We start from the raw sequence: 144,179 nt of genomic DNA on the forward strand, positions 1-144,179 counted from the left end.
AGAAAGGGTGGGTCAAGTTTCAAAGTGAATGGACCAATGATGTCTGGGAAATGGGAAGTGGCTTCAAGTATTTGGAAACTAGAAGTATTTCCCGAACTTTACTTTATCTTATCATCATCTGAGGAGCTTTCAAAGATCTGAGCGCCCATGTCACACCCCATATCAATTATATCAGACTATCTTGGAGTAGGAATCAGACATCAGGCTTTTTAAAAGACCCTGTGTGATGCCTATATGATTCCTATGTGCAGCCAGGTTTGGGAACCACTGAAGTAGTCTGTGTGTAAGGAAGCTAAGAGGGGGAGAGTAGGGCAAAATTGTGAAGAGTCTCAAATGCCCAGTTCCCCAGCCTGATCCGTAGTAGGCAATGGGGGTGCCACTGAAGGATTTTGAGCTGGAAATGATGCAATATGACATTTGGGGACGATTAATGGACAAAAGAAATGGGAAAAACTGAGACTCTAGAAGCAGAAAGACCACTAGCTAGACTGACAGGCTAGTTTTTGACTCAGGGTAAGCAGCGCAGAGAAGGACATGGGTTGTAGGCATTCTGTGTGTCCATGTGTCGCCAATTCCTCCCTGCCTCATCGGAAGCTGTACTGTCCCTCTCGGAAAGCTCTGTGGTGTTCTCCTCCCCAGCACGGAACTGCCCCATGTGGTGGCTCTCAATGGGTGAGAGAGTTGCCAGGCGGCAGTTTAGGCCAAAGCCTTGTCCCATGAGAGGACCTGTGGGCTTTGCTCTCCAATTGGGTCAAATCCCCAGTGTATGGGAAAGTGATCCTGGTACCAGACAAGCTGGGGGCCAAACCCAAGTGGTAGATGAGAGGATGCACAGCCTGCAGAGGTGAAATGGCAGCCTGAGGTCCTCCTAACCGTTCCCAACTTTTTCAGTCATCACTGCCCTTCCAGGAGCTACCCTGGAATTCCACCCGTGGGGAGAGGCTCACTCCTCTGCGAGCACCTTGAACGCAACTGTGAGTGTCAAGACGTCGGGGCCTCGCTGGCCTCTTCCACCTGAATGCCCAGTGTCCCCAGAACGGAGGCCGGAGCACACAGTAAGTGCTAGACAGCCAGGAAGTGACAGCCCGAGGAGACCACGGAGTGGGGCACAGTACTGGTTGACCACCGCAGGTGATCTAGTTTCTTTGTTGGAGGGACAGGAGGGAAGAGAAGAGGTGAGCCCGGGGCCCTCAGCTGACCTCAGTTCTCCCCACCATCGCGGTGGGCCCAGCCTATGAAATCTCAGGGACCCAAAAGTGTCGCAGGGTCGTGTGTGTGCCCTCGGTCCGTCGTGACAGTCGGCTCGACGAAGCACTCGTTTTTCAAAGGCGGCCGGAGCCACCCCATTGGAGCACTCTCACGCATGATGGGAGACATCGAAACGCCTCTTTTGAACACGGTGACAAACACACCCTCCCACCCAGCGGCGACGTGCACGTGACAGTTTTCGGGCTCTCGCAACTACGTGGAAACTTGGAATAGGGCTGCGGCTGCACACAGCCGGGGCTCCGGGGTCCCCGCGCCCCCGCCCGCTCGGCACTGCCGGGGAGCCGCACCACCGCCAGCAGGGGCCCCGCTCGGCCGCATCTCCCGCCTCCAGCGCCCAGGGCCGCAGCTTTCGGGCTTCCGCGCCTCCCGCCGCGCCCTGCCCGGGGGAAGCAGCCCCTGAGGCGGCGGCGGCGGCCTCGGCCATGTGGGACCCGCGGGCAGCTAGGTGCGTAGCGGCGCGGGAAACGCGGGGGGCGCCTCCGGCCTGCCGGGCCCCGCGCCTCTTCCCGGCGGGAAGAGGCGGCGCGAGGGGGCTGACGACCCCCGAGGCGGAGGCCAAGCGATCGTCCCCGTGGGCCTCGTGGGCCCCGCGGTCATCCAAGGTCCGATCTGGGCCTGTAGCGCGGGGGCGCGCGCGGGGGGCGGCTTCCTGGCCCCGGGGGACGAGGGCACGCGCTGCGACAGGACTGCGGCGGCGCGCGGCCTGCCCGGTCCCCACCCCTGCACCGAAGCTGCGGCTCCCGGGCCCACCTCCCACCTCCCGCGCGGGACCCCAGGGCCGCTAGCAGGTGGCGATGAGCGGGCCAGAGGACGCGCCCCCGGGGCACGCACTCGGGCTGACAGGTCCGGGCTCGGGGCGGGATTTGCGGGAACTTGGACAGCGCTGGCCGCTGCCGGGCAGGAGGAGGTTCGCGATTTCAGCCCTGGGCAGGCCTCGTCCCCAGCCCGCGTGGCCGCGAGCTGGGCTTGCCAGAAAGGGGCTGTCCAGTCCTCGACACTCTGCTAAAGGAGTGTAGGGGCGGGGTAGCAACGGGGCCCCGCAGCAGAGAAGTGGAGGGTTCTGCTTGCAAGCGTTTGCAGTCGTGGCCTCCGAGCGAGTAGGCATGCGGCGCACTCCGCCCACCTCTCCGCGCGCCCCCTGGGAGTCCCCAGCCCGGCTGAACAGCGCGGGCCAGCTCCGCTCCCAGCTGGGGGCGTTTCTGGGAGCCTGCGAGCTTTCGTGCTTCCCAGGAACAATTTCTAGGGAGATATGCAGTGTGAAAAATAAAGAGAAAAATTTTGATAAGATGGGAGAGAAGGGGGCTCCAGAGGTCTCCAGTCCTCGGCCCAGTTGCTGTTGGCTTACGCAGTCCTTAGGCGGGGAGAAAGAGCTGGGAACGAAGGATTCCCAGTGACCAGGTTTCTCCCCTCCTCCTCCCTCCGCCCCCCTCCCCCCTTCCGCTGCCTGGTGCTGAGCCTCCCCCGTGCCAAGCACCTTTATGAGGCAAAGCTTTTCCCGGGATGGCTTGGTCTTTGGTTGAGCATCCTGTTTTGTGCCGTAATGAAAGTCCTACCTTGTAGGAGAGTCAGAAGTTTGTTTTAACTGTTTTCCACGCTGGTCTGTTTTGTAGACTTATAGGATTGGCTTTTGAGTTCTAAGTAACCTTTGCTGTTCTTGGTCCTCGGCAAGGGCTGGAGGTAGGATAGGGGTGTGTGGTATTCACCCCCAGAATAGAATTCCACTGCCTCAGGATGTGGGTTTCCTTGATTTATATTTTCTTTCTTCTTCTTCTTCTTTTTCTTCTTCTTCTTCTTCTTTTTTAAACCAGACCCACAAGAGAGACCCAAACCTACTCTCATAAGTATACAATTGCAACAAGGGCTTTACAGTATTTATTCTCTCTACAGAATGAAGCACAATGATATTTTCTATTCTACTCTATTTTCTGTTGTTTAAAAAAAGTAGTCATAATCCATAAACTGGATGTTGTGATCGACTAATCAGTTTTAGGTGGCAACTGCAAGCTTTCTTTGGGACACCCCAAGAGAAGCTGAGGAAAGCATCAGCATTTCACTGAGGATGCAACTTTGGAAGGGGGGAGTTGGTGTAAAAGAGATGAAGGAGGCTGAGATTCCTACCAGGTAAAGGAAATTCATGGTTGGGTAATGAGAGTACCATGGAAACGACTGTGTGATTCCCCACAGTAGCATCTACAAAGGCAGACCAAGGGATGCTTCTAGTTAATCTAGGTCCATCTGTCTGTCCACACAGAGCTGGCCACCTGGTATGGATGCCAATGGGGCCTTGTAGAAGTTTTGGAGTGATAGGGACATAATGGCTCCTTGGCCTTAGGCCTTTTTTAGGGTGCTGGAGGAAAAAGGAAGGAGAGCAATGCCAGCTGCCACAAACTCTGGATTCATGAATTCAAAAGAGGTTTCTTACAGTCTCTGCTCAGAGTTCCACAACCACAGTGTTAGGAGCAGGGCCGTGAACATAATTATAGATGGAGAAACTGAAGCCCATCACCCATAAGTAATTACAGCTAAATAAGGTAGCTCTGGGATTAGACACCCGCTGTCTTGCTTTCCCAGCCCATGGCTCTCAGGGACCAAACAAAGACTTTGCCTTTGCTAAATTCTCAAACTTCTTTTTGCTGATGAGTTCTGTTTTCCTGGGTTGCTGCCAAAGACCCATTTCTTTTTCTTCTCTTTCTTTCTTTCTTTCTTTCTTTTTTTTTTTTTTAAAGATTTTATTTATTTATTTGTCAGAAAGAGAGACACAGAGAGAGAGAGAGCACAAGCAGGGGCAGAGCCAGGCAGAGGGAGAAAAAGGCTCCTTGCTGAGCAAAGAGCCCTATGTGGGACTTGATCCCAGACCCTGAGATCATGACCTGAGCCCAAGGCAGAACGCTTAACTGACTGAGCCACCTAGGCATCCCCAAAGACCCATTTCTATGACACATACTGCCTTATTATTTTAGTTTTGTTTCTTGGAATGATGGCCCCCCACTTCTTTTTGCTTAGATTCCCCCTGCATATGTTAGGCTCAAGAAATGATTTACTGGCAGTAAATTGTGACAATTATAAGGTTCCCCCCTCATTTATTTTTTTACTTATTTGTAAAAGATTTGTTTATTTATTTGGGAGAGAGAGCACAGTGGGAAGGGGCCAAGGGAGAGAGAATCTCAAGTTGATTCCCTGCCAAGTTTGAGCCTATCACAGGGCTCGATCTCACGACTCTGAGGTCAAGAGTCTGAAGCTTAACTGACTGAGCCACCCAGGGGCCCCAAGTTTCCCCCTCCTTTATTTCCCATTTCTTGGGATCACTGCCCCTCCCCCTCTCTTCAGGTCTATAGCTGCTGACTTTATTTATTTATTTATTTTTAAACTTTAGGTTCACTTAAGGTATGGCCCCATCTTTCATCTCATAGACTTAGCTGTCACTAGGAAAATGTCACAGAGGAGTTTTCTGGACTATAGTACCACCTTCCTTTTATCCTCTCTAGCTACCAAAGACAAATGCTCTAAAAATCATTTTACACATATACTTTTTTTGTCAAAACATTTGGTGAACATCTGCCATATCCTAGTCACTATTTTAAGGGCTTTCCTTATATTTTGGCATTTATCATATGCTACCTGTATAGCCTCATGAATTGCCAAATAAGATTTAAAATTGTATTGAAGGTGGAGACCATGTCTTAGACACCTGTGAATCCTTTTCTGTTCATAGAATGGGTAACAGCATTTTGTACATATGCATGTTAAGAGTTAATTGGATGATGGAAAACAAAAATAAATGAAAGTCTTTTCTCCAGAGTGATGTATGCAAAGTCAGATCAGTTATGTTCTTTTTTGAATTTTCTATTTGATAAATAGAAACCATTTCTTCCATCTCCTTATCCACCTCTGGCAATCACGGATCTATCTCTGTATCTGTGAGGTTTTTTTTTTTTTTTTTTAAGATTCCACATATAAGAGAGATCATACAGTACTGCAGATTTTTTTAGTAGCTAAAGTGGAGCCTGAAAGCCCTGTTTTTGAGGAAGGTAAAGTGACCCTCTGGATGTTTTTAAGAACTGGAGTGGAGGTTGGGGTGTGGGCCTCCGGCCATTGTCGAGAGTATGGCATTGTTTCATTTGACCTTGAGGACTAAGCTCTCATTTGCCTTTCCAGTTGGAGAAGTGGAGCTGACACTGGCTTGCCTCTGGTTTTCCAGTCAGTGACAGCTGGGCTGATGGCTTTGGTAACACATTTCCTTGGGGGGCAGCCTTAAGTTTTTATGGCCATCAAATCCTTGTTATAACAAATCTTTACAAGAAAGAGGAAATTGGGGAAACGGACAGTTTCCTTAGCCAAGATGACACTTCAAGTTAAAGCAGAGATTGATGATGGGGACAGTGGCAGTGGTGGGGGGAACGTTCAGGTTTAAACTTAAAAGGATTGAACCAAGTAAACAGACATCTTGGGACCCCAAAATGTCACAGGTGCCCAAACCAAGAGCAGTGTTCTTTTGGTCAGTGTGGTTGTCCATTCTGCCTGACCAGAGATTTTTCTTGGTCTCAACATTCATATGTAAGCAGTGCCTTGTTTCCTTGTTCTTGTTGAATATCTGGAAAGCTGAATGAGCCTTACCTGTGGTACCTTGGACCCAGTTTATCTGAACTTACTCCATCTTTTGTCTGGTCACTATTAGTGCCTACCTTCACCCACCATGACGTGTTTACCTGAGCTTTTGTGAGCCTGGCAAGCTGATGGGACTCTCTGTCTTTCAGAAGCAGGCCACGTCTAAATTTGGCTTTGTCTGTGTTAAAGTTCTAACACCACTTAGACTGAGATGTGAGATGTTTTTATTTTGAAGCACTCTGTCCTCTTATCAATGGATAGCATTCAGAAAAGGAACAAGATTGCTAACCCTGGAAAATGCCGATGATATTTTGGGGGAAGCCAGGCCAGCATGAACACAGAAAATACAGAGAATTAGTGTCATACTGGGCAGTTTCACTCCCTGTGACAGGAACACTTGGCTCACAGCCTTGAACGGGAATGAGCTTTATATTAAGCTGTGGCCTCCAGGGCTCCTCACCTTTGGGCCAGCTCATCCTCTGTCCTTTGGGGTCCACTCTCCCTGGAGGCTCAAAAATTGGTAATTTTGAGGGCTCACTCAAGTCTAAACTTATTGGCCAGGGACCAAGAGTCCTTATAGTCTGGCCCTCAGACTTTCTCTCTGATAGGCCCTTTCTTCTCCCCTCAGGGTCTTACCTATTCTCTCCTCTTTTTGCTCTTCACTGTCCAAGTCAGTTCTCCTCATAGAACGAGGGCCCTCCCTTGGCCTCTGGAGGATGTAAAGATATAAGCTGGAGGTGCTTTTTGTGACACTAGAACAGAGTTCATGCCAGGCAGACCCATGAGGAGGCATCCGTAGAGATGTAGACAGACACTCTATGACAGTTGCCAGCTCCTGAATCCTTCCCAGGAGGAAATAGGGCAGGTTAGTGTTGAACCATGTCTGGGCAGACGAAGAGAACTTCCAATGGGCAGACCGAGGGGTGCCAGGAGGGAGAGAGAGACAGTCCAGGTAAAAGAAACAGCTTCTTATCATGAAGAACAGTAAGCAAAAGGGCTTAGACTCTAAAGATTGATATAATAATAGTAATAATAATAATAAATAATAATAACAATTGAATTGGAACCAGGATTTACATAGGGTATGTTTTAGATATTCTCTTTGGTGATTGTTGTGGAAGGACTATGAGCAATCCCCATTTTACAGACATCTCTGCACTGGAATGTAAGCTTCTGGGCAGCCGTGTTTTTTTTTTTTTTTTTTTTAAAGCTTTTTTTTTTAAATTTATTTATTCATGAGAGAATGAGTGAGAGAGAGCATGAGAGAGGAGAAGGTCAGAGGGGGAAGCAGACTCCCCAAAGAGCCGGGAGCCCGATGCGGGACTCGATCCTGGAAGTCCGGGATCATGACCTGAGCCAAAGGCAGTCGCTCAACCAACTGAGCCACCCAGGCGCCTCTGGGCAGCCGTGTTTTGGTCCGTTGCACTCATCCATGCATCCCAGGCATTCTGCGGCGTTACAGCATGCATTAGGCAGCTCATGAGTGTTGACCAATGGAGGAAACAGAGAGTCCAGTCATAGAGGTGGTGCTGTCCCTGTTTTCCTACGCTTATGTGGTACTGGGCCTCAAATAGGTAAAGTTTGACTCGATCTCACATTTTTGGCATTTCTCATACGAGGAGGACACACTCATATCTTTATATTCTCTTTCTGGCATTAGCTTCAGCACTGCAGATGCATATGAGAGGGAGGGAGCCAGAAGAATTTAGGGTTATGTGGGTACAACATGGTAGGCATATTGGGTTGGAGAATACTGGAAAGCTAAGATGAAGTGTGTGTGTGTGTGTGTGTGTGTGTGTGTGTGTGTGTGTATAACTCTGTTTTATTTAGAAGGCTGAGACTGTGGATGAATAATTGTTCAAGTTGGCCAAAGTTCATACTTTTTTCAAGGCCAAGTTCAAGTTCCCCGTGTTTTAGGAATCTGTCAAAGGGTGTTAGAGGTGAGACTAGAACTCAGGTCCTCCTAGCACTGCTAAGGGACCTCCCTTCACCAGGTGTGCCTTTCAGGGTCCCTGCCTAGGGGAGACTGTTTTGTTTATGGGGAGCTCCCGGGCACCTCTGGGCCCTTCCCCAGGCTGCAGTGGATGGTGTTCTAATGTCTGCTGGCTTTGTCTTGTCTTCCAGACTGAGGGGGAAGCAGACAACTGTGGTTTTGAGGGTGGGAGGTAGAATGGGGGCCATAAACTAGTATTTAAATGATTAAAGAGAGGCTTGGGGGTGGATCTGAAGGAGAAGATGACAGGGCTTCTTGTAACCAAACTCCAAGTTCTCCTTTGAATGAGAAAGCACCATTTTCCAAGGGCTGTCATAGGAGGGCCCTGTGTCCTCATTGGGGGCTGCCCTTGACTTCACAACCATCTCTAGCTCCCAGGGGCTCGAAGAGAGAGTGAGAAAGCTAACTGAGGGGAAATGTGGCAGTTGTTGGGGAGCCTGGATTTAGGACCCTGAGTCAGGATTTATGAGTGACCTGTGCTGGCTGATGCTTACCTTCCTCACCTGTCTTGAGGCAGAATGTGGAATGCTCACTTTTCAGTTTCCTTCAGATTTGCTTTTGTAGAGACTTTATCTATTTATTTTTTTAGATTTTATTTTTAAGTAATCTGTATACACAATGTGGGGCTTGAACTTGCAACTGAGATCAGGAGTCACCTGCTGTACTGACTGAGCCAGCCAGGTGTCCCTGGACTTGATTTTAATTTTGAAGGCCATCCTTTCTGTTTTCCTTTCCTCCAATCACTCTCACCCTTTCTACATCCATCTTCTCTGAAGAGTTGTGAACACAGATTTTGGTATCAGACTTGTATTTGTACCTTGCTTGGAGAAGTCCCTTCTCCTTGATGAAAGCGGTTTCCTGACCTATACTATTGGGGTAAAAATCATACCTCCCTCACTAGCATTGTTAGGGATGTCCCATGAGAAAATGCCCAAGAAGGGCTTAGCACAGGGCCTAGCACATCATAAGTTCTCAGTAAGTTTCAGCTGTTATTACACGGTTGCCTCAGATTACTCTCATGCAAATAGCAAAATGGAAGGGTGCTAGTCTGTGCACACACTGAGGAGAAGTCATGTCCATCACGGGCCCATCACGGGCTCCCAGCTGGGAGGGAGGTCAAGTGATTGGGACCCCACTTCAGAACTAGGAGTTGTAATTGATCCATCTTTGCCCTTAGCAATATTTCTTGAGTACCTTCTAGGAACCTGACGTGATTTTAGGAATTTGGAATGTCTGCTCTCCAAGCTCATTCTATCTGCACACCATCCAAAGCTACAATGTACTGGAAGGCTCTTGGCTCATCCTTTTGCAAGAATGGCATTCTTTAGTTTGAGTTTACATTCTTTCTCCTTTTTTGGGGGGGGCAATTAAAAAATCCCTTCTTTTGTGAAATTATGGGGGCAGTAGATGGTAAACCTTTTAAAAGTTTTTTTAAATTGGGGCACCTGGGTGGCTCAGGTAGTTGGGCATCAGCCTTTGGCTCAGGTCATGATCGCCAGGTCCTGATCTCCAGGTCCTGGGATCTGGCCCCATGTCAGGCTCCCAGCTCAGCGGGAAGTCTGCTTCTTCCTCTCCCTCTGCCTCTTCTCCTGCTTGTGCTCTCTCTGTCTCGGCCTCTGTATTTCTCTCAAATGAATAAATAACAAAAATTTTAAGAAAATTTAAAATAAACTCTGCCCAATCTGGGACTTGAAATCATGACTCTGAGATCAAGAGTCACATGCTCTAGTGACTGAGCCGGCCAGGAGTCTCTTGATGGTACGCTTAAAAAAAAAATGTTCTTGCGGTCCCTGGGTGGCTCAGTTGTTAAGCTTCTGCCTTGGGCTCAAGTTCTGATCCCAGGGTCCTGGGATGGAGTCCCACATAGGGCTCCCTTCTGTTCAGCAGGAAGCTGCTTCTCCCTCTCCCACTCCCCTGGCTTGTGTTCTCTCTCTTGCAAGCAATGTTTTTATTTGGTAAAATAAAGAGTTGGCAAGTCTATTTAAGTTCTCTTCACTTTCCTTCTCTCTCTCTTTCTTTCTTTCTTTTTTTTTTTTTTTATATATATATATATAGAGAGAGAGATTGTGTGTATGTGTGAGCTGGGAGAAAGGGCAGAGGAAAAGAGAGATTGAATCTCAAACTGAGCACAGAGCCTGGTGCTGGTCCCTATCTCGGGACCCCAAGATCATGACCTGAGCCAAAATCAAGAGTTGGAGACTTAACTGACTGAGCCACCCAGGCCCCTTGGTACCCTTCAGTTTCTTTTCTGTGTGCATAAATGTTTTGTTTGTCAGTGTAAAAGCCTAGGAGCCACCAATCTATAGGATTTCTTTGCTTTCAGTATTTCTGAATTTCCAGGAATATAATTTCACATGGGAATATACGACCCTGTGTTTTGTCTGTTGAATTTGCAGCAGATGCTTATAAATTTGTTTTCCCCAAGAAGCCAACAACTTTGCAGATTTTGGTTGGACTTATCTGGTTGTCTCTTGTTTGTCCTTTAGGTGGTTGGCTTTTTATTTAATGTGTGTCCTTCTCCAAGGGAACAGCTGACATTCTTGGCTTTCTAGGAAATGGTCAGAAATCTGAAACCAGGAGTGAAATTGTCTAGTTCAAATTAAACTCCAGAACCTTTCTTCCTTTCCCATTCCTCCAGCTTAATCTGATGAGTAAAGAAACACCCAGAAAGTCATTTATTCATTTAACAATGTTGAGCCCTTGATTGCAGGCATAATAAGACTCGGTAAGACTTAGTTTCTGCCTGAAGAGTCTGGTCTGCAGGGGAAAGCAGAAAAACCTAGCACTGGGTGTGAAGCATAAAGGCTGTGTGGGAGATGTATGTCGAGAGCAGTAGATCATAACTCACAGTGTTAAACCGTATAAAAGCTGCACACAGGGTCTGAAACCTTTGGGAACTTTCATGGGAAAGATGCCCGAGAGGAGGTGGGATGGGAGTTCCTGGATGGATTTGGGGGAGTTCCAGTGCTGGTGAGGAGGCTGAACTGGAGCTGGGGGAGGCTGGGGGAAGATCACAAGGTGAACACTGTAGTAACCCAGACCAATGGGGAAGCTGTCTCTAGAGGGTGTGTGCAAATCAGACTTGGAGACGGCTGTTCTGTTGCCTGGGTGCTTCTTAGGGATGATGAAGCTGAAGGAGAGGTGGGGACCAGTTGCCTGGTCTTCAGCCTGTTGTTTCCTAGTTACTGCACTTCCGGGGTTTTTGTTTGGATGGACAAGTTGATTTTTGGCCCAGATCTTCGGTGTGCAACTGGGAATGGCACATAGGATTCATTTAGGGCATGGATGTGAGCCACCTAGAGTGAATGCTGGGGGGAGGATTCTGAGGACTTGTCAGGCCCTGCAGGAAGGAATACTCTGAGTGGAGATGTCTGGGGTGGGGTGGGCACAGGACACCCCTGATATAGACCTTTGTCTAATGTGAACCTGCAGAGAAGGATGAAATGGGCAAGCCACTCTCATTTCCTCCTTTCCAGTGATGCAAATAAAAACTCAAATTGTTTAGGTAAAAGGAGGAAAGTTCTAGAAGGTTGCTGATGTCTTTAGTAACTAGGGAAGGGATAGAGAAGTAGCTGGGCCTCAGAGGCAGGGGAATGTGGAGGGAGTCCCTCTTCTGCTCTCTCTGGGTATAGGTATTATATGCTCTCAGTCCAGAGTGGCTTCTTCTGAGGGTGGGGGGTAAGGCTGTACCCCTCTGGAGCCTCTCACGTGAGCTGCCACTACCAGAGGAGGCTCTTCCCAAAGTTCTGAATCAAAAATCCCAGGGAAGTATTCGGTCAGGAAACTCTGGCCCGCAGGTGTGGCACAGAGAGCATGTGGGGGGGCCCTGGGGCCTACCTCTGTGCACCTCACACCTCCCCTCAGGCCTCTGTGGAGAGCTGAGCAGCCGTCCCAGAGCGTGCTCACCCTGATGACTGCCCTGCTGATAAGGGTTTATGAGGGCCTGTAAGCAGGAGGCGGGCCCTCCTTTTCAAAGGAACCATCACAGTAGGGGAAGCTTGGGGTTATTTTCAGATGCTACAGTGCTGACCCTTTCCCACTTCTCATCCAAGGAAGGCCTGGAAGCTCAGATTTTCTCAGCTGTAGCGGTTTAACTGACTGTTAATTTCAGGGAACCCCTGTCAAAACAGGCCAATACTAGGCCTGTGTTTTTTACCAAATATTTTCTCTTTGCTGGGTAAACAAAGCAAAGGTTCTGTAAATGTTGCAGGGATTACACTCAAATAACCTACAGAGGTCAACACGGCCAGTACCATTAACCAGAACCTTTGCAGACCAGGGGCAAGACCTGGCTTTTGGTTTCTGCTTTCCTGCCCATGAACAGTGCTGTGGACTGTGGGGCCAAGGTGGAGGCTGGGAAGTCAGCTTGGGTTTCAGCTCTGGTGCTCACTACAGTGGGACCGTGGTCAGGCCCCTGAACCTTTGAGCCTTGGCTTCCTTGCTCCAGAAATTTTAGTTCTTAACAAAGTGAGGTCTTTCTGATAATAAAGGCCTCAATTTATTAAGTCCTTTCTATGCATATGGTTCCCTGAGCATATTCAGAGAGGTGTCACCTTCATTTCCTAGGGCTACAAGAACAAATGACCACATCCTGGGTGACTTACCTCAACAGAAGTTCATTCTGTCATTGTTGGGGAATGTTCTCCCCATTCCCAGACCTGCTCCCCAGAGATCACCGCTCACGTTTGCTTCTTAAGGCCTTCCAGAAATGCTTTCAGTAGGTCAAGAGTGTACACAAATACACACACTCCCACACTCCCACACCCACCCACCCACACACATACACACCCTTTAAGCTCCCCAAGTACCTCTACAAATTGGTCTCCAGGTTGCTTTATCCACATTTGTTGCACATCTTGACATGGCTTCCTCTTACTTGGATCAGCTTCATGGTTTTAACAACTGTATAGTGGTCTGCAGTCAGCCATACCTTTCTTTGTATAAAGGTCTCCACTTATCAGACTTTTGGATCTGTATCTCAGTTCTGCTTTCACAAAGGAAAAGGCAGTTAATATCCTCAGGTACGTGAAAGAAACATGTTTGTAGAATACACACCCATTTAGCTAACTAGCTAGTGGGGAAGTATGTGCATTTTTTCCCCTAGACAGACGACCCCACTTTACCTGGCCATCGGCTCTATGTGTGACTCTCTGCCCATCTTCTCACTGACTCAGGGTGTTTTGGGGGCTTTTTGATGTACAAGAGCTTTTAATTTGTTTTTAAAGATTTTATTTATTTATTTGATAGACAGAGATCACAAGTAGGCAGAGAAGCACAGAGAGAGAGAGAGAGAGAGAGAGGGAAACAGGCTCCCTGCGGAGCAGAGAGCCGGATGCGGGGCTCGATTCTAGGATCTTGGGATCATGACCTGAGCAGAAAGCAGAGGCTTTAACCCCCTGAGCCACCCAGCCTGAGAGCTTTTAATTTTTAATGAATTCTTGTCTATGGTTTCTGCTTTTGCTATCATTAGAATGGCCTTCTTGAGTGTGAAGAGTACATACAGTGTTTTTCATTGCATTAAAACTTTTTTTAATTTATCGAATTCAAGAATCCAAAAATATAAAAGGTTTCCATGGAAAGGAGAGAGTAGGTCTCCCTACTCAGCCCTCTGCCCCATCCCCCAATAAAGATAAATAATTTTTTTTCTGGTGGATCCTTCCAGAACTTTTTTTCCTTCTGGAACTTCTTTATGCATATGTAGGAAAATGCGAATATAAATTCTTATTCAACTCTTCCCTCTATTTTTTTAAACTTGTACAAAAGGTAAGGTGATATACATGCTATTCTGCATTTGTTTTTGTTTTTTTTTCAAATATATTTTGGAGATTATCCCAGATCAGTACGTAGAAAGTATCTTCATTCTTTGTTCTTTTTTTTTTTCTTTCTCACTTTTGTAAGACTTTGTTGTGGGGGCTATGTACAATTTATGAAACCAATCTCCTGCTAATGGGCATTAATGTTGGTCCTAGTTTTTATAATTACAATTTGGCAAGTGAATAATCTTGTACATTTTCCATTTCTGATGTGTGCAATCTGTCTGTAAGATTGGTTTCCAGAAATGGAATTGCTGGGTCAGAGGCTGTATGTATGTGTCACTTGGTTCAGTATTCTCAAATTTCCTCCTAGAGCTGTTGCAGATGATCTAAAATTTGTACCTACATTTTCTCTCACTGCCTTTATGGTTTCCTTCTCTCAATGTTTTTTTTAAAAAGTGAGATATTTGCAAGTAATGAAAGGCACCGATTTTAAGTGTACTGTTCAGTGAGCTTTAATACAGAACATTCTCATTCTCCCCAAAAGTGCAATCATTCCCCTTTCCAGTCAATAGCCTTTCCTCCCTAGGCAACCACTGTTCTGCTTTCTGAGATTTGCCAGTTCTAGAACTTCATCCAAGCGGAACCACACAGTAGACATTCTTTGGAGTCTGGCTCCTTTTGCTCATCATACTATTTTTAAGGTTCTGTATGTTGCTGTGCCATTTATTACACAATCTGTATTGGTTTTCTGTTGCTGCCATAACAAATGACCACAGTCTTAGTGGCCACATAAATGAATTGGGTCACAGTTGGGAGGTCAGAAGTCTGGATTAACTGGCAAGTTCCACAAGGCTGAAGTCAAGGTGTTGGCCGGCCGGGCTCTTACTGGGTGGATGTACGAAGACATGCCTTCTAGGCTCATTCACCTTGCTGGCAGCACCCGGCTCCTTGCAGCAGTAGCGTTGAGGGCCCTGGGCCCTCATTGACTGTCACCCAGGGGCGCCTCTCAGGTTCCAGGTCCACCTGCCTTCCTCTTGAAATTGCCTCCTCTCCATCGTCAAGGCAGTTAGTGATGAGTCTGGAGGTTCTCGAGTTTCACATTTTCTGCTGCGTCTCTCTTGCCTTCTTCCAGCATCTTCTTGACTCCAGCCAGAGAAGGTTGTCTGCTTTTCAGTGTTCATATGATCAGGCTGTGTTCTCCCAGGGAATCCAGAATGATATCCTTATCCAAAGGCCCGTAATCTTAATTACATCTACAGAGCCACTTTTGCGTTCACAGGTTCTGGGCTTTGGGGCACAGACATTTTTGCGAGGGGTGTGTATGTTTCCTGTTTGGCCTACCACATTCCAGATATACAGCCCGTTGTACCAAACCAATTCATTCTTTTCCTATCCATTAAAAAGTCATCTTTATCACACGTGGAATTCTTTCATAGTATATATTTATTTCTGGGTATTCTGTTTTGTTCCGCTGGGCTTCCTGCTCTCACATTAGTACCATCCTTTAAAAATTAGTAAGTTTTATAAAAACATTTTATTTATTTAAAAAAATTATTTATTTATTAAAGGGAGCGAAAGAGCACAAACAGGGGGAGTGGCAGAAGGAGATGGAGAAGCAGTCTCTCCACTGAGCAGGGAACCTGACTCGAGGCTCGATCCCAGGACTCTGGGATTCTAACTGGAGCTGAAGCAGACGCTTAACCGACTGAGCCACTCAGATGTCCTAATAAAAACATTTTAAAGTGGTAGAGAAAATTTTCTCTAGGTACTTCTTTTTTTCCCCCTACAGAATATATTTCTACGTGATACAACCCTGATTGTCACAGATGACCCATCTTTAAGCTTTTGTGCATTTCCCCAAGTTGTGTGCTTCATAGAGCAGGTACCATCTGATTCGGTGTCCTCGGAATGGCTCTCCTCAGGGGCTAAACTGTGTGTGTGTAGAAGATAATTCAACATTACATGTATTTATGTTTGAAACTGGAGCTTCTATTTCTGTAATGCAAGGTCAGGTTTGACTAAAACTTTGGTGTTGATGTTCCCAGTGATTTCCTCCCGTGGAGTGTGTCTGCCTCCTGACTGTGTCTTACAGTGGCCCGTTTCTCTCCATCTTGCCTGCAGCCAGCATAAGGCAGTTTTTATTAATCCCCCGCTCACAACCCTCTACCTCTATACTGTGCAGCATGGCAGCCATGGGTCACCTGTGGCTGTATTCATTAAAGTTGGTGAAAATTAAATAAACAATTCAGTTCTTCAGTTGGACCAGCCACATTTCAAAGGTGTAATAGCCGCATGTGGCTAATGGCTACTGTATTGGATAGTACAGAGAAGAAGATTCCCATCATCATAGAAAGTTGTAATGGACAGTGCCGCTTTCTCAGTTGCATTTAAGATGAATTCTAGAGCCCTCGGATGGCCTTCATGGTCCCAGGTTGTCCATCTCTTGGCAGCCATTGCCGCCTCCCGAGCCTTACTTCTGTCCCCTACCCCGTGGCACTTCTTGAACTGTGAAGCTCAGGGACTTTGCATATACCGTTCCCCTTGCCCTACTCTTCACCATGCCAACTACTCATTTTTTGGATCCTGGCTTAAATGTCACTTTCAAGAGAGACCTGTTTGCCCCCATGTTCTAAAGTTATATGCTCCTTTTATGTGCTTTCTTATACCCTCTACTTTTTCTGCTCCAGAGGAAAATTCCATCAGCTATAATATTTGTGCTATTTATTTAATGTCCATCTCCCTCACAGACAATACACTTCTTGAGGGTGGGATAGTGGTGGTCCTTTCACCATTAAACCCCCGATGCCCAGGACAGTGCCTAGCACGGGGTAAATTCTCTGTCACTATTAAAGTTGGAGTATTTTGAAAGTTCTAGATCCTCTTGAGAGGCAGAAATATGTTGGGTGAGTAAGTGAAAATTTCATCAAAAGGGGCATAGATTTAAAAGCAATCACGAGACCCTACATATTAGGAAGATAGTTACTTATGGTGTTTAGTTTTTTTGTTGCGAATATGGCTTTTAGGATATAAATTTTACAAGGGCAGTTTGGAGCTGGACTAGTCAACTGGTTTTCAAATCACCATCTTGACTTTGGTGTACATGTAGTTGGGGGTAAATGAGGCTATAAATTGAGGTGGAATAATTAAAGTTGGTGGATTAAGGGGACTGGCTAGTTTGGGACAACCCAGGGTTTATGGCAGGTCACTGAGCTGGGCTTTGGTGGGTTAGGGCAGGCTGGTGAGACAGCTGAGATTGGGGGAGGGGAGACAACACAATGGTCTGATCTTTCTTGTTCTATTTAAAACACCCAGGTAGGAAAAGCTTGGGCCCAACACTTCATACTTTTCCACAGGTCTTTTGAAAAAATGTGAGTTTCTTAAGAAAACCTCTGAGCGTCTAACACGTTTATACCTATTCCCTCAGGAAAAAAGAAAGAAAGGGAAAGAAAACAATTTGGAGTCCCCAGAATGAGTTCTGACTTTGGATTTCTCCTTCCTTTTCTTTTCTCTTCTCTTCTTTTCTTTTTTCTTTAAGTAGGCTCTCAGCTCAGCACAGAACCTGACATGGGGCTTGAACTCACAACCCTGAGATCAAGACCTGAGCTGAAACCAAGAGTCAGGTGCTTAATTGAGCCACCAGGTGCCTCCTGACTTTGGATTTTTATCCCATACTATCTGTGGCTGCCTTCTCCCCTGTGGGGAGTAAGAAGGAGTCAGTTCTCAGAACTGTTCTCCCTGGTCTCAGTTTGGAACTATCTCTATCCTCAGGATTCCGGAGTTCATCTTAGATCATTGACAGCTTTTGGGGTCTTTTGAAAGGATTTTAATAAAAAAGGAGAAAAAAACCCTCAAAACAAGGAAAGTGAATTTTCTATGAAGATTTCGAGTACCACTCAGATCATGTATGAAGGTGAAGCCACCCTTGTCCATTTTAGTGGCCTCAACCCCATCCCTGTTTGCAGGTTTCGCTCTTTTCCTGTAAGTCGGTTACAGAATTTCATGTGTTTATACACAAGCAATAAAAACTACAACAATCTGAAACTGAACAATCTGAGTCTGCTCAGTTTGTGTCTCTTGTTTCGAAATCTAATGAGTACATTTGTGTTTTTCTTGTTTCTGACTTCCTTGGGCATGAGGCCTCCCCCCAACAAGACCCTGAATTCTGATAGGGACACAGCAAAAGTGACTGAAAGCCAGCAATACAGTTGTGAAACCATGTCTACTCTTAGTTTTCATACCGCCAACAAAACTGGAAGTGAGTGCTGGGTACCAGCCAAATCATCACGTGCCTTGGGGACTGACTGGGTGCTGACCTGTGAGCCTCTGTCTTGGCCTTTCAGAGTATAGTTTGTTTGTTTGTTTTTTTAAAAGATTTTATTTATTTGACAGAGAATGCTAGAGAGGCAACACAAGCAGGGGGAATTGGGAGAGGGAGAAGCAGGCTTCCCACTGAGCAGGGAGCCAGAGAGCCAAATACGGGGCTCCATCCCAGGACCCTGGGATCATGACCTGAGCCGAAGGCAGAGGCATAACAGAGGGAGCCACCCAAGTGCTCCCAGGGTATAGTTTAAAGTCACACCACCTGGGTTTGAATTTTAGCTCCACTGCCTTCTAGGTTACTGGGGACAATCATGACTACTTCATGGGCTTTCTTGTAAGGATAGAGTGGGATGATTGACATAAAGTGCATAGTAGGCGCTCAGTACCTATTGGCTGTCAAGCACATTGTCATTACCACTTGTATTCAACAATTTCATCTTATAAATAGACGGACCAGTTATTAAAGAAAGAAAAGTTTCGACAACTGAGTCCTCTGTGTTCTAAGGAAGAGATGTAAAGCATTCTTCCCTATAATGAGAATGTGACTGCCAATAATTCCTATTAAGAAACAAAAAGCCTTCTGGGTGGTTGGCAATCCCCCTATTTCCTGTGACGTGATTTTACCAAGAAAAAGCAGAAACAAGTGAAGGAATGCCTTTGATGTCTGCTCACCTAACATTAAGAACTCACTCTTGGTGTCTAGAGGAGTATGAAAAAGCCCCAAATTCTGACTTGGATAGTTTTTATTGTATTTGTAAATACAGTAGAAATGTTTTGGGTTTGAGTTCTTCAATTAAGCCCTTAAAGAGTTCTTCATTTGAGTTCTTCAACTGAGATCTTCAATTAAGCCCTCACTTTAATAACATTTATGTTCTGATTATTAATGTTGTCCATTGTCGAGCAGCTGAAAATTCAGAAAAGCATAAGAAAGAAAATTAAAAACCTGCCTAATCCCAATGGTGTGGCTGTTAGTTAACATTTTGGCATATTTTCAATATATTATATGTGTTTAAAATTCAATTTGGGGGGGTGCTTGGGTGGTTCAGTTGGTTAAGTGTCTGCCTTTGGCTCAGGTCATGATCTGGGGGTCCTGGGATCAAGCCCTGCATCGGGCTCCCTGCTCAGTGCGGAATCTGCTTTTCCTTCTCCCTCTGCCCCTGCTAGGGCTCTCTCTCTCTCACGCTCTCTCAACTAAATAAATAAAATCCTTAAAAAATTTCAATTTGGGATTATACACCTAATTATGTACTTTTCATTTACTAACTTAGACAATCATTAAATATTCTTTTACAACATGATTTTTGAAATAGCTCTGTGGTGTTCTACCATATGGCTGTTCTATAACTGATTCAAATCCATTATGAGTTATAGGATATTTAGGGTTATTTCCACTTTTTCACTGTGGCAAACATCCAGGAGTCTAAGTCTATCCACAATGTGGTATATTTCCCCTGTAAGCAGCATATAACAGACCCCCAAATTAGGGGTCGTTTTTGGAAGTATTTTCCAGTGATATGTTGCTGTTGTAATTCTTCATTTCTTTGCTCACTAGCGAGGCAGACCCTGCTTATCCACTCTCCACATACTTAGAAATTACTTGTATTTCTGTGTGGATTTTGTGTTTAGGGCCTTACACATTTAGGACAAATTCAGCCTTTTCTTGCAGTGGAAAGGTATTTCTAAAAGAGGCATATTGGGGTGTTAGGCTGCTTCAGATGGTAGAGTATGCGAATCTTGACCTTGGGCTCATGAGTTTCAGCTCTACCTTGAGCATAGAGCTTACATCATAAAAAAATTAAAAGAGGCATATTATTATTATTATTATTATTTTAATATTTTATTTGTTTATTTGACAGAGAGCTAGAGAGAGAGCACAAGTAAGCAGAGCGGAAGGGAGAGGGGGAGAGAGGGAGAGAGAGAGAAGCAGGCTCTCCGCTGAGCAGGGAGCCCAATGTGGGGCTCGATTCCAGGACCCTGGAATCATGACCCGAGCCGAATGCAGCCGCTTAACCAACTGAGCCACCCGGGCGCCCCGAGGCATATTATTTTTTTAAAAGATTTTATTTATAAATTTATTTGAGAGAGAGAGGGAGGGAAAGAGTAAGAGAGCACAAGAAGGGGGAGTGGAAGAGGGAGAGGGAGAAGCAGGCTCCCCGCTGAGCAGGGAGCCCCAAAGAGGCATACTAATCTTTGTTAGTTCTTACTGGTGATTTCTTTTTCCTAGTTGTTTGGTCATGGCCAGTGTAAAAAACTGGACAGACAGCTGACAACACTCAGAAGAGAAACATATTTTTAACTCTTGAACACTTAGTCATCTTGTGTAAATTTGAGTCATGCAATTGAGAGATTATTTAATGGCAGGTATAGGTGGAATTTTGTACTCTGACTTGTTTAGGAACCATGAGCCTCATTCAGATTCAGTTCTGGCTGAGGGATGCAATGCCGTTCCAAAACCCCATCCTTGATAAGCTCGTACGGGTTTAAAATAGGCCACCTCTTACATCAGGTTGGATCTGCTTTCCCTGTCCCAAAACCCCTCACCGAGATTTAAAGTGATAAAAATAAAAAGAGTCATTACCTAAAGTCAATAATACCCTCCCTATAGATTGTTTGATCCCTCACTCTCAGGTATATGGCCTATGCAAATCCCTGAATTGTCCTCATTCATATTTCAGACTCCCCTTCCCCACTGCCTACCCTGGGAGGAAGAGATCCCAACGGGCATCTCTTCTGAGTCCCAGATTTTCTCTGCTTGGCGCTGCTTCTCAAGGCTTCCCTAGATACCCTCCTTTCTACTACCTTTGTCCAGCAAACACTCCTGGGCTCCAGGGGCAGGTAGGGCCCTGGGCACTTGTCTCCAACTCCCCAGGCCATCCCAGAGAGAATCAGGAACAGGCAACCTTCTGGGTCCTGCCTTCACATCTGTTACCGCCACAAATTTTTTTTTAAAAGATTTTATTTATTTATTTATTTATTTGACACAGAGAGAAATCACAAGTAGCAGAAGTAGGCAGAGAGGCAGGCAGATAGAGAGGGAGAAGCAGGCTCCCTGCTGAGCAGAGAGCCTGATGTGGGGCTTGATCCCAGGACCATGGACCTGAGCCAATGGCAGAGGCTTAATCCACTGAGCCACCCAGGCCCCCCTGTTACGCCACAAATATTTAAATGCCTGTTATATGCTAGTCTGTGGGGCTACAGAAAGAGTAAGACAAAAAGTCATGACCTGCAAGAAGCAATCTGAGGGACAAATACTCTGAGGCTTATTTTATAGTGTTTTAGGAAGGAAGAACAGGAGAGACAGCGATTGTGTCCTAGCCTTGTGTCCTAGCCCCTCGTATATGGAGGTCTTTAGAACTGTCCTTCCCCTCTCTTTCCCCCTTCCCAAGAGAATGGAAGGACCACCCACTAAGTTATGGTACTGGTGGGTGATGTGGTGCAGGTGTCACTTGGACGTGAGGTCAGAACCGGGGAATGCCATTAGCAGATAGATGCTTGGGCAGAGTGACTGACCCTCCGCGAGCCTCAGTTTCCTCATCTGAACCACGGGGACGAAGTCTCCTCCTGGCTGTATGGGTAAATGAGAAAGGAGCAATAGTGCCCGCTTGGGGGATAGCTGCCACTTCTGGGGAGCACGCTGCTGGCCAGGCGTGACTTGTCTGGTGCTTGGCAGCCTCCTCTCCCCCAGGGCCTGGCTGATCATTAACACAGAGTCCACAGGACGGCTCTGGCCGCTGCCTCCCAGGTCAGAAAAGAACTGAGGAAGAAATGGTCTCATCAGAAGCCCTGTCTAGTCCCCTGGTGGTGAGGGGCGTTGTCAGGATGTGCTCCCGGCAGGTGGGTGGGGCCAGAGCACAAGGACGGCCTCTGCCGACTCAGAGCAATGCAGATGTGAAGGGAGACGGCCCCACCGGGCCAGGCAACGCGCCTTACCTCCGTCTCCTCGCAGGATGGACCCCACAACTTACGCCCAGTTGCTGAAAGAGTCTGGCAACCAGGTCCTGAAGAACGGGAACTTCTCCCTGGCCATCAGAAAGTACGATGAAGCCATCCAGATCCTCCTACAGTTATACCAGTGGGGGTAAGTGCTGCGATTCACCCCCACCTTTGGTTCTGGGTTTTGTTTGTGTTTTTTCAGTAAATGGAAACTCCCTCCGTCACTTAGGTTTTCTTCCCGTTTCTTATCACACCGCCTAGTTTCTGTTTTCTTCTCCCCCCTCCCCCCTCCCACTTCCTATGTATCTGCTCCGTACTGGGAGCTCAGAAACTGCACGGAGAATACTAAGTAATGGGGAAATAGAAAGTGAAACACAGGGGGCAGTTGCACAACTTCGCCTTTTGTCTGGTGATGGGAATCAGCGTTCCTGGGATGATTCAAGGTCCCAACCTCCCCTTCTGTCATTTATTTTGTTTTCCTGGTTCTCTGCCCCCCACCCCCCTTGCATACCTCCAGGGAGCTCAGGCTCATCTCTTCCCCTGCCCTTCAGCTTCAAGTCGACCTGTACCCAAACATTTTAGTACCATGACATGCTTAACAATTATGAAGGACCCCTAAGAACTTTTATTTATGTAAGCTGAAGCTATCCGTGTAGCCTGGATTTGAACTTAAAACTGAGATAAGTTTAAAATATTTATTCAATCACCTACTTAAAATTTCAGTAAGAAACTCATTTGATGTCAAACTCAGTCACGTATTTTGATGAAAAATAAGTAGATTTTCCAAAACCAGAAGCTTCGTGAGAAGAGTGGCGCATTTTTCCTTTTTGCTGAACTCTTTCTCAATAGAAGACATCTGACGTCTCCTATCTGCTTCACGTTCAGTTCTTTGGGTTATCACACATGGTGTAGCCCCTGGAAGATTCCTGGAATACATGTGAGAGAATGTGTGAAAAAGGCACATAATGTCCTTGTTCATTGTTACCACTGTACCCAATTACTACAATGTAGTGGCTTAACATAGTATGTATCTATTATCTTACAGTTTTGGAGGTTGAAAATCTGAAATGAGTCTCGCAAAGCTGAAAGTGAGGTGTTGGCGGGGCTTGTCTTGTGCAGAGGAAAATCCATGTCCTTGCCTCTTTCTGCTTTGGTGGCTGTCCGTACGCCTTGGCTTGTGGCACCTTCCTTCATGTTCAAAGTGCATCCTTCCAGTGGGCTTTTGTGTTGTATCATGGTCGTCTGTTCTGTATCATGTCTCCCCCTGTCTCGCTCCTACAGGGACCCTTGTGATTGAATCCTAACCCAGGATAGTCCCCCCCAAGATCTAGAAATTGATCACATCTGCAAAGGGTTTTTGTTTTTGTTTTTGCCAATAAAAGATAATAATATTTAGGAACCATGATTCAGCCTGTACTATGGTGAAAGTCTTTGTTTGACCCTGTGGACCACCTGAAATGGTCTTAGGAAACCCCAGAGGTTCCCACACCATGCTTTGGGAACAGCTGCAATAGAGGTTGTCATTTGTGGGGGGGCATGCAGCCTGAACTTGTGCTAGGAAATGCCACTGAATGAAATCATGGAATCACTCCTTCTACTTCTTACCTTCTATCACCTTGATGTCTACACTCTAGCTGATGTGAGTTGAGTGTCATTGGTTTGGGCCTGTAATTCTGCCTCTCCTGGCTCAGATCAGAACTGTGTCAAGGCTGGGCCTAGAGTGCAAGGCATCTGACTTTCTTTCTTTCTTTCTTTCTTTTTTTTTTTTTTAAGAATTTATTTATTTGAGAGAGTGAGCAAAAGAGCACAAGTGGGGAGGGGTGGAGGGAGAAACAGATTCCTGTCTGAGCAGAGAACCCCACATGGGGCTCGATTCTGGGACCCCAGGATCATGACCTGAGCCAAAGGCAGATGCTTAACCGATTGAGCCACCCAGGCGCCAATAGCATCTGCCTTTCTTAAAGAGGATATGCTGCGCAGTGGTTATGGCTGGGACTGACCCCACACTGTGGGGCCACTAATGGGACTTCTGTCTGGACCCTTGTATATTGTCTTTCATGACCTTCCTGACACAGCTGCTGTCTGCCTTTCTGCACCTGACAGATGACATAGGGATTTAGGTGCAAGTGCTCTCAGGAGGAGGGGACTGAGGGAAGCAGGATGGTGCAGGGGAAGGCTCCAGGTAGGGATGGTGTGTCACCTGGGGGCAGCTTCAGCCTGATGCCCTGCAGCATTCTGGAGCATGAACTGTGCTAAACAGCTGGTCCCACTTTGGGGGCAAGGGAGCTGACCTTTTGATTCTCATGTAAGTCCGCCATCTGTTGTAGGCTCTCTGGCCCTTAGGAGTTGTCCTAAGGAGTGGAGTTGTATTAGTCATCTTAGGCTGCCATAACAAAATGCCATTGACTGGGCAGAGTCAACAACAGGAAGTTATTTCTTGAAGTTCTGGAGGCTGGTAAGTCTGAAATCAAGATGCTGGCCAATTGAGTGTCTGGTGAGAGCTCTCTACCTGGCTTGCAGATGGCTACCTTCTCACTGTGTCCTCACAGGGTGGAGAGAGAGAGAGAGAAAAAGAGGGAGAGAGGAGGTTCTCTGGGGTCTCTTCATATAAGGGACTAATATTATTACAAGGGCCCCTCTTCATGACCTCAGCTAAACCTAATTACCTCCCCAAAGGCCCCATTTCTAAATACCATCACACTGGCGGGCAGGGATTCAACATATGGATGGAGGGGCACAATTGAGTCCACAGCAGGGGCATAACTTCCTGGGGAGAGGGCAGCTCCCATTAAGCTGAGGGCAAATCTGGAGAACAGGGCACTGGGAGTCCCTAGTGGCAGACGGTGCTCACTGCAGCTGGGGACAGCAGTCCGGGCCTCAGGGTCTCTGGGCTGGACACCTGCAGGGATAGTTTCCTTGCCAGTCACCCCTGGCTGCCCCACTGCTCCTTTTTGTGTTTATGGGCCCTCGTTCCTTCACCTAGAGGGAAAGATGGCTATTGACAGAAGCGGAAAATGCAAAACACTGAAGATGAGGCAGTGGTAGAGCTGATTTTTAGTTTGCTTTTTATTTATGCTTATCCGCATCACCTAACTTTTCTGTAGTGATTTGTAGTGCTTTTGCAATTAAAATAGTCAATAAAAAAGAAGTATAAGCCTAGTTTTTTTTTTTTCCACATACGTGGCTTGAATTCAGTGACACTTGGGCTTTAACACAGCATGGTACACTTTGCATTTGTCTTCACATTTTGATGTGGTTTGGCACCAACGTGATCATATTATGCCTAGACCCAGGCAAGAGGGACCTGCCATGACATGCTTTAGAGGGCTTTCCTGTGGATCCCCTCCATCTGCGCCCACCACCCAGGCAGGAGTCTGTGGGACCACAGGCTTTACCCACCCAGAGTCTTTTCCTCCCCTTTGGTCCACTCCATGTGTACCAGGACCCTGGAGTTCCTGCCCATGGACTCTACTCCCAGGGTCTTCACAGACCTCCTACCCGCAGCCCATTCTTCTGAGGGCTGACCCAAGTTCAGGGGTGCAGACACGATTTGGAATCATGCTTCCTGTGGCACGGGATGAATGCTGAGGTAGAAGGAGTGGGCAGGGGTGCCAAGTTCAGGGGTGCAGACATGACTTGGAATCATGCCTCCTGTGGCACGGGATGAATGCTGAGGTAGAAGGAATGGGCAGGGGTCCTGGCTCACTCTGCCCTGACACACTTCCTACAGTTCTAAATTTGAACCAGTTATTGTAGAGTAGGAAGATAAAACATATTTTATGGAACACTTTGGGAACTTGGTTTATGACCTTCAAATACTTGGGCTAGCCCCATCCGATAGGACCTTCCCTGATGATGAAGATGTTCTGTAATATAGAATGTGACTATCAAGTACTTGGAATGTGGCTAATACAACTAAAGGACTGAATTCTAAATTTCATTTAAATTAAATTAAATTAAATTAAACATGAATAGCTTCACATGGTCAGTGGCTACCATATTGGACAGTTCAGATTAGCCCCAGGGTGTAAGATCCCCTTTTGCACTCTGGCCCTTCACTACAATGGTGATCATCCTGCACCTGTCATGGTAGGTCCATGCAGAACGGTGCAGTCACATGTTCTGAAAGGCCTTTCCCGTGAGAAGCTCTGCATCCATCCAGCGTGGACATGCATGTGGAGGAGCTCACCCCACACTGCCCCAGTCAATGTCCGGACTCTGCTGAGGCTCTGTGGGAACTCCCATCCTCTCCATTCTTACGATGGTCCCTATTTTCACGGTATCTTCACCAAAGCACTCTCTAAAACAATGAAAAAAATCTGTGGAGATCAGGCAGAGGTAGAACCGAGGTGCTGAGAGAACCTTTGTCCTGAAAAGGAGCAGAGCATGTGGGAGGGAGGAAGGATAGACTTACACTTTGCAAGTGCCCTGGGATTTCGAGGGGGTTGGGGGAGCAGGCATAATAAGTGCAAATTGGGACATTAACTGGTGATGGTGGCAGCCAGGCCCAGCATTGTGGCCTTCAAGGGTGATTTTCTGTCTTTGCGGAAAGGTAGCTTTACTGACCACTGGTCTGTTCTTTCTGACAGGGTTCCCCCCAGGGAGCTGGCTGTGCTGCTTTGCAACAAATCCAATGCATTTTATAGCCTTGGGAAATGGAATGAGGCCTTTGTGGCAGCCAAGGAATGTCTCCAGTGGGATCCAACCTACGTGAAGGTATGGTGACAGCTAGGAGCCCTGCCTATCTTCCTCTCACCCATCTTCTCTCCTCCCTTCTTTTTCAAATGTGAACGTGAGGGGCACCTGGGTGGCTCTGTTGTTAAGTGTCTGCCTTTGGCTCAGGTTCTGGTCCCAAAGTCCTCGGATGGAGCCCTGCGTCAGGGTCCCTGCTCAGCAGGAAGCCTGCTTCTCCCTTTCCCACCCCTCCTGCCTGTGTTCCCTCTCTTGCTGTGTCTCTGTCAAACAAATAAAAAAGATCTTTAAAAAACAATAAAATAATAAAATGGAAACGTGAGAAGAGCTTTGCATTCAACTCTTTGCACTGTAGACAGATGCCCATAGGGCATGGGAAGCCCATCTGGAGAAGACTAGCAATGCTGGTGGCCACGTGTGGAAATGCCCTTGTCAAGGGAGCTTGTGGTGTTCTGATGTAGTTACATCATGGCTGGGAGGCTGAAGTGGTCTTCGATGTTTGCAAGTTTCGCTTTAGCAATGCTTTGTTGCTGGGGGGACACAGCTTTCTGGATTCTTCAGGAAGAACTTCTTACGTGGAAATCAGTCCCGTTGGAGGGACCTAGGAGGTTTGGCAGGAATGCTGTCCCTGCCCACTCTGCAAGGCACTTCCACGTTCTTCGCACCTCGAGGCAAACAAAAGGACAGGATGACACCATCATAGTTCTTGAGTAACTCACTTTCCAGTTGGGGAGAGGACGGAAAGCAGAATTAGAGACCATAAAAGAGTTGTCATTCAGAAGCTGCTGGAGGCCCATACAACTAAATATCACATTAGTGATACAGACCATTTATAGTGAGGCCCCAAGGTGGGAAGAGCACAGCCCTTTCTCCCTAGCGCTCTGCTGGGGACTGGTTTCTGCAGCTGGGAGGAGCTCCTTTTCCCTCTTTAAGGCTTCCTTTTCCCAACTGTTGAGGGAGATGCTACCTGAATCCTAGAGTTGCTTCAAGGATTAGGAGACCTTGGTTCAAGTTGTTGGCACTCGGTAAATAGGAGTTTGCATTATTTTCTCAGGGGTCTGCATTTTGTGTGTGGTTGCTAGAAGCAGAACAGTGGGAAGTGGTGAGGGGCTTTGACCTACAGATTCTGGATTCTACATCCTCTAGGGAGGGATTTGTCTATTTTACCTTAAGTGTCTTCTATTGGAGAGTGGATACTTTAGGAATTATTGAGTAACTTTGAAAATGGGAAAGCATTCCTGAGGAAATCTCCCCAGAGGCGTTTTAGGATTTTCCCTATCCCCCAACTGGTTGGGGAGAAGATTTGGGGCATGGGCACATACCCTCAAGCGGTGGACAGACTTCCTTGAGGGGCCAGACCTGCAGCAGTCCCCAGCAGCACAGTGACCAGGACACCCCCCCCATTCTTACTCCTGGGTGTCTCCTTCTTTTCCCATTCTTTCCTGCCTCCTGTCTTCCCCAAGATGTCCTCTGTAGGGGAGGAAGAGTGCTTTCTGTCTATCTTCTTTTGGTTCGGTGGCTGGGACCCTGCAAATATGACTGACAAAAGAAAAATTAACAAGAGAAAAACATAAAAATTTTATTTCCTGTTAATTTTTACATGACACAGGGGTCTTAGAAAGACCCCAAAAGAAGCAGGTAGGCCTGAGAGCTTATATGCATTTAAAAAAAAGATTTTATTTATTTATTTTAGGGGTAAAGAGAGACAGAGAGGGATGGGGGGAGGGGAGGAGCAGAGAGAGAGGGACAAGCAGACTTGGCACTGACCGCGGAGCCCTACTAGAGGCTCGATCCCATGACCCTGAGTTAATGAGCTGAGCCGAAATCAAGAGTCGGGGCTTAAAACTGACAGAGCTGTGCTCTTAGAGCTCTTTTACTAAAGAGAAAAAAAAATTGTGGAGTTGGGTCGGACAAAGGAAAGGGGCTTAGACTTCTGGGGCTGTGGACTGTGGGAACACAATACATGGGAGAACCTGATGGGAGGGAGATCAGGGCTATTTTAGCAGCACTTAGCTGTGCTGGTCCCTCTCAGTGCCAATTTCCATCTTCTTCATAGCCATAAAAATTCCCTGGGAGAGGGGATTTATGGCAATCCTTGTTTCTCAGACCTTCCGCTTTTAGTCAGATAAGGGAAGCTCCAGGAAGGCTTCTTTCTACATCTGTTGAATCTCAAATGCCCTGGGCTCAAGATAACCCTTATGCCGAAGGGTCATATTTTGGGATGGCATATTCTGATCCCCTTCATCCCCCCACCAAAATAAAAGATGAAAGAAACTTAAATCTGAGGAGGGAAAGGAAGTGGGGAATTCTGTATCCAGCTTACCAGTTGGGGGAAAAAAGCCCCACCTACTCCCACCTCTTTTCTCTGGTTGTTATCTTAAGTATTAGACTTTCAAATGAAGGCGAAAGCAAATCGATAAATAATCAGAGATTTGGTGTCACGTGAGGTTTTTAAGTGTTTGCTTTTTTTTTATGAAGCCGGTTGGTGAACACCTTTCATTATCTTAGAATTGGTCTTGGTAGGTCCTGGTGTGGATTCCTTTAGAGAATCTAAGAGGGGAAAGGCAGTATCACTTTGTTCCTACTCGAGGTACTCAGTTGTATGAGGCAAAACTAAACCATTTTCCTGTTACTCATTGTAATTTTCCTCTCCAGAAAGAAAAAAATGTTTGCCTTTGGTGTGTACATTGCCTACAATGTGGAGCTCAACACATCTCAATGCTTGTCATTAGCATTTTCCTTGTTCCCCGCCCCCCCCCCCCCCCCCCCCCGCCCCTGGCTACATACCCAGTGGAAATTGTGTTTACTTTGATTGAAAGGAGCAGGGAACAACTTCTGTGTTTACATGACCATCTCATTTCTTTTCTGGAACACTGTCATCATAGGATTTTTTTCATTCTCTTCTTGCCCGGGCTGCGATTTGAGGCATGAATAAATAAGCCACACATGTAATTGGAACCAGGCCTGCTTCCTTCGCTCCGTGTCATGTATTCAATGCTGTATAAGTCATGGATTTGAAAGTCATTATTTTCTCGGCGGTTAAAAAATGACAGGAAAAATGTGGCACGCAACAGAAGGTGGGAATGCTGTGTCTAGTGCTTGTTAGAAATCTGTGTTTACATAGAAGTGAAACCTCTACAGTTCATTTCCCCAGGTCATCAGTCTTGCCTTTCCGTTTAGCAGCTGGTTGGAAGAGATGGGCAAGTTATGATTTTACTTTTCTTCTGTCCCAGGGATACTACCGAGCTGGTTACGCCTTGCTGCGTCTGCTCCAGCCTTACGAAGCAGCTCGCATGTTTTTCGAGGGTCTGCGACTTCTGCAAGGCGCTCCGGACCAGATTCAGGTCGCTGACTTCCTTGTCGGAGTCTTCACCACCATGGGCAGTAAGTCGGAACTGGGGGGAGACTTTGTTCTTTCTTTCCTTTTTTTTTTTTTTTTTAAAGTCTTTGTTATTTTATTCCAATGGTTCCTGGGGAGATCATTCTAGGGTGTTTCTTTGTAGCTGATTTATGTCATTTGAATGGAACTGATTTTCACATTAGAAAGCATTTTGGAAGCTTTGGTGGCTCATGTCCTTGTAAAAGCAATAAAATCCTTTTGCAGAAACCACTTAAAGCGCTGCTGCTCAGACCTCAGTTTTCCATATTGCTACTTACAGATCTTTCCCTCTCTACGCTACTGATTTCATGTGATTTGTGCTCTTTTCTGTGACATTTGCATGTGTTTCTCCAATACACCAAGAAATATTCCTCTTCGCTATAAAAATACTGTGGAAGAGCTGATGGAGTTATTTTCAGGAATTCTCTGCCTTTAGTGCTGCGGTTCTTGGTCACAACGCTTGGAAGAATGAAGAGGGAGAGTGGTGGGCAGCAGAGCAGAGTTCACTGAGCGATTGTACAAAGCTCCTTGGGGGGAGGGGCCCGATGGGTTGCCTCTGGAGTTTCTAAGTTTAGGAGTTTTTATGAGCTCTTTTTTTTTTTTCCCCACAAAAAGATAGTCCCACAAATCTTAAACAATCAGAGTGTGCTGAGTTGTGCCAATCAGGACTTTGGTCATGTATCTACCTATTAAGTTAATATCAAGCACAGATGGTCATTTTTTTTGCTGACATCTAGGGGCTTACGTTTTAACTGCTCCTTACCCATGATAGTGACAAGTGCATTGCGCATAATTGTCTTCTTTTAGAACGTTTTGCAGAAGTCATTTCTGCAAAGGCTGCAAAGCAGAATGTCACTGTGTCCTGTCTAAGCTGCCGAACAGGATGTCAGTGCTGTCCTGACTTCGTGTTGTCTTGTTAGGGACGCTGGCCTGGAATACCTCACTGTCCAACCAACTGCTAACAGAGGGTCCTGTGGAAGTGGATGTGGTGCTCAGGGTCTCACCTGCCATGCTCACGGCCATGGAGGACCTGGGCACTCAGTGTAGGAGAGCTGCATGGGGGCCTTTCACGCTGCTGCCTTGAGTTATTACTCTAATGACCTGGTGGGTGAGCTGGCTTTGTCAGCGGGTTGGGTTAGGCAAAAACAGAAAACCATAGAACACCGTGTAATATACTCCTTGCCAGTGACAAAGGAGCTCTCTCCTGCTTATCTTTCATGGTCTAAAGTCCTGCCAATATAGGCCATTGTTTTCAAATATGGTGTTCGATTGTGTTTAAAATTGTACCAATGCCCACTGAGTGACAAAATCAATTGTCACACATGTCCCGATTCTAGAGATGTTAGAATGTGAAAAACAGCACATGTTAGAATTGTGGGAAAAATGGCCTCGGCTTTCAGAGGTGGGGAAATTGATTCAGCTGTTACAGATTCAACTGTTCCCACTGTGATTGTGGGAAAGCAGCTATTGTGGTCTGTGGCCAGCATTCTACAAATTTGGGCAAATTTGGGAGATGGGGTGGGGAGCGGTGAGAGCCATATCAGGCAGGCAGTGGGAAGGGGTTAGAGGGGGGCACAGCTGAGTCCCTTGGTCAGAGAAGTAGAAGATCCCCAGACAAATGCTGATGGATCCCAGCTTTCCAGTCAGCCTTTTGCTGGCAGTGACCAAGCCTGCTTCCCTTTCCTCTGAGTGTGATGGATAGGCCTGTTCCCTACCATCCCTCATGTTTTCTCTGCATCTTCGTAAAGTCACTGCTTATTTCTGGGTGACTGCTCCCCTAAGAAATCTGGATAGTTTCCGCTTTGCCGCCATCTTGAGAGGGGGTACTTCATAGGACTTCTAAGGGTAATGCATTCCATACTTTTATACCAAAGTATTACTATTTGGAAAGTAAATGTATGCCCAATTTCTAAAGTTTGAAAAATATATTTATGGAAATTCTGTATCCTTTTGTGCAATATCTATTTATTTTGATATTTACTTATTTTTGATGATGATCCTAGAGGAGGTGCTGTTTTTCTGGCACCTGCCCTTGCTCCTTGGATGATCTCATTCATGAGTTTGAGAGAAGTGGTTTGGGGGATCATGAGATGCAATGGGCCACTAGGTTAGAAGAATGTGTATTGACTAAGAGAGTTGATAGATCTGAGTCCCTGTCTTTTTGTCACTAACTAGCTGCGTGATATGCCATGAAGCCTGACCTTATTTGTCATCATTTCTCATCAGTTGGGTGAAAATAATATTCATCACATCTTTCTTAAAGGACATGAGGTGTTTTATTTTTAAATTTTTTTAACTTCTTTGGAGTTTCTATTTCCTCCTCTACAATCAGAGATCATAGGCCAATGCCTTGTTGGTTGTTTGAGGGATTAAATATTAACATATATCACTGGGCTTGGTAGATGGAAGAGCTAAGTGACTGTTAGTTAGCTCACATCACATCGCCTGACTCTTGGGGCATTGAGTTTATAGATGAACCTAAAGAGATTGCCACTTTGTTCCATTATAGAGGACTTTAACTTTGGAAATGCCTCTCTTTCTGATATTTTTAATTTTCTGTTTGTCTCTCTGTGGTCTTAATTGGAGGACCTTTTCCCAAATGTTCTAGACTCTGCAAGGGTTAAAATTCCTAAACTATGGAATTTTCTTTCAGGTGATCCCATTGTTTTGCAAAGTTTCTTGCCCTGTTTTGATCATATTTTTACTACTGGATTCTCAACACAAGTGTGGCAATCTGTAATAGAAAAGTTGGCAAAGAAAGGATTATGGCATGTAAGTAAAAGAAGAGGGCTCTCTTGTGGGAAAAGTATATTCTTAGTTAAATGGATTCTTTCTGCCTGCATTGGGGAGGGGATTGTAATTTATTATCCATTTATTTTGATGCCAAAATAACTTTTAACTGCACCATTGTTAAAGATGGAAAATCACTGAGGGATATTAATTAGCCAGTTTCTGTTTTTTTTTTTTTTTTAAAAGATTTTATTTATTTATTTGACAGAGAGAAATCACAAGTAGGCAGAGAGGCAGGCAGAGAGAGAGAGAGGAGGAAGCAGGCTCTCTGCTCAGCATGCGGGACTCGATCCCAGGACCCTGAGATCATGACCTGAGCCGAAGGCAGCGGCCTAACCCACTGAGCCACCCAGGCGCCCCTGCATCATCTTTTTATACCGCATTTGCTAGTGTTGGCCCAGAAGACCTGCCTGTGTTGGTCTGAGCACTTCTGTGTGGCTTTTTTTTTTTAATTAAAAAAATTTTTTTTTAAAGATTTTATTTATTTATTTGAGAGAAAGCATGTTCATGCATGAGAGCACGAGAGAGAGAGAGAGAGCGAGCGCGCAGGAGCGTGTCTGAGTAGGGGGTGGGGTGGGGTGGGGGTGAGGAGGAGCAGAAGGAGAGGGAGAAGCAAGCTCCCGGCTGAGCGGAGAGCCCCATGTGGGGTTCAGTCCCAGGACCCTGGGATCATGACCTGAGTCGAAGAGAGGCGCTTAACCGACTGAACCACCCAGGTGCCTTGCTTCTGTGTACCTTTAAGGGACTGCTGCCCACAGATAACAGTGAGGCCACAGGAACCAAACCAGGGCTGGGAATCCAGGGTGTGGAGGAGCAGAGTAGACTGAAAGCCTGGGCTTCAGTATCACACAGATGCCTCCTCAAATCATAATCTTCCACTTTCTATTTTGGACTAATTACTTCCCTTCTGAGCCTCATTTCTTCATCTGTAACTTGCAAGATATAAACTTACTCCCACAGGGTTTTGGTGAGGATGAGAACTAATGGACCAAGAACACCTAATAATAATATTAGCTAATGTTTATCAAGGGCTTACCATGAGCCAGGCACTGAGCTAACAGAGCGTTACAATAGCTGGTGTGTGCTCCATGCCCACTGAATAGTAGTTGTCGTGGTGCTGGGCTCTCAGTGCACATGGAAAGGGCTGGCCAAGCGAGGCAGTTCAGTCAGGAAAGGCCTGCTGCGCTTTCTGAAGCTGGGCAGTCCTGAAAAGTCACCAAAAGCAAGAGCAACCCAAAAGGCCTCTAGAGCCAGACAGGGTAAAGGACTTTAGAATATAGAAGTCTTCAACTTTTAAAAAGCTCATGGATTCCATTGCAAATCTAATGAAATCATGGGGTTCTCTTAGCATGTGCACACAGTTATGGGTAGAGTTTCAGGAGGTTCATGGGAAATCCCCTAAAGTCCAACAATGAGTTCCCTGAAGCTCACTCCTATATTAAAAGGTCTAGAGAAAGCAGGCAGGCAAGGAGAGACCCAAGAATACAGCCCAGTGGCAGGTCCACTTGGCCCAGTATTCCAGCTGTGGGGCCCCGATCATTTTTTTACATACTGGAAATAGAGACATCTTATAACAACAACAACAACAGCAACACAACAACAACAACAAAACAGGTCAGCAATCAGGATTGTCAGAACCTTGAGCATGTAATTTTTTAAAAAACATTTTATTTATTTATTTGACAGAGAGAGAGAGAGAGAGAGAGAGAGGGAACACAAGCAGGGGGAGCGGGAGAGGGAGAAGCAGGCTTTCCGCTGAGCAGGGAGCCTGATGGGGCCCTTGAACCCAAGACCCTGGGATCACGACCCGAGCCGAAGGCAGACTCTTAATGACTGAGGCACCCAGGAGCCCCTAGAGCACGTCCTTTTGATACTGCGGTCTACTCAGGGTGAGCAGTAAAGAGTGATCATCAGGCTGAAAACCTGGAATCCAGATGTGGCCAAAGGCTCAGTTCTTGTAGTCCCACGTCTACTAGCAGGAGCATACATGGCAGAGGCTGAGGTTGAGCCTGGGTCTCCCATTGTGGCCATACCAGAGTCTGGAGCCCTGAGACCTGTTGGCACACCTGGATGATCTCAGTAGGACAGGCTCTCTGTGTGACTTGGAAAAATCACTTAGCCTTTGTGGGAGTCAGTTTCTTCAGTGATGTTAGATAGCATCTGTGGTTTAACAACTGGCTTTCTGAGGGAAAAAAAAAAAAGTTTGTCAATTTCTGTAGTGTCAATACTGACCAATTTTTTTTTTAAAGAATTTATTTATTTATTTGACAGAGAGATCACAATTAGGCAGAGAGGCAGGCAGAGAGAGAGGAAGGGAAGCAGGCCCCCTGCTGAGCAGAGAGCCTGATGCAGGACTCGATCCCAGGACCCCGAGATCATGACCTGAGCCGAAGGCAGTGGCTTAACCCACTGAGCCACCCAGGCACCCTCCATGACCAATTTAAAGTCACTAATAGGGCGCCTGGGTGGCTCTGTGGGTTAAGCCACTGCCTTCGGCCAGGTCATGATCTCAGGGTCCTGGGATCGAGTCCTGCATCGGGCTCTCTGCTCAGCGGGGAGCCTGCTTCCCTCTATCTCTCTCTCTCTGCCTGCCTCTCCATCTGCTTGTGATTTCTCTCTGTCGAATAAATAAATAAAATCTTAAAAAAAAAAGAGTCTATTTAAAAAAAATAATAAAGTCACTAATAGAGCTATAGGTCATAGCATTGGGAATTTTGAATTGCAGTTGGCTCTCATGACCAATGTCTCATGGACATTGGGGAGGGTATGTGCTTTGGTGAGTGCTGATTCACAGACCTGTACCCCTGGGGATAAAAATACATGTTTATAAAAAATAAAAAAATTTATTTATTTATTTTTTTTTTTTTTTTTTTTTTTTAAAGATTTTATTTATTTATTTGACAGAGAGAGATCACAAGTAGGCAGAGAGGCAGGCAGAGAGAGAGGAGGAAGCAGGCTCCCTGCTGAGCAAAGAGCCCGATGCGGGACTCGATCCCAGGACCCTGAGATCATGACCTGAGCCGAAGGCAGCGGCTTAACCCACTGAGCCACCCAGGCGCCCAAAAATAAAAAAATTTAAAAAAGAGTCTAACGGACCCCAAACCCTTGGTGCTTATGAGACACCAAAGTGCTGAAGAATCAGCTGGAATGAGCTACGTGTAAAGGATTGGATTCTTCTGCTTGCTAAGTAAGCTTTAAGAACTTTGCAGGGAGTCATCTTTTTTTTTTTTTTTTTTTTTAAACCCACTGTACTCTGAGCAATGCTGCACAACGTGCCATCCTCAGCAGGCTGTGAGGAAATGTGGAGAGAGCTGAGTTCTCAGTGGGAACAGGGCATTGGCTGGGCAGAGGGACTTCGAGTATAGATCAGGCTATAAAGCTTGGTAGACAGCTTAAAAAGAGAGGTGGGGCTGGAGGGGATTTTGTTTTGTTTTTTTGGATTGTTTATTTTAACCCCAAAGATAACTTCTGCTTTAATAACCTATGTGGAGAACATGATTATTCCAGCTTTTTCTTTTTTCTCCCTTCTCATCAGTCATTCCTACTTTTGTCAGCAAGAAAAGACCGGCTACCAAGAAATATCCAGGTCCCAGAGTTATCACTGAAGAGTCTCTTTGAGGTAAGGTGGCTTCTTAAATTGTACGGCTTCAAGTCCGGCCACCCAGGCTTGTATTTGGGACCTCACCCTGTCTAAGGGGACCTCAGCTGTCTCACCGCAAATTTATTATTTATAATCATCTCAGGCTTGGGTCTCAACAACCCAGGTTTTACTGACCCTGAACTTTATGAATGCAGAAGTTTGACGTCTCGTATTGACAGAGTGACTTCCAGGATTCTTCCTGTGTGTTTTTCTCCTCTAGAAATATGTCTTCATGGGACTTTATGAGAAGATGGAACAGGTGCCCAAGTTAGTACAGTGGCTTATCTGCATTGGTGCAAGTATTGAGACGATAGGACCGTACCCTCTTCATGCCCTCATGAGACTCTGTATCCAAGCAAGTGAGTATTCTCCCAGTAATGCACTGCCCATGCCGCCCTCACAGCCCTGAGCTCCTGTGCTCTGCTGAGCTCATGAGACACCAGAATTCAGCCACCGGAAGGTGGAATAGTCATTTGATTTGAATACGCAAATAGTCTGATTATTCAAATGCATGAAGACAGCAGGGAAACAGCATTATGTTTTTAAAATTTTTATTGTAGTTATGTTAGTCACCATAAAATGCACCATTAGTTTTTGATGCAGTGTTCCAAGATTCATTGTTTATGCACCACACCCAGTGCTCCATACAATCTGTGCCCTCCATAATACCCACCACCAGGCTCACCCATCCCCTTGGCCCCCTCTGCTCTGAAACTCTCAGTTTGTTTCTCAGAGTCCATAGTCTCTAATGGTTCGTCTCCCCCTCCGATTTCCCCCAACTCCCTTCTTCTCTCCATCTCCATTCCTTATACTCCACAAGTAAGTGAAACCGTATGATTATTGACTTTCTCTGGTTGACTTATTTCACTCAGCATAATTTCTTTCAGTCCCATCCATGTTGATACAAAAGTTGGGTATTCATCCTTCCTGATGGAGGCATAAGATTCCATTGTATATATGGACCACATCTTCTTTATCCCTTCATTCGTTGAAGGGTTTATTGCACTATTGGGTATTTACCCCAGAGATACAGATGTGGTGAAAAGAAGGCCATATGTACCCCAATGTTCATAGCATCAATGGCCACAATAACCAAACTGTGGAAAGAGCCAAGATGTCCTTCAACAGCATTGTTTTTATTTTTTCTGGGACCTGGTAAGCTACAGGGCCCAAGTTAAAAGGATTCTGTGTTCCTAGACAGATGCTGGCAGCAGACAAGCCCTGAGACCCAAGCAGGGGACTTGGGACAGGCAGCTTTGGCTGGGAGAGCTCCCTGAGGCTGTGGAGTTTCTTCCTGCTAATGAAGGCACAGGCGCTTGTTCAAGTTCATTTTCTCTCTAACCAGAAGGCTAACTGGCATAGTGCTGGTGCTGGTGCTGGGTGCTGATACCAAGGGAACCCCTGGTTCTTGCCAAGACATACTGCTTGTGGTTCTTCTAAAGGACGCTGATGTTCATAAAATTCTTTTTTCTTTTTTAAAGGTTCACCAACTGGCAATAAGATTTAAATTTTAAAATATTAAAATTTTTTCATTAACACATATGCATGTTAGGTAAAAAAGCTTGTTTTTCTTTTCCAAGCATGTATGGCACAAGTGTTGGACATGTACCCATACTGTTTTAGAGCCAGAAGGGGCCAGGAGAATTTTCTAGACAGTCTTCCTCTTTTTTTTAAAGATTTTATTTATTTATTTGACAGAGAGAGATCACAAGTAGGCAGAGAGGCAGGCAGAGAGAGAAGGGGGAAACAGGCTCCCTGCTGAGCAGACACCCTAATGCAGGGCTCAATCCTGGAACCCTGAGATCATGGCCTGAGTTGAAGGCAGAGGCTTAACCCACTGAGCCACCTAGGCGCCCCTAGACTGTCTTCCTCTTAACCATTGGGCTAATTGCCTTCTCAGTAATGAAGGAGTGAGAGGCGTGGCCAGGGGCTTCAAGCCCTGGGCCGAGGCGTCGCTTTAACCACATTTATCCTGCTGTTATCCATTTCCTACTGGGGAGTCAATAAGACATTTTATTCTCACACAGGGATTGGTGGATCAAAGATTTAAAACTAAAGTCTGATTAAAAGGAATCTGAGCCAATGCTCTCAGTTTTCAAGTAGGAATCACGAACCCAGAGCAGTGTGTCTCTCGTTGTGAAAGTCATGATTCCCTACTGTGTCTGCTCTTTACCTTAGCTCCGGGGGTACAGGCAGCAATCAGTGGGATCAGGTGTTTAACTTTATCCGTGACTTTTTTCTCAGAGGAAAACTCTGACATAGTGACAAATGGCATCCACAGAGTTGGCAGAAGCGTGACGCTTTCCTTGAGCCCAGGACCTACAAGGAAGGAGCCTGGGAAAATAGTTTTTAAATATATGTCCTATCAAGAGTAATGAGCAGGGTAATCTTTTCAGAGATTGACCTGATTCCTGACATGGGTGCCGTTGGTGCCTGGCCTGGAGCCTCTTTACCACCAGTAACCCCTCCCCACCTGCTGCTTCATAGCTACCTCCTTCCCCAGAGCACTGCTTTTTGCTAGTAAGAACCACTTCCTACAGAGGTTCTCCCTCAACCTCACCCCCTTCCCTAGAGGTGTTTGTAGCTCTTGACTGACTACCATGCAGTACAAAAGGCCCTGCCTGGCGGTGGGTCAACACTGTGGGTCATTCATACTCCAGAGCTCCCTGTGGGATCAGGCTGAGGCTGACTCAGCTGAGACCACATCTCTGCTTGCCTCCTTCCTCTGCCCTGTCCTGCTTCCCTTACTGTCTTTTTCCTGAGCTCCCTGTCAACAACTCACATGTACAAGAATACCTGCCTCTGGCTCTGCTCCTAGGGAACCTGACTGAAGTTTATTATTAATAACTTTCTATAACTCATCCTTTTAATTTACAAACTATGCGTCTCCAGAACCTATTTGTGGTGCCAAATGTGTGTGGGATTCCCCGTTTTGTTCCCTCAGGGTACTACACATCAATGTGCTTTACTGATTTTCTGTCTGTAGAAAATAACATCAATCACTGATTTTAATTCCGTGCAGAGGAAAACCATCTTTTCAGGTGGCTAATGGACCACAAGCCTGAGTGGAAAGGCCGCATCAACCAGAAGGACGAGGATGGCTGCACAGTCCTCCACGTCGTCGCCGCAGCCCCCTACCCTGGATACCTCATCAAACGTAAGGAGCAGCCCCAGGCTGGAGGGTGTGCTGTGGGCTGGATGACCTCAGGCATTAGAGAGCCCACGCAATCGAGCACACGTATTACTCATCCATCCTGGGACAGGCTCACGGCTAAACCTTACCTCGAACGAAGCATCACAGGGAGGGCAGGCTGTTTGCAGGAAGGATGGGGGACAAGAGAAGGAAGGATGGCGGGGTTCCACATGCTCTTTCCGCTTCAGTGACTTCCATGGGATTGGATGTCTCAAGGACAGGGGCTTCTGGCTGCACTTGTTCCCTTCCTCATTGTGCAGCTACTAAGTGCTTTAGTTTAGGCCAGATCTGTGCTGGTTACCAGAGAGACACTGAAAATGACCACAGACGGAGATCTGTTTCTTGGCCATGGTAGAATCTAACGCAAGGATTTCATCTTGCGTACTTATCAGGGCCAGGGAGGCCACGAGGACAAGCTGGTTCTTCTGACGCAGACATACCTTGCTAGCCTATGAAACAGGAAGGCTGCGGGTCCTCCCACCCACCGGGCTCTCTGATGCTTCTTGCCTTTCTGGAAACCCGTGGAGATAGCACGTTTTGTTCTATAAAAATGTTAGGGTAGCTGTGGTGATGATGAATGGTAGCGGACTCCCAGCCCCGGGGGAAGGGAGATAAAAAGGAGGGCTGGGGAATTTGGCTCAGTATGGCCACAGCCTCCTGCCCATCATGGGAACTAGGCCTGGCCACCATCTTCTGATGGCAGAAGACGTTGGAAAGATGGATTTTTAAAAAAATAAGACAACTCATGATTATAAAATATCTGCCAAAATTAAACACACTTGTGGACTAGACAGAGCCCAGAGGCGTCTGGTTGGGGACCCCTGGCCTGCTGGTCCTGGGAACTTAGAGTTTTGTGTCCTCAGCATGTCCCAGAGGAGTGCAGTGAGGTGTGTTTCTCTAATGTCATTCCCCACTGGACTGGGTCCCAGAACCCACATTTGGGCGAACAGAGAAAGGGTGAGCTACAGATACTGTTTTGAGCTTTATTGAAATATAATTCATTATATTTCATAATGAGTATAATAAAGAGTGTCTCTCTGCCATATAATTCAACTGTTTAAAGCATCCAATTGGATGTTTTTAGTACATTTGTAGAGTTATGCAACCACAATGAATTTTTAAAACATTTTCATCATCTTCAAAAGAAACCTTGTCTCCACTAGCAGTCACTCCCCATTCCCGCCCCCTGGCCCCCAGCCCCAAGCAACCACTAATCTGTCTTCCGTGTCCATGGACTTGCCTTTTCTGGACATTGCATATAAATGGAATCATACAGTCTTGTGACTAGCTTCTTTCACTGAGCATGCTTTCAAGTTTCAAACTCGTTGTACCGTGTGTCAGTATTTCCTTCCTTATTACTACCAAATAATATCCCAGTGTAGAGATAAACCACATTTGATTTATCCATTCATCAGTGGGTGGACTTGTGTTCAGCTACTAAGAATAACACTGCTGTGAACTTTTGCATATATGAATATATTTTCATTTTTCTCAGGTAGATACTTAGGTATTGCTGGATCTCATGGTAATTTAATATTTAAACTCTTGAGGAACAGCCAGACTGTTTTCCAAAGTGGTTGCACCATTTTATACTCCCACTGGCAAAGCACAAAGTTCTAATTTTCCTAAATCCTTGTCAACACTTGTTACTGTCTGTCTTTCTGATATCCCTTGAATTTTAGTACCCTCTGAGAGACTGTGGTATCCTGGCAAATGTTTGACAACTGGGTCTTCAAAAAGCCCCAAAGTGTGAGGTTTCCCAGTTTCCTTGGTGTAAATACTCCCACCATGGTTGATTTCAAGCTACTAATGTGATGTCATTGAACATGGGGTTGGGACAGGTGCAGTAGCATAGCATTATATTGTATTTTTACCACACAGATCCTTGTTAAAGTAGATGTATAGAAACTTCATCATAGACAATAGCAAAGCATAGTAAAATAATTAAGAAATAATGAGTTTTGTTTTTAACGTGATTTGTTTCTTGTAAGTTTGAGTAAGTTAGTTGTTAATAATGGCAGTGTTTACCAACCATCTTATAACATTTCTGGATGTTTAACAGTTGGTCCTCATCGACTGGTGTGAGCCGGTTCCAGCACACCTCAGTACTAAATGATAGTAGCTATCATTTAGCTATTGATAAAGCTGTCATTGGCCTGGTAATTTATGGTTAAAATCTGTGCCTCCAATCACTGTGCTCTCCTTATACATCCCCAGCCCAAAAATGTCCAAGAAAACAATTTCCAGATAAAACTCTTCAAAGAAACACAATTTCAAGTCTCCTGAAATTCAGGTGGTCTGAGCAGTATTTGTGTATAGTAGATGCATGCAAAGCCTTGGATTCTAAACCTATGCATCAATAACTTGGCAAGCATCCATTTCCTGGGACTTAAACGAGAGCTTTCCAGTACAAGCATCATGAGAGCAACATAGAACATTTAAAATTTTCTGGTAGTCCTATGAAAAAGTAAAGCAAAATAGGTGAAATTAATTTTAGCAGTATATTTTATTTAACCCATCTAGCCCATATATTATCATTGCCCTGTGTAATTAACATAAAAAGTGCAGAGACCTTTTACATTCTGTGTTTTGGTTTTATGCTATGTCTTTGAAATCCAGCATATGTTATACTCTGCTAGCATATCTCCATGTGGACAAGCCACATCTCAAGTGCTCAGTAGCACCTCTGTGCCTCGTGGCTGCCATACTGGACAACACACCTTAATAGTGTTTCTTACAAATGCGGAAACCTTCCCGACTTTCTGAAACATGAGAGCATGAACCTCAGAAGTCAAGAGACAGCCCTTTCTTCGTGCAGGTGTAACATGGGCTGCTCTCCTCCACTCCAGCTGCTGCCAAACGAGCCTTCTTATAGACCCTTATAGGCTGATTCCCCTCCTTTGAATTCCACCTCTCTCACTACCCACGTCCTCTGCTTCTCTTTCATCAGGGAAGCTCACCTTTTTTTTTTTTTTTTTAAATCTTTGATTTGAACTAATTTTAGACATACAGAAAAGATGCAAAAATAGTTCAAAGAGTTTCTGTAAATCCTCACCCAACTCCCCTTAAAAAATCCAGAAATTAACATTGACAAAATGCTACCAACGAACACACAGACATCTTGTGAATTTCGCCCTTGTTTTTACTAATGTTCTTTGTCAGTTAGGAGATCCACACAGCATTTACTTGTCAGAGCTCCCAAGTCTGCTCCAGTCTTTGACACTTCCTCAGTTTTCCATACCTTTGACCCTTTTGAAGAGTATCAGTCAGTTTTTTTGTAGATGGCCCATCAGTTTGAGTTTAAGACACTAAGTTCTTTTCCTCCCCACCCTATTGAATATGATTATTTTGCTCATTTGTAGTACACTCAGGTATATTTTTTTCAGGCTTTGCATTCCATTTTAGAATTCTCCTCACATCCTGTTTGGTTTTGTTTGTGTTTTGGTATGTGAAAGGCACATATGTGAAACATTACTATGGTTCTAGGGTTCTGAACTTTGCAGAAAGATATACTCAGAGAAGTGTCACTTCTTCCTCCTTCTTGACCCCCTGAGTTCCCATTTCCCATTTCCCCCTTTTTTCTGCCCCTTTCTCATTAATCCTCTGTAGGTGATCAGTTTCCTTCTTTCTTTTCTTTTCCTTTTTTTTTTTTTTAAAGATTTTATTTATTTATTTGACAGAGATCACAAGTACGCAGAGAGGCAGGCAGAGAGAGAGGAAGAGAAGCAGGCTCCCTGCTGAGCAGATAGCCCAATGAGGGGCTCAATCCCGGGACCCTGAGATCATGACCTGAGCCGAAGGCAAAGGCTTTAACCCACTGAACCAGCCAGGCGCCCCTTTTCTTTTTTTTTAGGCTTTTCTTCCTGGATTCCTTTTGTAGTAATGAGCAGACACATGTGTGTTTTCTTACACCTCCTTTTTAAGGTGGAGGGTCCCATTCTATAGATTCTGCTTGACACAGAATCTTTTTCATTAACAGTATCCTTTGGAAATTACTCAATATTAGTTCATATGCATGAATATGTAGTTCTGTTAGATGTTGTCAAATCTTCATCCAGAAGGATGGTACCAATTTGTACAACCACCTGTAATATAGAAGAGTGCCTCTTTGCCCACAGTCTCACCAACAGAATTTTGTTATATTTCCAAGTTTCTTCTGGTCTGAGAGATGTGAATTGGTATCTCAAGGTTGTTTTAATTGCATTTCTCTAATTACTTTATGTGTGAGTTTGGCCTTTTAAAAATATATTTGAGAACCATTTTCATATCTATTTTTGCCAAGTTATTTGTTCATGTCTGTTCCTCATTTTTCTATAGAGTTTTTGATCCTTTGTCTTCAATTTTTAAGAATTCTTTGTTCATTAGCTCTTTGTCTGTGGTATAAGTCATGAATCTCTCCCCCACCCCCGTTTATTCACTTGTCTTCTGACGTTGGGTTTTTTTGTCATGCAAATATTTTCTTTTTACGTAGTCAAATTTGTCAATCTATTGATTTATTGCTCCTGTATTTGGAGTCAGAGTTTAAAAAAACCTTCCGAACATCCAAATTAAAGAGTTGTATTTTTTTTTTTTTCTGGTGCCTATATAGGCATTTTCTGTTCTATTCTACTGGCCTCATTGTTTGTATAGGCTTTTTTTTTTTTTTTAAGATTTTATTTATTCATTTGAGAGAGAGGGAGGGAGCATAAGCAGGGAGAGTGGGAGAGAGAGAAGCAGGCTCCCTGCTGCAGGGTTAGATCCAAGGATCCTAGGATCATGACCTGAGCCTAAGGCAGATCCTTAACTGACTGAGCCACTCAGGCGCCCCTTCGTATAAACTTCTTTAAATCACTTTTCAAAAACTAGTTTAAAAATCAGAAATACACTCCACACCAAAATGGCTGAAATTAAAAAAAAAAAAAATGGACAGCAGCAAGTATTGACAAGGATGTGGAAAATTTGGGACCCATTGCTGGTGGGAGTGAAATAATGGTGCATCTGTTTTGGAAAAAAGTCTGGCAGGAATTCAAATAGTTACCATACGATTCAGCAATGTTATTCCTAGGTACCTGCCTCACAGAAATGAAAACATACTCAGTCAAAAACTTGTACACGAGTGCTCATCGCAGTATTACTCATAACAACTAAAACCGTGCAGACAACCCAAATCTCCAGCTGCTGAATGGACAGACAAAACACGGGTCATCCAGATAATACAATATCATTCAGCCATAAAAAAGAACAAAATACTGACACACGCTACAACATGGATGCACCTTGAAGTGTTAGGCTGAGGGAAAGAAACTGGTCACAAAGGTCACATATTGCATGATCTCATTTAGAAAATCAGATCACTGGTTGCCCTGGAGGTGGGGCAGGAGGAAATGTGGAGTGACTGCCAGTGCATATAAGGTTTCTTTAGGGAGTGATAAAATGTTCTGGAATTGGATAGTGGTGATGATTACACAACTTCATAAATATACTGAAACCCACTAAATTGTACACTTTAAAAGAATGGATTTTATGCATTTATGAATTTATTCTACCAAAAAAAGTTTAAAGGCAAAAAAAAAAAAAAAAAAAAGAATTTGAAAGCCATGATCTTAGTAAAAAAAAGAAAGCATTCAAACACTTTAAAAAGATATGTGATAAAAAGTAAATTCTCTTTCACAAAGTCTACCAAGCATTTTTTGGTGAGTCTTGCCAATTTTACTATTCCTCTTTTAAATATGAATGTGCACATACTCTACATTCTATTCAGCAACTTGCTTTTCCCTTGAGTGATAATCTTGGCCATCTTTCCCTAATACTACCTGCATAACTATTTCATTTTTTTAAACAGCTCACAGTATTCTCTGACTTGACTATACTGCACTGATGGATGATTAAATGGTTTCAGTTATTTTGCTACCAAAAACAATGCTCAGAGAATATTTTCCTATATACATCTTTGTGAACTGATGGGAATGTATCTATAGGATTATTTCCTAGTTGAGAGATTGCTTGTTCAAAAAATTACACATTTTATTTGTTTGGATAATCTCATTTTATTTAAAATTTAAACAGATTACATTCACAAAATCACAAATCACAAATTCACACACACAAAAACTATACATTGAGAGTCTCTGTCCTTTAACCTGAGAAACCAATATTACCCGTATCTTATGATCCCCCCCCCCACAAATATTCTATAATGTATAAGTAAAAATTTATGTACAGTTTTAGGATGTTGTTAGCATATCGGGACGTATTTGACTTTTGGAACTATTGTTAACTTGAACCCCATAAAGGTTGCCCCAACAGTGTATGAGATTATCTCCATCTTGAATACTTTTCTGATATATAGAGAGTCAGGAACTCTCCAGATACTTTAATGTGGCCTGAATTCCAAATCCATCATTTAAAATAATTGCAGCATCATAGAGCCTCTGAAATCATCCATTCTGTCGGAGTTTTGGTGGTGGGCGGAGGTTGTTACGATGGTCTTCCTGCTTCCGGATCTGTGTGGTTTGGGAGGCCCGGGGGTTCAGTCTTAGGGAATTACCAGAGCCCAGCAACAAGACCCAAAGCCTAGAAATGATCACTTTCTGTAACCAACGTGAGGCCAGGTCGGTGGTTGCATCTAACTTGGTACAAGCGACAGACACTCAAACTGGTTTAAGCAAGATAGGGCATTTATTGGCTCATGTGACTCAATGGTCCAGAGTTTGCTCCAGGTGCTCTCGTGACGTCTTCAAGAATCTGCCGTCTTCCAGCTCTGCTTTCTTCTGCATTAGGTTCATTCGTAGGCAGGCTCTTTTGCAGTGGAAGCCATCTGATATTAGGTTTATCTTATATGCCTGTTTGTCAGGTCACGGCCAAAGAGAATATCTCTACTCAGTATTTCAGTTAAAGTCCTACGAATGAGTCTCTGTGACTTGATTTTGGTCACATGCCCTCCGTGAACCAATCACTAACGCCAGAAGGATGGAATGATCTAATTGGCTAGATCCTGATCAGATGCTCACCCCTGGATTTGGGGTTGAGGCAGAGCGAGAGAATGGAATGATCTGATTGGTCAGGTTCTGGTCAGATGTTTATTCCTTCCCGCTTCCCCCAAGCTCTGGCTGGGGCAGTGGTGGAGGATGTCATGGTGACTGAATCTGTTTCTGCCCATCAAATCAGGTATGCTGGCAAGTGGGGGAAAGACGCTTTCTTAAAGGAATACTGAGGTGTTGTTATCAGGAAAAGGCATAATGGATGCTAGTAAATTAAAAAAAAAAAGTCTAGTATGTTTTTCAGTGTTGCTTCCTTATCTTCAAGAATTTTGAAAACCTGTCTACCTCTTTACATGTTTTAACACTGACATGTAGAATTTCTTTTTATCTATGAGTCAAAAATATGTAAGAAAAAGTAATTTTCAGAATTGTGTACACAGATATTTTAAAATAAAACTATTATATCCTTTAGTGGAATATAATAGAACATACTACAGCAACTTGATAATCTCTAACGTCTATTTAAAAAACTATGGACGAGCTCTTTAATAGTCAAAAATATAAAATTGTACCTTGCTGTTTTGGGGATCCTATTTCTAGTTTACTTCTCAGAAAGAAGTTTACTCTCATACAGTTTATGCTTGAAAGTCTTATTAGTCATCTAGTAAACTTCTTCTGGAACAGAAGTGTTTGTATAGCTTTAAATAAAAAAAAATTCTGTGATTTAGGACTTTAGGGTTTAAACTTTTCTAGATTTAATTATTACAAAATTATTACTACAGGGGCGCCTGGGTGGCTCAGTGGGTTGAGCCTCTGCCTTCGGCTTGGGTCGTGATCTCAGGGTCCTGGGATCGAGTCCCTCATTGGGCTCTCTGGTCTGCAGGGAGACTGCTTCCTCCTCTCTCTCTCTGCCTGCCTCTCTGCCTACCTGTGATCTCTGTCTGTCAAATAAATAAATAAAATCTTTAAAAAATTATTACTACAGATATCAAAGCAACAGAAATATATTAAAATCTTCTGTAATTAATTATTAAAGATGAAAATAATAATTTTGGAGGGCAGTGAAAGGAGGGTAGATTGTAGTACCTTTTATTTTGTTGTTCTATTTTTTAGAGTTTTATTTATTTTTTTCCAAAGTGGCTGCACCGATTTGCATTCCCACCAACAGTGGAAGAGGGTTCCCCTTTCTCCACATCCTCTCCAACACATGTTGTTTCCTGTCTTGCTAATTTTGGCCATTCTAACCGGTCTAAGGTGGTATCTCAATGTGGTTTTAATTAGAATCTCCCTGATAGCTAGTGATGATGAACATTTTTTCATGTGTCTGATAGCCATTTGTATGTCTTCATTGGAGAAGTGTCTGTTCATGTCTATTTGAGAGAGAGAGAGAGAGAGAGAGAGAGAAGAGCACTAGAGCAAGGGGAGGGGCAGGAGAGGGAGAAGCAGACTCCTTACTGAGCAGGGAGCCTTGATCGCAGGACCCTGAGATCATGACCAGAGCTGGAAATCAAGAGTTGGATGCTTAACTGACAGAGTCACCCAGGTGCCCCTGTAGTGCCTTTTAAAAGGGGCTTGGCACGCCTGGGTGGCTCAGTGGTTAAAGCCTCTGCCTTCTGCTCAGGTAATGATCCCAGGGTCCTGGGATCGAGCCTCACATCGGGTTCTCTGCTCAGCGGGGAGCCTGCCTCCTCCTCCTCTCTCTCTCTCTGCCTGCCTCTTTGCCTACTTGTGATCTTTAAAAAAAAAGGGAGGGGGGCTTGGCAGGCACCTAATTTTCCCTTCAGTGGATACTCTGGAAGTCAGGAATTTCCACCACCTTTTTAGGGCAATACATTAATTATTAATTAGTTCTCTGTGATCCTTAGCAAATCACTATAAAATTAGTGGCTCAAAACCACACCCATTTACCAGGTCACAGTTCTCTAGGTCAGTAGTCTGAAATGATGTGACAGAGTTTTGTGCTCAGTATCTTCTGTGGCTGAAATCAAAGGTCCTGACAGAGGCTATGTTCTCATATGGAGTGGTGGACCTTTTTTCAAGCTCACATGGTCGTGGCAGAATCTCGTTCCTTCCTGTTGTAGGAATGAGGCCCTGGTTTCCTTGCTGGCTGTCAGCGGGAGACTGCTCTCGGCTTCTCCAGGCCACACACATTCCTTGTCATGTGGCTCCCTCTCTCTTCAAAGCCAGCAGGGGAGAATTTCTTAGTCATCAATTCCCTCTCATATTTTAAATCTTTGCCCTCTTCCTGACCTCTAGACCTCTGACCTTTATGGTTCATGTGATAAGGTCAGAGGACTCTCCCTATCCTAAGGTCAACTGCTTAGGGACCTTGATTACATTAGCAAAGTCTCATCACATTAAGATTCATATTTGATTGAGTAACTGGGGAGAAGGTGTGTGTGCACCAGAGGTTGGGAATCTTGGGGATTGCCTTAGAATTCTGCCTGCCTTAGTCAGATACTCTGTGGGTAAAAACTTTGGCTTTCTGATTTTGTTTCATTTTTTTAAAAGGGGAGAAGGGAACTTGTGACTAGGGAGACAGGAAAGGAGAGCATCATGAACAGAATGATACCTGGAGTAGAGATGCCCCGTCTGGGCGGTGGATTTTAGGAAAGCATGGGTAGGAAGTTGGGGATCAGGCATTGATTTGTTGAACTCTCTGTGCCCACATCAATCTTTCTACCCCCAGGAATACACCTGTTCCATTTGAAAGGCTATTGCATCTGTGATCATGGAGGCACCTTGATGCTTGGCAAATAGATCCATCAAAGCAGCAAATGGAGCTGGCAGCCAGAGGGTTGGGCCTGGGAGGGTACAAACAGTGACAACAAAAAGACCCTGATGCGAAAGCAATTGCCACTTTCTTCTCCGAGCCCCAGACAGGCTTTTTTTTTTTTTTTTTTTTCCTTCTGGAAGAATATTCTGTTTCCTCTCTAGGGAATAAAGAAATCTGAAGTCACAGCTTGCTGTTATCCTTACAGCTGTAACTGTTGCCTAGTAACCAGATTCCCCCTCTCCTTGCTTGTTGCCAGGGAGAGGGGAGAAAGGTAGAGAGGAGCGCACTTCTGAACCTCTTCAAAGCTATTGTCCTACCCACTCCACACAGGACTCCTTGCTTCCGGGAGTTGGGTGGGTTGCCTAAAGCCAGCAGTTTAGATTCTACGAGCAGTGGGACACTGATTCCCTTGCCCCAGGCTGCTTGGGCAGGGAACTGGGAGGAAGAGCACTCATGGGGACGTCTCCTTATGGAAGGAACCATGACAGCCCCCTTTTCTCCTTCTGGCCCACTCTAGGACAAACAGAGGATGTGCAGATGCTCTTGCGCTTTGGGGCAGACCCTACCCTGCTGGATAGACAGTCCCGCTCTGCCATGGATGTCCTCAAGAGGAATAAGAACTTCAAGGCCATTGAGAAAATCAACAGTCACTTGGCAAAGCTGACCGCATGTTCTAAGGACCTATCAGGTACAGTTTCTAGTGAAACAACTTTTTTGTGGGGGTGGGTGGTAAAATGGTCCTGTAGCATTAGATACAAATCAGTTTATACTTTCTTAGTCTATGAGGATGGAAGTGAAATCCCCAGTCTTTGGAAAACTTGTTTTCTTTTTTTTTTTTTTTTTGAAATACAAAGAAAACTCTTATTTAGAGAGTGTCTATGACATCCTGATAAATTAGCTAGGTCTGCCTTTGGGCAGTTTCGGTGATTTTTTTTCCATGCATGCACGTGGTTGGTGAAAAAAGGAAAAAAATCATATGGAAGAGGGGCTCAACAAAAATTGAGCTTACTCCTCAAGAAGCAATTACAACCAATAATTTAAAATACATTCATATGTCTGGAATAGATATGGTTTATCAGTTTGGGATGGCATCTATTGACTGGCTGCTGTATAGGGTGAAATGCAACAAGTTCACGCCAGTTGTTGGATTGTGCCCAGTAATGTCATTTGTGTGATTTACATTCTGTTTCTTAGCTCTAAGTTTTCTGGGCCTCATCCATAGATGAATTGTAGAAAGGAAAAACCAGTAAATGGTATTTACGTGGTGGTAGTATGATTATGTAAATGATTATGTAAATTGTGTTCTACAACTGGTAGCATAGCAGAACCCATAGGAAAGAACCAGCAGACGTCCCAATAACTTTGCTATTTCAATGTGATACCATTTAAGCATTCCAGTTTAACGGACCGTGTGTACGCATATATACTGTTTGGACCTTATTTAGATGTTTTATTTAGACTTCAGCCCCAGTGTGTGTGTGTGTGTGTGTGTGTAAATGCTTCCTTTCGTTCTTGCACTCATGTAGGACTGTGCAGCTGGTGTTGTCTGTTCAGACTTCTCTCTTGATCTGTTAGCATACCTACTCAAGAAAGTTTTTACTGGAAGAAGCATGGACTTACGGAGTTTTCAAAGATGTCTTTACATTGTCCTTGAATAGAGGCATTATATTTTTGAATTTAGGCATTGTATTTCACTGATTTTAAATTGCAGTCCCTCCCCATATTTTCACATGTTTAAAACTGGAATGTGTTTCACCATTGGTGATAGGTTACTTTGGTGCAGCTGTTCCTGATGTGTCAGAAAATGCACGGGATCTTAGACTTATGAAATATGCTGTAAAACCTCGTTCCTCACAACCATGAGGGCACTGTGTCTTTGTATTCTAACCTCCATTTGCTACTGGTTAGAAGTCTGATGTCAGTCTCATTTATTTTCCCTTCTAAGGTTTTCTCTGTCCTTCGAGTTTTGCAATGTCCCTGGGAAGTTTCTCGGTGTGGATCCTTACACATTCTTATCGCTTGGCTCTTCTTGGCCCCTCTCAATCTAACTTTCTTAGCTCAGGGAAATTTATCTCCTATCATTTTGTTCTCTTCCGCTGCAAGTGTTAAATGGGTGACCTTCCTGAATTTATAACGTCTCTCTACTTTTCCCTACTGTTTTCTAGGTTCTTTTTCTTTTCAGATCTTTAATTGGTCCACAGCTTTTCCTTTTACAACTCAGCTTGCCCATTGCATTTTTAAATTTGGAAACTCAGTTTTAATTTCTAAGATCTTTTGTTTTCTGATTTTTTTCTTAATCTATGGCAGCTTTTGCTTGTTTTATATTTGCCACCTCTTCTTGAATGACATTTAAGAATATTGAGTATTTCTTTTTTCCTTAAAGAATGTTCTCCTCTCTTCCCTGAATTATTTTTTTCTTTGGGGGTGAGTAGTTTCATCTTCTTGTTTCTCTTTTGTACTATTGCTTTTCTTTAATTATTTTCTGATCTTCGGGTGGTTTATGTGCTTGTATGAAGGACTGGACTGATTAATACTTAATAGACGGTTAGTGTGTTTATTGAAGTTACGTGGATGCATTTCCCCAGAAACACTCCCCTGCCCCTGAAGTGGGTAAATTGGTGGCAAGGTGAAGGCAGCCCATTGGGTGTGTGTGTTGGAATGGGAGGCAGTTGGACAGGTGGGGATCATCGCAGTTGCCATGCTCAGGAAAGTTTTATTATGGGGGAGACGCTGCTTTTTATTTAGCGTCCCTGACCCCCTCATTGCCCCATCTATGTGTTCATTTTCATTTACTTATTTAAAGTATCGTCTGTTGTTTCCATGAGATCACTGAAATGAGGGGAACAAAGTATATTTGTAGAGTCCTCTGTTTTTCATGGATTTTAAAAAAAAAAAAAGCCGTGACATATCATATTTAGTTTTTAAAAGACCGCTGTGTCAAAGGCTTGTGATTTCTTCTGTGAGGTAGTATAATTAATAAATCACTGTGAAATGCTTTCTGAGAGTTTATGCCTGTAATCTCAGCTTCACATTGGGTTCTACTGTTTGAGAAATTGAAACTAACTGAACAGATTTCTCTGCCAGTGAATTTCCAGGTTTTAGTGTAACAACAAAAAAGGACCACTAGTTAATGGTGGGAAATGGCTGACTTGTTTGCAGGTTTTTCTCTTACATTTAATTTTTTTGTTTGCAATTAGTTCTAACCTTAATTCTTAGAATACTATATATGTGTTTTGTGTATGCTGTATCTAATGTTAATAGACTTTAACATAAGTCATGCATTTCTGTTTAGTTTTTAAAGTTTTTCCTTATCTTATTTTTATTTTTTGGGGGGGAGCATAATAGAGTCTTTGGATATCTGCTAATCCTAAAAACAGCTCGGTTTCTGAGACAGGGTCCCACTCTCCTTTCCTCTCTCTCTACCTTCACTAGCTATCTTTGTGGTGAAACCAGAAGAGACTCAGTAGAAAAGTATCTGGTTCCCTTTCTCCTTACTAGAATTCAGTTATGCTCGCTTGGGAAGAAGGCACATTCAGAGGAATGTGCCTCGTTCCAAGCCTGTCTTTTGGCTCACTGGGTAGTTTGTGATGGTAGTGGATGCAGTGAAACCCATAGCCCCTGATACTCATTGGTAAGCTTATTGGAAATTTGATCACTTTAAAGTTTTCTGGACCATCGACCGTGAATTTTTCCTTGCCATGCTAGAAGAATATTGAAAGACTGTAGGGAAACACGGAGTCAAAAAAAGCAAAAGAAACTGACAAAAATTGGACAAGTGGAGGACAACCAGTTATCAGGCAGGGCTAGCGAGTTGGCATCTTCTGGTGCACTTCCAAAGACTCCTATTCATGGAACCCTTGTAGACCTCAGTATTGGAATATGACATCTATGCTTAATATCATGGTTACTTTGTGTATCCATACGGACATAGAGTTGTATATGTACATTTTGTTTCTAAGATTTTTGCCAGTGGTACAAACTTTAAAACGTGAGATGAGCTGGGGAATCTTTGTAAATGAGGACCATGCAATATAATTTTCAGTACTGATGTAAATATTCTATAACTACTCTGTCTCATAGGATAGCCTCTGGTCACCTATTTTTGAGCACTTGAAAAGGGTAGGACTCATGCAACAGAAGAATTGAAATTCTAATTTAATTCATTTTAATTTTACATAATTAAGTTAGTGGCCACTGTAATGGATAGCGTATTTTTTTTTTTTTAAGATTTTTATTTATTTTACAGATAGAGAGAGATCACAGTAGGCAGAGAGGCAGGCAGAGAGAGAGAGAGGAGGAAGCAGGCTCCTCCCTGAGCAGAGAGCCCGATTCGGGGCTTGATCCCACCTGGGATCATGACCTGAGCCGCAGGCAGAGGCTTAACCCACTGAGCCACCCAGGCACCCCGGATAGCGTAGTTTTAGACTTTAGCCCTAGCGTGGTCCCTTTTTCTTTCTTTCTTTCTTTCTTTCTTTCTTTCTTTCTTTCTTTCTTTCTTTCTTTTTTAAAGATTTTATTTATTTGACAGAGAAAGAGACAGCAAGAGAGGGAACACAAGCAGGGGCGGGGGTGGGAGAGGAAGAAGCAGGTTTCCTGCTGAGCAGGGAGCTCGATGGGGGGCTCGATCCCAGGACCCTGGGATCATGACCTGAGCTGAAGGCACACACTTAACTGACTGAGCCACCCAGGAGCCCCTAGCCTGGTCTTTTTAACCAGTGTAGCAATTGAGAAGACAGGCAAAGGGAGGACCAGGAGTCATGGGCATAAAGATAGATCTCCAGTCATAAAAATAAAGATTTTACGAACTTTAATCCCTCCCCATCCTCATGCATTAATGGGCTTGATGGAAGCACACTGTCTTTGGGAAGAGTTACTACTGGGGAGTTGGTACCCTTGTTCCTGACCTGAGTCCACGGACTGAATGATTTTGTTTTTTACATCTGTGGCCCCAGGTAAAGCACCATAAAAATAAGGCTGTTAGCTTTTTGTACCCAGACAAATAGCATTCTAACTTAAAGACTAGGATAAAGGATGCTCTCACCCCTGGCTCATCCTGAGTGTTGCCGTGCAACATTTTGATGATTATGGTGGCGATGACTTTGGAGAAGGTGGCTTTTGCACCGAGGTGAGAAATGAAGGGTCTTGCTGAAGATTTCCACTGTTCTCTAAACCAGAGCTTCCCATTGTTAACAGGAACCGTTTGGGAGCCTGTTAAAATGGAGGTTTTGAGTTAGCAAGTTTAGGGCAAGATCTGAGATTCTGCAGCTCTTGCAGAGTACCTGGGGAAGGCCGAGCCCACTTGAAGGAGCAAGGCTTTACCCCTAAGCAGCCAGGACTATATACAGCAGTCCCCCCTTATCTGCGGGGGATACTTCCAAGCCTCCTTATGGATGTTTGGTACTGCAGATGGTACCAAACCCTGTATGTACTGTTTTTTCTTATGCATACATCCCATAAGGTTTGATTTATAAATTATGCCCAGTGGGAGATTAACAACAGTATAAATAATAGAATAAAATAGAACAAGTATAACAATCTACAGTAATAAAAGTTACATGAATATCATCTCTCGTTCTCAAAACACTTGATTGTACTGTACTCACCCTTCTTGTGATGTTATGGGATGAGAACATGCCTCCCTGATAAGGTGAAATGAGAATGACATAAGATCTGTGATAGAGCATTAGGCTACTACTGACCATTTTTTTTCCCCAAAGATTTATTTATTTATTATTTCAGAGAGCGCATGGGGGGAGGGGTGGAGAGAGAGGGAGAGAGATTCTCAAGCAGATTCTGTGCTGAGTGCAGAGCCCGGTGCAGAGCTTGATCCCCCAACCCTGATATCATGACCTGAGCTGAAATCAAGAGTTGGATGCTTAACCGGCTGAGCCACCGAGGTGTCCCTACTACTGACCTTCTGAGGATTTGTCATAAGGAGGATCATCTGCTTCTGGACTGCAGTTGGGTGGAAAGTGAAAACTCTTAGCTGCTTTTACCTGCTTCTCATGGCCACCACTAGGTGGCAGCATGACCCCCTCTCTGGCTGCTGTTCTCTCTTTTCAGGCTCAAGAACTGGTTTGGAGCCTTCCTTCTCAGGGTTTGTAATCTGTGCTCACTCAGAGTGAGGACCATTCCAGGCCTCTGAGGCCTTGTCTCTCAAGCTCCAGTGGGACCTGGCTGCTTTCTGCTTTGTACTCATGCAGGCACCTCAGACACAGTACTCGGAGGACACTGGAACCTTCTGCTGTGTCGATTTTCCCCACAGAGCCTGGGACTCAGAGGCCCTGATTTGTCATTTTACTGTCCCTCAGCACCAAAACAGTGCCTTGTTTCCAGCAAATACAGGCGTCCAGAATCCACCTAAAGGACACTCATGATACTTTTTCCTTATTATAAAAGCAACGTTTTCTTTTAAAAAAATTACAAAATATAGGAAAGGAATATCATTGTAGAAAATTTGTAAAAGCTTAGTTTTATGTAAAAACAAAAATTTATTGTAATTATACTTTGGCATATTTTATGTAGTCTTTTTTGTCGGTGGTGTTTAGCACTTACATAATCATCTTTTAAAAAGCAATCTGTGATTATAATACATAAGCGACTTTATGTTCTGATGTTCCTTTTATTTATTTATTTATTTGACAGACAGAGAGAGAGAGAGAGAGCGTGCAAGCACAGCAGGGGGAATGGGAGGCAGGGGAGAAGCAGGCCCCTCACTGTGCAAAGAACTCGATGCAGGGCTTGATCCCAGGACCCTGGGATCATGACCTGAGCTGAAGGCAGCCGCCTAACCAACTGAGCCATGCAGGTGCCCCTCTGCATTTTTTTTTTTTTTTTTTGTCTCTTACTAAGTTTATAGGAAACTTAGAAGAAAACCAGACAAACTCAGAGTAATAAATAAGTCGCCCACGTCTACCAAGGGGTACCATCGCCAGCACCTTTCCTTTTATATGTCTTTACATTGTTTTATCACTCTCTGGTTTCTTTCCTGACATGTGGAACTTTCTCTGACCCATTGCTTAACTATTCTGAACCACACAACCATGCGTTTATTATACAACTGCATATAATGATCTGCATTGGTCAGCTTAGTCTGTTTCTGTTCAGTGTCAAGTGACTTATAATTTTCCTAGTTGAAGAATGATGTTCTAGAAAAGATTTTAATGGCATGAGGGTAAGGGACAAGTAACACATGCTAGTGAAGGAAGTTGCTCCTTTTCCAAGGGTCGTATTACTCTGTACTATGAGTTTTCACCATTTCTGTGTGTTCGTAGGTATTTTAGGAAGGAGGTGGGAGGGCCGAGTCAGAGGGCATAGACATTTTCTGGGCTTCTAGCTGAGGTGACGTAGGTCTTCTTTTGCTAAGTGGTTTCCCTTTCTTTTTCTCTGGAGGATGGTGCTCAAGTGGGTCTTGCTTCTCTCTGACACCTCAAGGTCTCTTGAGTAGAGGGCAATGGGCATTTGTCCCTGACGTCAGTGTGTGTGTGTGTGTGTGTGTGTGTCTGGTGTTCTGACTTGAATTGTTGAAAGGTGAGGCAGGTGTGTATGAGAAGGCACACCAGATGATGTTGGAGCTCTGCTTAAATCCCCTAGATCCCTTTCACCATTGTTGTGTGTGCCCAACATGGGGGTGCCTTCACTTTGGGAAGCCAGCACCTAAGGCTTCCTGTCACAGGGAACAGCATATAGGGCTAGTTTTGTTGGGGATCTTCTAAGCTAGAAGCGCCTGAGAACTCACATCCTCCAAGGGTAGGCTGTAGCCAGTGATAGATTGAGGGTTTGAAAGTCCTTGGGTGGGGACAACTGGGAGGGCACTCTCTCCAGAGGTCCCCTGTGGGATCAGGCGAGGCCACCTGGCTTCCTCCCTTCCCCCCCAGTCTGCTTCCTACCTGTCACCTCCTCCGGGAACCACTTCCACACAATCACTGCTGGAAACCCCGATGAAGACAGGATGCTTTTCATTTTTTCCTCATTTTCAAGTAGTCCATCTCTTTTATTTTATTTATTTATCTATTTTTAAATTTTTGCTCCCCTATTGTGCTCAGTAAGATTTTGTTTTGAGCAACAGTGCTTTTTGAGTGCATCACCTGATACCAAAGAAAATATCTGCCCATTTCAACATTCTCTCAGGGTTTTTTTTTTTTTCCTCCTAATCATAACTACTTTCTCAAATTAACTGAACCAAGGGGATACTGTCTTCTTCAGCCAGAGAGGTGGCTCTTTCCTCTTGGGTTTTCCTGCTAGCCCCTGGGACATATAAGTGGCTGACATGTGGTTGGATGTCACTGTGGTGCTAAGCTCTCCTCTTGCTGTCACTTCCTTCAATGCTTCTGTCAGTTATCTATTGCTGTATGACAGACTGCTCCCAAAATTTAGTCACTTTAAACAACAAGCATTTCTTTTGCTCCCTATTTGAAGGCCAGCTATTTAGGCTGGGCTGTTTTCATAGCTTTAACTGAATTCCTCCCAGCGGCTGTGGTCTTGCTGATCTTGGCCACGCTCTTTCACATCTATGCACCCTCAGTTTGGACAAGCAGACCGATTCCTGTTTGTTCTATGCTGTTTCTTGTCCCCCTGAAGTTGAGACTGGACCAGTGCACATGGCATAGGCCAAGGTCTCAAGAGAGTGAGTAGAACTAAGCCAGGCCTCTTGAGGTTCTACCTCAGAACAAGGACAGAAATCTCATGACTCTCTTCTATCCGTCATACCAAGTCTGGAGGCCGGGCCAGGGGGAGGAAGAAAATAGGTCCCACTTCTCGATGGAAGGAGACCCAAAGTCACCAGGCAAAGCAAGGGTATCCACAGAGAGGCTGGAGAACCGAGGTGATTTTTGCAATCTCCCACAGCTGTGGTCTTTGTCTTCAGAAGCATCACCTGCTTGCTTTGCAGGACTGAACAATGGTGACGGACCTGTTAGTGAGACCGACATTTTCCGGAAGGCCTCTGAGCAGCTGGTGAAGTACATGAACTCAGGAAACCGGCTACTGCATAAAAACTTTCTGAAGCAAGAAGTAGTTCAGAGGTTCTTGCGCCTTCTTTCTTCTCTGCAAGGTAACTTTCCTCCCAACATTCAGGTGTGCCGAAGATGATTTATGCCCATTAGAACCCTTTGCTAATATCTTGAAAAAAAACAGTTAATTAAACAAGTAAAAGTGATGAGCTATGTGTAAAACATTCAACAGCACCAAACGTTATTCAGAAGTCTGGATCATCCACCCTGAACGGGAATACCTAAATCCCACTCCTAGTGTCTGTCTCTGTTTTTCTGGTTTTTCACGTATTCTGCTAGAATTACTTTTGCACATACAGTCCTTTTTTAAATACCCTGGATAGTTCTCTCTTCCACAGATCTTGGTTAATGTTGGTATATGAAGTTCTTGTGGAACTGGATGTTAATTATTTTTTCCACTATGGGGAAATGAGGAAAGTTCTGGAAAAGAACTTAAGATGACACATTTTAGATAATACTTAGGGAAAATTCTAGAAACCCTAAGTAGGTGAAATCTGGTAAATTTTGGTATTTTTTTTAAAAGATTTTATTTATTTATTTGTCAGAGAGAGAGAGAGAGAGAGCAAGCGAGCACAGGCAGACAGAATGGCAGGCAGAGGCAGAGAGAGAAGCAGGCTCCCTGCCGAGCAAGGAGCCCGATGTGGGACTCGATCCCAGGATGCTGGGATCATGACCTGAGCTGAAGGCAGCTGCTTAACCAACTGAGCCACCAAGGTGTCCCGGTATTTTGGTATTTTTAAATTGGCCATTAGTATGGGCTGTAATGTACTCACTGGGACCATTCAAAGAGCTGAGATTTCTTGATTTTCCAGAGAGTGCTGGAAGGAGTGGCCAGCAGAACAAAAATGCTCTTCAGGGGATGCAGCAGATCTTAGTGTTTAAGGCTTGGAGTTTTATATTTTTATTTTAATTCTGCCACTTAGCAGATCTGGGACTGTGGGCCAATTATTTAACTTCTTAAGCTTTAGTTCCTTCACTCTTACATTAGATAGGGTACTTATCTGCTGAGATGTTGGGTGTGGAGCACTTAATCCAGGGCCCTTCACACAAAATTGTTTTTCTGGTTTTCACATTAAATATTAAACATCAAAATGAATATTCCTGTTAGAAATCCTAGAACATGGTGGAAAGCAAAAACCAGCAAATGCAAATAAAATTGCTCTTAGGTAGGTTAACTCTTGATTTCTTCCCTTCTCTTCCTTCCCACTTTCTTACTGGTAGGGTTGCCAGACAAATTATAGAATGCTGGTTGCGTTATAACTTCGAATAAACAGTGAATATAGTTTAAGTATGTCCCAAATATTGCATGAGCTATACTAAAATTTTATTTGTTGTTTATGTGAAATTCAAATTTACCTGACATCTATTTTTGGTTGCCAAATCTGGCAATTTACTTACTGAGGACCTCTTTTAGAAGTTTTTCATCTATAGGATATACCAGCATCATGAACTGGTATAACGATGATCCTGTCTGTATACATTAGATATCAGATGGAAAGACTTAGCATATTATTGATATGAACTTAAGAATTAGGATTAGACCATCCTCTCACCACTACCTGATGACTCTCAACTTTTTAATTATTCTATAGTGTCTCCCTGTATTTCAGTGCACACTCTCCATTAGTATTACGCAAAACTAAAGCCAGGTTCTTGTCCTTCTGATCTAAGTAGAATGCTCTAACTCACATATTCTTCCAAGACACAGTCAATTCTGCTCTTTTCCCAGGCCAATCTCTACTCTCCCTAAAGTGTTTCTGACCTTCCCAGAAGGTCACATGGCCAGAGCTTATCTGACATTTACGAGTGGTTGAGTAGCTGTCCAAAGTAATTACTTGGTTGTATTTTCCCCAGAGGTTTAACATACTGACCGACAATTCTTGTTAATTATGCCTAAAGGTGTTGGGTGGTATCTGGGGACAGGAATTATATGAACCTTTTGGGGGGTGTGGTGTATTCTTATTTTTGAAAGAAATTCCTCCTGACCTGGTCTGTGACATTAACCGTGATTGCGCCAACACCTTCATCAAGTTTTTACTGGAGAAACAGAAATGGCCAGAAGTGCTTCTGTTACTGACCCGCAAAGTAAGTGGGGAGCCACCGCTGGGAGACTGCCTCATCAAAGGCTGCAACTTCTCGGACCTTGACCTCTGCACTGTCATCCCCCGCCTCAGCACCTGGGACCCTCGGAGGATGCAGCTCCTGGGCTGCCTCATTGACAGTGGAGGTGAGAATGCAGTGAGACTTGTCCCTTGAGTGCCACTGGTCCTGGGTCTTTCACTAGACTTTGGAGACTGCTTTAAATTCTGGCCCATTGTCTTCTTCCATAGCTTCTCATTTTGCATAGCGACCAGGTTAGTGCCCTGTCAGTGGGTGCTGGCCTTGTAGTTCTGCGTTCTTGGGAACTCTAGTCACCGTTGTTGTCTTTTCTTCTGCCGTGTGTGAGAAACCTCAGGTGTGTGTGGGGGAGTGGCCTTTGGCCCTGGGTGCGGCACACGGGGTCCTTTCCTCCCAACTGCAACTGCCGGCTAGACTTTTCCCTGCACTCATTATGCTTCCCATGTCCCTATTAACTCTCCAGTATTGTCTTCTAATCAGCGGATTAGGATTTCAGCTGCTTCTTTGTAAAGAAACAGCTAAATAATTGGTGGGCGGAAACATTTGCCGCTGAGATCAGCGCAATCACACTTGGCTGGAGGTATGTCTGGAAAGAGCCAGCGCCTTGCCCGATTGGGTACTATTTATTTTTTTAAAAATTTAGTTTATAAAGATTTTATTTACTTGTTTGAGAGAGACAGAGAGAGATCATGAGGGGAGGGAAGGACAGAGGGAGAGGGAGAAGCATACTCCGGTGGGAGAGCCCCATGCGGGACTCCATCCCAGGATCGCAAGATCATGACCTGAGCTGAAGGCAGATGCTTAACCGACTGAGCCACCCAGGTGCCCTGGACTGGGTTTTATTTTATAACTGATTTGGAAACCCCAACTACCTCCTGCCCCCATTTCCCACCCCCCTACTCATGCTGCTACTAGTTGTGTGGTCTCAGGCATCTCCTTGTTTATGAAATGGGAATAACAGTCCGTCTCTCTCAGGGCTGTTTTGAATGTTAAATGAGCTCACGCATGCAGGTTCTTGGAAGAGCACTGTGACTGTGTGGTTTTCTGCTTGCTCGGCTGTTTAAGAGGGAATGTCCTTTCTTGGTCCTTAGCTCTCAAAGGGCCATACAAAGCCTTTGGGTATTGACTGTTCCCACAGGTTCCAAGAGGTAGATGGAATGCCTCCTGTAGTATATTTCTTCAAACCATTCCTCGAGGGAAATGTTACTACCTTTGGCTGGAAACTGTGGCTATCATGGTCTTCCTGTTTTATTGCTGAGTCAGCCGGCACTTAAGAAGTGCCTGCCTACAGTCGGGTGCCAGGGACCAGGGACAGAGTGAATGTGTGGCTGCTGTGCAGGGTGTGTGGATTGCAGGGGTGCAGGTCTGGGAGACTGCAGCATAGAGGGGAGGCATGGACTGAGCTAAAGGGAAGCTGATGTTGGGGGTGGAGAGGTGTCAGGGATGATGCCATTTGAGGGTAGGTGGGCATCCTCAGGAAGAAGCATTTAGAGCAAAGGGTATAGGAAGCCATGTTTATATCCTGATCACCGACTATGTGTCTAGTAGGGTGTTGGCCAGGCACTGGGGTTTCTATTGTTCCCGGGCCCTGTCCCCACTCCCGGGCAGTGCTGAATATGGGACCTGGGGACACAGAGGGGAGCAGGAGAGTGGAGAGGCCCGGCCCATGAACGGGACACCGGAAGCAGTTGGGCTTTCACTCTGAGGGCCCTAGGAAGCCTTCACCTCAGAAGTCGGGTCAGCATCAGCTCTTCTCTCAGAGCACATGGCAGAAGCCATCCTCTCCTCCTCAGGTGAGCCAGGCAATCCGTTGTCACAGGGTACATCCCTCACGGGGTTGTGCCCTTTTCCTCTGTCTTCTCAGCCTTGCCCGAGGGTCTCCACGACAGTCAGGAGAGGCCACTTGTCACGTGTCTGAAACATGAAGACTTCGAGCTGGCGTTTCTTCTCTTGACCAAGGGTGCAGACCCCCGCAGAATCTCCCTCACAGAAGGTGATACTCCTTTGCATGCAGCACTCCACATCTTTTTGGACATTAAAGGTAAGCCTTTATTTTTTAAGCAGTCTGTTCCTTGAAGAGGGAGCTGGATAGTAGAACCAATGCTACGCTTTTTCATCTTTCTTATTGGGAAAACCAACGATCTGAAAAAGGGGTGTTTCTTGGTCAGGCCCACCCATTATCCCCTGGCCTCCAACCAGTAGCTGAGTGAGAAGGAGCAGCCATCACGGTGAATGGTCAGGGTGGGTTGACTGAGGAGGAGTCTTAATTTTCGAAGTTGGCTGTCCCCCAGATGTGGCCACATACCCCTTGGGAGCAAATTGTCCCTGATTTTCAACCACAGGGTTATCGAGTACTTGGGGAGGTGTGGTGTTCTGAGATGCCCCTGGCTGGCATCTCTCCAAACCCAGAGGTCTCTGTTCCCTGGAAGGCATCTCTCCAAACCCAGAGGTCTCTGTTCCCTGGAAAGAGTAGCTTAGGACTCACAGCGTTTTGTTTGTGTCTTCCAGCTGACATCGGTTTTAATTTCCTCAGCCACCTGTTGGATCTCTTCTGGTCCAACCCCACTGAATTTTGCTACCTCAACCCCAACAGCCAGGACAGCAATGGGAACACACTGATGCACATCATCTTCCAGAAGGGCATGCTGAAGCGCATGAAGAAGCTGATAGACCTGCTGGTGAAGTTCGACATCAACTTCAACTTGAAAAACAAAGAAGGCAAAGACGCAAGGCACCGGATCAAGAAGAACGACGCTCTGCTCTTGGCCTGGAACAAAGCTCTGATGGAGAACAAACGGAGGAACCGGCAGGACCCTGCTGCCCACCCAGGGAAGCTCCCAAGGCCCACTGCCCCTGGCCATACGTCTCAGCTCAAGTCACAGGGTTCATCCAAGTCACTGCCGTGCAGCATCCCTGCCAGGGCCCTGCCTGAAGGAGCCATGGTCCCCGACAGCTGGGAGGCTCTCCCAGATGTGCAGGTGATGCGGGAGGAGCCTGAAGCTGTCAGGCCCTGCTCTCTGAGAGACCGCCTGGTACAGGACATCACGGATTTAATTCAGCAGGTTGAATTGGATACATCCCTCCCCGAGGACTGTCCTCAGGACTCTGAGCCTCTTCAGACAGGTGTTGGAACGGAAGTAAAGAAAGATGAGCTCCAGCGAGCCCTGGGGGCTCAAGGCTCTGACTCAAGTGGGAACCAGCACAGTGTCCTTGAGGCAGGGGGGGCACATGCACAGGCAGGCCTCGGGGCCTCACAGCTCGTTTCTGCTGGCCACAGAGGGAGTGAGGGCAGAGATGATCCGGACAGCTGGAACATGCAGGATATCGAGGCCTGCCTCCAGGACTTTGAGAACATGACGTGGGAGATTGAGTGCACCTCAGAAATGCTGAAAAAGCTGTCTAGTAAGGTCATGACAAAGGTCATGAAGAAAAAAATCATCCTAGCTATCCAGCAGCTGGGGAATGGTGAGTGGACACAGGGGCTGCAGAAGCGGCTGAAGCACCTGAAGGGAAGCATCCAGCTCTTTGAGGCCAAGCTGGACAAGGGGGCCCGAATGCTGTGGGAGCTGGCCATTGACTTCTCCCCTCGGTGCAGTGAGAACCCGGAAAAGATCATCGCTGCCGCAGAGCGGAACCTGCACAGCCCGGAGAAGTCGGGTCGGGTCTACACAGAAATTATCCGGATCTGGGACATCGTCTTGGACCACTGCAAGCTGTCGGACTCCATCAGGGCCATCTGTAGTGCCTACAACCGGGGCCTTTCCTGTGTCCTGCGGAAGAAGCTGAAGGGCATCCACCAAGGCCAGCTGTCAGCCAATGTGAAGATCCAAAAGCGCATACCTCGCTTCTACGTGGAGGACACGGAGGCCGAGAAGAACCTGGAGCATGTGAACCCAGAGTATTTCCCTCCGGCCAGCGCCGTGGAGACGGAGTACAACATCATGAAGTTCCACAGCTTTAGTAATAGCATGGCCTCCAACATCCTCAACGACACGACAGCGACGGTGGAGTACCCCTTCAGAGTGGGTGAGCTGGAGTATGCTGTGATCGACCTCAACCCCAGGCCGCTGGAGCCCATCATCCTCATTGGGCGGAGTGGCACTGGGAAGACCACTTGCTGCTTGTACAGGCTGTGGAAGAAATTCCACAGTTACTGGGAGAAGGCCGAGCAGGCAGGAAGCCCGCTGCTGGCCAAGCAGATATGGCTGAAGAGAAGGCTGGAAGTGGAATCCGGAAAGGAAGGTCCCCGTACGGAAGAAGTGGACAAGGAGGAGGAAGTGGAGGAGGAGGAAGAGGAAGGTTCCATGGAAGTGGAAACAGTGGACAGCATAGATGAGGATCAGGATAGTGAAGCCTGTGCAGGGGGACCCAGTGGAGAGCCGGGGGAGCCTGGGCAGGCAGCTGAAGTGTGTGCTGCGGAGCAACCCCACCAGCTGGAGCATTTACATCAGATCTTCGTGACCAAGAACCATGTCCTGTGTCAGGAGGTGCAGAGGAATTTCATCGAGCTTTCCAAGTCTACCAAGGCCACCAGTCATTACAAACCACTGGAACCCAATGTCCACAAGCTTCAGGACTTAAGGGACGAGAACTTTCCTCTCTTTGTCACTTCCAAGCAGCTGCTTCTCCTGCTTGACGCTTCTCTGCCCAAACCATTTTTTCTGAGAAATGAAGATGGCAGCTTGAAAAGAGCCATCGTGGGGTGGTCCACACAGGAAGAGTTGACCATCCCCAACTGGCAGGAAGATGAGGAGGAAACCGAGGCTGACGGGGACAATGGCGAGGAGGATAAAGCTCCAGAAACACGTATGTGTGAGAGTGACCCCCGGGTCTATGTGACATTTGAGGTATTTGCCAATGAAATATGGCCGAAAATGATCAAAGGGAAAACCTCCTACAACCCCGCGCTGATTTGGAAAGAAATAAAATCTTTTCTGAAGGGGTCTTTTGAGGCCCTCAGCTGCCCCCAGGGGTGGCTCACAGAAGAAGCGTATAAGAAATTAGGGAGGAAGCGGTCCCCCAATTTCAAGGAAGACCGGAGCGAGATCTACAGTCTCTTCTGTCTGTACCAGCAGATCAGGTCTCAGAAAGGTTATTTCGATGAAGAAGATGTTCTGTATAACCTGTCCCGGAGGCTTTCGAAGCTCAAGGTGCTCCCGTGGTCCATCCATGAACTCTACGGTGATGAGATTCAGGACTTCACCCAAGCCGAGCTGACACTGCTAATGAAATGTATCAATGACCCCAATGCCATGTTCCTCACGGGAGACACAGCCCAGAGCATCATGAAGGGTGTGGCCTTCCGCTTTAGCGACCTGCGCTCTCTGTTCCACTACGCCAGCCGAAACACTGTGGACAAGCAGTGTGCCGTCCGGAAGCCCAAGAAGATCCACCAGCTGTACCAGAATTACAGGTCCCATTCGGGTATGTTCGGGCTTTGTGCTTCTCTGCAAGAAAGGTGCTTGGGCACCATCTAGCACTTTTTTGTTAGGATTTTGTAGCTGAAGTAAGGAGAGTATCTTGGAGTTTGTGGGAAATGCACCCACGAACAAGAAGTCTTATGGTTTCTGCTGTTCCTCATTCAGAGGTTGATAATTCAAGCTGTGGTTGAGTGGAAATTACATCTTAGAGAGCTTGCCATGACATGAAACCATTACAGGGGAACATTTAAACTGCTTGGGAACTTTTGGTAAAGCACTTTGGAAGCACGGTCTTGTGGCACATAAAGCGACATGTTGATTAGATTAATTCCCAAAGCAGCTTTTCTCCCAAGGAGAAGCCAAAAAAAAGGGCTAGGGCATGGCGGCACATGTGCAGAGGCTTTTAACATGAACCTCAGTTGTGCCCCTTCTCTGTGCCAGGCGTGATGCCAGGCAGCCCATGTAGACCACCCCTACTTCATCTTCACAGTGACCCTGCCAGGTAGGCAGCCTTCCCATTTTACAGAGGACGCCGAGGTATGCAGTGTTTGGAAAACACAACATCCATGCCAGAATTCTTCCTTTAGGTTTATAATGCTCACCCATTCACCTCCTGTGTCCTGTATATGTCCATGAACAATACCGAGTACCATTTTACATGCTTAGAAACTTTATTTAGTGGGATCATGCCAGACATATCTTTCTGCCACTTTGTATTTTTGCTTCATGTTACATGTTGGGAATTCTGCACATTATGATTTGGTACTCGAGACCCTGCATTTCTAACTAGCGTTAGCATTCCATTTTATGGCTGTACCAGTTTGTTATTTTCCAGTAATAAATGGTAGGCTCCTGGCAGTTTTTCACTGTGACATATAATGCTGGAGCGAACCTTCCTGAGCAAATCTCTTTGGATCTATGTTATATCCTCTTATTTTGCTCTTGGGATGGGTGTGAAATGACATCTGGTATAGTTTGAATTTCCATTTTCTTGAGGTGTGGCGTCTTTTCATGTGTTTCTGTATTCCGTGAATCACCTGTTCTCCTTTGCTTACCTTTTTAATGAGTTGTTTTTCTTACTGATTTTTAAAGAATTCCCTATGAATTTTTGCCTTCTAATCCTTTGTTCATTATAAAAATTGCAGGGCTTGTTTTTCTTTGTTACAGTAAAATGGCATATAAATAATGGTGTTCTTTAGTAGGAAGATACTTTAAATTTTAACTTACGAATGTTTACTTTTACGATTTCCTCTGGTGTCTTAAGAAATTTTTCTGATCTAGAGTTATTAAGAAAGTCTCCTTAATAATTTTCTAATGGTTTTCACTTTTGCTTTTTATATATAGGCAGGTATTTAAATTTGGGTAAATTTAAGTAACTAATCTATTTAAAGTGTATGTGTGGTGTGACATTGTCTTTATTGAACTAACCCTTCTCTGATCTAATTTTACTTTTTTCCATATGGAGAATCAGTTGTGCTGATGCCATTCACTGCTTGGTGCATCCTTGGTGCATCCTTGGTGCATCCTTGGTGCATCTGATTTGTAAGGTGGCTTTTCTAACATTATCTTGGACTCTGTTTGTGGGCTTACTTTTTACTTTGATTTGTCTCATTTGTCTCTTCTTGCACTGTTAGCATGATGTCACACTTGCCATAGTTATCAGATTCTCTGACTCTTTGTAATTTTGATTGGAATTTCATTGAATTTATTGCTCTTTGGGAAGAATTCACATCTTCACACCTTTGGGATTTCTGAACCATGACATTAGTGTATTTCCCTATTCAGGTCTTCTTTTAGTTGCTTTCGGTACTATTTTGTAATTTTCCCCAGACATTTTACACAGCTGTTATATTTGTACTGGGGATCTTATACTTTCTGTAACTATCATGGCTGCCCCCCTTTCTTTCTTTCTTTCTTTTTTTTTTTACATTTTTTATCAGTTATTACTGGTATAGAGGAATGCTCTATACCAGTTTTGGGTTTTATATGTTGGGTTTTATATGTTGATCTGGTCAATCTAACAATCATATTGAACATTCTAATTTTTGGGTTATGGCATTTTTCTGCAGATAGGGTCAGTCTTTATCTTCTTTTCTATATTTATCTTTCATTGTTACCTGTTCTATTTAATTTGCCGGGACCTTAAGCACAAGCTTTAACAGGCATCTGTGTGTTATTTTTGCAGTTAATGGGAATATATTTACCATTTCGCCATTTAAGTCTGATGTTTATTGTAGGTTTTTGATAGGTGCTCTTTTTCTAGATACGGCTCAGGTAGGCTTTGGTTTGGTGGAAAGAGAAAACACATGCATATCACCCTCTCCCCACACACATTGTAAAATGAGATTAAAACTCTGATTTGTTTATCTCAGGAGTCAGAAAATGATTAGAAGGCAGGTGGCCCCCCAGAGTGTAGCTGTTTCATACAACTCAGCCCAGCTTTCCAGGTCTCTGGAATTCCTCACCAATGATGCATTTGGAAAAAAAAAAAAAAAATCACAGGATCTTGCTGCATCTGAACAGTTCAACTTGTTGTTCTTCTGTGGTCTTATACATGGGACTTGGATTGTGTATCAAGAGTTGGCACAAAGTAATGATTCTCTTAATAGGAAATAGAGCCCTGGCCCTCGCTCATCTGTTAAGACATTTATTGAGCTCCCCTGCCTGGCACTGTGTGTGGGCCGGGTAACTGAGGCACATAGCTCACTCTTTCTGTCCTCAGGACGTGGCTCCAGTGGCACCCCCTTTTCTGTTGTTGGATCTAGTAGAAGGATTTGGCATGAGGATTGGAATGAGCCCCTCATTCCGACTGACCCCTTGGTTCAGTGCCACTGGTCTGGGGCCAGCGGCCTTTCTGATTGGCAAGAAAGAGCATGGCAGAAATAAGAGATGTTCCTGGGATTTAGGGATTTTTGATGTTTTTGCTAAGTAACCCATTAGGACAATGACTACATAAACCCCATCTTTTAATGGAGGGAAGACTATGCATATATACTTCTGTGTATGGAACCAGAAAAAGCCCAAATCATATGTACTAGATTTTAGAGATTTCTTAAAACACCTAAAGTGTTAATAACAATGTACAAGCTACATGTAAGGCCATTTGTGGCTAACATTTTTTTTTTTCATTTCCTTTTGATCTTTTTTCTTTATATACATTAAATGCATTTATCACACACATGTATTTATTGATTATGTAGTGAATATGTACTATGTTTAGGGAATATTTCCCCTTTTTTCTCTTTTTTAAAAATTAAGATTCACATACATAACAACTACCCGCTTAAAATATGCAGTTTAATGGTTTTAATATGTTCACAAGGCTGTGCAACCGTTACCATTACCCAATTCCAGAATTTTCATCACTCCAAAAAGAAACCCTATACCATTAGCAGTCACTCCTCATTCCTACTCACCCCCTACTTTCTGTCTCTGTGGATGTGCCTATTCTGGACATTTCATGTAATAGGAATCATATAATATGTGGCCTTTTGTGTCTGGCTAAGTGATTAACATAATATTTTTAGGGCTCCTCCACGTTGTAGGAGGCATCAGAGTTTTAATCCTTTTTATGGTGGAACCATCTTTTATTCTTTGGGTAGGCTCATTTAAAAATTATTCATCTAGTTTCTCTGGAAGGGCATTTCTGTGGATTCCCATTCATCACTGTAGGCAATACTTCTGTGCCCTTTTCTGATTTTCCCACTAATGTATACCTCTGGCCTTTGCTAAAAGAGGAGGGAACCTCAGTAGCAGCTGATTTGCTTCAGTTAAGCAATTTCCATTTGTGCTCCCAACTATATACATCTAATAATACTACTACCGGGAAGTAAAATTTCTCCTTATTGTTTGGTTATAGCAGTGGGGACACATAGGCCCATCTTATGGGGTTCTACCAAGAACATGGTGTTCTACCTGCCATCAGGCAAAGGGCACACGGCACAGAGTGAACCATGGAGAGAGACCCAGGATGCTCTGTGCTCAGTTCAACTTCAAATCCTATCACTTGGAGGTTTTTACTAACTTTTTAGATGTTGGAGTGTCTGCTTGTAAAGGTGGGGATTGTCTGATCTATATTGCTGAGCAGTCCTGATGATTAAATGGGATATTTTTATGAAGGTGCTTCTCTCAAGGTGGTAGTGTTCAGTCTGTGTGACTGGCCACGTTACTCAGAGCTTAGATAAGCAACAGGACCCAGGGAGAAAATTCTTCACAAAATCCTTTCTCCAGCTCCACCATTTTTCTTAGGCTAGACCTCTTAGCTGGGTATAAACCCAGTGGGAGGGTGATGGAGGCCTTGCCTTCGGCCCCTGCCTAACATTCAGCACTGCTGTTACCATGGCAATGTCTCTCCGGCTCCAAGCTCCAACGAGAGGATCCTAATAATTTTTGTTTTCTTACCATCTATGCCAGCCCCTTGTATTAGCATTTTAACAGCTCTAATTATTTAAATTATATTTCTGCCTTGATTTTTCTTTATGAAGTAATTTTTTTTTAAAATGAGTGTAGGTCGGGTGCTCGCTTCGGCAGCACATATACTAAAATGAGTGTAGGTCGGGAACGAGATCCAACAAAACCTTAGCAACATATCTCTGCCTTCATGCCCTGTACCAGAGCCAAAGTGATAATCTAATGGGAACTAGAAACTGACTTGCAATTATCCATACTATCAGGACCAATATTGTTTCTCAAGAAAAAAAAAAAAAAGCCCCAATTAAAAAAAAAAACAACCCACAAAAAAAGCACAAAAGCACCCAGAAACCCCCCCCAGCCATGTGGTCATCGTGTTGCTCCATATCTGACGTGTATTTTCTGTTTTATCTCAGGAATCCTCAATCTGGCATCTGGGGTGGTGGATTTACTTCAGTTCTATTTCCCGGAATCTTTTGATCGCCTCCCCAGGGATTCTGGCCTTTTTGATGGTCCCAAACCAACAGTCCTGGAGTCTTGCAGTGTGAGCGACTTGGCAATTTTGCTACGAGGGAACAAAAGGAAAACGCAGCCTATTGAATTCGGAGCCCACCAGGTGAGTTTCTTGGGATTGTGTGTTGTGAAATAAAAGGCAGTTTGTGGTTGACAAAAGGGTTGGGAGGCTGTATTATTCTGCAGTGTAGAGTTCAGTAGGTCCTCTGCCAGAATGGGTAAATTTCAGCTCCAGGTAAAGGAGCAATTTTTAATATTTCAGCTGGTGGACCAAATCCAGGCCAGCCACTTCTTTTTAAAGCTGTTACCTGGGGCCCCTGGGTGGCTCAGTGGGTTAAAGCCTCTGCCTTCGGCTCAGGTCATGATCCCAGCGTCCTGGATCCAGCCCCGTGTAGGACCCTCTGCTTGGCGGGGAGCCTCCCAAGGCTCTCTGCCTACTTGTGATCTCTGTCTGTCAAATAAATAAATAACATCTTAAAAAAAAAAAAAAAAGATGTTACTTGCCTCCCACAGAAGTTGGCTGAGCTTTTCCAGATCCCTTGTTGTAGAACATGATGTTTTCTCTTTCCTACTTTCTTCTTCTTTCTTTCCCCCCAGGTAATCCTTGTAGCTAATGAAATGGCAAAAGAGAAAATTCCAGAAGAGCTGGGGTTAGCCCTTGTGCTAACCGTGTATGAAGCAAAAGGTTTAGAATTTGACGATGTCCTCCTTTACAACTTTTTCACTGACTCTGAGGTATGTTATGCTGAATTCTTTTCCACGCTGTGCATGCATATATGTATGAGCTACACTTCCGCTCTGGGAAGGAGAACGTGGAGCTGAGTAGAAGTGAGTTTGTCACAGGTACCTGTTTCCGTTCTGGAGCATCACCCATTCGGCGGGGGCTTTGTGTGCTTGGATATGGGTTTTGTCAGTGGCGGTGGGTGGTTTCCCAGTGTGTCATGGTGCTGGTTCTCCCGTGCCCTGCCCTGCTCTCTCTTTCTTCTGAATGCCTGGTACCCGAGTGCCAGCTGCCAGTGTTCACTAGCTCTGTTATCCTTGACTCCCAAGGATGCTCCAGTTGGAGTGAGCTCTAAGGAGAGCTTTGCAAATGAAGGCAAGGTTAGCAGTGTCCACCCTATGAGGACAGAACTGGGCAAGTTCAGTTCATAGAAAGAGAAAACTCCGGGAAGACAAATGAGGCTTGGTTCCTGGCCACTGGATCAGGTAATGTGGGGGATGAGGACAGCTGCCCCTCGGGAGCTCCCTTCTGGCATGGCTTCACCACTGCTTGCGGCCCATGCTGACCATGGCAGTGAAAGCATCCCTGGATCGACCCCCAGGACCTCCGTGCCAGCCCACTGCTTTGACATGGCTCCTGAGTCCTTGGGATGGTCTTTCTTCCCGAGCTCAGTAGTTATGGATAGAGTCACCAACTCGAGCCACTGGTTTCTTTTTCACCACTGTCTTTTGGTGGGGGCTCAGGCTGGCTGCTGACTGTGCTGGGGGTTCTCCTCTGGGCACTTAGCTGACTGTGTCCTGGTTCCTGTTGCAGACTTCCCACTGCACATGGTGCATGCTTGAAGGGGCTGTGGTTCATACTTAGGTGAGAAGCACCGTTAGCTTTGACCCCTTAAGACCTGCCCAGAACTGACTATTTTAAATGGAGTCCTGATTTTTTTTTTTTTTTCCTGGTCTTTTAAAAAATAGAATTGCCCTGATGATACCTCTAACTAATATTCCTATGGGTACTTCATGGGTACTTCATGGTTTATAAAGTCCTCTTCCAATGCTTTGTTTCCTTTCATCCTCTACTAACCCTCTGAAGTTGTACGTTTTTCCATTACCCTCATTCTACAGATAAAGCTGAGGGTTATGGAAATTAAGTAATTTGCACATAGTAATAGTGTAGGTGCCAGAGCCTGGAGACCAACTCAGATGCTCTGATTTCTCAGTTTCGCGATCTTCCTTCTGTACTCATTTCCTTTTAAAGCCCCGCATGCAAATTGGCTTCCAGAACCTTCCACGATGAGTATATCATTGCCATACCTTAAGTGCATTCCTTTCCTATTGACTTTGCTAATGAAATCAGATGCACTTTCATTAATCCTGGAACCATTTTTATTCTCTGAGAACTAACTCTTTTTTCTCATAATACATCCATTGGTCATGGTTGGACCGAGGCTGTGCTGAAAGAGGAAGGGGTAAGACTTTGTTGTTCCTGTCCTTTATTAACTGCCAGTTGTATGCTTGTGCCAGTAAGAAGCCCAAGGAACTCTGGACTTACGGATCTGTAACTTGTGGTCAATTCTGTTTGTGAAAGAAAAATCCAGTTATTTGTCTCACCCTGATGATGGAAATAGCAAAGACCCAGATATCTTGACCCTGTGCTCCCAACCAATGGCTCAGTTTGTTGCATAAGCATAAAATAATCACAAGTGGAATCTTTCAGTAACATCCACGTCATCCCATGTGCACAATAAGACTTCCAAAAAGACTCCTTGTGTGGTGCTTCTCGATTCCTGAGGAATGTCATTATGCATTGCCCCCGACACAGAGTACACCCTGCATTTATCATCAACAGAGTCAAGACCAAAAAACATCTCATTTCTAAATGAGAGGAAGTGCTTTAATCAAAGCAGAGGAAAGACAGGATCACCTAAGTCTTCAGTCACCTGAGGTCTAGCTCCTCATGTTGGGTTTCCTTTGGGGTGACTGGCTGTAGGCTGCTGCATAATAATTGTATTTGACACGGGGGACAGTGGAGATCTCTTCTCCCCACCCCTGGCCTCTTCTTCCACCCTCGGTTTGTGTTTCTGGCAGACACTCTCTGCACATGCGTGTGGGAGTGTTCTTGTTGCCTTGGTGTGTGATTCTTCTCTTTAGAGGATTTGTTGCTCCCTGTTCAACTACGTAGTTGCCAGGGCCATCTTCTGAGATGGGGAAGGGACCAAGGAATGGTTACACCAGATCCTTCTCTTCTAGGATTTGGCTTCATTTGGGGGAGCAGCAGTCTTTCTTCCAGTCACCCCCAAACACACCTGTGGGGACTTAGAAGGGTGCTTGCCATTTATACTCAGCCCCAGTGTAAGGACTCCCAGGGGAGTCCTTTCCTTCATACTCCTGTGTGAAATGGATAGGAGGGACTTGGAAAACCACAGCTTTTATGGGTTAATCACTTAGAGAACAGGCCCCCCTCCCCCCCCAAGGTGAAATTCACAATGATCAGTCCCAATAGAAGAAGCTGGAAGACTTACATGTGTTCATTGTCAGGTGCCGTAGGCCTGTATTCTTGCTACAAATACACAAACTTACTCCTCAGAGGCTCTGTCTTCAAAGTACAGTGTGTTTTATTTCTGGAAACAGGTTAGTCCTGGGCCGTACGAGTGGTTTTTCCTTCTGATTCAGCAGTTTTAAAATACATTGTGTGTGCTTTACTAGCCCTCCCAAGGTTGATTGGTCTGTGCCTCATGCTGTCTGCCAGGAGAGCCTTGCAAATGTCAAAATGCTTGTGTCTTTTGCCTGCCTTCCTTGGCCAGAAATTCAGGGTGTGAACGGCTTTACAAAGAGGGCAGTCATAAATGTGTCCTGAAAGCTTTTTTTTTTTTAAACTCCCAACTACTTCAATGATTACATGATTCACATCTCTTTTCAGAATATGGTGATTAATTCCATAATTGGTTAGTAGCATAACCATCCTTATTTAATAGACAGTGTTTATATTTTTAATATCAAAATAATTTTAATGTAATAATAATTTCATTAATATTAAATAAATTAGTGCTTAAAGCATTTAACCTGATACTTATTAGTTTAAGTTATGGGGTGACTTAAAGGAGGTCATGAACTGTATTCACTCCATGTTTTCATTATTCTTGAGAAGATACATGGGTGGCAAGGAGCACCATTTTATACATGGAAAAGTAAAGGCTGAGGGGGGTTAACTAGCTACTCTCACAGGATACAGTTAAGTATGAAATCTGAAATTTCATAGGAATTCTGCCTTCTAAACACTGCATGTTTTCTGAGCATTTTAGCTTTCCCAGGGTCTGCCAACCATGGTCAAGAGCCAAATCTAGCCCTCTGCCTACTTTTGTATGGCCCGTGGGCTAACAGTGGTTTTTACATTTTTAAATGGTTAAAAAAATTGAGGGAAAATAATGTTACATGACACACGGAAATTACATTAAATTCAGTTTTGGTGTTGAAAAATAACATTTTACTGGAACACACATGCCCATTCATCTACATAATTGACAATGGCTTCTTTTGCATGATAATAACAGAGTTGAGTAGTTGTGAGAGAGACCACATGGCCCACAAAACCTGAAATTTTTATCCTCTGATGTTTTTGGAAAAAAAAACTTGCCAACTTCTGGTCTACATAGTTATTGTAGTTTTGTGGTTGAGTTTAGATAAAGGGACACATGGCTAAAATACCAACTATTTGTCAAGGTTTATATTAGACACTTGACATTGATTATCTCCTTTTATTTCCAAACAAACTTGGATAGTTCTGTCATCCCCATTTTAGAGAGCAAGAAAAGGAGATGTGGAGGAAATAAATAAACAATTTGTTTGGGTTCACATAGCTAAGGAGTGAAAGAACAGAGATAAAAATGTGTCCTGTCTGTTCTCAGTCTCCTATGCACACTGTACTTCAGCTCCTGAAGTACAGTGTGCATAGGAGTAATTCAGCTCCTGAATTTTGTTCCATCCTTGAGTAAATAATTTAGTTAGAAAATTTTGTCGTATATGTCTTAACAGCTGACACTAAGTGGCATCTCTCACACATTGTGAAAAGGGGTGAATGACACTGGATTCCTCCCTCCATACTGCTTGCTGAAATTCTTTAAGCAAGAAACTTTCTGGGTGTTATAGCATTCCTCTTGGAAGCTGGTGCGTGTGCCTGGCTTCTCAGCCATCTTGGCCAAATGTCTGGGAGAGTTTCCGTGGTAGCTTCCCCTTTCCCTCCCTGTGCCACCTGAGGTCCCCTCAGAGGCTATAGGATGGCCACCTTCTTACAGCTGGGCTGGGGACCCCTAAGCCAGGAAAAGGGGCTTAACTCACCATGAGGATGTATGTACAGCTGAAGGGCATATTCTATTGGTTTTTAATTTGTCATTGTTGTTCAGGCTTACAAGGAGTGGAAGATCATTTCTTCATTTACGCCTTCATCATCTGACTCCAGACAGGAAAACCGACCACTGATTGAAGTGCCCTTGGAGAAACCCAGCTCCTCCCAGGGTCGGTCTCTCATGGTGAATCCAGAAATGTACAAGGTGATTTTCTGCCATTTGTCCATGCGCTTATTTGACAGGGTTGTTGGGGTGGGAGGGTGGTCCGAAAACAAGGTTTGGATGAGAAAAATGAGGTTAAAAATAGAGCCCGGTACTTGCCTGGCTTTCTTGTGCATCAGCACCAGGGAGTGGAGGATGGTAGTAGGCATGGCAGGGATCTCAGTCTCTGTTTTCTCAGCAGAGAGTGGGGCTTGATGGGTGGGGCACTGTCTGAAAGTGAAAGAGGACGGGTTGTACCTACTTTTGACCTCTGGAACTCAACTCTCTTCAGAAATTTTGAAGTTGCTGACAGGGAACTCAGCTGTGAAGTCCAGGATAGTAGTTCATGGAGACTTGTATACCAGGCTTGACTGTTGTTGGGGAGGAAAAAGTTTTTCTCTATCTTTTAAGATTCCTTTAGCTGGTCTGAAAATTAAATTGATATGAAACAGATTCACAGAAGGAAATAGAATTTAGGGGCACCTGGATGGCTCATTTGGTGAAACATCTGCCTTTGGTTCAGGTCATGTCTTGGGATCGAGCCCTGCATCCGGTTCCCTGCTCAGCAGGGAGTCTGCTTCTCTCTCCCTCTGCTGTACCCACTGCTTCTGCTCTCTCACTTATGGTGTGTGTCTCTCAAATAAATACATAATATTTTTAAAAAGTTAAAAAAGGAAAATAAAGTTTAATTATGTATGTACAGGGAATCAACATAAATATGAGATTCCAAAAACAGACAAAATGAGGTATTTATGCCATCCTGACCCAAGGAGAAGGGGCCAGGGATCTAGGGCTTCAAAGGGAAAGAAAGCAATTCACAAGAATATGAAAAAGATGAATGTTTGGTAAGCAAATGTTTGCTGGGCCATCCAGAAACAATGGGACCCAGAGAGGAATTCACACAAACAGATTTTGCTTTGGTGCTTCCTGTTTAGCACCATTAGTTCATGCATACTACAGTTATCTAGGGTGATTGCTCCCTTTCTGGAGCAGGTTCTCTGTCTAAATTCTCTTAGGCAGTCAAGGGGAAGGTCAGAGGTTCTTTGTGAACCTTTTGTTTCTTAAAAATAATCAGCCTAAGATAATCTATATGCCAAAGAGATGGCAGTCCACATTTTGGGGTGACAGATTTTTCTCTACTACGCTGTGAAGGGACCCAGCTTCCTTTCCCTTCACATTGCAGCTGCCTCACTGAGAAGAAGGCCAAAGCTGAACAGTTCTTTAGAGTTCTTGACTGATGGAGCTTGATGGAACCTTGAGAGAGTGAAAACCGAACGAGTAAAATGTAAAACTTTGGGGAGAAACAACTGCCTGGTTTTATGTCTTTTACAAAGTGCAAAAACAAACAGAATAGCAGTTATCAGGTTATTTCAGTAAATGCCTAGAAGGCTCTACAGAAATAAAAGTTAAATCACTGCCTAGCTATGCAAACCTCTAGGTAGCCACAAATCCACTGTTGTTTTGAAATGTGCATTATTTAATCAAGTAGGGCCTCCCCACGTTCAAGTCATAACCCCCTGATATCTGTAGCCCTCAATCATGGCATAGGTCATGAGTAATTTTGTACTAATGATAGTGATCATAGAAGTATATGACTGGCTTAATTTGTAAAAATAAGTTACAGAAATCGTGTAAGATGTAGCCATTGGGATAAATTGAGTAAAATGCACATGGGACCTTCCCATGAACCTATGATTATTTCAAAATATAAAATTACAGCAGATAAGGGCAGTCCTGTGCTAATGTTGTACTCCCTTGCTGGAGCTTCACTTATCTTTGCTGTGGCCACAGTGAGCCTCCTGTCCTGCTCATGCTTCTGCTATACTTAAATTTGGTTTCTGTATTTCACCAAAATGAGTAAGCCCATTGAAGTGTATCACATTGAAGCTGTAGACAAATGCTCTCCGTCTTTGTCCTCAATATAGCTCCTCAATGGAGAGCTGAAGCAGCTGTACACTGCTATTACACGGGCCCGGGTTAACCTCTGGATCTTTGATGAAAACCCAGAGAAGCGGGCTCCCGCTTTCAAATATTTCATGGGAAGAAATTTTGTCCAAGTTGTAAAGACAGATGAAAATAAAGGTAAGATTTCATTAAGCTATTCTGGATTTTGGATACAAAGCATGTTACTCTCATTTAAATAATAACCACCCCCCCAGACAAAACAAAACAAAATAAAACAAGACATGTTACTCTCCACTTCTTATGGTGAGGTATAAAGGATATAGGTTTTGGAAAGTGCTTTTTTTCCTTCCCACATTCTTTGGAGATATGAAAGTTTGTATTTACTGCTAAGGTGTGTGGGAAAGTGTGGCTGTAATGGGACTGGGGGAGGTTAACTCCTTCAGGGAAGATCTTTTATTGGCCTTTTAAAAATGAGGGTCATGGTAGGGGCCTGGGTGGCTTAGTCAGTAGTGTGTCTTGACTCTTGATCTTAGGGTCATAAGTTCAAGCCCCATGTTGTGTGTGGAGCCTCCTTAAAAAAAAATAAAAGTGAGGGTCCTGGGCGAGGTTGAGAGAAAATAGGCTTTGTTGGGGGAACACAAATTGCTACAGTCTTTGGACAGTTGACTGGCAATATCTATCAAAGAAAATTGTGCTGGGTTAAAAGTGACCCAGCAACTCCTGTTTCCAGGAACCTATCCTAGAGATGTTTTTGTGTAAAATCTCAAAGATACATGCACATTGAGTGTTCCTCACAGCCCTACTTGTAATTATAAGCAATTAAAACGACCTAAGTGCCCATTAGTGAGGAACTGTTCACGGTGGCTGCTCTGGTCCTAGGACAGGTGAGTGCGGGTTGTTGAGGATATGGGGACACTTTTACTTTTCCCCTTTTGCCCTTCTGTGCTGTTTGCAATGTTTAAAAAGCCAAACCAGTATTGTGTGTTGTGTTGATCACTTCCAGAGACTGGCTAAATAAAAAATGGAGTAAAGATCTCCTGATAGGATAACTCGCAGAGAAGTCATCAGCCCTTCATAAAGGAGAAAATTGTTGTCTTTGTGACTTGGCTGTTAAGTTGGCTGCTCCAGGCCGCACTTAATTTCTCTGTGGATGGGGAAAAGTGCAGGGCTCAGCCACTGTGCAGAGGTCTGCTGTTTTCCTGAGCATTTTCTGGCCAGTTTTTGGAGACTATTTCTGGTTGCAGCCAATGGCTCAGCCTGGGTCCAGGGTTAGCTGTTCTCTTCCTCGGCCCTGGCTGTTAGGTGTAATGGGGAAATTTGAAGTCTTGGAATGAAGAAACCCTAGCTTCTCATTAGAAGTTTCCACCTATGTAGCCATGTGACCTTGTCCAGGCCTACTTCCTCACCCTGGGCCTTCACTTCTTCAACAAAAAGTGAAGGGTGGGGGTGTGGTGCTGGTTTGCTGTGGTCATTCTTAATCTTCCCTGTGGTGCCTACTCCTTTCATCCCTGAAGTAGATTCTGGCACCTGTTATAAGAGATCATCAAAATAGACCATTTTCTTGCATTTAAAGATTCCGAATGAAACAAGGCCACAATTTATTTTCTGTCTTGGTAGTGTTAAGAACACCAGAAAAAGGACATTCTTAATTGGGTTATAAGTTGCACATGATAAAGTCTGTGAGAAAATCTGTTACCGCTGTGCAGGGGAAGCTGGGGATGAGCATTGCAACTGTATAACTTGGGTATCTTTATCATTGTGCTGGTAGCATTCACCCGCCCTATGCGGAGATACTGGGGAGCTCCCTGTGAGGACAGAATGTCACCAGAGCACAAATAGCACGCACAGAGTTAGGACAAGATGCTGCAAAGTCGTCTTTGCACACAGTGCTGCAGGGCACGGCAGAGGGCCAACAAGGAGGGTTTTGCGCCCTCCAAAGGAAGCTGGCGTGTCTGCCTGGTTGCCTACCTTGATATCCATGGGCCAGGGTATCCTGGACCCCTTCAGCCCAGATTTGACTGAATTTTATGCTGGTAGTCAGATTTCCACCTCCTTCTTGCAGCCGAGGCTGAGAAACTGCAGCGAGGGCTGACCACGGCTGTTGATGCTCAGGGGAGCTGCAGGAGGGGTGACTGATGGAGTCGCCAGCAGGCTAGTGGGACAGCAGAAGGGCCTGACAGCTGGTGGTTGTGACAGTCTGTGTCCACTAATGGGGACATGTCACATTGCTTACCCTAAGGGCAAAGTCTGCACGTTTGAAACTACTGTAGAACCCTGTCACCTTGTTCCTTGCTAAAACCCCTGTGTGGGAGTTTGCTAAGAACCACATGGCTTTGGATTTTCTAGGAAGAACTAGAATATTCTGTCTTCTAATGTGTCACCATAGGAGAGGAAGGTAGACAGAAGTTGAAAACTGAGCAATGCCCTTTCTTATCCCTGACTCCTCCTTCCAAAGCCCACAGTGACCTGGCTTGGCAAGCTAAAATCCATCTTAAAATGAATCCTGGAAAGAAAACACAGGTATCTGTTTGCCTGGGCTGCTGGAATAAAGCGTATTGTCTTACAGTACTGGAGGCAAGACGGCCACGATCAAGGTGTCAGCAGATTTGGTTTCTTCTGAGGCCCCTCTCCTTGGCTTGTAGATGGCGTTTCTTCCGTGTGAGCCCCTGGTGTCCCTTTCAGAGTGCGTTAATCTCCTCATCTCGTGAGGACATAGATTGGACTAGGAGTCACTTGAATGGCTTTGTTATAACTTCATCACAATTTTAAAGCCCCTGTCTCCGAACATTCTGAGGCATTGAGGTTTAGGGCTTCAATGTACGCATTTTTTTGGTGGGGGAAGGGGGCAAACTTCAGCCCATAACAACAAGTTTAAGGGAATAAACACCCAGAGAAGCAAGCCCACTCTTCTTTTTTCATTTTAGACTTGGATGACAGCATGTTTGTTAAGACCTCCACACCTGAGGAGTGGATCGCGCAAGGAGACTATTACGCTAAGCACCAGTGCTGGAAGGTAAGGGGAGGGGGAGGTCTTTGTGACTGGTGACCTCATCTGGCCTCACAGGCTGGTTTTCCACCATTATGCTTGTCACCATGAAAGGGTGAAGGCTGTGGTGCTTGTGCTGCTTCTTCAGAAACATCAGGCCACCCTGCGATGAGGAGAGCTCCCTGCCCAGCTCCTTCTGCAGGGCAAGCATGACAACCCTTCACTGTGGCGGAGCGTCAGCTGGACTGCCACAAAAATGAAGGGTCAAGACCTCTGGCCCACTGACAGAGCCTTCTGCTTATTTTTTTTCCCTCCTGTGCTCTGTGTTTAAACATTTTTGCTGCCATCCTACTGCATTTTAAAAATAGTCACAGATTGGTCATTTGTTTTTCAAATTGATCCGACATGGACTTGACTCCCAAGCTGAGTCTGGTGAGCAGGGATGAAGCCTTAAATCTAGACTGAGTTGACCAGTCTCAGCCACAGGCCACCCTAGTGAGCTTGCACAGCCTTCTTCCGGCCAGCGTTCCCTCTGCCGGTGCTCTGGAAATAGTGAAACCAGCACGACGAGCCCCATCCCTCTCCCAACCATGTGCATCCCTGCACATCCCACAGTTCCATGGCATGTGTGTTTCCCAGGACACGGTGGTGACGAAGTCTCCACCTGCCAGGCGCAGACACTTCCAGCTCAACAAACTCATCATGGGCCCTGTCTCCTTCCAGTTCTTCCTTGTGTCACGTGAGGCTCGTCTGATAACCTAATGACTGACGCAGTGCCAAGCTGGCTGTTCCCCTGGGCAGCATCCCAGGCAGGGCTTTTCTTCTCGTAGGTCTCTTTTCTTGATCGTGAAGTCCGCTGTGGACTTCTCTTTACATCTCACTGCTTGGTGCTAGGTCACGTGCCATGCCTGTTTCGAGGCAGTCTGGGAGAGCAGTCCCATCCTGCAGGTTTAGCCCTTCATGGGAGGGAGGTCCTGCCATCACGCAAGGGAGGGAGAGGGGAGTGCTGCAGGTGGTTAGCCAACAGCTGAGTTTAGCGGAATGGCTTTTGTAGTCTCAGCTGGGGGAGCCATGTCGGAACTCTGTAACCAGCCAGCAAGCCGGTCTACTTTCGGGGCATGGTGAGCTCTTGGCTCGGATGATGGGGGTGAATGGGGCTCCTGATTCACGTGATTCATCCTCCAGCGGCAAGCCTGGGCTTGTTCAACTGATGCCCCAGCAGCGTTCAAAGGCAGAGGAGCACAGGGGGCCCTCTGACACCTGGCCTTGGAGCTGGCCCTGTGTCGCCTCTGCTACGTTCTGTTGGCCAGAGCAGATCACAGCCCAGATCTGAAGGGAGGGGACATAGGCAGCAGTCTTGTTGGGAGAAGCTGCAGAATTACACAGTAAAGGGGCGTGGGTGGATACAGGGAGGACAGAAGGACTGTCGCCACCTTGCAACCAGTCCCACGGGGTGAGAAAACAGAATGCACATTGTTGTGTGTTTGGGTGTGTCGGCAAATTGTTTCCGTAAGTCCGTAGTATTTACCTGCTGGAGGCTGACAGAGCTCTGAAACTTTATTCACTGCCCATCCTTGTTATAAGTTGGCTGCTGTTATAAAACCAAGATCTTTTTCGGGGAGGGAAGGGAGGGATAGTATAGTAGCAGGTACGGATATGAAATTGGAAAACTAGATAGCCTTTCCCTTTATTCCCTTCAGAACACTGTTGGTCTTAACCCAGACATGTTGCCCATGGGTGTCCAATTCTTTAAAAAAGCCTTTTGAAGGTTTGAGTCCAAAATCTTTCTATGGGAGTTGGCACAGATGAGAATGTAATAAAAAGCCTTCTCTTCACCTGATTTTATTTTGACTCCAGTAAAGGATTTCAGGACTCAGTGGATTTATTGAGTTTTTGGATGCCTGTCAGTGAACATTCCAAAACCACCATAAAAAATGGCAATCACTTGAGATTCATTCAATAAATTACTGTTGAACTGTGGGCCAAACATCATGTTTGGGTTACAGGGGTGTGATGGTGAGCCGGACAGACACTCAGAAGGGTGTCCAGCTCTAGTTGTTGTAGGTATCACATGGGAGAGACTAGCTGCCTCTAGAACCACCTGTTCTGGACAGGGAGGCCAGGGAAGGCTGCTCTAAGTAGGAGCCGAGAACTGAGGCCTATAGGATGAATGAAGTTAACTGGGCAGAGAAGGGGGTGGAAGAGCATTTCAATCAGAAGGACTAGCATGTGCTAAGGTCCTGTGGTGGGAAAGAGTGTGGCACAGATCTTGGGAATGTAAGGAGGTGCATGAGGCTGGGGAAGCTGAAGCAAAGAGCCCAAGGGAACAAGATGTCATATTCTCTACTTAATCTTTCCCCTGCCCACACTGAGACCTAATCTTTACATGCTGGACCAAGTGTGACTTTCTGTCCTCCAGCCTGTGCTTTGAGACATGGTCTCAGCATTCCTGCTTTAGAAGAGCAACTTTCTGCTGGCAGGAATGGGGGTCCAGTCAACATTCCTGTGATGCCCGTCTGCCCACCTTCTACTTGCTCAACATAGACTGCATGAGCCAGGGATCTAACCAGTTATCTTCTGGAATGTGTGGTGACTTCATCTCCATCCCCATCTCTACCCCCATTTCTGTGCTGCGGCTGTTCTACCAACACAGTTGTTTAGCCATTGTAGTTACTGACTAGAGAAAACCTGTGTGGGACCCAGAAGAGCCACTGGGTGACTTTAGGCCCATGGCTCCATGTATACAATGAGAAGGATGAAACTTCTCACACATGGCTACTGGAAGATTAAGTAAGGGTGTTAATTATGGCAGCTTATAAAAATATATCCCGTATTGCTTTTCCATGGATTCTGGGCACTTTCAAGATTTTATTTATCTGAGAGAGAGAGTACACGCATGTGCACATGAGTGGGGATGGAGGGACAGAGGGAGGAAGAGAAGCAGGATTCCTGCTGAATAGGGAGCCCAATGCCGGACTCCATCCCAGGACCCTGAGATTAGGACCTGAGGCAAAGGCAGATGCTTAACCAACTGAGCCACCCAGGCACCTCTCTGGGCGTGTTCAAAAGGAACCTTTGTGTGGAAAAGTATTTGCTGGTAACATTACTGGGTTTTAGCCTGTGGGGCCTTTTTTTTTTTTTTTTTTAAGCTCATCAGCACATTCCTGCTCCTCGGCCTCAGGCGTGGCTGGAGTGAGAATCATTCCCTTGTCAGTGCAAACATGGCACATGTGCTTTAACCCTTGTTCTGTATGTCACGTCCATTCCCTTGCTGGGAATCAAGACTTTTTGCCCATTTTAGGTCGCAGCCAAGTGTTACCAAAAAGGAGGTGCATTTGAGAAAGAGAAGCTGGCGCTGGCCCACAACACCGCCCTGAACATGAAATCCAAGAAAGTCAGCCCCAAGTAAGACTCCCCGGGGGTCATCTCAGGGCTGCTCTGGTGAGATCAGGTGGTGGGATCTGTTGGGGCTAGGTCACCATTCGGTGGGTACTCTATTTTCTCTCCCTTCTTCAGGGAGAAGCAGGTGGAGTACTTGGAACTGGCCAAGACCTATCTGGAATGCAAGGAGCCAAAGCTGTCTCTTAAGTGCCTGAGCTACGCCAAGGAGTTCCAGCTGTCCGCCCAGCTGTGTGAGAGGCTGGGGAAGGTATGGACCCAGCCCGTGCTGCCGCAGGGAGAACTGGGCTCCCTCAGCCCCTGCTTGTGTCAGGGAAGAGCTCCAGGCCTCGCAAGAGAGAAAGGTCGGCTCTGAGGACTGTAGGGCAGACATTCTCTCTCCACTTGCCGGAGCATTTACATAGCTCCAAAGATGTGTGTGCGCATGCATGTCCACACCTGTGTGGATGTTTCACCTGATATTAATCACAGGGAGGCCAGCTCTTCCAATCAGAGGGGAGGTGGGTTTTGGGATATTCCTGCCTTCCTGTCCTCCACGTTCGGTCTGGAGTCTGCCTGCGTGAATGGCCTGGCATTGACATGGCAGTTTTTCCGTGTTCTCAGCAGTTGCTCTATATCTATGCCAACCAATCTGGTAGCCACTAGCCACGTGTCGCTATTTAATTTATAATTTAAGTTAATTAAAATGTAATAAAATTACAAATACAGTTCCTCAGTCTCACTAGCCACGCTTCAAGTGCTCATTGTTACAGAATATTTCCATCATTGCAGAAAGCACAGTCTAAAACAACTACTCATGGAATGGCTGGCAGGCTGGTGGCGGGCCACAAATTTTTATTTGTCTGCAATGAGATTAACACTGAAGATGAAAGTAACCAGTGAGAGACTGTTACAGCACTTTGGCATTGCCATAACGTGCAAGTGGTGATGATTTTTTTTAGCGATTCCTTTGTCTTTTTTATCGTTGAGCTATAATTGGCATGTAAAATGCTATCGGTGAGAGGGGTACAACACAATGATTTGATATATGGATGTTTTGTGAGATGATCACTATACTAAGTTTCTTTAACATCCATCACTATACAGAATTACAAAGTTTTTTTTTTCTTGTGATGAGATCTTTTAAGATCTATTCTCTTAGTAACTTTCAAACAGACAAGACAGTGTTAACTATAGCCACCATGCTGTACCCCACACGATTCATTTCCAGTGTATCAGTTGTGAGGGACTGGAGGTGTAGAGCTCGGTGGCTTGAAAACCTGTGCTCTAGAAAGCCCAGCTGGGGCTACTGCATCCCCCCACCCCCACTGCTATAGGGACTTTATGTCCCTCCAGGAAGGGGTAGGTTTCCACATCTCTCTGTGAAATGTATTAGCTCCTGGATCCTCAGAGCACCCTGCATACTGGGTGGGGTGGGGATGTCACCTGCTGAGGACTTTGAAGTGTGGCCCCAAGTCTGTTTAAAGACCATAAGGCCCTCCTGGTACTTCCTGCCCTGCCCCATGTTTATTAGGAGATGTGACTTGTTAGGCTGTGGGAGATGGGGATGAGATATAGGGATTTCAGGGTGGGTGGGAGTTTGGGTCCTAAGATTCTAGAAACTAGGGTTGCCTCCAACCTTACCACCTTCCCTAGCTGCCAACCCTTCCGTCTCCCGTGCCACCACCTGGACCCTAAGTGGTGACAGCTACAGGGAAGCAGCCTAAGCCTTTTCTTCCCCTTTTTACCCACCAGCGCCTGCCATGACTGAGTCAGAGATTTTCTCCTTACTCACACTGCCCACCTGCCTCCCCCAGCCTGGCAAGCTCTTCCTCAGAAAGTAGGAGGCATGGGGACCAAGAGGCCATAAGTACAGCCTATGTTCTTTTCCTAGGGACTTCAGTGCCTTCAAAATGTGGGGGCCATCCTGCTCCTGGAAACACAGCCTTCCTTGTTTCCTTCTCCTTCCAGGGCTTAACCTCTGGTGGCAGGTCTTCTCTTTCCTCTCCCCCATATGTTCTAGCAGCTTCAAGCCCCACCCCGGGGATGGTCTCATTCCTTTCTTTGCCTAGGCTCCTCCCTGGAAGGGGGTCCAACCTGAGCTGGTGTCATGTGGTCCTCCCACCAAACTAACCAGCATGGTTCAAGTTGATCAGTTTGGTGGCAGCCTTTATCAACATCCTCAGACCAAATCTCCTCCGTATTCCCAGCTCCCACATGTGTGCTACCCCCACAAACAAATGTTTTGTGATGGGGCCCTGGAGGTGCAAGCCTTTTTTTTTCCCCCAGGGATTCCTTTGCATCACCTGCTTCTTGCCTCTTTCTTGAGAGTAACATGGTTTCCCTGGAAACCTCTTAAGGCCCTTGCTCAGGATGGCAGGTGGGGACTCCTCCCATTGGGAGCAGAGCGTGTAGAGCAGGGCAATTTCTTTAGCCATCCCGCTGCTCTCTCTCTCTGGTTAGGCACATTCTTGGCACCTACAAGGGCGTGCATTCCCACTTGGGGTTTTCCTTCTGAGTAATCAGCATTGTCAGGAGTGGACGAGAGATGGGGTGGTAGGTGCTCTGGTTCTGGGATTGTATTCTTGTGGCTGAGATGGGCCTAGATGCTCCCTGCTCTGTTAGGTCTCTGGACACTAAAGAACCTCATACCTGAATCTTCTTTGTATTTTGGCACTTGGTGTAGATTGTCTAGAAAAATAAAAGCCAGCTAAGATTTATTAAAGGGCCTGGTGTATGTGTTTTGTCTTGTTTCACTTGGATTTTGTTTTCTCTTTGGACGTCAGGTACCACTAGTTAGAATTATGAAATGAAATATTCAACAAAGAGATGGGCCCTTACTGGGTGCCGGGCACTGTGGGTGCTCAGTGGCCAGCAGTTGGCAGCAGAGGGGCCCCTGCCTTGAGAGAGCTTCCCTTTCCTTCCTCGTGGGGGAGAGGGATGACCGACTTGACAGTCTAGCATAGGAGACGCCAGGGCTGATGAGGCTAGGTAACTAGGTGAGGGGAGAGAGGTGTCAGGTGCTGCTGTTTTAGGCAGGGGGAGGGCAGAGAGCTGCCTTTTTTTGTTTGTTCTTTTTTTTAAAAATTTAAATTCTAGTTAGTTGACATGCAGTTCAATATTGGTTTTAGGAGAAGAGTTCATTGGTTCGCTATTTACGTATAACACCCAGTGCCCATCATCACAAGTGCCTTCCTTAATACCCATCTCCCATCAAGCCCATCCCCCACCCACCTCCTTCCAGCAATCCTCAGTTTGTTCTCTGTAGTTAAGGAAGCTGGCTTTTGAGCAGAGACTGAGAGAATTGCTTCAGGGCATCGCAGGCCAAAGCATGCTTGCAGGCAAGAGCCCACCAAGGTGGGAGCATGTGGGAGAGCTTGAAGAACAACAAGGAACAGCTAGTTGGGCTAGAGCAGAGTGAGTGGGTAGAAGTGGTAAAATGAGCCAGAGAGGGTGGCAGGAGCAAATCAGGTAGGGCCTCGACATCCGTGGTAGGGACTGGATTTTGTTCATATGTGACAAGGAGACAGTGGAAGGTTCTGACTGCTGGAGAACATGGAGCTCATTGTCTGGATGCTCTGGGTAGAGGTTGGTAGGCAGCAAGAGTAGAAGCAGACAGGCAGTGGCTGAGGCTGGATGATATGGTTTGGGTTGCCATGAGGGTGGTGTAGGTGATGGGAAGGGAATTTGGACAAACGTTGGGAGAGCCAAGCATAAAGGATTGTCCGAGGGGCTGGTGGAATTGTGGGAGGAAGAGTGGGATATAATTTTGTGTCCACAGCAAACCCACTGGTGGTTTTTTTCTGTTTATCCTCTTCCTCTTCATGGCTGGTGTCTGTTCCCATTCTCTCCTCACTGGCAGCCATTCCAGTGCATTTAATGTGGAACCCCCATTTGCATGCATAATTGAAGAGCAGATAGTAATTTTTCTATACATACATATTTTAAGCTTGTTTAGATGGCATATTTTTCTGCTTTGTTTTGTTTTTTACGTTTTTCATGCCCTACTTTAGTGTTAAGGTCTGATCAGGTTTCAGAACCCTGAGAGTTTTCTTCAATGGGCATCCCTGCATTTGACTTATACATTTCCCCAGTGGTGAACGTCCAAGTTGCCACCAACTTCTGGCTGCCACATATAGCACTGCACCTCCTTCCGGTCCTGGGTACAGCTTGAATGGGCCTTGCTGGCCCTAGAGTATGTATGTACTTAATTTCACTAAGTGAAGGTGTAAGCCACTTTTCTTTCTAGAACAGCTGTGCCAGTTTGTGCATTGGGATTCCAGGTGCCCCACCTTCTTGACCACATTCAGTGGGTTCTGATTTTTCTAATTTTGCCAAACTTCATGGGTGTATCTTACTGTGGTTTCAATTTGCATTTCTTTATTAGTGTAGTTGGAGCATCCTCATTAATTTGTTAGTCATTCAAGTTTCCCCCCTGCCACTTTATATCCTTTACCTAGTTTTCTTTTGGGTTTCCAGGAGTCTTTTTCTTGTAGTTGTAGGAATTCATTTAATGTTCTAGACTTGTCCAGTCTAATATAGTAGCCATTAGCCAGAGGTGAAAAATAAGGTTAAAACTGATGAAAATGAAACAAAATAAAAAATTTGGTTCCTCAGTTATGCTATCCACATTTCATGTGCTCACTATTCACATGTGGCTAGTGGCTACCATATTGGCTAGCATAGATGTAGAACATTTCCATCTTCATGGTAAGATTATTTGACAATGCTGATCTAGGTGTTGATGTTTGCCCTTTCTCTGTTAACTCTATTTCACATGCCCTTTGTTCAACAGTTGTGATGTAATCAAATCCATCAGTTTTTCCCCTGAAGTTTGAGTGTTTTGGGTTTTGTTGAAGACTTTCTTTACCTCAGGGTCACAAAGATATTCTCATACATTTTCTTCTAATAGCTCTCATATTTAGATCTTTGACCTATCTGAAGGTTAAATTTGTGTGTGGTGTGAGGTTGGGATTTAACTTTGTTTTTCTCTCTATATCAGATTTGTTTTCCTAATATTATCTATGTCTTAGTGTTTTTGCTGGATCCTAACAAATAGCAGACATTATTATTCATGATGTTGGCTTATTTTTAAGATAAAAAGTTATGCTATGAATACTCTAAGAGTATGTTTTACTCTGTCCTAGATAAGAGATGCTGCCTGTTTCTATAAGCGAAGCCAGTGCTACAAAGATGCTTTCAGATGCTTTGAGCAGATTCAGGAATTCGATCTAGCACTTAAAATGTACTGCCAAGAGGAGCTCTTTGAAGAAGCTGCTATCGCAGTGGAAAAGTAGGTAGTTTTATTCTCTCCCTTCCTCCACCCTGCTCCCTCCCTTCCACTGCCCCACTGGGTCGGCCTGCCCTGGATGGTGTTATCCTGCTCTTCTCAAGTGGCTTGCCAAAGTCGTCCTTCCACTTGAGTGGTGGCATCAGTACTGGATGCTCCTTGGAGAGCATCTGTCGGAGCCGGAGCTCCTTGAAGGCAAGAGCTAAGCCTAATGGATTAACCGAGGAGTTGAATGGGAAGTGTGGGAGGAAAAAGAGTGGAATATAATCTTTTCACAGCAAACCCATCATCGGTTTTAGTTTGTTTATCCTCTTTCTCTTCATGGCCAGTCTTCATTCTGGTTCTCTCCTCATTGATAGCCATTGCAGTGCATTTAGTATATGCAGTCTCAGTATATGTATATTTCCTATACTCTACTCTTTTCGTAAGCTTCGACACTGTGTGATGAGGAGAGGGGGTAGAAGAAGGTGAACGGTGTGTTACAGGTGTGTACGTAACACACATGGTGCTTAATGATGGTTCTGTCCTCTCCACCTTTACCTGCTGAGTTCACAGTTTTGCTGACTGGATAGATAAAGGTAAGAGCACTAGTGGGCCGTCAGGATTTTGCTTTACTACAATCTACTGGCAGATCCTCAGCCATGCACTCATACCTATGTGTATGATATGTGTGAACACATACCCTCATAAGTTTTATACTTGACCCACTGGAGGCCTTCTTGAGCCTTTAGCCCAGTTCATATTCCAAAGGTGAAGTGGAGATGGTGGGGTTCATGGCTGACAAGGAATATAGAAATAGCATGCTATTGATGCCCCCTAGGAGGTCTTCCTGGTGTATGGGACGGCTAGAATCAGAGTCTGCTAGCCTGCATTTCTGTTGAGCAGGAGTTTGAGTCCTCTCTTAGCTCCTGGGAAAATAGGGTGTGGTTTGGTTCTACTTTATTTATTTATTTATTTATTTTTGGCTTTCTACCAAATTATACACATGGCAAAATGAACATATTTGACCTAGATGTTCAAACTTCAGATTTTTATTTTCTAAGTCAGCTTTTATTAAAGTATAATATATAATATATATTTATTAAAGTACAATATATATTCAAAAAGGTACACATAATTCTCACAAATTAATATACTTGCACAACCAGTACCTCAATAAAGGTACTCAGTACCTTGAGGTTTTTTTTTTTTTTTGGAAATGAAAGTAGGCATTCAGGGCCATGGCTGGTAAATGAGCATATTCTTCTATCCAGGTCTGTGGTACTGTTATATATGGGATATATGTAATGGCTGTGTATTAGTCAGCTCAGGCTACTGTAATGAAATGCCATACATTGGGGTGCTTAAACGACAGAAATTTATTTTCTCCTACTTTTGGAAGCTAAAAGTCTCAGATCAAGGCTCTGACCAGCAGGGCTACTGCTAAGGGCTCTTTCAATGGCTTGCAGATTGCTGACTTCTCCCTGTGTCCCCATGCAGCCTTTCCTTGGCTCTTGAAGAGACGAGAACACAAGAGAACTCACTCTCTGGTATCGTCTTCTTTTAAAAAAAATTAATTTATTTTTGTGTGCATGGCTGAGGGGAGGGGCAGAGGGAGAGAGAGAATCCTCAAGCAGGCCCCCCTGCTGAGTAAACCAAGAGTCAGATGCCCAAACAACTTAGCCACCCAGGTGACCGTCTCTGGAGTCTTCTTCTAAGGATACTACTTCTGTTGAATCAGGGCACCGCCCCTGTAACCTACTTCCTTAGAGATTCCAACTCCAAATACAACCACACTGGGAGTTGGGGCCTGAATGTATGAATTTTAAGGGACACAAACTATCAGTCCATAATAGGATGCCAGCTGTGACATTTATTGGGTATCCAGTTATCAGGGTGCTCTGCAGTGGTGGTGGGAGTAATTGACCAGGCCAATTCCCTTGTGAGTTCATATGACATGACAAAACCGACTGAGAGCTTTTTTTTTTTTTTTTTTAAAGAAACTTTTAATTAGTTATTTAACCTTCTGTCCTCAGTTTTCCAGAGGAACCTTAAATAGTCACAGATTTTCCCCAGAAACATCTTTTTTCTTTATTTTTTTCAGCTTTATTGAGGTATACAACAGAGAGTTTCTAATGATGTGTTAAGTTGAGATCTGAGTGTAATCTGAGTATTAACTGAAGCCTCACACTAGATCTATTTGAGTGTCTTTTGAACACCATGCATACTAGGTGTAGAATTCAACTGCTACCTGGCCTGACTCAAAGTGCTTTAAGGACACTTTAAATTTGAAAAGAAAATACCTTGGTAGTTCTTTATACTTGCTAAAACTACTCCTTACTCCATCAGCCAGTGCTCACATGTGAAGTATACTCCCTTTCTTCATCTTTATTTACACCCCTCATAGGAAACCTGTTCTACTAGGAAACCTGATGTTTATAGCATAACTCTGGGGCATCATTAGGCACCTGGGCACTTTCCTGGTTGTGATGAGATGGATTTTATCCAATGAGAGTTCAAAAGCAAGCATGTTTTATTGGATTGTTCCAGTGCCTTGAAAACTGTGGGACTACAGAGTGGGATATATTGACTTTGATCAGCAGACTAAAGGGGAGCATTCAGAGCCTCATTAATCTCACTCTAACTCAACCACATGCATACCTGTAGAAGAGAAAAATCACAGTTTGGGTAATAAGAGGAAGGTTAATGTCCTGCTGGAATGTGTGCAGTCTCCATCTTCATTCTTTCTCATTAGTCCTGTCTCGGACTCAATGGAATTTGTAGACCCAAAATGATTATCATGTTTTTATGAATGTTTAAGTTGTTTTTTTTTTTAGGGATAATTTTGATTATGCATAATTATTGCCCCTCAAATCGACTTTGAGACCTAGCTTCCCTTTGCTTAGGTTGCAACTTTATTATGTTTCATTAATTAAGTATACTAACGCTTGGTTCCTTTGGAGAATAAAGAATTAATTCTATCTGTGTGAAATGAAGCTTTGTAAAGATGCTGGTTGGTTTAGGTCCTATTTTGTAATTTATATCTATATGTGGGAATTGTAGTTAACTGACTCTGTGCTGTATTTTGGAGAATACTTTCTATTGGGTGGTAATGAGTTGACATTTGTGTTGTCTGTCATTGTAGGTATGAAGAAATGCTAAGGGCCAAGACCCTTCCCATATCCAAGCTGTCTTATTCTGCCAGTCAGTTTTACCTGGAAGCGGCAGCAAAGTACCTGAGTGCAAATAAGATCAAGGAGATGATGGCTGTCCTCTCGAAGCTAGACACAGAAGACCAGCTGGTGTTCCTGAAGTCTCGCAGACGGCTGGCAGAAGCTGCAGACCTGCTGAACAGGGAGGGTCGGAGAGAAGAGGCTGCCTTGCTGATGAAACAACATGGCTGCCTGTTGGAGGCTGCCAGGCTCACTGCCGACAAGGACTTTCAGGCCTCCTGTCTGCTGGGGGCTGCCCGCCTCAATGTGGCCAGGGATTCAGATGTAGAGCACACCAAGGCCATTCTGAGAGAAGCCCTTGACCTCTGCTATCAAACCAATCAATTGTCTGGCATCGCTGAGGCCCAGTTCCTCCAGGGTGTAATCCTGAGAGACTTTCAAAAGCTCAAGGATGCCTTCTTCAAGTTTGACACACTCAATCACTCAGCTGGAGTGGTAGAGGCACTCTACGAAGCTGCCAGCCAGTGTGAGGCTGAAGCTGAGAAGGTCCTAGCCCTGGCTCCAGGAGGCCTAGAAGTCCTCCTCAATCTTGTCAGGGCCCTCAAAAGAGTGACCAACAATGCCGAGAAGGAGATGGTCAAGTCTTGCTTTGAGTTTTTTGGAATTTCTCAGGTGGATGCCAAGTATTGCCAGATAGCTCAGAACGACCCTGGACCCATATTAAAAATAATTTTTGACCTGGATTTGAACTTGAGGGAAAAGAAAACTAAAGACTATTTCTTGATAATGACTGACCAAGTGAAATTAGCCCTCAATAAACACCTTTTGGGCAGGCTGTGTCAGATCACACAGAGCCTGCTTGGGAAGACCTACCCAGGGGTCTGCATGAGGTTTATTGTAGGCTTGAAATGTGAGGATGAAAACTGTAAAGATTTCCACAGGCCTCTGCGGCGTTGTGAGGCCAAGTGTTTGGTTCAGTCAAAAATGCACTTGGTGGCCATCAGTGGGTTGTTTTTGGAAGCCAAAAAAGTCTTCCCTAAAATCTTAGCAGAAGAACTTGAAGAAATTAGTTATATTTTGCCTACAGATATGTATGGCCTTTGTAAATCCTTCCTGAATGTCCTCTTCCCTAAGCATTTCCATCAGAGAGTGTTGTCAGAAAACCCCATGGCATGCAAAGAAATCCTCAAACCAAATTACAAATCCTTTCGATCCTGCAGATCTGCTCTGAAAGAGTATATCCATTTCCTGTTTCAAAACGAAAGGGCACGAAGCCGCCGGGAGTCCACAGACTTGTGGCTGAGTGCCATGCAGGCTTTCCTTGTCTCCTCCAACTATCCAGAGGAGTTTGAAAAGCTTCTCCACCAGGAGGAGGACAACTACAACAGGGAACTCAAAGCTCTAGAGGCTGAAAAAGAGGAAAGGGGCAGGGGGAGAGGCAGCAAGATGAAGGGAATAGAAGGAAAATTCGGCATGTTGGCACCCAACAAGGATGATGACAGTACTGAGAAGACCCACCTTTGCTTCATCCGGCTGCTGGAGAACTGCATTGATCAGTTCTATGTATACCGGAACCCAGAAGACTACAAGAGGCTCTTTTTCCGCTTCATGAATGTCCTGGTCAAGAGGTGCAAAGAACCGCTCATCCCCAGCATCGGGAATACGGTGGCCCTGTTGGAGTTCCAGTTTGTCCACTGTGCGGTGGTCCTGGCGCGCCTCTGGAAGAATGCCATCCTGTGCCTCCCCAAGAGCTACATTGCGCTCTTGCACTACTGGGAGTTTCTGTTCAGCAAGAAGGAAAGGGAGCTCGGGGACGTGTTCTCCATCATTCAGGAATACAAACCCAAGGACGTGACAAGAGCCATTCAGGATTTCCGGTTCCACCTCTCCTACCTCGTCAAGGTGCTCTGTGGCTATGAGAATGTGAACTTCAATGTCTTGCTCGATGCCTTTGGTGAGATAGACTATGTAGTGTCTGGAGAGGCCGAGCGGACTCTGGTGCTGTGCCTGGTGATGCTGGTGAATGCCGAGGAGCTTCTGCAGCCGTACTGCAAACCTCTTCTGTACCGCCACTTCCAGGAGATCCAGACGAGGCTGCAGCTGATGAGCATGGACCGCCCGGACCAGGTTCCCGAGAGGCTCCTGAAGGTGGTCAAGCGGGTGCTAATGGCGGTCAATGTGAAGTCTGTGGCTGAGGCGCTGCAGGACCTGCTCTCTGAACGGGACGAAGAGTACCTCATGGACTGCCACTGGCGGTGGGACAGTGTACACACCAAGGGGTCCGTGGTACGCGGCCTCTATCACGAGGAGGTGAAACTGAGCCGCCTGCTCTGTATGGACTCTGTGGACTACTTTGCTGAGCCAGAGTGTGAGTTTGGTCAGGATGAGACGGATGAGCTAGCCTTGGAAGACCGGGACCGCCTCCTTGCTGCCATCCTTTCCCAGAAGCAGCGGAAGGCTTCCATCCAGCGGAAGCTGAGGAGGGCCTGCTTGGTGGTGTCCCTGTGCATCAGCTGGAGGAGAAGGGTGAGTGCGCAGACTGAGTGCTTCCGGGAGGAAACCAGGGAGCCCGGGGCCGGGAACTTCAAGAAGGCTGACGTCGACAGGACCCAGTGCGACCTGTGTGGGGTGAAGTTCACCCGAGGTCCCGACAACTATTTCAGCCCCGGGAAAGCATTTGAGGGAGAGGCTTCAGAGGTGGTGGCCATTTCCGGGGCCGAGCCAGGAGACCCGGAGGGTCGGGAGAGGAATAGCGAGTCTTACGAGCAGCACATCCACCTAGAAGGTCATCAGAGGCAGCAGGTGGCCTACCAGAAGTACTCCGAATTTTTCCAGGAGAAGGTGGACCCAGCCATTGTTGAAGGCAAGCTGGTGGTGCAGGACATTGAGCAGAGCATGTGGATCCGCAGTCACTTGGGCTCCAAAGAGCACAGCCACATGCTGCAGAGGAAGGTCCAAGAGAACATCAAGAAGGTTTCCGATACAGTGGAGGACCTCTACAGGCGCAAGGCCTGGGCTGGCGGTAAGGGGGTCTTTAGAAATGGGGGCCCAGGAGCTGGTAGAGCCCAGACTTTGAGAACACAGGTCAGAGTCAAGTCCTTTGTGGTGGCGAGGTCTGTCCCGGGGATAACAGAACTTAGCCTTGGCAGAGACACAAGTGAGGAACATGTGTTCTCAAATTACAGCAAAACCCCATTCTTTGAACTCCCTGGCCCCCAGTTAAAACACTGGGATTATCTTGGGCCAGGATGGTTTCCTTGGCACTACAGACAAGAAAAAGGGCTGGCTAACTAGTTCTGTGGCAAGGTTATAGGGAGAACGTTCAGTCTTGAGGAAACTCTGTATGCTTCCAATCTGTTCATCAGTGACTGTTTCTTGAACACCTACTCTGTGCTGAACCCTTGACTAAGATCCGGAGGTGTGTAGCTGGTGTCTTCCTTTTAGGAGGGTTCTTAAACCATACCCAGTATGAATCTTTAACAATAAGAATTCTTGTGTGACCTTTGAATCAGATTTCCTCTAACTTCCTTATTAGCTATTTCTTAGCAACACTGAGTGGAAGTCATGTTATGTATAAAATTAGTGAAATTAGATGTTTAAAACTTATTCTGTAATCCAGACACTCCAGTTTAAGGTTTAGTGACATGTTGAACAAAGCCTCCTTAAGAGGTTTCCTCTTGGGAATCTCTATAGACACACAGGTGATGGTGTCAGGCTGCATTTAATTGTAGTTTATGTTTGTGCTGGCAGGAGGTGGCTGTGGGTCCTCACCCCATCGCACCTCTCTGGGGAAACACAGAGACAGGCTCCTGGGAGGTGGGGGCCTTGGCTCTAGTACTGAGTAGTCTGGTCTCTGCTGTAGCCCCGTCACTTAGAGCCCTTGTTCTTTGGTGTCTGTAGCAGAGGAAGTGATGGCTCGGCTGGTCAACGTTCTGATCCCCTCAGTCAGGGATGCACGGGAGTGGCTGATGAAGACAGAACTCCGCTTAAAGGAGGAAGGTAAGCAGCCCTTTAAGCCAGGATGGTGCTCTGGGTGTTGTAATTCTTGATTCTGTGGACTCCCAGGTCAGTGTGACGTAGGCTTGCCTAAGATGTCAGTAGTGGCCAGTCACTGTCCAGGAGCATTGCCCCCAGTCAGTCAGATTATTAGCAACATAGAATCTGAGTTTCTCCATCTGACTGTGAGGGCTCGCTTTAATTGCTTTTTCGACAACGTCTTGCCACTCGGGAGCTCTTATAGATGACATTCAGTCACTACTCACATGCAGTACAGTGACTCCCAAGGATAGACAGAGTATTGAAAAGCCTTCTCTTGGTACATATGCCTGCCTGTGTCAACCATTCACGTAGGACAGTGAATATTTATTGACTATCTAGTATGTATCAGCACTGTTTGGGACTTGGGGATATAAAACAAACATATTTGTGAGCAAAGCAAACAAAATTTTTAGAGAAACTTGCATTGATCTTCCCATAGAGGGTTAAGGGCTTATATGGAGTAAGTCAAGTTTCTCTCCTGACAGTGAGAATTACCTTGACAAATTCTTTATCAACTAGGAAGTCTTACCTCCTGCCCATCCCAATTGTTGCCTGCTCCGGGCCGGGTTTTATTTCTTCTTACTCTGTGTATTTCATGTGTCCCAAAATTCTCTTCTCTGGGTCCTCCTAATCCGTTATACTACTGGAAAATCCTGACCCCAGAGCTGGGAAAAACTAGAAGGGACCTGGCATAAATATCTATGGCAGTAAAAATCTTTAGAATATAGTGCCTACTGGGACTATGATTTTTATGATTGTTTCTTTTTTTTAAAAGATTTTATTTATTTGACAGAGAGAGAGATCACAAGTAGGCAGAGACAGGCAGAGAGATAGAGAGAGGGAGAGGGGGAAGCAGGCTCTCCACTGAGCAGAGAGCCCAATGCAGGGCTCGATCCCAGGAACCTGAGCTGAAGGCAGAAGCCTAACCTACTGAACCACCTAGGCGCCCTTTATGATTGTTTCATAAAGAAGATAACTGGTATACCAACTCAAGTTTGTGGTTGTTTTTAGGTTTTGTTAGATTTCTTTGCCATTTAAAGGGTCTCTGAAGTGAGGGCAGAGGAACCTGCCTGTGTAAGAACTTAATTCTAGAGAAGGGTGTTCACTTGGGCTCTGAATCAGGCTTTTTTCCCACTTTAATTTTAAAACGATTACAGAGATGTCAGGGTTTTCTAGTATGTTATATTTAATAGTGGAGTGAAAAAAGAAATCACTATTCTGTACTTTGTTTCCATTTTTTTTTTATGTTCAGTTAGCCAACATCATTAGTTTTTGATGTAGTGTTCAACGATTCATTAGTTGTGTATAACACTCAGTGCTCATCACAACACATATTTTTTCCTTTTGAAACAGGTATTGTTCAGGAAGATGATTATGAAAATGAAGTGGAAGACTTTGGTGAGCTCCGTCCTCGAAGGCGTCCACGGAAATGTGGAAAGCAGAGAAAATACTAACGTCTGCACAGTTGCTGCCTCTTAAGCCTTCAGAACATTCCATCTTGACTTAAAATTCTGAATGCTTGGGCAGATGAGAAAAGGAATGTAAATTAGTTTTAAAAAGTAGGGGAGTCTAGCCACACTTTTGATTTTTTGTTCTCGTTATTTCTCTCACTGGTGGCTTTGATCCGATCACTCTCTCTCCTGTAAGTCTAGCAGTGATCTCCCTAGAATTTGTTCAGATGAGAGGAGTCATAGTGGAAATCACCTTGGGATGCTAGAGGTTCTCTGGTGCATCACCATTGTGATGTGAGTCATCAGCAAGGGACACCCCTCACTGCAAAGTTGGCACTGCTCTGAGCTGGGAGATCCCTCCTCGGATTCCCTCATCTCCTTTCACACAGCTGCAGCGTCAAGTAGTTTAAGAGCCGTGTGTGCCCAGGGTCCCTGGGGGCCCAATGCTGGCCACTTGTGACCCCCGCCACACCCTCTGGTCATCTGTGAACCTACTTGTAGCAAGAGCAAGGTCCCTTCTGTTATGTGTCTGTGCGCCTTTTCTGCCCTCCTCTTCATTTTTTTGGTGATCATTTTCAGCTCCCTGTGCAAGTCACGGTTAGACTACCTCAGAATGTAGTCCAGAGCTCCTCCCGCATCCTGTGGGCGGGAGCCTCGGACTTCTGCCCTAGGAGGCAAGCCTGGGGAGTGTTGCGGGGGGGTAGTTCCCAGCCTGCCTCTCCAAGGTGGTCTTAACTCTGCCTTGGCTATGGTGCAGACATTCCAAAAAGTGTTTGTATGTGGCCCTACATGTGTCTCTTTTCTTGACTGAAGGAGGCTACTGCTTCAGCCCCAGCCCCCACTGAGCCAGCAGCCGTCAGTGTGGTCCCATTCTGGAGGCCTTCATGCCGCTCCTGGTTACTGCCACCCCCTCCCCTGCCCCCCAGCTCAGCCTGCTGGGACAGCTTGGGTTATGTTGGTCCTTCATTGCTCTGTCCGCACAGCGGAGCCAACCTTCTCCCCATGTTGCTGCTGCTTTTGCTGCTTATTGTTTTCTCTTTATTGTCTTTCTAAATGACTCTGTTTCCTTGTTTCTAATTTTTATTAGGTTATGTTTCTAATTTTTATTCCAGGTGTTTTTTATAAACTTCACTTGCCGGAAAAAAAAGGAAAAAAACCCAATCAACTCTTACTGTATTATCACATTTTTATAAAGTTAAATTGTTTCTCTTACCTGGAGCCATCCATTTACTTATTTCTAATTTCCACTTAGAGAGTGAAGGGTAAGCCCCAGCACTGGTTCTCTCTGGTCAGCTGGTTGATGCCGATCCCGGTGGAAGCTTGCCATGCCTTCTGAAATGCAGTCCCCTCTGGCCACGGGGACTTATGGCTTGTTTCGGTGTCTCTTGAGGGCTTGCCTGTGCCTTCTGAACATTTGGGGTGTGGACTGTAAGGAATTTCTTCAGGGTTGCCTCTTGGGACTGCCACCAACACGAACATAGCCCGGGGAGGCAGGAGGCCCAGAGCTGAATCCTCTCCCATGCTTATTGAACAGTGTAACCTGGGGTGGGTCAGATCACTGAGTGCCTATATGCGGGCTCAGAGTCTGCTGTGAGAGGGAGATGGAGACATGGAAAAGCAGCCGTGATAGCAATGCATATTGTATGGGGTGGCAGCTGCATTTATATAGCCCCACAGGCCTCAGTTTCCCCTTTGGGGGAGTCAAATGGCCCAAGAACCCTTTGTGCCCCAAGCCCAGTCGTTCTGTAGGTTGTTGCCATGGGTTTGCTTACCCTCAGGTCTTGGTTTTGTGATCTCAGGGTTTGCTGATATTGGGTGAGGAGGACAGCCAAGTCTCAGGAAACAAAGTGTCCTCTGATCCTATACTTCAAGGTCCGGGAAGCTCAAAACTGGGCCAGATAAGTCTGCAATCTTCTATTCCAACACTGTCTGATAGAACTCCTTGGAGAGAACCACTTCTAAGAATCCATCTCCCCAATTCGTAGGGCAGCTTAGCATGTGGGTGTGGAGTTTGGGAGGAATGGGATTCAGCAACAGGGTCATTAATTCCTACCAATAACCTCAATCTGCAAGCCGTCCCAGTAGCAGGAGCTTTGGTGTCCTGGCCTTGCCTGGAAATCCAGAACAGGGGCTGTATGACCCCCAAGACTACTTTCAGGTTTGGTAATTCACGAGGAAGGCTCACAGGTCTCAGTATGGGGTTGTATTCATGGCTCTGATTTATAGCGAAAGCATGCCAAGCACCATCCACAAAGGGAAAAGGCATGTGGGCCGAGTCTGGGGGCAGATACCAGGTACAGGCATCTGAGGGTCCTCTCCCAGTGGACTCACACAGGACACGCTTAGTTCCCCCATCAATGAGTGTGACAATGCACATGAATTGTTGCCAATTAAAAATTATTAGAGACTTAGTGCTCAGGTTTTTAATGGGGGCTGGTCATGTAGGCCTCTCCTGCCTAGAATATATCAGAGTCACAGCATCACAGAAGGAAAGCAGGTGTTCGGCATAAACTACATTGTTTGTACAGACGGTATGAGTACTTTGAGCCATGGTTATTACTTCTGGAGATGGCAGGAACCCTCCAGAAATTCAAGTTCCCAGACACCAGCCAAGGGGCAGCCTCGTAAGCAGGCCTTTCATAAGAGAGCAGTCAGGCCGGCTGTGTTAACTCTCTCCTGCACAAGGGGTTCCCCCAGGCTGGAGCTCTGTCATGATCACCCCCACCGGCCTGCCTTGTGGTCCACCCTCTCTACCACCCACCCCGCCGCCGACACCCAGGTACCTGGCTGCTGGACAAGCATGTATGTAGCTAGTGTCTCTCTCCTGCATCAAGAGGGTCAATTCTCAGGGAATTTCCACCTCCCAAAACCTCATTGTGAATGATCAGCTGCTTTCTGATCTATGTCAGACATTAATTCCACTTCTTTGTAGGCAGCATTAGCCATTCAGAATGGTATTTAGGACCCTGGAGGACTGCTGAGGGAAGGGCTGGGTGGCTCCTACCAACACACACAAGATTTGGCCTGACTCTTCTTAGCTGAGAGCCCTTGTTCTCCTCAGATTCTCTCTGGGGGCATGGGTTCAGTCTTCCAATGGTTGGAAGAAGGAATGGATGGCCCTCATATGGAAGCCAACAGCCCTATGCCGACACCTCAGATGGTTGGTGGGGAAACAGGTCCAGGTGATGTACCTTACCCCAGGTCACAGAGCCTGTCTGAGGCAGGGCTGAGACCTGGACTGGGTTTTTGGAGGCCAGCCAGCTATCTCTCCATGGAGGACTCAGGCACTGGGATCAACAGCAAACATCAGTGGTTCTTTCTGAAGTCCATCACCCCTGCCCAGTATCAGGACATAGAGTGTGCTGATTGGCCCCTGGGCACTGACACAGCTCGCCCACTTCAACTTCTCACTTGGTTTCTGGCACTGGGGTCTTCCTATAGGAAAGTGGAATGTCTGGCCAAGAAACCAATGTGTCTTCTCCTGCCGCCACTCAGGGAAGCCTGGCCTCTGACCCCTAAGAACAGGACAGAGCAGCTGCCCTAAGTCATTCCCAGAGGGTAGCGAAGCTCAGCAAGGCCCCCAAAGCTGCTGGCTTTACTCTCTTCTGAGTATACCTGTCCTTCACCCTGAGTGCTGAAATTCATATACTGAATCCCATTTCATCCTCTACCTCCAAAACAAGGGCTACAGATATCATGTCTACCTTTCCCTTGCTGGCCTGCCTCAGTTTCCCCAGAGTGGTCACTTGTAGCTCAAAATGAGCTCCAGGTTTGCTAAGCATTCTGACCGGCACTGATCATAGCAAGAGCACCTGCTCATGGATCTCATGTAATTACTCATGTAATTTACATCTTATGTCACACCCACTCTCAGCACAGGAGGAAGGCATAGTAGTGCTTAAGGTCCTGGCTGTCATTAAGGTCTCCTGCTAGCTGGAGTGTGTCAGCTGTTCATTTCTCTGATTTCATGACTTGAGGTCTCCTGGGCTTTTCTCAAGGGGTTGATCCAGTGCTTGCCTGATGGACACATGGCTTGTGGGGATGTGAGAGGGATGAGGCCAAAAGATGGATAAGTCTTATACTCTGCCCTCTCTCTGGAGCTCTTAGAAAGGATTTTCCAGGCTTGGATGGGGAGATCACTCCCAGGCATAAGAAAATGACCAAGGCTGCAAATACTCAATGTTAGAATCCTAGCAAAGCAACTTCCAGGTTTTACCCAATATGTATATGAGAGGTATTTCACTTGGATATTTGAATGCAAATGACATTGAATATGAGTCTCCTGTGTTTCCAACAGATTTTAGTATGGCTTTGGTAATCCTGGGATTTCATGATTTAGCAATAATGCAGTGCACATGAATTTCAGTTATACATGAAACGTCACATTTTATTTAAAGTAATTAAAATCCTACTCCAAGCCCTTTTTGGTGGGAATTCAACCCAGTCATTATTGGGGGAACTTTTGCTTCCTTGAGGTCTCAAATCTTGGGAGGGCATGGGTGAAAGGATGAGAGCCCTTTCTCCTTCAGTTCATAGTGGCCACTACTGACACACTCTGTCCAAGCTAGCAGGGGGTCTGTGTTGATGGGTGACTTTTCTTCCTCTGAGCTGAACTTGGTGAGGGTAGGAGCTCTGGGACATCTGGTCCAGGATCTGTAGCTGAACTACTCAACCATCATCCCCGAAGTTTTCCCACCTCCCCACTGTATTGTGATGAATGTGAGTACAGGTCCTTAATGGTCAAAGCATCCCCTGGCCCCTGTGTCACTCCTAAACTGAGGAGTCCTAGCTACTTCCTTGGAAAAGGGGGTGGAATATATGGAAAGAACAGTCACAAATTCACTGCTAATAAGAGTTGAGGAGTATGGTAGGTAGATTTCAAAGATAGCTATTGCCTATTTCTTCCTGTCCTTGCATGCATGTGTCATTCTGCCCATCAAGAGTTGGAGTCTGTTTCCCTTCCCCTTATGACTTGCTTTGGCCAATAGATTACAGCAGAAGTGGCATTGTCTCTAGGTCTGGCCTTTAAGACATCTGGCAGCCTCTGCTTTTCTCCTCCTGCATCTGTCCTTGCAGGGTCCTTGCAGGATAGGAATCCAGGATCCACAGATTCTCCTGCCATAATAACTATCTTAATGCTTAACATCTCAATTTCTGTCTGTCTCTCTCTATCCCACACACACACACACACATGTGCGCGCGCACACACACACACACACACACACACACACTGAATTATCCCTGGCCTTCTCCACCAGGCTGATCTGGGGTCTGGGATGTCCTGAAAGCCCTCCTGGATCAATACCATTTAATTGCTAGACATCTGTGTCCTGGGGATCATCTTTAAGTTTATGATTCAGAGGATGGGTAAACCAAGGCAGCAGGTAGCTGTTCTTCCTTCTGCCACAAATATCTTTCCTGAGCAACTGAGGCTGGCTTTATCTGATCTTGTCATTCTAAATATGCTTTGGAGATTGGGACCGTAGAGTGCAAGGTCAAGTGGGCAGCCAGAGGCCATCTCTGCATCTGGCAACCTCCATAACATCTCAGAGGTTAAGAGCCCATGGGAAGCTTTCCTGTTTAACCTGATAAACTTCCAGTCCTTACCACAGCAGAGAAACCAGGTCTGCCAACAAAAGTAGACAGCTGATCCTCACTCCCACTCACCACCTAGGAAAATGTGTCTCCCCACTTGCTAAGGGGGAGGGAGAAGCCATCAACAAGGTACCGGGCGTTCTTTAGGTGGGTTGTTGTCTAGAAACGTCTCCTGGTGCTACAGAATTCTAGCCCTATTGAGAATTCTCTGTTTTCTCCCTAGGACACATCATCTGATCCTCTTCAGTGGTGATGGGACCTGAATACCTGATAGGACCTTTCAGGGGGGATTGGTTGCACTGGGGAAACAGGGTATTGTTACTGCAGTATCTTCGAAGTGAGACATAAGATTGAAATTTGGCTTCTTACACTGGTTGTGAGAATTCAGACATGTTATTTAAAGTCTCTGAGCCCATTTGGGCATTTATAATATGGAAATAAGGACATGAGCTCGTAGCTTGTTTATAATTGCACTATCCTCCCTTGTTCCCTGTTTTTCTTCCATAGACGTACCAAGAATGGGAAAAGATTTTAGGCAGGGATTTGTGTCCAGGGCAGGAAGGGGTGGTCACGAGTAGAGACTAGCTCAAAGGACACAGGCGGGTCAGCTTTTGTGTGCCTTTTACGGAGGTGGGGACATTTCTAAGCAGGCTTTGTTTCCAGGGACTCAAACTTCTTTTAGAGACTGAGGCTATTTTTAACCCAAGTTTTAGTGATTCTGTGGGACAGCTGTTTCAGGAAAATATGTAGGCCAGTCTGTGATATTTGGAGTCATGATTTTAAGGTGAGGGAGTGGGATGGGCTGGGGAAGAACTAGAATAACTCCGGAGTTTCCGGAGGCATCCAAAGAGATCCACACCTACCCTGTAGAACTCTGCAACCCAAATTCACTTTGTGGCCCCTCAAGTGTTGAGATGGGCTAAACAAAAGAACATTCTTTTGTTACACTTCAAGGGGAGTGTGAATGTATGCCCTCTTTCTGTCCCATCTGCCATTACCAAATCATGATGGAGAACAGATTGGCGATGCCTGTGTCGGAGAGATTGTGGGAGATGGGTGGCTCCCATGCTGCGGTGGAAATAAGACCAGAACAGCCCTTCAAGAGGCACTTTGCTAATATCTATTTAAAATGACAACTGGAATCACCTTTGGACTTGGCATTCCTATTTTTTGTGGGGGGATTTAAGAAACTATTTATTGTTAATATTTTAATTGTGGTTAAGATACACCTAACATACAATTTCCAATCTTAAACCTTTGTGTGTACAGCTCAGTAATATTAAGTTATATTCATGTTGTTGTGTGACCAATCTCCAGAAATTTGACTGAAACTCTCTACCCATTGAACCATACTTCCCTATATCCCGTCTCCTCAGCCTCTGGCAGCCACCATTCCACTTCCTGTCTCTACAATTTTGAGTACTCTAGGTGATGCATATAAGTGGATTCCTGTAATATTTGTCTTTTTGCAATTGGCTTACTTCACTTTGAATCAAGTCCTCAAGCTTCACCCATGTCATAGCACATGTCTGAATTTCCTTCCTTCTTAAGACTGAAACGTATTCAATTATATGTTTATTGCCAGCATTCCTCCTGACATCAGGAGCATCTGGGACAGTGCAATTGGAGACAACGCCAGTATTCAGCAGGAACATGGCTAAATACCATGAATATATTTCAGTTTTTGAAAAGGGCTAAATGGGCTCACGTGGAAATACAGCAAAAATCAATTGCTCACTGAAGACTCAAGCTGAAAAGGAGGCTCTACTATTCAATCCACCTTTGTAAAAATAAATAAAAATTGAATTCCAAATTGGAGGAGGTAGAGGTGGTGATAGTGAGTACTCTGTAAGGGCCAGATTTTTAAAAAAAAAAATTAGTTTGTATTATATTTGTAGTCACAGAAAACAGTAAGGTTATTTTTAGAAATCAAAATGGAGAGGTGCAGTGGACAAATGTTTGTTGCTCAAAGAGATGAACATGCTTCCCCCTCTCAGGTGTTTAGAAAGCAATATTGTCATATGTCCCATGGTGATGACAATCCATTAGGAAAAGAGGCTCTTCTAGACACCCTAGAGATTCCACAGAGGTCTGGCTTTGTCCTGTGCCTCTAATCCTAGCTGATCTCCATTCTGCTGAGTGGATCTGCAGCCAGCTGTGAATAGTAGAGACCCTTTAAGGTCACTCATGACAACTTAATCAGGAGGTGGCAGCACCTGGTTTTGGTGTCCATTCACAAAGTCTATTGTTTTGGTGAGAGTTAAGGTGGTGAGCCCCAAGTCAAGGATTCTTTCCACCATGTTGACATTCTTGGAGTGGGACCCCTGGGACAACACAGGGCTCTGGCACATCCAAGGAAGGGGAAGAGTCCCTGACATGGAATGCTCCTGACTTCACAGGGGATGAAGGATTAGACTTTTTCAGCTTTTTAAAAGCTTTTTCAGAGCTTCTGGGTCAGAGCGAAGGGAAGAACACTTGGGCCCTTTTGGTAGGGCTCTGAGACTTCAAAAGAGCCACACGACATCCAGTTGGTCGTGCTGGATTTTGTGTGCCTGATGCCACACCCGAGTCCTCAGGATTGCTGACCCTCATCGTCACTTCCTGTGGCTCATTAAAACTCAGTTCTTAAGAACCTAAATTGGCTCAGAGTTTTCAGGGAGATCTGGGTTTGTAATTGTGGTGCTTTCCTCGAAGAACACTAATCTTCCTCCTATCAAGGGCTTTCAAATAAAAATGTTATTTTATTTATTTATTTATTTAGATTTAACTTATTTATTTGTGAGAGAGAGAATGAGCAAGAGAGAGAGAGCCTGAGAGGAGGGGGAGTCGGGGGGAGAAGCAGACTCCCCTTGAGCAGGGAGCCCAATGTGGCACTCGATCCTGGGACTCAAGGATCATGACCTGAGCTGAAGGCGGTCACTTAACCAACTGCGTCCTCAAATTCCAACCAATTGTGTCCTCAAGTAAAAATTTTAAAGCAGCAGAAATCCAGTTAGAACTCAAGTAGACTCCAGAGATGCTCGGCTGTCAGGCTCTCTATGCTGAGGAGCAGGAATGTGGCCTGGGCCCCAGGCTCACAGCTTTTGGGAGGATGGGACACTGGCCGGGAGAAAAGAATAGCATCTCTACCTGCATGCTTGCATGCGAGTGCCTGTGTGTGTGTGTGTGTGTAGAGGGACTGGGGCATAAAGGAGGAAGGTACATGTGGTTGAATTTCTCATCCCATCTGTTCCTTTGCATTCAATTTAAAGGAGAAAAAAAAATGCACAGGCTGCCCAGAGTGGGGGTGGGTTGTCCAGGTGCAATTAAGCCCCAGCTGTGTAGTTCAAGTGGACTGCCATCTACAAATGTATCTGAGAAGGAGTCTTTGCCAAGGGAAAAACACTGCTCTGTCTACCCTTTCCACAGAAGACAGTTAAAATAATGAAGTGGGAGCCTGAGTCTGAAGGGCGTATGAATTCCTTTCTCATCCTGCAGGGATGGGAGCAGGTGTGTGGGGGCGGGGAGAGCAGAGAGCTGGAGGCAGCGGGGGGGGAAAGCTCTACATCAGGGGAGGGAGCTGGCAGGAGGAGAAAAGCCCGCACCGCAGCAGATTAGGGCCAGGGTCGCCATAACAAAGTGCCAGAGACTAGGGGGCTTAAAACAACAGAATGTGTTTTCTCACAGATCTGGAGGCTGGAATTCTGAGATCCAGGTGCCAGGGGGTTGGTTATTCCAAAAGACTCTCTCCGTGGCTCAGAAATGGCTCTTTTTTCTGTGTGTCTTCATACAGTCTTCCCTCTTTGTGAGTCTGTGTCCAAATTTCCTCTTTTCTTAAGAACACTGGTCATATCAGATGAGGACCCACCTTAATAAACCCATTTAGCTTAATTACCCGTTTTAAAAAGGTCCTATCTCTACCTTCTCGGGTAAGGGGAGTTAGGACCTTGACCTATGAACTTTAGGGGATACAACTCAGCCTGTAGCAGCAGGTAAAGGCATCAGCTTTTCTGAGCAACACCTGAGGCAGAATGCTCCTGGTTGGATTCGTGAGCCCCGGTTGCCCAGCTGCAGAGAGCAGAGCCTACGATGGGGAAGTGTGGGCTGAGCAGAGGGGACATCTGGTTGACCATAATGTTACTACTTTTGATCTTAGCCAAAAGGCTGAGAAACGATAGTTGACCTTAATGTTGAGAGTGAGGTGTGGAGGACTGGCCAGCTGAAGGGTAGCCTAAAGGCAGTCCTTTGAGCGCTATCTTCCATTTCCCTTTGGTCTTTTCTGATCCTACTGCTTGGATATCTCCATCATTCCTGCAGCCTCAGTTTCCCTGGCTTGCTCATGGCTTCATTGCACATCTTCCTGCCCCAACACCTCTTCCAAGGACGTGTTGACCTTTTCCACCTTGATGTCTCACTGGTACACTAAACTCCAGTGACCCAAATAAAATTCTCTGCCCGCTTGGGCCACCTTTTGTCCTGATGTCTCAATTTCCATTGAGGGCCATCTTCCCCCTTAGTCATGAGTCTCAGAAGAAGCTGGTTGCATCCTTCAACTTGACTGTGACCTCCCTGTGGGCAGGACTTGGGCTGTTTCACTACTGCACCTCCTGTGCCTCTGTGTGCAGCCATCAGTGGGCACACAGTAACTATCTGGAGACTGATGGAATGAATCTCTAACCCGGCTTTATCCCCAAAACTAAATTATAATCAATCACCCAGCCTGAGAGTTTGCTCAATCTTATCCATCTTTCTGCAAACATTTATTAAACATCTACGTGCTCTGACAGTCCATTAAAAAAAAATTATTTATTTTAGAGAGAAAGCAGAGTGAGTGAGAAAGAACATGGGGTGGGGGCAGAGAGGCAGAGGGAGTGGGAGAAGCAAACTCCCCGCTGAGCAGGGAGTCTGACGTGGGGTTCGATCCCAGGACCCTGGGATCATGACCTGAGCTGAAGGCAGACCCATTGAGCCACCCAAGTGCCCCTTGACAGTTCACTTAATGGACTGAAGTGTAGATGAGTGTTAGGGAGGCAGGACAGACCAGGAGGCACTAGGAGTGTCATTGAAGGACAAGTTCACACTTCCCCAGCCCCCAGTTGCATCCTCTGTCCTGACTGAGGTCTTTGTATCCTCTCATTTGGACCATGGCACTCTCTTGGAGGAGGTCACAGAGAGGATGATCTGCCAGCCATACCTGGGGAATTGGAGGCTCTTCACCCTTCTCCTGTTCTTGGAAAGTCTGTTTCAACCCCCTTTCCCATGGTGGGAGCTGTTTTCAAGGACACAGCCTTGAGGGAGAAATGTGTGGTTGAAATCCTCTGGACACTATACATGACTGAGCCCTTTTAAGGCCCCTACATAAGCTTCTAAGATTCTGGTGGCAGGTGTGGGATCAACTCATTTTGCAGCCGCCTAAGACAAGCCTGTAAGTAAGTTCCCTTCTTTTTTTAATTTTTTTTAGTAAGTTCCCTTCTTTGTGAAAACTGCCACCTGCCAATCTGGAGTGGCCCATCTCTTTCCTCACTCTCTCCATGCCTGCCCTCGGGTGCTGGAGAGAGTTTGTGAACCCCATCCCCCGGCCACACACACACCCAGGGCTGCTCATCTTTCCACCTCCTTTGTGTCTTAGCCATACCATCTGCTTCCTAAAGCTCATGATGACCACATTGTTCTCTTGCTCAGAGGCACCGAAACACTAGCCTGTCAATCAGGCTCTCACCACCCTGCTTTTCCAGCCTTCTTTGCCCCCAAGGAACTTTCTGTCTTTCCTAAATGTTCTGAGTGTATACCGCACTTCCAGCACCTGCATTTTTGCCTAATGCTGGTTTCTCCCGCAAGTCCATTTCCCAGCCAGACTCACCTGTTGAAATTATTTTCCCTCCCTGAATCCTCTTCTCCCCGGCTGCCACCTCCAGGAAGACTTCCATAATGCCCATGTGGAAATTCACCTATTTTTCCAGGGGATCTCTGCACTTCCACTGTGGCGTTTTAGCAGAGGTGCAATAGGGCTTTTGTGTACATGCCTGCCTCCTTCTAGACTGTCCACCAGAGGTCACTGATCACATACGGTGATTTAAACTAAAATCGGACAAGTTCAATATGACTGAAAGTTCTGTTACTCAGTCACAGTAGCCACATTTCAAGCGCTCTGTAGCCACATGTGGCTGGTGGTTCTGTAGCTGACAGCACAGGTCTAAAACATTGCCATTGCCACAGAATGTTCTATTGGATAGTGCAACTCTGGATCCTGAGAATCTAGATGCCTGTTCAAGGGATAAACATGTGCCTGGCCTGTGGTAAGGGCTCCATAAATGTTTGTTGAATTAAGTTGGACATATGCTTTGGAGGAAGTAAAAGAATTAGAAGACTATTTAAAAAAAAAGAGAGAGAGAGAGAGAGAGAGAGAGAGGGAGAGTGTCTTTGGTGTCCTTGAACCAGCTTTGTCATCTTCCATAGTGAACTGAGAGTTGCCCCTAAGGGGCAGAAGGATGGGGAGAACAGAAGTGAAGGCCTGGGAGCTGAGCACCTGCTACTTGCCTAATATATAGACCCCAAATTTGGTGGGGCTGATGGTGTGTGTGTGTGTGTGTGTGTGTGTGTGTGTGTGTGTATGGGTGTGTGGGTGCAGACAACTGCTATTCTAGATACATTTTCCCATCTGGATGAGACACATTTTTGGCTCACAGCTTAAAACAGAATCAGGGCCAAGAGTGTGCATTCGAGCGTATGTGTCTGGGACTGTCAGAATTTTCAAGGGCTGCCTCCTTTGTTCTCTGTCCCACTGTGCTGCCTTGTTCTACACAGCCCAGCCAGCCAGGCAAGCTTGCAGAAGAGCCAGAACATCCTGAGCCTAGCCTCTCAGAAGGGGCCTGGGACAGTAGAAAGTGCAGGGAGGCCCAAGCCCAGGGGGAAGAACAAGGCTCCTGGATATCTTCCAGGCTGAATCTGGGGCTGTGTGTCAGTCTTAGCTTCAAACAAAGGCACTTCCCTTACAGTCCAATGGGAGCTGGTTTCTTTGGGAACCCCAGGCTGCAGGCCGTCCTGCTGTGAGTGGGTGGTACTGAGCTCCATCAGGTGCAAATCAAAAACTGGGCCATCTCCTCTATCAAACTCTGTTGCCTTTCCTCTAAGTGCACCCAGGCATTAATCTCACAAGATCATGCTGACGCCTGGGAATCAATCTATTCCTGGTGAAGGAATTGCTGCTTCAGTCATTTACCCTCAAGAATGTTATGAGCCATCCAAACAGCACAATTGTGGTCTCTGCACAGAGCAACCTGTGACTGGCAGGGATCTCATGGCTGTCAGTGGGCTTCGTCTTCCTGGTGACCTTGAAATTTAGGCAGGGTTGAAACACAGGTGTGAGGAGGGGAGGCTGCCTGCCGGTGCTTTTTCCTCACCCCCTTGTTGAGTGCGGCTCCACACCTTGCTAGTGCAAAATAACATGAAGGACATTATGGCTGTCCCTTCCAGGTCCTTGGCAGCAATCAGATTGGCTTCTTTTGCGAGCCAGGCTGAGCCATGCACCCCATCCAGGACCCGATCAAGCATCAGGTACCTCTGAATCCCTCAACTCCTGTTAAAACATCAGCCCCCACCCCTTGCCCCTGCCCCCACTGCATCATTAGCTCAGATGTCTCTAAAGAAAGAGGACAGTGTCAGGCAGGTCATGAAACCTGCTAGCTTCCCTACCATGTCCCCCACGGTTGCTTCCACCATGGTCAGGGAGCTGACTGCTTGCTTCTTCTTTTGGACTCCGTACAGCTCAGCTTCCTCATGCCCCTCCTCAAGTTCTCACCTAAGAGACACCCCCACCTTCTCTCTCCAGGACTCCTCTATTGTCTTTGACTTTTATCTCTCCACCCACCCCCATGGCAGATTATGCTTTCCAAAAACGGGCACAGAAGTATTTCTAACCCATGTGCTCTACCAGCAGTTTGACATTCCACACCAAGAGATGGTTCACTTTGGGGCGCCTGGGTGGCTCAGTCAGTTAAGTGTCTGCCTTCAGCTCATGTCATGATCCCAGAGTCCTGGGATGGAGTCCCAGGTTGAGCTCCCTGCTCAGTGGGGAGCCTGCTTCTCCTCCCTCTGCTGTTCCTCCTGCTTGTGCTCTCTCTCTCTCTCAAATGAATAGATAAAATCTTTAGAAAAAAAGAGATGGTTGATTTCCTGTCCCCTTGAACTGGTGGGACTTTGTTACTACCTTAAGGAAAAGAATATGATAGAAAGAACCTGTTACTTCCTAGGCTAAGTCAAAAGAAGTGATATGGCTTCCTCCTGGCTCTCTTTCCCAGAGTCCAGCCACCATGCTGTAAGGAAGCTTAAGCAGCCACACAGAAATGCCATTTGTGGGTGTTCCAACCAACAGCCCAGGCTTAGGTCTCAGCTGACACGAGACACCCAGTCACTAGACATGTCTGATGATTTCAGCTCGCAAACTTTGAGCTGCCCTACATGATGTCTAATGGAGTAGATAAGCTATCTCACTGAACCCTACATAAACTGCAGATCAGTAAGCAAAATAAATGTTGTTTTAAGTCACCATGCTTTGGGGTAGTCTGTTCTGTAGCCATGGTAACTGGACTACCTCCAATGAATGGGCTTTCAGTCCCAATAATTAACAATAATTGATGTAACCTTTTTCTGATATTTTTTCTTTTGGGATTGCTGCTTCTGACTGCTTCATAGCATATATACTGCATGATAAAGTCCTCAAGATCACAGGGACTATGACGATGGGCATTGTACTTCCCTGATCCAGTTTTGAGGTCCTAGCTAGAGACTGGTGAGTTTTCCTTCCTGATTAGCTAAGTCCACCCCTACTCTATCAGGTTTTTACATCTGGATCACCACACACATGGGCTACCACACAGCTGCCCTGATCACCCAGGGCCAGGAACCGAACAACCAAGGACAGCCTCCATACTCCAGACATTATTCAAATTGGCCAGTCCTAAACCTGGTCATCCCACTTGCCTATTCCTTTCCCTGTAAGCCACGGCAAAGGCACTTGCCTATAGTTTCCCTTTCTCCTTCTGCCTCCTGACCAACTTTTGTGCTTCTCTGAGTGACCCTCAGAGAAGTGCAGTCCTCTCCCAGGGAAATTGTGAGTAACAAAACTGTAAAAGTCTTTCAACTGTATCTCTCTCAATTTGCTTCTAGTGTCACCATATATCACCCAGGGTAATACTTGACACCAGCCCTATTGGTTAGAAATCATTGTGTAACAAACCACCTTAATTTAGTATAATTAGGACATTTAGAGGTGCCTGGGTGGCTCAGTGGGTTAAAGTCTCTGCCTTCAGCTCAGGTCATGATCCCAGGGTCCTGGGATCAGGACCCCCATGGGGCTTTCTGCTCAGCAGGGAGCCTGCTCCCCACCTCCCTGCCTGCCTCTCTGCCTACTTGCTATCTCTGCCAAATAAATAAACAAAATCTTAAAAAAAAAAGAACATTTAGAGTAACAATTATTTATTATTAGAGCTCACAGGTCATGAGGCTGAGCTTGGCTGATTTTAGCTAGGCTTGCTTATGTGTCTGTGGGTCATCTGGGGGCTCTGTTCCATGCTGAACTTTAGGCAGTCTTAGCTGGAACAGATATGTTCCATCTGTCTTTCATTCCCCTCCGGGGACCAGTGGGTGAGGCTGGGCATGTCCTTTTCACAAAGGCAGCAGAAGCCCAAGGAACAAACTGAAACACAGAGAATCTCTTGAAGCCCAAGCTCGGAACTTACACCCATTCCTTCAGTGTCATTTTATTGGCCAAGACAAGTCACATGGATGTCAGGAGTGGGAAATTATGTCCTGCCTACAGTGAGAGATCCCTGAACAGATTATCTAAGAAAGGCAAAGGGCATGAATATAAGGAGGAGTGAAGAACTGGGGTCATTAATGAAAATCTACCACAATTTTCCCTAAATAGTGCTACATCTGGATAGTTAGATTGGTTCTCATAAAACTCTTTTATTACTGGGACGCCTGGGTGGCTCAGTTGGTTGGACGACTGCCTTCGGCTCAGGTCATGATCCCAGAGTTCCGGAATCAAGTTCCACATGGGGATCCCAGTTCCACAGGGAGTTTTCTTCTCCGTCTGACCTTCTCCTCGCTCATGCTCTCTCTCACTGTTTCTCTCTCAGATAAATAAATGAAATCTTAAAAAAAAAAAAACCTCTTTTATTACTTAACATTAAACTGAAAACAGCTATTTTGGATAATATATTTTGAAATTAGTTAATTTTGACTGAGTTTTTACCTCTAAACATAACAATTATACACACAAGGTAAAACATTAAAACCGCACAAGCTGATACTATAAATATTAAGTCTTCTTTCCTTCTAACTTTTTAGTTTTTTTTCAAACACTATTGCCCTTTCTCTTTTCACTTAATAACATCCTTTATATATATATTAGTACATAATAACATGTCTCTCTCTCCCCCCTCCTTTTTTTTTTTTTTTTTTTTTTTAAAGTAGGCTCTATGTCCAGCATGGAGCCTAAGGTGGGCTCGAACTCACAACCCTGAGATCAATACCTGGGCTGAGATCAAAGGTCAGATGTTTAACCGATTGAGCCACCCACGCAGCCCTCTTTTTAAACTTTTTTAAAACAATTACCACATATATAACTTAACAAGTCTCATATTAATTAATGTTTAGATTGTTTCTGATCTATTACCATGATAAGCAATGATAAAGTTGTTGATTCATCTCTGCATACAATATGAGAGCATGTCTTTAGGATAGATTCTTAGAAACTATTGGTATTGGTGGGTTAAAGTGTGCATGCATTTGAGATTTTGCCAAATTGTCATAAGCTAATGGTTAATTTATTCTTCATTTTATAATGTCTGAGAAATATACTTTCCTATAACCTTACCAATGTGTTACTAAACTTTTTGACCTTTTGTCAATGGAATAGTTATATCTAGTAATCCAGTTATATCCAGTAATATTCATTCCTCATATTATTAGTGAGTTTATGAGAACTTTTTTCAGACTTCTAAAATCCATTTTTCAGTGAAGTGTCTATTCATACTGTAGTAGTTTTGTATGGTGACCTATGGTAACTATACTCATTGTGGAGAGCATTTTGTAATGTATACAATTGTTAAATCAGTATGTTGTACACCTGAAGCTAGTATAACATTGTGTATCAACAATATTTCAATTAAAAAAAAGATGAAGTAATAGGGGCTGGATTTATCTTTCTGTTTTAACAATAATAACAACAAATGGATAAAAACAAATGTTTCTTGACAAAAATAATACAGTTTATCTTACAGTATCAAAAGTGAAAAAAATCCTTGGTATGAATTTAATAAACCATGTGCCTGGTTAATATGCAGAAAATTATAAAATGCTGATGAAATAAATCAAAGTCAAAAAATAAATGACACAATGGTACTTAAGACTCTGGCCATCCAGAAAGTGATCCTTGAGAGATGGGAAACAAATGGAGTGATCCCAATGATGGCCACAGCTTACTTCCTGGAGGATGTTCCTAGGTCATGATGCATGAAAAGGGAAGCTAGGTAGAGAGAAGTAGTCTCCCCAAACTGGGATGAAACTGGGAGTCTGGTGACATCAAAATGGCTAGAAGTCTCAGGGCACAGTGCCAGAGAGAAGTGAATTGCACAGAGAGGAAACTCTGGGGATCTGCAGAGGGTGCCAATCAAGTACTCAGTCTAGTACTATATGTGAGGAGACTACTGGGGGCTAGAAAAAGAACCATTCAAAAGGATTAGAGGGGATGGTGCATGAAGTTCACTCAGGGCTTAGAATAACACCTGTTTCCCAAAACTGGAGTTAAAAAAAAAAAAACCAAAAAACTGGAGTTTTTGAATACCTCATAAATCATAAGGCAACCCAAAAGTACTAAGAAACATCTTGCCTCAGGAATGAGATAAATTAATCCTTGACTGGATGAATCCAGTCCCACCTAACAAAGCTTAAAAGCAAACCATGAAAGAATCAAACTGTTTTTAGGTTACTTAACTGTGTCCCAAAACAGTGTTTGAGAGTATTTGTAAGAATGCAAAATATCCAACAGGATAAATTCATAATAAAAAAATTATCAAGATGACAAAGAAGAAGGAAAATTCAGCCCATGTGGAAGAAAAATCAATCATTCCTGACCCAGAAATAATACAGATGACAGATGTAGTTGATGAGGACGTTAAAAGATGGTTTTGGCTATTCTCCATATGAACAGGAATCTAGAGGAAAGATTGAATATATTAAATAGAAACACAGAAGATATATTTTAAAAGATCTGAATTGAACTTCTAGAGATGAAAACTATATTGTGTGAGATGAAAAATGCACTGGATAGGATTAACAACAGATTAGACACTGTAGAAGAAAAGATTAGTGAACCTGAAGGTGTAACTATCAAAACCATCTGAAATAAAATGCATAGAGGGGAAAAAGAATACCAAAAAACAAAGAATAGAGCACCAGTGAGTCCTCTAGTGGCACAAATTCAAGTAGTCAAATGCATATCTTTCTATCTATCTATCTACCTATCTATCTATATAGAACACCTGAAAGATTGTTCAAGCGGATGAAAATGATAAGTCTACAAATCCAAAAAGCTCAGTGCAACCCAAGTAAGCACACATACATACTCTCACACCCCAAAATCAAACCAAATCAAACCAAAAACCAACTACAGCAACAACAACAACAACAACAACAACAACAACAACAATACACACACACACAGAAAACTACACTAGGGCACATTATCATGAAATTTCTTAAAATCAGTGATAAAGAGAAACTCTGAAACATAATCGGGGGGCAGAGGGGAAGGCATGTTGTGAACAAAGGAACAAAGATAAGACTTATGACATATTTCTTGTTGGAAACAATGCAAGCTAGATAACATATCTCTAATGTACTGGGGGAAAAACAGGATGGAATTCTACATGTTGCAAAAATATTTGTCAAAAATGTGGTAAGGAAGTCAGCAAAATACTGGAGGAAGGAACTCTACATTCCATCCTTTTATAAAAGCAACACAGAATGGGCAAAATCTGTGAGAATCAACATTTTTGAAACTGGAAATTAACCAAAGGCTTATAGCCTCTCAGAGAACAGTTATTCAAGGAAAAAAGCTGATTCTTGGTAAGAATAATGAACTTTTTGGTGTTTTAACTTATCTCAGTCCCATTCTTTACTTCTCATTCCAATAGTACCTATTCTCAGTACCAGAGGGAACAGAATCAGCCTCATTCACGAAGAATTGTAATTCATTATTTGTTCTGATTGTATGCTGGGTTCCTGGAAGACTGGCTCAAAAGCTTGTTTTTGTTTTGCCTAACTTGGACCTGGCCCAGTGCTGAATTTACTTCCCAAAGGGCATTCGTTGAAAACCTTTACAAGGTAACAGACTAACATCTCAGTTGGTGCTGCTTGAGGTGATAGGTAACAGTTGGGGCCAACAATGGACTAGCCTAAAATCTTGGGAGGAAAGGCTGAATAAAGAAATATCTATAAGGACTGTGAAAAGTTGTGACATATTTCTGGAAGGATGGAAGTCCACATGCATGCTTAGGTGTGTGCACATGCTATTAGGAACCACTCAAGAGGGTCCTAAGGATTCACCTTCTTCTGACCTCAAGGCTTTGAAGAAGCAGGAAGTGAAGGTTAAGGTAGGGTTGTAAAGTGTGTCGTTGTGTTAAACATATACCTCAATACATAGAGCTTCTTAACAAAGACTAGAGACTTTGTGGTTCAGGGAATTTAAGGAAATCTGTCTTTTCATTAGGTAACCACTAATGGACTACTGGAATGAAGAATTCAGGCCACACATGACAAATACTACAGACTATAAAATTAGTTCACTAAGTGAACAACTATAGTAAATAGCAGTAACAAAAAATATGGGGGAGGGGAGAGGATCAGATTTCCAGAGTTGCCAGTTATAATATTAAAAATGTATGGTTTTCCATAAAAATTAAAAGACATGAAAAGAAACTTTTAAATGTGGTTTATTCATAGGAAAAGAGAAATTAATAGAAATTATCCCCAAAGTAACTCTGATATTGGAATTACCAGGCAAAGAATTTAAACCACCTGTCTTAAATATGCTTAAAGAGCTAAAAGAAACCATGGACAAAGATCTAAAGAAAAGCAGGAGAACAAGGTTTCATGACATAGAGAACATTGATAAAGAGACAGAACTTATAAAAAAGGAAATGAATAGGAATTTTGGAGTTGCAAAGCACAACTTAAAACGAAAAATCACACTTAGAAATGTCATATTCAAACTGTCAAAAGCCAAAAGCCAATGAAAGAATCTTGAAAACAGCAACAGAGAATTGGTCACAAACATGAGATCCTCAATAAGATTTAAGAGTAGATTTCTCATCACAAAGGGTGGATTGATCTTCAGTAAGAAGAGATTCTCTCAGTAGAACATTTGCACATTCTCCACTGGGGCTAAAGAAATGTACCTAATGCTCATGGTTGGTGGGATGTCAGAATGGGGGCAGAAGAGGCATCCCTCCTGCTCAATACAGGTGTCCACACCTTAGAGCCATTTGGGCATCCAGGGACAGCCCCTGCTTCTAGGTGTCTCTCTTACTGAGTATCAGTTTGCCAGATGTATGGTGGGGTCAGGGAGGGCAGCACAAGGTCAATCAGCTCAAAGGAGGAGAGGTATAATCAAAAGAGATGGGGGATGATCTTTTTGGCCAATATTTACTTAGTATACTGCTACACATTGTTGCTGTTGACATTGTTCTTTTTGAAAAGATGTTTCAATCTTGACTCTTCCATGAACCAAGAGTTGGGACCTCTGATTCTGCCCCCTCATAATTGCTTTTCTTGATCTCTCTCTTTCAAGGACTCATAGGACAAGGGCATCCATATGCCAAGATGCTTTGGGTGAGAGCTTTCTTGCTTAGCAGAAGTTGACTTTGCTTACTTGGGTTCCAAACTCATGGCCAAGTTTGCCTGTGGCATGGCTCGGTTGCCTGGCAACAAGGGCTCAAATGCCAACAGTCTGCTGAAGTGACAGAGGGATCCACCCCCACACCACCCCCACTCCCCCAAGGTGCTTCTCTTCTTCCCTTGGAGGATGAGGACTGAAGCTTTCAGCACCCACAAACATACTAGCCCAGAAGCCACTGAGAGACCCACCTTCCTTCAGTCATCGCTTTCTGCTTTACTAACCTTGTAGAATTTACCACAATTAGAATTTATCCTGTTATCTTCCTTTAGAGTTGGAATTATCTGCTTTATTCACTTTTATCTCTTCAGCACCATAGGCCCTAATACATATTTCTTGAAAGGATGAATGATCGAAGGTGCAAAGATAGGGTGGGGTCCTGGGGCCTGTCTAGGCTTCCCTTCCTCCTTTTCCAAGGGTGGGGAGAGGCTGGGTTGTCAAGGCTATAAAACAAGAGAGGAGGAAGAGGAGGGAGGGCTGAAGAGTGCATCCCAGATCAGCCAGGGGAACTGGATTGGTGGGATGTGAGGACCATGAGGCACAAGGGTCACCATCATGGCAGTTGACATTCACAGTAAATAATTCTGTGTCAACTGCTCAGAGAGCTTACTTTTCTAAAATCCCCAGTTATATTTGGTCTCCTCCTGCTTCTTCTGGTTGCTTTCCATGGGAATAGATTGAGCACAGACCCCAAGAACACACACATCTCTACATTTTTCCTGAACAAGTTCCCATAGAGAATTTAGTGCCTATAATTGGCATGGTCACCTTCCAAGCCCACTGGAATGGAACCCTTCAGACAAGTCTAAAGGCATTTAGGGCTGTAGGTCTATCACAGCTAACCTGAGTGTGACCCTACATATTAGCATGATTTCTCATGATCTTATCTAGGCAGTACCTGGCATTGTAGCTGTATCACACTTGAAGTGTGTGTAAGGCTCTTCTTCAAGATAGCCTTGTAGGCAGGCAGCCCACAGGATTCCTTACATTTGGGAGAGAAAGGAGGAACATCCTTCCTCCAGCTTATAGGTGTTCAATGTTCTTTTATAAGCTCTGGTCCTCTGAGGGCTTGGGGTAGATCCTGCTTAACTAGTTCCACCAATATACAGTTCTACCAGTATAAATTGCTTCTAGACTCACCCCAGTTGGTCCAGCCCAATGCTGTACCTAACAAGAAAACTCACATGGCATTGCTGCTGTAGAAAAAGTGATTCAGTCTTATCTTCTTTTGCCAACCAAGAGTCAGGACTCTGTGCCTTCATGCAAAATGAGACCAAGGTCCTGTACCCTGGCTGCAAGGTTGCTCTAGGTTTGCTCTAACAGAGTATGGCAATTTCAAAAGCAGGTAGGACATCTCCAAATCTTGAGTCTATACAGATTCGTGCACAGCTAAACCCCCAGATTCACCAAGATTTAACTTGTTATTTTAATACAAAAGCTTTTCACTTTATATTGTCTCTTTTCCAAATAGCCCTGGCTATTTGTTTTAGAGTTTTTTCACATTCCATACACTAAGTCTCTGTAACATCATCTCAACACAGAACCCCCTAAATGTCCACTGAAGCACAGACTCCATGGAAGCAACATTTAGGGGAGTATGAGCTCAAGTAAGCAGGTCAACAAAAGCCAGCTGAGAGGCATACATTAGGTAACTGCTTTGTTTGGCTGTTGTCATAGCAACTGATTATAAGGCATTGCAGATAAATCCCCAGAGCTCCAGGAATGCCTTGCTTTGCCACTTTTAGAAGATGGTTTTTAGTTTAACACCCATGCCCACAGCCATGCGATGGGGGAAAGAGTGAATCTTTTGTTGAGAGTTGAACAGTACCTGGAGAGACATCTCCAAAGGAACATCGTTGCTTTGCTCGAATGCTTGCGACATCAGAGTGTTGATTCCAGGAGGGGCTCAGATTTTAGCATTAACTGTCGCTAGGGTCAGATAACATATGAAACATGTTTTAATGTATACTTGCAAATGCTTCGGATCACCTTCCTTTCTGACTTTTTGCTTAGTCTCTCCTTGGCTCTTACTCCCTTTGGGAAGACTGCATCATCTCCAAAGTCTGGATTTGAGCACTTGTTTTATATGCCCATAAAGTATGTTGCTATTGCCTTTTTACTTATCTGTAACCCCAGCTAGCTCACTGGCTTCTGTAGATGAGGGGCTGTGCCTATTTTGCTCACTCTTGTATCCCCAGGGCATAATGTTGACATAGAATATATTGAGACATAGTGTATATTTATTGTATGAATGAATTAATGTAATCTAAGTGGACATCTATTTTGGCCAAACCACTGAACACAGAGGTGGCCATGAGAGCAGATCTGGTTCCCCCTTTACTCTTTTGTAAGTCAGCATGCTAAGATTTTTTTCCCTAGCCTTCCTCACTCTGACTTTATTTATAACATTTTAAATTTTTTAGCAATTTTGAACTTATGGAAAAGTTATAATGGGGCCCAGGTCAGTCCCCCCCTAAAATAGTCAAAGAGGAATATTGGTTATTTTTAATTAAAGTTACTTAACAGAAAGAGGTGATGCAGGAAGAACACTCAGACCCTATTTTGTCTACCTGAAAGCAGGAGATGAATCTTTACGTGGAGCTAAGGAGTCACCCTTATTGCCAGAAATGGGGAATTTAAGGCCAAGAAGGCATAAAACACAGCTAGTTACTTCTTTATTAATTTACTACCCCAAGCCCAAACTTCTTTGTCTTATCAATTCTTCACAAATTTATTGTGTCATTGTCTAAAAAGTATAAAGGCTACCTACTTTGGTCACTTCTTTGGGTCACACATATATGAGACATCTGTATGAATGTGTTTAGTTTTTTTCCTCCCATTAATCTGTCTCAGTAAATTTAATTACTAGACCAGAGAAAAGAACAGAGGAGGATAGGAAAATTTCCCTTCCCTGACAGTTTGGGTACAGGTGGCAGGACCAGATGCTGTATACTTCCAGGACTGCCACAGACAAAGAGATCCTGGGTCCTCTGACACAAAGCAAGCAGAAGGTAAGAATTCTTGCTACATCAGCCTCCTGTATCTCTGTTTATAGGGTCTGATAGAACCAAAAGTGCAAGAGTCGTTTTTCTCTTTTTCTAAATTTAGATCAGAAGGAGAAAATATCTGTGGAACTAGATCCTTGGGTATAGGGACTCTGATGAAGATTTGGTGTGAGTACTCTTGGTTTTTACTGATCGTTCTCCTCCCAGAATTGGTTGTTACTTTTCTTTGTCTGCTGTGTCATCTGTTATAAGGGGAAAAAAAACAAAACCCAAAGCATAAGACACAGGTATAGGACCCATTGGCCTGTTGTTCAAGCCAGTCTACCAGACTAGTTCTTGGTTCTCATCAGAAGACATTTGTTTAGACAAACTTTGTGGTGGGTCTCCCAGGTAAAAACTGGATTGGGCTTTTCCTTTTGTCTTGTTCTATGTCTTGAGAGATCAGCTTTGTGACCAATGAGGATATTCTCTGTGGCCTCTGCCATTAGGAAGGCACACCTACAGGTGTGCATTGGTGACCTGTCATGTAGACAGGGATTCTGAGATGGTCAGTTACAAACAGCATTCTCTCTGTGTGCCAGATCTCAGGGAAGTTTGTCATAAGAGATCTCAGCCCATAAAGGAACCCTTGTCACATCAACTTTTGTGATATTATTAGTCCTGGAAATTTGCATTCTAGTAGTGCTTGCCTGGATTAGTGCTTACCTGGATTACCGGGTCTGTGACTGAAGACCTCTTACACTCCCATCAGAGACTGGAGATGTGGTTTTTCCCCTACACAGTTCTTACCACCTGTGACAATGAAGGCCTTTGCTTGTTTAGGTTGACTTTGCATCTTTTGTACCCTCTTTTGGTTCGCCTCTCATGTCCACAGTTCAGCCTTAAAAATGTCTGAGGCATGGTGGAAATTTGCAGGCTGTAGGAAGCCCATTCTTTTGTAGGAAGGGTTAAGTTACTTAAATAAGGTGGTGTTGGGGTCACTGAACTGAGACACCTGTTGAGAATAATCAATATGGAAAAGTGGAGGTCCAATAGGAAAAAGGATGAGTGAAGAAACAGGAAGCATCCATGGGGACCATGCCTCTGGAAAAGGCCAAAAACCCTTTTACAACCCTGTGGGAACTTTCCAGGTGAAATCTGAAACCAGCAGAGGGCAGGGAGAGCCAGAAGAAAGAGGCAGGCCACTCCAGGTTGGCAGGTGGCAGGTTTAATAAGGAAGGAAATTTATATACAAGGATTGTCTTGGGCAGCTCAAGGCAAATGTACCCCTGTACCTGCTGCCCAGAATCTTAGAAGTTCATAAAAAGGCCCTAACTGGGCTCAGTCACAGATACTGTGCAGGTGTTCTCAACACCACATCACTATCTCAAGGCTGTGTCCTTGGAGTAGCCTCTGGGAGTGGGAAAGGCAAAGGGAACCCACATTCCAAGGATGAGGAGGGAGTAAGGAATCTCTCTGAGTGCCTGGGTCAAGCTCATGGATCAACTGGTGGCCACATCTTTTTCATGTCCTTTCTGAACACCCTACTCTGTTTCTCGTTTAAGTTTCCACTGCTCTAAGATTGTCCCAACCATTTGATAGAGAAACATGTATGTGTCTGTTGTGATGCTGTGGTTTGATCTGGGGATCGCAATTCAGATTGGCCCAGGAGTGGAAGGATAGAATTCACCCTGATTATATCATGGGGTTCTGGAATCAGTGGGACCAGAAGAGCAAGTCTCCCCCACCTCCATCCCCCAGCCACATACAGACTCTCATACAGCTGTGAGGATTTCGAGGGGAGTCACCAATAATTCTCAGGAATAGTGGATGGAAGCAAGAGCAGGTTGTGTTAGCAGGGAGACATCTGTGTGTGAGAGACAGCAAATCAGAATTTCTTGACTGTGTTCATAAAGGTGAGGGACACTGGTAAGTGTGCCCTGCCACTCTCATATAACCTCTCTATATAAAACTGGGAATGGTCACAGGGTATGTTGTGCATGGAAGCTGTCAATCTTAGGGTCAGGGGAAAACTGAAAATTATTGGTTTATGTTAACAATCCAGTTTACTAGGCTAAGAGGGATAGAAATTTATGGCTCTAAACCCAGTTGGACCGATAAGAGGGGAATCTAGAAATTGGGGTGGGACTGTAAAAATCAGCATCAAAACTGGAAAAGATCTTTAGAGGCTCACTCATCCCACCTCTCTTCCTCTCCCCTCATACACACACACACACACACACACACACACACACACACACTTTATGGCAGAGGATGTGAGGTCAGAAAAGGAAGAACTGAGCCAGAGCTAGAAAACTAGTTATCAGTTGTAGTATATTGTATCATTCTTGATTGTTAGCTCCTGTTCCTCACCAGGTTTATCATTTGGGTGCCCCTCTCTGGTGGGTGCTCCTGCATGTGAATGGATTACATTTCCACCAATGACATCAGACTTAGACATTTTGACTTGCTTTGGCCAATGTACTGTGCTATTTGCCACGTGTAAACATAAGCTTTATAGTCATCAGAGTTCTACCATTGTCATTTTCTCTGCCATGAAAGCGGCATGCTATAAGGAAGGGCTGTTCCTTCAGCCAGGATCCCAGAATGAAGGGGACATGTGTGGCTGTACTGATGTGGTCCACGTGGAATATGAACAAATAATAATAATGCTTTGCTGTTGTAGGCCATGGAGATCTTCAGGGAATTGCTAGTGTTTTCCATAGCATAAGTTAACCTAAGTCGACTGGTACAGACATGAGATGTGTATTTAGGGGGTGATTCCATTAAGAAGAATCACCTAGAATCTGATGTAGAGACTATTCCGAAATAGCTTTTGCTGCATAACAAACTACCCCCAAATTTTGTGGCTGAAAACAATCCATTTATTTATTTATTTATTTATTGTGGGCTCCACACCCAATGTAAGGCCCAATGTGGGGTCTGAAATCATGACCCTGAGATCCAGACCTGAGATGCGATCAAGAGTTGTTTGCTTAATCAACTGAGCCACCCAGGCACCCCCAAAATCCTTCATTTAAGTCATGGTTGTTTGGGTCCACAGTTTGGGCTGTGCTCAGCTGAGTGTCTGCATTTAGCTGGTGAGTTAGTTAAGGACTGATTGGTCAAAATAGCTTCACTCACATGTCTGGTGCTTGGCGGGGTGCTAGCTAAGGCAGGGATAACTGGGTTATTTACCTCTCAACATCTAGTAAACACGCATAGGCTCATTCACATGGTGGTCTCAAGGTTCTTTAATCCGAGTGCAGTAATAGGGCAAGCCCCAGTGGTCAAGTCCTCTTGAAGCCTTTGCCTGTGTGTGTTCACTAATGTCCCATTGACCAAAGTAAGTCTCACGGCAAAGCCCAGATTCAGTGGGTGAAGAGGTGAACTTGTTCTTCAATGGAACATCTGTGGATCTGAAATATCCATTTGCAGGGCTGAAGATACAAGGAGGGGGCAGTTTTCACAATCTGCAATAGTGAGATCCGGGACTTAGAGACTGGTGCTGTGATTGAAATGGGTTTCTGGCACATTTGCTTTTTTTTGCTTGCTTTTTTTTGTCTTTAAGATAATATATATTAAAAATATTAATAATAAATAATAATAATATTAATAATAAACACATATGCTTTATATTTAAGTTTTATTTAAGTAATCTCTAAACCCAACATGGGGCCTGAACTCATAACCTCGAGACCAAGAGTCACATGCTTTTCTAACGGAGTCAGCCAGGCACCATGGCATATTTATTTTGGATGAATGATGACAGGATTCAGATTGTGTAAGGCAGGGAACAGAATATTTGTGACCAAGAAGAAAATGTACCATAGAATGTATTATTGATCCCAACTATTTGTTGTCCTTCCTTAATGGTTGCCATGTGACTTGCAGTCTCCTCTGTATAGGAGGAAAAGATTCTCTAGCACCAACGACAACAGTCTTGACCAAATATGACTTCCTTTGGCCAAGGAAATATAAATGGAACAAATGGATGTTGCTTGCTATAGAAATTTTGGAAGCCATTTTTTCTGTCTTGACATTGTTTTCATCTCGGCCATGAGAAAGTTTGTCTTTTCAGCCATTGATCCAATTATGAAAAGGACAAAGAGAAGTTAAAGCCAAGCAGCAGAAGACATGTCAGATGCATGATAAATAAACCACTGATATAAGCCACCAGGATTTTGTTTGTTATCCCAGTGTATCTTAGTAAAGACTGACTGTTCTACTAGAGACTCCTGCTTCCCAACCTAGGTTTTCATTGAATTATTGCTGATAGGAGTCTGGAAGCTCTCTGAATCAGCATATTGAAGAAAGTGGTATAGATGGAACTCCATTTGGGCCATATGCAAGGATTCTGACCTAACATCTTCGAGGGTCTAGCAGAGGAGCACAACTACTTTTATACCCTTGAGCAAAGAATAGTTTTCTATGGGGAAGGTTGTCTTCTTTGACCCAGTGTGCATCTTTGGGAGGAACACATGTGGACTGGTGAGGAAGGAAGGAGACATTCACCTAGCCAGCCAGATCAGCCAAATCAACTTTGGCGATTAATGGGTTGACAGATGTTGCAGCTAGATTGACTCTACATCCCTGACATGGCATCTTGGAAGTGTCTTGCTAACACACGTAAGCTCTACTCACATTTCAAGCCAGGTCTGAGAGAGTTGGGGATAAGCAGAATGGATTTCAAAAGCCTTTAGCCAGAAAAGGATAAATGTAGGAAAGCAATCAGAACTGAAAGGTCTAATACAGCCAGTTTACTGAGCAGAGATCATTTTGAGTGTGGCAGTTAACCAACCCATTTTGGTTTTGGCATATTAGGATCAAGTATAATTCTGGGGTCACCGGATGCCTCTAGGCTTTCATACTTGTAGCAAAAGACAGAAGATCTGTCTTTGATCAAGTCCAGAACATAGATGTCTTTAGATCTACATGGCTAAATTAAATTTTTAGAATTCCCCTCCTAAAGAGAACTTTACATGGAACAGGCTGAATGATGGCTCCATCTGGGATCTACCAGACCCACAGCTGAAGAGTTGTCGAGGACTATGGATAAAGCACCGTCTGCCAGTTTTTCACTGAAATGCTCCCATGGCTTGTCTACAACTATCAACACCTCACAGCACCCCCTTCTAAACAACAGCTCAGCTCTCGGCAACAAACACTGATGCCCACTGGACTCCCTGTCTAGGTGACTTCTTGCCACTTCAGACTTAACACCTCCCAATTCAAGTGTAATTCCTGACCCCATGTGGTCTTCCCTCATCCTCCAGACCCAGATTTGGTTGCTGGGATCACCATCTGCCCTGGCTGAAAGCTCAGTTCCTACTGTGTTTTTCTTTTGAGAACTGAGACCACTTTCATCCATACAGCTTAACAATCAGGACAGAGAATTAGATCACCTGTCTAGTCCAGAAAATTCTTGTCTGGGAATTAAGGCTTTGAACCAGTAAATAGCTTCCTCATTTGCTTCAGGGAATTCCTATGACCCGATTTGTTCAGTTTGCAAAGAGCTCCCTTCTCCGGACCATATCTTGTTCATCAGGGCAAACACTCACTTATGAAGCTACTGTTTACTTATCAAGATATTTTAAGACCTCATCATACTGTGTCCACAGAGGGAAGCAGAATAAGCCACCCCAAAGTATGCCGCATTGGCATAAGTCTTTCATCACTTGCCTTTGAAATATTACCCTAACTTGCTAAATTGACTTGGAAAGGATTCTTGTTAAGACCAAGATAGGTAGGCCAAAGACGGGATCAAGGTCAATGTTGAGACCTAGTAGAAAAGAGGGCTCAGAGGAGCCTAACTAAAGTTCGGTTAAGGGCAACGTCTTCATCATTCTCTAACATAAGGGCAAAAACAGTATAGACACTATCATTGCAGACATTGCTAATCAACTGTGGCACTTTTCCTCTTGAATCCAGACATCATTTCAGAATCCTTTTTCCCCCCAGAATCCTTTTTAGTGAGTTACACATTAATCAGTGTTTCAAATATGATTGAAACTATTTGTTAAAAGCATGGACTCTTGTCAGACTGCATGAGTTCCCATTCAGGCTTTACCATTAACTAGCTGTGTGAGTTTAGGAAAGTTGCTTAGCTTCTCTGTGTTTCTGGTTTCACATTTATAAAATGAGAATGATACTAGTACCTATTTCCTTGTGTTGTTGTGAGAATTATGTGAGTTAATATTGTGAGGGTGCAAGAGTTTCTGTCCCTTTCAAGGTCCTTCTGGCTAGATTAAGAATCAAATTGCCATAAAACAGATTAACAGGAGGAGAAAATCAAATTTAATAGTATACGTACAGGGAATCCACAGATGTGGAAATTCCAAAGAACATCAGGCAAAATAAGGTATACATGTCATTCTGAACAAAGGAGAAAGGAGTACAAGTCCAGATCTTTAAAGAAAGAAGAATGAAAAAAAGTACATGTTTGGTAAATAAATGTTTGCTGGGCCATTCAGAAACAGTGGGGCAAAGAAAGATTTTGATCAAACAGGACTTGCTAGGTTCCTTCCTGTCTACCAAACCTAGTTCATATCATAATGTAGTTATCTAGGCAATAGCTCTCTTCCTGGAGCAACTCTTCTATCTAAATTCTTCTAGACAGTTCTGGGTGTAAAGAACTTTCCCCAAATTTGTTGGGTCTTGATTGCTTTTTAACTCAAAATAATCTTTTTGCCAAAGTGGTTCATCTTGAAACAGCCTGTCCTTGGCCCCTACAATATAGATAAAGTTCTTAGAATAATGCCTGGTACAGACTAAGGGTTAGGTAATGTGATGTTGGTGATGGTGATGATGGTGATGATGCTGGTGATGATGGTGGTTGGTAATGGTGGTGATGATGATGATGCTGGTGATGGTGGTGATAATGATGGTGATGGTGATGATGGTGATGATGGTGATGTTGATGATGATGGTGATAGTGATGATGATAAATTAGAGACAAAGATCCTGAGACCAAACCATTGACAGAACCTGGCCTAGCTGAGTTGGGGCTCTCTTCCATTCCTCCCTACTCATCTTGTGAGCAAGGGGTGCTGGGCAAAGCCCAGGTAGTGAGGGAGAGGTGGACCCATGCTATGGTATGTCATAGCTGAGGACAGTTAATATGGCCAGGGAATATGATATGTAGGGTTAAATAGAGTGAAATAAAATCATTAAACCAGGTCAGGAAGAGATACCTAGAAAGAATCTTGCAGTTTTGTCAGCTTCGACCTCTACCTCTTCCAGGAGCCATCTTTACAGACTGAAGTCTCCTGACCCACTGTTATTACCTGTCACTTAATAATAGAGATGTAACCTCATTTCCTCATTCTCTGGTCCTGTGCACTACCCAGGCCCTGTATTAATCTCTTGACACCTGTTTTGCAGGCCTGCTCTGCCCCTTGGCTAGTCAGGCTGAGTCTGCCTGTTACTCCCTTACTACTGAGTTCACCAAAGACACCTACAGCATAAGGGAATGACTCTTGGACAGAACGGTATTGAATTCTTCCCGGAGAGAAGAATCCTCTTGTGATCCAGGTGATAAAACAATGCAAGTGATGGAGGAACTGAGTCTGTAGGCATACTCTTCTGTAAACTTTCTAGGCTTTAATTTGGAAACAATTGTCTGGGTCTGTGTGGGAGCCATCTCTGACTCTGGGGAGGGGTGAGGTGGTGGCGTTTGCTCTTACTTTTCTTTCTTTAACTCTGCTCTTTTAGGAATGGTAAATGTGGAAATGTAAAAATATGGAGGAAACTAATGGAAGATAAGGATTATTTAGTAAAATGTGTTTGCAGATTCAAGTCCTCAATTTTTCTATTAGTAAGAGTTGGTGATTAAGAATCTAAGGCTATCCTCCTCTTCCTAGTATGGGAGGAGACACCTGTACAGAGAGAGATTTATGTTATTTTGACAAAGGAAAATTGAAGCCCTGCCTTTAGGCAGATGGGGGAAGGTAGAGTACTTCCTTTGTGTTTGTTCCTTCTCAAATGCTTTCAACTGAAAATCATCCTTATGCCAAAGTGGCATATTTTAGGATAGCATATTCTGATCCCCTTCAATATGATTTTATTTTCTACAAGATTATCTAATTGGTTTTGCTTGTGTAAGGTTTATCTATTGTAAATATATCATACAGAGAAAGATATATCATGGATTTCATCGACTGAGCGTCCATGTAACCGGCACCCAGATCGAGAATCTGAGCATGACCAGCAATCCCGTCAGTGCCTCCTTAGTGTCACAATTCCCTCTTATAACCATTATTGCCTTGACTTCTAACTTCCTATATTAATTTTGCCTGTTTTTATGCCTCATATAAATGGAATGAGACAATGCACATCTGACTTCAGTTTTGTGATTGTGAGATTCATACGTATCGCTGCTTGAGGCTGTAAATCATACACTTTCATTGATTGTCGGGTACTTCAGGATATGAATATATCACCATCTAGTTAGTCTATTCTGTTATTAATGGGCATCTGCATAGTTTATAGTTCATGAACTGTTGTGAATAACATTGCTTACAGACAGTTTTGCACATATCCTTTGGTGAACATACGTACATATTTCTGTAAAGTATACACCTAGGAGCTGAGGTGTTACATCATTGGGTTTGCATATGTTCATTTTTAGTAGATATTCAACCAAAGTGATTGAATTGCTATTGATTTTTTCCCCCAACTTTAAAAAGTGTGGTAAAATTACACATAACATAAAATCAACCACGATAACCTTTTTAAGTATACAGGCCAGTGGTACTAAATATATTTGTAACCATCACCACCCTCTATCTCCAGAACTCTTCATCTTGTAAAACTGAAACTCTATACCCATTAAATAATATCTCCCTATTCTTTCTCTCCTATAAATGGTTTTTAAGTATTAGCTGTCCTGAAAACCATGATGAACTCTGATTTTTATTGGAATTGTTGATTCTGTTATATTTTTATGCATAGAATCTTCTCCTTCACTGAAAAGTTTTTAGATCAGAGAACATTTTTGTGTTTGTATACTATTTGGTGTGTCCGTTATATGATTTGGATAAGAACTACCTCACTTTTTAAAGCTGCCCACCAGTCTCTTAATTATCTCTAAATGAGTCAGACTTCAGATTTGTGTGAGAAAACAAACCACACTAGGGATATCTTTGCCTTATCAGTCTCAAATGTTGTATTTCCTTCAGGTTCTCTACCATTTTCAATTTTTTGTTTTGTTTTCTGATGTCCATAAGTGCTGCTATTTACTAGGTAGTTGACAAAAGAGGCTTTTGGTGGGGGGCGGGGAGCTAGCATTTGTTAAATGCCAACTAAATATGAGGCACTATACGAGGCACATGACCAGTGTATCTGGTATGCAAAACCAACAGAGCTCACATTTTTACTGCCATGTAAAGTTATGCAGCAGGCTTTGTTCTTCCCTATGTTGGTCCTTTACAGGTCAAGGAAAGTCTGAAGTCCAGTGTCACCAGTTACATAATCATAAAGTTTATTGAACTATCATTTAGATACGTTAAAATTCCCCCTTCCAGGTTTACAGTTTTACATATTTTGACAAATATCTTCAATTGTATAACCCACCACCACCACTAACTGTGTCAAGACATGGAATGTTTCCACCATCCTGAAAAGTCCTCTCATACTCTTTTGGAGCCAATTCTGTCCTCCATTTCCTCTTTATGTTATTTCTGTTCCTACAGTTTTGCCTTTTCCAGAATGTTATGGAAATGAAACCATACACTTGGAGTTTTTGTTGTCTGACTTCTTTCATTTAGCAAATGTGAGAATCATCCATGTGGCACCATTCCATTAGATGGATGGAACATAGTTAATTTCTCCATCCAACAGTTGGTGGTTTATGTGGCATGTTTCCAGGTAGGGATGATGACAAGTAAAAGTGTAGTAAACATTCAAGTACAGGTCTTTGTAGTTTTCATTTCTCTTGGGTAAATACCTAAGGGTGGGAGGCCAGCTCATAGAAGATGTGTATGTGGAACTTTATAAGGAATCGTCAAATGCTTTTCCAAGTCATTTTGCACTCACTAGCACAGCATGAAAATTCTAGCTGTTCCCCATTCTTACCAGCAACTGATATTATCAGGATTGTTTTTGTTTTGTTTTGTTTTTAATTTATGCTCATAGGTTTATGAGCATTTCTGCTCATATTTCTACTGCTCTCCTGCTTGGTAATATTGGTTTCTGGTCCTTCCAGGGTAGAACAGGGGAAGAATGCACAGAGAGGAACTAGGGCTATCATAAGATGTCTCTACAGCTCTGGACATGGCAGGCACAAGACACTGATTCCTTTTCTGGCAGGGCTTTCTGGGTGAAGCCCCAACCTTGGGCAAACCCATGGTTCTAACAAGGTCAAGTTGTCATCTTCTTCTTTTTTCCTTTGACGATTTTATTTATTTATTTATTTATTTATTTATTAAGATTTTATTTATTTATTTGACAGAGAGAAATCACAAGCAGGCAGAGAGGCAGGCAGAGAGAGAGGAGGAAGCAGGCTCCCTGCTGAGCAGAGAGCCCGATGCGGGCCTCGATCCCAGGACCCTGAGATCATGACCTGAGCCGAAGGCAGCGGCCTAACCCACTGAGCCACCCAGGCGCCCTTATTTATTTATTTTAGAGAGACTGAGAGAGTGGGAGCAGTGGGGGGCAGCGGTAGGAGCAGAGGGAGAGGGATAAGCAAACTCCACGCTGAGCATGGAGCCAGATGCAGGGCTTGATCCCATGATCCCGAGATCATGACCTGAGCAGAAATCAAGAATAGGATGCCCAATCGACTGAGCCATCCAGAAGCCCCAGGCCAATTATTTATTGCTAACTTTTGGTTTCTCAATGTCTGCTAAGATAATGCAGGTCACATGGTTAGACCCTCAGGCAGTATCCTCAGCCTCTCCAGAGCTGAATTCTATTTTTCTTTCTAGGTTGCCCTTCTAGGCAATTCCTAAGGCAACTCACAGACTGGCTTTTTCTTGTGCATTCCCCAAATCCAGACTGTGGGAAATACTCTCCTGTTCTCTACCTAGACCCGCTTAAGGAGTACAGGATAATTCCACTACAGTGAAATCCCTCCTCCATCCACTTCATCCAGCCAGTTCTTGCCCTCTTGAGTCCCTCATGGGAATCAGGTAAGGGCCACAGAAGCTCCATAACTTTAGGGCAGTCAGTTTTCTGAACCTCTCTTTTCTGTCTCAAAGCAAACTGAAAACTACCATTTACCTTTACCTCCAGTAATGAAGCATGGGTCTCAAAACAACTCTCTTTTAAGATGTATTCTGCAATCTTAATATTTATAAACTGGCGTGTGAGGAATTCTAAGCATTCTGTAGTCCATTTTGGGAAAGGTACTTTGAAAGTCCTTTGAAAGCAGAGGGCTCTGTCCTTCAATTCAATTTGGTATCTGGTATTTATAACCCTGGCATCTCATTCCCAACCTCTATGTTATATTCTGTCACACAACACAATTTCAATTTAATCCTAAAAGCAAAATTGCAATGAAGATATTATCAGCTCCAACTGATGAGGAGGGAAGTTTAAATTACTCTCACAAGACTACCCAGTTAGTGTGTACCAGTGGTAGGATTCAGGCCTAGGTTTCTCTGAATCCAAATTCTGTGTTCACTCCATAATACCACATAAATATATGTTGTAGGTTGGGTTCTCTGGAAGGAGATGCTGAGACAGAGTGTGGGGTTCAAGATGTTTATAGGAATCAAAATCTGGGAAAGGAAGGGGGTCAAAAAAGATTGGGCAGACAGAGAATGCTGGCCCGACAAGGTCTTGGCCATCTTGGCAGGGTATCCTGGAGTGAGTATCTTGAGGTGTCCTGAAATGCTTGGGCCCTAAAGTCCTTACCTCATTCAGTCACTGATGTGGACTGCCCCAGGAAGGGCATGACCTCAACTGAGACAGTTTTCTGCAGCTGATCCTGAAGGAAATGATGATGTAGGCAACATGTCCTCTCTTGGTGGGTGCCCTGGGTGGCTCATGTCTACATCTGAACCACAAAGAAGACCCAGAGACCCTCCTTGAGGGAACTTGGTTGCCTTCCTAGTGAAAGGCATAATTTGTTCTGGGTTAGGACAGAGGGCAAATATCATGGGAGCTACTTCTGTGAAAGTCATCTGCTGGGAGAGGTGTCCAGGAAAGGTCCATTCTGAGGAGCCAAGAGGTGGGCTCTGTGTGAGGAACTGTGGTGTCTGAGGAATGGGCAGCTTCTGCTGAGGGGAAAGTGAAAGTAGGGCCCAAGGGTGAGTGTGGGCAAGGTCAAGAAGAAGCTCAAAGATGAAAGGGGTGGGATCTCAGCATCCCAAACTGGATGAGGAGCTGCCAGCATTGGGGTCTGCTAAACCCAGTAAGGGGGTGGCCTCTCTTATGGCTGATATTTAAGCTGACACGTGAGGAAGGAGCAAATGTTGTTTAGATGAGAAGAGGGGAAAGAACATTTGAGGTAGAGGGTGTGGAAAGGGCAAAGACCCTGAGGTATAGAAGAAGTTGACTGAATCTTGGGATGAGACCAACTTTCAGATCAGATCAAAATGAGCAAGTGTAGCGGAAAAGGCCAGAGAGATATATGTGGGTCAAATCACGTGAGGTTATAGGCTGTGAGGAACTTCACATTTTACTCTGAGAGCATGAGAAGCCATATGAGGACCCCAAACAGGAGAGAGCCATAGAAAAAAATGTTCAGGAATATGTAAAATAAGGACATAGGCTTCCTTGAACAAAGAATGTTGAATTCTGAAAGGTGGTCATGAATTAGAGAGCTGAAGGTGGAGCAGGCATATAAGAATGTTTGGGGCCAGGGATTGCCAAGTTTTTCTATAAAAGACCAGGTAGTAAATATTTTCAACTTTGTGGGTCATATCATCTCTGTTGCTGTTGCACTACCAAGCAACTATAGACAATATGTGAACGAATGGGCATGGTTAGCTGCTTTCCAATAAAACTTTATTTAGCAAAAACAAGTAGCAGGCAGAATTAGCCTGTGGGTCTGCCACAGTAAGCCAACCACTATTCTAGGCCGAGAGAAGAGTGGGTACAAAGCCTTGAGGTTGGAAGAAAAGAGGTACAATCAAGGAGCTGATTCCCTGTCCATGTGACTGGAGTTAGTAAGCCAGGGGTGAGTGGTTCACAAGAAGGGAGAAGATACGGAGTAGGTACTAGATAATTGGTGGTCTTGTAGACCATGCTGAGGATTTGGAATTTTTTCTTAATGGGAAGTGATTGAGTAATCTACATAATTTTTATTTAACCATAAACACATATGGAAAATTGCACATAAGCACACAGCTTGCTGGATTTTTCACAAGTGGAACATCCATATAATCAGCATCCAGATCAGAAAATAGAACATTACCAGAAACCAAGAGGGACTTCCCTTGCACCTGCCTCCAGGCCTCACTCCTCCTTCCAAGAGTAAGCACTATCTGGACTTTTAACAACATATATTGTATTTGTTTGCCTGTTTTTTGTACTTTATATAAATGGAATTACATAATATGCTCTCTGGTAGTTGGCTTCTTTCCCTCAAAATAATATATATGAAATTCACCTGTTACTTTTGCAGTTGTAAATTGGTCATTGTCATTTAATGAATGTATTACACTTGGTTAATCTATTCTTTTTTTTTTTTTAAGATTTTATTTATTTACTTGACAGAGATCACAAGTAGGCAGAGAGGCAGGAAGAGAGAGAGAGAGGAGGAAGCAGGCTCCCTGCTGAGCAGAGAGCCCAATGCGGGGCTTGATCCCAGAATGCTGAGATCATGACCTGAGCCACAGGCAGAGGCTTAACCCACTGAGCCACCCAGGTGCCCCATGGTTAATCTATTCTTAATGATGATGAGCTTTTTGGAAGTTTCTAGTTTTTTGGCTGTTACAATTTGTGCTGTGCAGAACTTGTGCGAATATAATGAATAAATACATATTTGTGTTGTATACATATACTTAACGGTATAATTGCAGGGTTCTGGCATGGGTATATGTTCAGTTTTAGCAGCTACAACAAAATTGTTTTCCAAAGTAGTGGGATCATTTTCCATTCTCATCAGCAGGTATGACAGTTCTGGTCTCTCTATATATTCTGTATACTTGGTATTTTCCTCCCTTTTTCTGGTTGTTTTGTAGTGGTATCTCACCGTGTTTTTAATTTGCATTTTCCTAATGAGTAAACAGGGGAGCAACTTTTCAAATGTTCATTGGCCACCGGAGACTTTCATGCAGGAACATGACCCAATCATATTTGCATTCTTTTTTTTTTTTTTTAAAGATTTTATTTATTTATTTGACAGAGAGAGATCACAAGTAGGCAGAGAGGCAGGCAGAGAGAGAGGGGGAAGCAGGCTCCCTGCTGAGCAGAGAGCCCAATATGGGGCTCGATCCCAGGACCCTGGGATCATGACCTGAGCTGAAAGCAGAGGCTTTAACCCACTGAGCCACCCAGGTGCCCCCATATTTGCATTCTAAGAAATCCTCTCTGAATTCTGGTGTGGACTACATGGGTGAAGAACAAGAATCTAAGCAGGGATAAGAATTAGGAGATTATGGCAACAGTTGAGGCAGGTTGTGATGACAGGTTGGACAAGGGTGGTGGTAGCTGAGATGGAGATGGGTCATTTGACGGTCACTTTGGTGGTAAGTTGACAGGACTTTTGATGCCCTAGATGCTGAGGCTGAGAAAATTGTAGCTAGGAAATTTTTGATGACCCACCAGCCCCTCCTATTCTATATTTAGGTTGCTTTCATTACACATATTTTCTTAAAGCTTTTTTTTTTCTCATTATTTTCCCAAGACTGAAGAAGAAAGTTTTAATTAGAAAAGAAGAAACAAAAAAAAAAAGAAAAAAAAAAGAAAAGAAGAAACAATACAGTAATTGAATATGACCTTTTTATTATTCATTTTTTATGTGATGTTTCTTTCCTATTCTCTAAGATTTCTAAATTTTAAAGTTTCAGATGACTCAGAAATGAAACAATGCAAGGACCTGGATAAATATTATGTTTGTCCTCAGAGAATTCTCAGAATTTTACAGAATTCTGTAAAAAACTCATGTTTTTTACAGACTGTGGGCCTGGCTGGTGGGTGAAGAGTTTCGGGAGAATTTTTTTTTTATAACCTGTTCTTTCTGTGGCTTATCTTCATGCAGATTTTGGGAAGGATTCAAATCCTGTGGGAATCTAAAGGATCACCTGTGATCTTAAGTACACCTATGCTGAGAAAACCCTCCTCCAAAGCTGGCAGGGCTGAAAGGCCTGAGAAACAGTAAGAGAAGTGTGGTGAAGTAGGGAGGGGAGGGCAGCCTCACTTCTGGTAAAAGCTCAAACAGTCTATCGTCACGAGTGGCCATCATTTTCTTTCATATTTTTTATTCTTTTAGAAAAGCCAAAAATTACTGTTTCCTTCTAAGGTATAAAGCTTGATCTTAGCCAGCACAACAAACTTTATCCATGGCTTTCAACAAGGCAAGTCACACCTAAGTGATCTTTAGCCTCCATCCCAAGATCAGCATGACAGACATCAGTAATTGCTCATGATGCTCTTGTCCACAAAGTCCATATTGGAATGGAGGGTGTGACATGACAATCCCATCTATGAATTCTTTCTCTGAGTTCCTTTCTTTGGGGGTGCGTCTTCTTCTCCTGATCTGACTACTCAGAGCACTGCAGCCAATTGGTACCCTTAAGTAGGCTGAGCAGGAAAAAGGGGCTTTGGGAGTCTTATTAGCTATTCCTTAGAATGTCCCTGAGTCATGTTGGATGTTCCGTGTTTTAGGTCTCAAGGGAGTTGTTGAAGACTATTAACAGCAGCATTATTTTTATGCCTCCAAAGTACATTTTTTTCCCATTAAGTGGATTTCTTGTGAATTCCCACGACACACCGACATCTGTCTCTGTGCTCTTGCAGATGGACTTTTCATTGAGAAATGAGAATTTTATGATGAGTTCCCACACTTGCATGCTTGGGTTTCTCTCAGAACTTCCTTTCAATCCAGATGTTTTCCTCCAGCAATTTTCCAAATGTGAAAAGAACAAAATTTCATCTGACGACATTTATTTGGAATCTAATCAGTCTCCTCCAGCTGAGGGCTTCTGTTGTGTCTCTTGAAACCTCAAATTCCCACTCAGCTTGTCATAGCCATTGTGACTCTAGGTAAGAGGGAAGGAAGATAAGGTGGGATACCAAGAGGTCTGAGTAATGATGGTCCTTCTGAGTACCAGTGCTTGATCATCAAGAAATTTCAAAGATACAGAAGTATAGTCTTCAGAGTTAGATCAAGCTGGACAAGAATGTCTGTGTGATGTTAGGTAAGTTACTTAGACATTGTATAAATGGAATCAGTAGTATCTAAAACTCATGTTTTTTTCAGGATCCAAAACCCCAAGTAAAATGTCTAACAGAGTAGGCATGAGGTAAATACTAGTTTCTTTCATCTTTCTGTATCTAAGATTATTTCTCCAGCACAGAGTCTTAGAAAGGAAACTTCTGTGGAAAAGAATGCAAGTATTTTTTTTTTTACAGTCTCAAAGCTAATTATATTTCGAAGGCTGTACCACTATCAAAGCAATGGTTGTGAGCATTCATCTCTCCACATTTGTCAGCATTGAGTACTATGGTCAAGCAGAGGTTCTGTCTGCTGTTACATTGTTTTTTTCCCCACACTGCATTATGTTGCTTTGAGAGCAATTGTAGTTGAACATTTTTTCACAAATTTTTAATACTCCACAGGCATCCCTTCCATATACTAGGACACCTTGCCTTCTGCATCCTGGGACTTACAGAAAACCTTCTCTTCCACAAGCTCTCATTTCAAAATTTTGTGTTCTCAAAACAGTCTCTTCATTTAGCTTTACTTCATTGACATACTTATCATTTTTTACCATAAATAAGTTATAAATTTGACTATATAAAATGAATCTTTAACAAGACAATTTTGCTATCGTGGGTCTTATGTATTAAGATTTCAGTAGAAAAAGGTCTTCTGCTTTAAAAAAAAAGAAGGATTGAAAATTGCTTTCCTATCTACTATTATGGCACAACATTCAAAATACAATTCTCAATAGTTAATAGGTTAACCAGTAAAAAATCTCTAAAGATAATGTAAAATTTGGAAATACAGTTAACGAAAATAATCTAGAAGACACGTATAGAGAGTTGTATTCAGGAGTGAATGAGTGCTCATTCTTTTTAAGGACATGTTGAATATGTAAAAAGTTGACCACATTTAAGTTCGTAAAGCTATCCTCAGCAATTTTTAAAAGATTGGGATTATGTCCATATACAATTAAGTTAGAAAATGATAATAAAAATGATAACTAGAAAAATTATATGTTTGGAAATTAAAAACAAAGATTCCTATTTTTTTTTTTTAATTTAAGTAGGCTCTCTGCCCAATGTGGGGCTCAAACTCATGACCTTGAGATTGAGAGTTGCACACTTTACTGACCAAGCCAGCCAGGCATCCTTAAAGACTCCCCTTTTTAAAACAACTCCGGGGTTGAAAAGAAATCATGATGGAAATTAGAAAATACTTAGAATGGAACAAAACTTGTGAGTAGTACTTAGAAGAAAATGTGGAGCCTTCAAATGCTTATTTTAGAGGGGAATAAGGCATCTAAATTAATGAACTAAGCATTTAACTCTAAAAGACAGGAAAAGACAGAGGCCTGGGTGGCTCAGTAGTTAAGCATCTGCCTTTGGCTCAGTTCGTGATCCTGGGGTTCTGGGATTTAGCCCTATGTCAGGTTCCCTGCTCAGTGGAGGGATCCTGTTTCTCTCTCTTCCTCCACCCCTCCTTGCCCCCATGCTTGCTCTCTCTCTCTCTCAAATAAATAAATGAAAAAAATAAAAAAATTAAAAAACAAAGACAGGAAAAGAAAGATAGGATAAACCCCAACAGTATAAGGGAGTAGAGAAAAAGGTAAGTGCAAAAATTAATGAAATATTAAACAAGCATATGATTGATGTTAATCAAGCTCAGAGTATGTTTTTAATGAATATAATATGCAAAAGAGGGAGGGCTCAAATAAATAATAATCAAAAGAATAACATAATGACAGTGCCACAGAGATTACACAGAAATTGAGAGTGTGGGATGTCTGGTTGGTGCAGTCAGTTGAATGCCTGACTCTTGGTTTTAATCCAAGGTCATGGGATCCAGCTCTGTCTAAGGCTCCATGCTGAGTGTGGAGTCTTCTTAAGATTCTCTCTCCCTTTCCTGCTGCCCCTCCCCCCACTCGTGCACTCTCTCTCTCTCTAAAATATATAAGTCTTAAAAAAAATTGAGAGCATGTTATGAATTAATTTATACAAATAAATTTTAAAAGTTAGATTAATGGATGAATTTTTAGATAAACACAACTTATGAAAACCAAGTCTTGAAGCAGCAGAGAATATATGTAGTCCTATAGCTTCATGATGACTCGAATCAAGCATTCAAAATCTTTCTACAGGGGCGCCTGGGTGGCTCAGTGGGTTGAGCTGCTGCCTTCGGCTCAGGTCATGATCTCAGGGTTCTGGGATCGAGTCCCGCATCGGGCTCTCTGCTCAGCAGGGAGCATGCTTCCTCCTCTCTCTCTCTCTGCCTGACTCTCTGCTACTTGTGATCTCTGTCAAATAAATAAATAAAATCTTTTAAAAAAAAAATCTTTCTACAAAGAAAATACTAGACCTGTCTGACTTTGCAGGCAAATTTTATGAAACACAGAAGTAACAGCTAACTCTAATTCTATGTTTACTGTGGTAGACAAAATAAGAAAATGGAATATGTTTCATTTTAAGAAGCAGTCTGGCATTACTGCTAACAAACTCTTACAAGGAAAGAATAAAGTAAGGTCAATTATAGATCAATCTCATTGATAAGTATCAATGCAAACATCCTAAAGAAAATATTATCAAACCAAATTCTGCAATATATGAAAAAAATCAATACATTATTATTTAGTTGGGTTACTCTAAGAATACAAAATTGTCTTAAAAAAAGATTGTCTTAATTCTAGGAGATTATGTAAGTTAGCATGTGAAATAATAAAAACCATATGATTGTTCTAGTAGACACAGAAAAAAATTACAAAAATTCAGCATGCTTTTATTATGAAAAGTTCTTAGTAAACGAAAAAAAGACAGGAATTTCTTTAACCTGTTCAATGCCATCAATTAAGACTACAGCAAATACCGTACTTAATGAGGTAATAGGGAAAACATTCCCTTCAAGGTCAAGAATGAGTAGAGTAATCTAAACAATACACTTTACTTTTTTTTTTTTTTTAAAGATTTTATTTATTTATTTAACAGAGAGATCACAGATAGGCAGAGAGGCAGGCAGAGAGATAGGGAAGCAGGCTCCCAACTGAGCCGAGAGCCCAGTGTGGGGCTCGAGCCCAGGACCCTGAGATCATGACCTGAGTCAAAGATAGAGGCTTAATCTGTTGAGCCACCCAGGCACCCTACACTTTACTTTTTAATAAAACTGTAAATTTATTTGGATTTCACCAGTTTTCCACCAAAATCCTTTATCTGTTTCAGGATCCAATTTACAAACCCACGTGACTGTTAGTTTTCATGTCTCCTTGATTTGCTCTACCAGTCTGTAACGGTTCCTCAGTCTTTCCTTATCTTTCATGACCTGGACACTTCTGAAGAACACCAGTCAGGTATTTTGAAGATTATTCTTCAATTTGGGTTCCTCCGAGGCTTTCTCATGTTCAGAAAAATGCTGTGGGTTTCTGGGAACAAAATCACAGAGGTGGTGCACGTTGCAGCTTTGCAGCTCCTCAAGAAGTGAAGTCTATGTTTCCTCTCTTGAATCTGAGCTGGCATTGTGACTTGCTGTGGAAAGTAGAATGTGATGGAATGAGGTGATGTGCCTAGGTCTCAAAAGGTCTCACACACTTCCACTTGTTTTTTGGGACACTGAGAAGCTCCTGTGTGTGCAGGCCTGAGCTAACCTGCTTTATGACTAGAGACAACAGGAGCAGAGATAAGCAATGCCAGCCAAGGCCACCCTGGACCACCAGATAGCCTCCAGCCAACTCATCAGCCGGCTGCAGGTGTATGAGTGAGGTCAGCCAAGGCAAGAGGAACTGCCCATCAGAACCCAGCCTAAACCATTAACTCACAAATCATGAGCTGAATAAGCAATTGTGATTTTAAGTCCCTAAGTTTTGGGGTTATTTGTTACACAACAAAACTAACCAATATACTCATTTCCCAGCTTGTGATGTAGTGTGATATAGTAAGACTTTGGTGTCAGACAGACCTGGGTTCAAATCCTGTTTTTGTTGCTTATTAGCTGGTTTTGGTGAGTCACTTCATCTGATTCAGTATTGAAGTGGAAATAATTTCTACAAATAAGTTGTTGTGAGGAGTAAATAGGACAATTCATATAAAGCTAGCAACACAGAACTTAGTACATGATAGATGTACTATAACTGAGGTTTTGTCCAAGAACCAAGGTGATACCTTCTTAAAGTTCAAGGTGTGGGAGGTGCCATCTTTCTGGGAACCAAGTCTTCTGTCATTAATAGTGTGTCATTCACCTTTGTTTTTCAGGGAAAACATTCTTTAAATCATATCTTGACTGTTTTCATTACCACTAATTTCCATTCGCACTTTTCAACTTCTGTTTTCCTAAAGACTGAAATACAGTGGCTGTTCCTGCAAGACATTTCCTTGGTGATAACCTTGTTCTGCACCAGAGATCTCTGGATATCTGAGGCACAAAGTTTTGTAGACACGAAGGAATAAAGCGAATCCCACCCATTCCTTTAAACTAAACTTATCATGCTGCCAAGTGCTGTGGAATTTTATAATTATCAGTTTTGCTTTGTTAGATAATTATGCCTTTTAAATGCTTTCCTGAAAATAGCTTAAAAAACTACATTATTCTACTTTCACTGAAACTTAGGGATAATGTGAGAAGGTTTTATCCAATTTTCTTGGTGTTAAATGTTGCAAGAAACAGTATTATTGAAGGGGGGAGGAGTCAAGATGGCAGAGAAGTAGCAAGCTGAGACTGCTTCAGCTAGCCGGAGATCAGCTAGAAAGCTTATCTAAAGATTGCAAACACCTGAAAATCCATCGGCAGATCGAAGAGAAGAAGAACAGCAATTCTGGAAACAGAAAAACAACCACTTTCTGAAAGGTAGGACTGGCGGAGAAGTGAATCCAAAGCGACGGGAAGATAGACCCGGGGGGGGGGAGGGGCCGGCTCCCGGCAAGCAGCGGAGCAACCGTGCACAAAATCAGGACTTTTAAAAGTCTGTTCCGCTGAGGGACATCGCTCCAGAGGCTAAACCGGGGCGAAGCCCACGCGGGGTCAGCGTGGCCTCAGGTCCCGCAGGGTCACAGAAGGATCGGGGGTGTCTGAGTGTCCCAGAGCTTGCGGGTATTGGAACGGGAAAGCCGGCTACAGAGACAGAGCTGACCGTAAGCTCGCAGCTCCGTGTTACCTTGAACCGGTCGCAGGCTCGGTGAGCTCGGAGCGCGGCCGGAGGTCAAGCAGACGGGAGTAACTGGGCGCTGTTCTCTGAGGGCGCACTGAGGAGTGGGGTCCTGGGCTCTCAGCTCCTCCGGGCCGGAGACCAGGAGGCCGCCATTTGTATTCCCGTCCTCCGGAACTCTACGGAAAGCGCTCAGGTAACAAAAGCTCCTGAAAGCAAACCCGAGCGGATTACTCACCCTGGCCCCGGGTAAGGGCGGTGTAATTCCGCCTGGGGCAAAGACACTTGAGAATCACTACACCAGGCCCCTCCCCCAGAATATCAACAAGAAATCCAGCCAAGACCAAGTTCACCTACCAAGGAGTGCGGTTTCAATACCAAGGAGAGCAGCAGAATTCCAGAGGAGGAGAAAGCCAAACACGGAACTCATGGGTTTTTTCCTGTGATTTTTTTTAGTCTTGCAGTTAATTTCATTTTTTCTTTTTCATTTTTTTTTTTCTCGCCTTCGGGTAAAATTTTTTTTTAACTGTTACCTTTTTCTTTTTTAACGATTTTTTACTAGTTTATCTAATATATATATTTTTTCTTTTTTACATTTTTCTTAGGTGTTTTCTTTTTTTAAAAATTCTTTTCTTTTCTTTTCTTTTTTTTTTTTCTTTTCTTTTTGTTTTTTTTTTCTTTCTTCCTTTTTGAACCTCTTTTTATCCCCTTTCTCCCCACTCACGATTTTGGATCTCTTCTAATTTGGTTAAAGCATATTTTCCTGGGGTTGTTGCCACCCTTTTAGTATTTTACTTGCCCCTTCATTTACTCTTATCTGGACAAAATGACAAGACATAAAAATTCAACACAAAAAAAAGAACAAGAGGCAGTACCGAAGGCTAGGGACCTAATCAATACAGACATCGGTAATATGTCAGATCTAGAGTTCAGAATGACAATTCTCAAGGTTCTAGCCGGGCTCGAAAAAGGCATGGAAGATATTAG

The 144,179-nt window shown here is 44.4% G+C and overlaps 1 protein-coding gene and 1 long non-coding RNA gene across 3 annotated transcripts; one reads left to right on the plus strand and one right to left on the minus strand.

Moving 5' to 3' along the window:
• Window positions 1-1,405: 1,405 nt before the first annotated feature.
• Window positions 1,406-99,447, plus strand: TRANK1 (tetratricopeptide repeat and ankyrin repeat containing 1). 2 transcript variants are annotated; one of them, XM_059162148.1, is made up of 24 exons: window positions 1,406-1,714; window positions 21,890-22,021; window positions 26,466-26,592; window positions 29,802-29,952; window positions 32,601-32,719; window positions 36,273-36,356; window positions 36,598-36,736; window positions 39,400-39,534; window positions 49,823-49,993; window positions 58,196-58,357; window positions 60,289-60,543; window positions 62,299-62,475; window positions 62,943-65,858; window positions 70,681-70,880; window positions 71,375-71,512; window positions 75,892-76,038; window positions 77,961-78,117; window positions 80,865-80,953; window positions 84,228-84,331; window positions 84,443-84,575; window positions 89,452-89,597; window positions 92,719-95,768; window positions 96,647-96,745; window positions 98,138-99,447. In XM_059162148.1, the coding sequence occupies exons 1-24, from the start codon at window positions 1,692-1,694 to the stop codon at window positions 98,236-98,238; spliced, it is 8,955 nt and encodes a 2,984-aa protein (XP_059018131.1). In that variant the 5' UTR covers window positions 1,406-1,691; the 3' UTR covers window positions 98,239-99,447. The 2 variants fall into 2 exon arrangements, with proteins under 2 accessions (XP_059018131.1, XP_059018130.1); XM_059162147.1 differs by lacking the exon at window positions 1,406-1,714 and adding an exon at window positions 3,350-3,390.
• Window positions 18,669-22,014, minus strand: LOC131824384 (uncharacterized). Its single transcript, XR_009350848.1, has 2 exons — window positions 21,874-22,014; window positions 18,669-18,847 (listed from the first exon to the last, which is right to left on the minus strand). It is a non-coding gene; the product is annotated as an uncharacterized LOC131824384 (long non-coding RNA).
• Window positions 99,448-144,179: the final 44,732 nt, after the last annotated feature.

The sequence above is a fragment of the Mustela lutreola genome, chromosome 2, assembly GCF_030435805.1.
Source record: "Mustela lutreola isolate mMusLut2 chromosome 2, mMusLut2.pri, whole genome shotgun sequence".
Lineage (NCBI taxonomy): Eukaryota > Metazoa > Chordata > Mammalia > Carnivora > Mustelidae > Mustela > Mustela lutreola.

Bases quoted from the DNA above. Each gene is read 5' to 3' on its own strand.
- TRANK1 (XM_059162147.1), top strand. From the start codon at position 3,365: ATGAAGGAGGCTGAGATTCCTACCAG. The intron at 3,391-21,889 runs GTAAAGGAAATT...GTCTCCTCGCAG, and splicing joins GAGGCTGAGATTCCTACCAG to GATGGACCCCACAACTTACG. The intron at 39,535-49,822 runs GTAAGGAGCAGC...GGCCCACTCTAG, and splicing joins CCCTGGATACCTCATCAAAC to GACAAACAGAGGATGTGCAG.